Source organism: Leptopilina boulardi, unplaced genomic scaffold, assembly GCF_019393585.1.
Source record: "Leptopilina boulardi isolate dan_hultmark-lab unplaced genomic scaffold, ZJU_Lbou_2.1 LbouV2_216, whole genome shotgun sequence".
Lineage (NCBI taxonomy): Eukaryota > Metazoa > Arthropoda > Insecta > Hymenoptera > Figitidae > Leptopilina > Leptopilina boulardi.
Genome location: NW_026137770.1, coordinates 3,711,754 through 3,840,982, shown reverse-complemented (window position 1 = coordinate 3,840,982; position 129,229 = coordinate 3,711,754). Strand labels below are relative to the sequence as shown.

General features: G+C 28.5%; 9 protein-coding genes and 1 non-coding gene across 13 annotated transcripts; 4 read left to right on the top strand and 6 right to left on the bottom strand.

Moving 5' to 3' along the window:
• Positions 1–29,831: 29,831 nt before the first annotated feature.
• Positions 29,832–36,081, bottom strand: LOC127279411 (rhodopsin-like). The gene is made up of 6 exons (XM_051301756.1): positions 35,883–36,081; positions 31,973–32,303; positions 31,660–31,907; positions 31,313–31,571; positions 31,064–31,230; positions 29,832–30,695 (listed from the first exon to the last, which is right to left on the bottom strand). Exons 2-6 carry the CDS (start codon positions 32,300–32,302, stop codon positions 30,560–30,562), a joined length of 1,140 nt encoding a protein of 379 aa, XP_051157713.1. The 5' UTR covers position 32,303; positions 35,883–36,081; the 3' UTR covers positions 29,832–30,559.
• A 4,787-nt stretch (positions 36,082–40,868) lies between these two features.
• On the bottom strand, positions 40,869–47,078 carry LOC127279422 (E3 SUMO-protein ligase NSE2-like). Its single transcript, XM_051301769.1, has 5 exons — positions 46,857–47,078; positions 43,126–43,286; positions 42,797–42,890; positions 42,067–42,259; positions 40,869–41,059 (listed from the first exon to the last, which is right to left on the bottom strand). The coding sequence occupies exons 1-5, from the start codon at positions 46,933–46,935 to the stop codon at positions 40,960–40,962; spliced, it is 627 nt and encodes a 208-aa protein (XP_051157726.1). The 5' UTR covers positions 46,936–47,078; the 3' UTR covers positions 40,869–40,959.
• Positions 47,079–47,260: 182 nt separating this feature from the next.
• On the top strand, positions 47,261–49,113 carry LOC127279427 (probable trafficking protein particle complex subunit 2). 2 transcript variants are annotated; one of them, XM_051301773.1, is made up of 3 exons: positions 47,261–47,487; positions 47,752–47,988; positions 48,812–49,113. In XM_051301773.1, exons 1-3 carry the CDS (start codon positions 47,398–47,400, stop codon positions 48,908–48,910), a joined length of 426 nt encoding a protein of 141 aa, XP_051157730.1. In that variant the 5' UTR covers positions 47,261–47,397; the 3' UTR covers positions 48,911–49,113. The 2 variants fall into 2 exon arrangements, with proteins under 2 accessions (XP_051157730.1, XP_051157731.1); XM_051301774.1 differs by having other exon boundaries at positions 47,262–47,487; positions 47,755–47,988.
• On the top strand, positions 48,228–48,299 carry Trnaq-uug (transfer RNA glutamine (anticodon UUG)). The gene has a single exon. It is a non-coding gene; the product is annotated as a tRNA-Gln (tRNA).
• Positions 49,114–50,649: 1,536 nt separating the features above from the next.
• On the bottom strand, positions 50,650–53,767 carry LOC127279406 (tRNA (adenine(58)-N(1))-methyltransferase non-catalytic subunit TRM6). 3 transcript variants are annotated; one of them, XM_051301739.1, is made up of 2 exons: positions 53,626–53,767; positions 50,650–52,161 (listed from the first exon to the last, which is right to left on the bottom strand). In XM_051301739.1, exon 2 carries the CDS (start codon positions 52,128–52,130, stop codon positions 50,799–50,801), a length of 1,332 nt encoding a protein of 443 aa, XP_051157696.1. In that variant the 5' UTR covers positions 52,131–52,161; positions 53,626–53,767; the 3' UTR covers positions 50,650–50,798. The 3 variants fall into 3 exon arrangements, with proteins under 3 accessions (XP_051157696.1, XP_051157697.1, XP_051157698.1); XM_051301740.1 differs by lacking the exon at positions 53,626–53,767 and adding an exon at positions 53,401–53,618; XM_051301741.1 differs by lacking the exon at positions 53,626–53,767 and adding an exon at positions 53,406–53,618.
• Positions 53,768–54,096: 329 nt separating this feature from the next.
• On the top strand, positions 54,097–72,292 carry LOC127279392 (germinal-center associated nuclear protein). Its single transcript, XM_051301714.1, has 4 exons — positions 54,097–54,551; positions 65,193–68,703; positions 71,056–71,337; positions 71,434–72,292. Exons 1-4 carry the CDS (start codon positions 54,230–54,232, stop codon positions 72,017–72,019), a joined length of 4,701 nt encoding a protein of 1,566 aa, XP_051157671.1. The 5' UTR covers positions 54,097–54,229; the 3' UTR covers positions 72,020–72,292.
• A 152-nt stretch (positions 72,293–72,444) lies between these two features.
• LOC127279425 (uncharacterized) lies at positions 72,445–73,769 on the bottom strand. Its single transcript, XM_051301772.1, has 2 exons — positions 73,172–73,769; positions 72,445–73,034 (listed from the first exon to the last, which is right to left on the bottom strand). The coding sequence occupies exons 1-2, from the start codon at positions 73,537–73,539 to the stop codon at positions 72,965–72,967; spliced, it is 438 nt and encodes a 145-aa protein (XP_051157729.1). The 5' UTR covers positions 73,540–73,769; the 3' UTR covers positions 72,445–72,964.
• Positions 73,770–73,891: 122 nt separating this feature from the next.
• Positions 73,892–75,305, bottom strand: LOC127279522 (ankyrin-3-like). Its single transcript, XM_051301921.1, has 3 exons — positions 75,212–75,305; positions 74,347–75,146; positions 73,892–74,200 (listed from the first exon to the last, which is right to left on the bottom strand). The coding sequence occupies exons 1-3, from the start codon at positions 75,303–75,305 to the stop codon at positions 73,892–73,894; spliced, it is 1,203 nt and encodes a 400-aa protein (XP_051157878.1).
• Positions 75,306–89,053: 13,748 nt separating this feature from the next.
• LOC127279521 (uncharacterized) lies at positions 89,054–128,776 on the top strand. The gene is made up of 5 exons (XM_051301920.1): positions 89,054–89,204; positions 92,329–95,248; positions 109,453–109,595; positions 114,470–114,733; positions 125,614–128,776. Exons 2-5 carry the CDS (start codon positions 92,385–92,387, stop codon positions 128,511–128,513), a joined length of 6,171 nt encoding a protein of 2,056 aa, XP_051157877.1. The 5' UTR covers positions 89,054–89,204; positions 92,329–92,384; the 3' UTR covers positions 128,514–128,776.
• LOC127279350 (uncharacterized) lies at positions 101,290–102,790 on the bottom strand. The gene is made up of 2 exons (XM_051301654.1): positions 102,319–102,790; positions 101,290–102,055 (listed from the first exon to the last, which is right to left on the bottom strand). Exons 1-2 carry the CDS (start codon positions 102,776–102,778, stop codon positions 101,961–101,963), a joined length of 555 nt encoding a protein of 184 aa, XP_051157611.1. The 5' UTR covers positions 102,779–102,790; the 3' UTR covers positions 101,290–101,960.
• Positions 128,777–129,229: the final 453 nt, after the last annotated feature.

The following is a 129,229-nucleotide window of genomic DNA, read 5'->3' as shown; positions in this document are numbered from 1 at the left end:
AATGTCATTCGACAAATTCTTTTTAATAGAAAAACCTTACTTGATAGAGTAGCCTTCTGGTGATAACTTTTGAGCGCATCCCAAGCTTCCTTCCCTGTGGGCAAAAAACCATGTACGTTCTAAAAACGTTTAAAGAACGTTTTTAGAACGTTTCATGTCCACCAAATAATGTTCTGGAACATTATTTGAACATCCATGTTCTTTAAATGTTCCAGAACATTATTTGGTGGACATGAAACGTTCTAAGAACGTCCTTTAAATTCATGGTTTTTTGCTTACAGGGTTAGCAGTTGCTGCATTCCGAATGTGTATTAATTGGTTATCTTCAACCAAGAGTCCAATTGTTGCACGAGCTTGATCATAACTTCTTTTCCACGCCGTATCTGGATCATTTGGTGTATCTTCTTTGATGACATCCCACAATCCATCTTTAATCATCAGTAACTCGATTTTGTATTTCCAAATTTCATAATTATCACTGTTAAGTCTGTCAACTGCGAAACGCATTCTGAAACTGTCTGTCATTTTGATTTATTAAAGTTCACAGTTCACATAAAACTACTTCCGTTGAGCAGTATGTACAGTCACACACTATATATAAAACTTTACGCACCTTTTTTTTATTTATATATATATAAAACTTAACCCCTTCTATTATTTAGATCTCTGAGGGACTGGGCCCATAACCTGTTAGTTTTTAATGGAAGTTAGAGAGAAAAAATAATTTATTAAGGTATAATGTATAATGAATTAACTGTATTTAAACACTTTAACTTTGCACTTTATTTATGTATTGCTTAAATAAATAGTTATTATACATTTAGTTTAAATATGAAGAAACAGTGACAATATTTATATAGATGTTTCTGTCGTCGATTCTGGCGAGGTACTGACTCGTTGAATCTAGGTAAGACGCTTTTGCATGGCCCAGTACTTGGACCCGAGATGTACCTGGGATGACCGTCATAAAATTTCCAAACGTCTTTTAGGCTATGTCGTTGCAATACCAACAATTATTATTTATTATTATTTTTGTTTGATTTTTTATTCAAAACAATCCCCATTTAAAATACGAAATTTTTAACACAAATACTAAAATCTGAATATTTTCACCGGATCCAGCAGCATTGGGATTGTGGAGATTGTTGACACAACATCGAAACATGAAAAAAATATTTTTAATTTGAATGATTTTATTTTGCGATTTTTTGCATGAAATTAATTTACAGAATATTTTATTGTTAATTTAATTGAAATATTTTGTATTTTTTGGAGTAATTGGCTAAAAATTCATCAAAATAGATTTATATTTGGGTCTGGAATTTTTTTGAAATTGGTCTTTCGTGTCAACCCTGTTATCTATACAGTTATATATACAGTTCTTATAGTTCAATACGTGCAATTTCATTCATGATATTTTTATACCATATGTGTTTCTCCATAAGATTATGTTGATAGGTCAATTTTAATTTTAAAACACTACCTAAACCACCAATTTGTAATGTTTGAATATTTGTAACATTAAATTTACTTCCAGGTAAAAGAATTACCATTTTTTCTTCATACGTTGAAAATTGTTCTATTTTTGCTCTTAAATATCGTCCATTAAATATTATTTCATACACAATATTTCTAAATCCAAATAATGGATAAGCAGCAAATCTCATAGCTGATGTTGCATTTGTTGATGTTGTTGTAAATTTTTCTAGAGTTATATTTTTTTTCTTTAATAATTTATTGACAGAATCATGTGATTTAGTTTCAATTCTAAATAATTTTAGTTCAAATTCCCCTATTGGATCGTCTGATTGTCTTATTGCTAATTTATATAATGCAATTTTCATTAATTTTGCTTCACATGTATCACTTGTTATTCTTGTATATCCTGTTGTTGCATAATTTCTAATAGCATAATAATCATCAAATGTTACTGAATAAACTGCCTTTTGTGCATTATAATCTTTTATTAGATTTTCTATCAAAATTCCATTTTCAATTTCTAATCTTTCCTTTTGCGTGTAAAGTAAATTAATTCTGAATTTACCGTCAAATATTGATACAGTATGATTTTCAAGACGTACATTATATCTGAGATTATTTAAGAGATCAGGATTATTAACGATATAGTCATTATGATTAGGTTCTTTCTTTTCATGTATCCAATTATTGGTAAATTCCCACAAAGCAGTGGTATCAACAAAAGTATATTTTTTCAGTTTATCGCGTATCATTTCTACAGAAAGATTTGTATAATTTTTAATGTACATGACAGATTTTTCTTCATTGTCATTTAGATCTTTTAAACGCCATTGTCTATCACAAGCATTTAACGGTAGCAAATTTCCAATATAATGTTTATCAAAACATTTCTCATCATCGTGATAAATCGCTATTCCTGAAAATGAGATATTTATGTCTTTTTTACGAAGATGATTATTAATTTCGTACATAAAATAAGGTTCAGATTGTAGATTTGAATTTAAGAGATTATAAATTTTTTTATTATGTTGATTTAAAGGTAAAACTATTATCTCATTTTTTTGTTCATAATTAGTTCTCAATTGGGCAATCGTCGATGAATTTTTCGAGAGAATAATAAATTTATAACCATAACCAGTGTCTGTGTTATTAAGTGTATTTATCAAAATTAAGCGACTTCTATTTTTAACTTCAAAAGGATATTGATGAACACTGCGAAAATAATTGGATTTTAAAATCGATATCTTGTGAAGATTTTTTCTTGTATAGTAAAATTGAAAATTTATTTTTTCCTCCAATGAGCTAATAATTTTTTTTAAGAAATATAAATCGTCTTGTGTGATAAAAGCAAGTTCAAATGCAGGTTCTTCTTGATGTAAAAGAAAATCTTCAATTTTCAGAAGTTTATAATCTTTTTGCAATGTTGAATCTTGAGTTATTGATTGATTAATTATAAATTTTAAAAATATTGATTTTATTGTTGTTCCCAATGAAGAGAAAAGAGATTTTGTATTTGTGTCTATTATTATTTGCGATGAGTTTTGTTTATCTAAAAATGTCATATTGTTTACTGTTGGACAAATATAATTTCCATCAGGTGTTTTTGAAAAACATGGATAGTATGGAATTAAGGAGAATGCAAATTCTTTCCACCATTCATTTTTCCACGAACTATTTCCTTTGTAACGAAAATTAAAAAATTTTAAATATGATTTTAATCGTTCCTTCTTGTAATTAATAAAATTTTTGAATAAATCATTTACGTTATTATTGATGTCTTTTAAAATTAATGATATTGTTTCATTGCGAAGTGTTTCTAAAAAACCAATTTTTTTTTCAAAAAATTGTGAATTATTAACATTATTGATTAATATTACATTGTAATTTTCACGTATTAAAGCATAGTAATGATGTGTTTTATTTTCAGGAAAATAAAATTCCAACACATCATACGATTGTTGTTTTAAATTTGTAAAATCACCATAATTTACTCTATCATAAGGAATCATTAATTTGACAACAACTTTAACATCATTAAGATATTGTATTAATGATTCTCCAAAAGCATTTTCGACTAATCGTAAATCATATGTTTCATATAATTTAACGATATCATTAATTTGCATAATAAACAATTTTTTTATATTAGGTAATAATGTATCATTAGTTCCACATGTAAAATTTCGAGGATACCTTAAATAAGTAGGGATATTAAGTATTCTCCATGTTTCATTAAATTCAGTACAATGAATATCCATATAATTTTTAGCCATTGTGGCAGGATTTTGATAATTGAAAAATGCCACATGTATTTTAAAAGTGTAATCATTGTTTAATTGAATTTCCATATCATTAAAAGAATTATCTTGATATTGAAAAAAGTATTTGTAAACCTCGTGCCAAAAAATTGAATTAAAAATTTCATTTCTAATGTTTCCATTGATATATAAATATTTAAAATTAAAAATATAATAAATAAGAGCTGGAAGAGAAAATGCTTTTAAAATTGTTAAATTTTTCTTTTCTGTTTGAAGTAAATTTGCAATTATGTGTCCAATTATTAGATATTCGTTGAATAAATTATTCACGTCGATATTTTCAACATAGTAATTTGTTAAATTATTATAATAGTTAGTATTTATTCTACCAGAACGAAGAAATATTGAACCAGCTTGTGCATAAATATAATCAAGAGACATTAAATTAAAATTCATTTTTTGTTGAGGAAATAAAGGCAATATTATGTCGTTAAATATTCTGTAAATTGATAAAGATGTTAGAATTGATCTATCACCGTATTCATTTTCAAAAGTGGCATTTTTAAGTGTATTTTTTATTAGCTGGAATACATAGTCTATTTGTAGATTTTCAGCTTGAAGAATAACATTTGCTAAGAATCCATTAACATTACCATATTTGTCAAATACTAGAGAACTAATGATATAGTCAAACATTGCATTAGCAAAAGCAATATCAAACTTTTCGTTTAATTTTTCACCGTAAAGATCACTGCCTTGTAGTAAACTTCGAATTAATTTCTCTTTCATATATTGATTATAATGATAAAATTCAAAATATTCATAAAGTGCATTTATAATTGGAATTTGTTTAGTTTGATCAATTTCTGCTAAATAATTTTCAGCGACTAAAAAGTCACTAAGTATATTCATGTAAGTGAAAATTGGTATAAGCTGTATCGTTTGTAGTAAATCATTAGATATTAATAATGTATCCATTTTTTTGTATTACTACTCGAGTAAATTATTAGTTTGAATTTTATTTCAGTGAAAATTAAATCCTTTGCCACAGTAATTTATGCATATCTGTAAAATAGTATATAATCGGTTACTGAATATATTACAATTAAGAATCAATAATCAAAGTTCCAAAATCCCAGTAAAAAAAAGAATTGGGAGTAAGCGAAAAGAATTATAAAATATAAAATTTTGCATTTTGTACTTTTAAAAAAATTATAAAATGTAATCAAAAAGGTAACAATTTGTTGACAATTTGGCCAAAGGAAGATTGGATTAAATAATTTAATTTAAATTCATGCCCATCTGTTGGTATCCTAAATTTTTTAAGAACAAATTTCGGATTATTTCAAACTTATTAAGGATAAACTTTTTTTGACTGAACCTAAATAATATTAATTTCAAAAAAGATAATTATGCATTTAAGAGGCTTCTGTCATATCTAAAAATATACACCATTGCAAATGGGTTTTTTTTGCTAATTTTATTCATTTTACATGTAATTAGAAGGGTCAGTATAATAAGAGACGTTAATTTGCATCTCTTATTGTGCTGACACTTCTAGTTACATGTAAAATAAATGAAATCAGAAAAAATCAATAAAAAAGTTACACATTTCTAGATATGAGAGGAGCCCCTTGACTGCATAATTATTATCCAAAAAAAATAACTTTTTTCGTATGTTCATACCTGTGTTGTTTATAGAATATTGTAGTCTTCAAGAATAAATAATACATGAAAATTTTCTTATTTTATAAAGTAGAAATATGCAGAATATATGATAATTAGGTTGGTTAGTATAAAGCTTTTTGTTTGTCTATAGTTATCATTACATTTGTATACTATGTATTTTGTTTTATTGATACAATTGTAATACTCAAACATTATTTCTATTAGGCCACGTGGGATGCTACATGCGAGATGCCATGTTAGTTCCTCTATAAAAAAACCTATATGAAAAATCCCAGGTCAACATAAAAATCCACCATAGGGTCTCATATAAAACCACATGTGAAATTGGCACACGATTTGAAGTAAATGATTTTATATGGGAATTTATGACTTTGTTTCTAAAGAGAAACCTTTGTGGATTCCTACATAATATCCTATAATTTTGTTGAGATTTTTGTTATTTAATCACTTAAGAAATTTCGTGACATATGTATTTAAAAATTAACAACAGAAAACACGTCAAGCACCTACAACAACTGTATAAATATTTACCAAGATTCTTGACATCATTGTCTTACTTAAGTTGAGAATAAAAAATTTTAATTAGTAACAATATATTAATGATTATTAATATTATTATATAATTTTTAAATTAATTGAAATAAGTTTTTATAATAATAAAGTTTATTTGTTTAAGGATTACAATATCCATACAAAGGAGTTTAATACATAATATTAAAATTACAGTTATAATTAAAAAAACAAAAGTACATATTTCATTAGTATAATTGATGGAATAAGTTTTTTTTCTAACCATACGTTAAATTTAAGAATGTATATTTAAAAAATATATGAATTTCAATGAATACGAATTTTACAAATAGTAATAAAAGATACCACACGTGTTGTCGCTTATGACCTTCTACTGCACGTGGACATTTTATATAAATTAAGAATACACTAACTTTTTCAATGTTTTTTTTTCTATTTTTTTATAAGGTTAAAAATAGTTTTAAATAAAAAAAATAAATTTATTAAAAAGAAAAAAGTATATAAAAGTATAAGGGGCATTTCATTTAAGTGTAAAAATGCCGATTACGAACGGGAAGTATGAAATTTTGTTAAATTGTGAAAAAGATAAATTCGACAGGTAGGCTGTATAGTGTTGATTTACACTGGAACGCCGGTTATTCGAACAGCTCGGGTGTGTGTCCGAATAATCTGGAAAGGTCACCTTGACGAAAAAACACCCAGATAACAATAATGCGCGCATTTAAGATAGCACTTAGTGATTCTCCTATGCTGCATGCAAAAGCAGTATGCTGATGCGACGCATGCGCTTACAATCGCATTCATGCTAGCAAGAAGTTCTCTTTATGCCTTCACGTATGCGATCTCCTACAATGCATTTGAAATGCGCCTTCAATGATCTCACACAGTATGCAAATTAGAATAAATATTATTTAATTTAAATAGCTTAAAACATGCGTAATATTATGTTAAAATGAAAATTCTCTCTTGAAAACATAATTAATAAAATAATAATATGAATTTATCACTCGGTGGTATTTTATATAGTATGAAGATATCGATCACTCCAGATTCAGGTAATAAAAATTACGTCAAATTATACGTCGTGCTGACAGGAATTTTAAAATTTAACAATTTTAAAAGTTTCCTTATAATTATGTTAATTTTATTTAATTTTCAATGTTTTCTGAAGAGGACGGCTGAGCCGTTGAAAACGTTAAATTGTGTTTTCTTTTATTACCTGACTCGGAGTGATCGATATCTTCATACTATATAATTAATAAAAGTTAATAAGAAAGTAATTATTACTCTCTAAATCTGAATTAGTGAAATCCCTATTGAAAAAAAACACGTATAATTATACGTATAATAATACGTATAATTTTTTTTTTTTTTTTTTTCAATAGGGATATATTTTTGTTTATTAATATATACCTAAATATTATAAAATATAGACACGTATAATTATATGTATTATTATATGTATAATTATACGTATAATTATACGTATAATAATACGTATAATTATACGTATAATAATACATATAATAATACATATAATTATACGTATTATTATACGTATAATTATAATTCTATTAAAAATAGAATAATAGAATAGAATAATTAGTAGCAAAATTGCGCTGGAAATTTTTAGAAATTTTAAAATGCAAATTAAATTTCACGAAAAAAAATATCGTCGAATGTCAATTCAAGCAGTCACCCATCCAAGTACTAACCGCGTCCAACGTTGCTTAACTTCCGTGATCTGATGAGAACTTGTTCTTTCGCCTTGGTGTTTCCGCTGTCTTGTCTTGATTAATAACTTTGTCGTATAAGTATTGTATCGCACCTCATATGGTGACCTCACCTCACCTTATATGTATTATTATATGTATAATTATACGTATAATTATACGTATAATAATACGTATAATTACACGTATAATAATACGTATTATTATACGTACAATTATACGTGTTTTTTTTCAATAGGGATACTACTAACAAATAGTGTTGAAGCGTATTTTTGTTTCACTTCTGTCGCACGCAAAATTAATGTTGTGCGACTAATTATTAAAGGTAAGAAAGACACGTGGAAGGAAATTGGACAGTTGTATTTAAATGTTTACACTTTATTTTTATTTATTCACATATATTGAAAATTGAACATTTGTGACACATTAGTTCGCGATGAAGTTCTTATAATATCTAATTCATTCTTGCCAAAACTGCACACAATTACCTTGGTAGAGAGAAAAACAAGAAATTTTGGAAAGGGAAAAAAGGAGTGTCTACAAATTTAAAGTACCTGATTGGTTTACAAATTCTATTGAAAATTTGAGGAAATTGGTAAGTGGAGGTGGGAAAAGGTTTGTTGATGGTTATCTTAACTCTCGGACCCTCACTGTAATTAACCAATTCGCAAGGATCTATATTTATGATGAGTCCCTTTTTTTATGATGGCACAAATATTAAAACGTGATGTTTCTAAGTATTGCCAGGATTACGTTTACAATTCGAAAGTTTTTATTTTTCATAATCCGCTTACAACATTATAAATTTTGTCACACAAGTTCTGAAATTCTTAAGATTAAATGCTATTTTTACAATTTTTCTTTTTGAACATCTGCTTACTAATTTTACGACGTAACATACCGCCCGCCATTGAGTCGCTTGCGATCAATCACTCATAATTTTTTTAATTTTCAATTGGAAGTAGTACAATTTTTTTTATTGAACGTTTATAAATTCCCGTTGCCGTTTTTACGCTAACTACTCTTACAACATTATCATTTCCTGGATGAATTTCTACTATTCGTCCAATAATCCACTGAAGTGGAGGTAAATTGTCTTCTTTTAACAATACCATTGCACCAACCATAAACCCTTCTGAAATTGTTTGATTCCACTTTTTTCGAGTATTTAATTCGTTTAAATATTCTTTATGCCATCTTTGCCAAAAGTGTTGCTTTAATTTTTGAAGATTTTGCCAGTTTGAAAGCCGATTTGTTGGAGTTTCAGAAAAGTTTACGTCTGGGAAACTAGTTAATGAATCACTGATTAAGAAATGACCTGGTGTTAACGCAATAAGATCATTAGGATCTGTTGACAATGGTGTTAAAGGGCGTGAATTTAGAATTGCTTCTATTTCAATTACATGAGTGTTAAATTCTTCAAAAGTCATTAGTGTATTCCCTACAGTGCGAAAAAAATGGGTTTTAAAGGATTTTACAGCAGATTCCCATAAACCACCAAAGTGTGGTGAACGAGGAGGAATAAAATGCCATTTGACTCCTTCGTTGACTAAATTTGAATAAATTTTGTCACTTTCAGTTTTAATCAACGCATACAATTGCTTCAATTCTTTGTTTGCACCTACAAAATTTGTTCCGTTATCAGAATAAATGTTAAGACTTTTTCCTCTTCTTGAAAAGAATCTCTTTAAACAACACAAAAAAGCATCGGTAGTTAATTCGCTTACAACTTCCAAATGCATTGCCTTCGTAACGAAACATATGAAAACTGCAACATAAACCTTGACTTTATTTCGGTTACGATGTTTCTTTTCCTTTATAAAAAATGGACCGCAATAGTCAATACCGGTATTTAAAAAAGGTCTTGACTGAACCAATCGATTTTTCGGTAAATTGCCCATCAAATGTTGTGATTCTATTTTTCGAAATCGGAAACATTTTAAACAAGAGTTAATTATTCTTTTGACTGCGCTTTTTCCATCTAGTATCCAATACCGAGTTCTGATTTGATAAAGAGTGTTTTGAATTCCAGCATGCAATGAAATTTCATGATAATACCGAATTATTAGATTAGTCACGTGATGACTTTTCGGCATAAGAATCGGATGTTTTTGATCGAATGTTAAATTTGAGTTATCAATTCTACCTCCAACGCGCAATATTTCATTTTTATCTAAAAAAGGGTTCAAGGATTTCAAGGAACTTGCATTATTTATTTCCTTTGAATTTTGCATAGCATGAATTTCGCGAGCAAAATATTGACTTTGAATTAATTTTATTACTCGATTTTGAGAATCTTGCATCTCTTCGATTGAAAGTCGATTAGAGTCGTATGTAACCTTTCGACATTTTTTTACGAATTTTAAACAGTATGCAATTGTTCGAATCAGTTTAGTGAAAGATGAAAATTTTTCAAGAATTGACAAATCGTTTAATGAAACTTTTAATACTGTTGTTTTTCGAACTTCAAGAAGAGGGACCTTTTGTATGGGAGAAATGGGCCAATTTGAACTATCTTCGATCAACCAATCGGGGCCGAATGTCCAGTTACTATTTTTGACGAATTCAGGTAGATTTTGTCCCCTAGATAAATAATCTGCAGGGTTTTGTTTTGTAGAAACGTGTTTCCACTGAGAAAAGGAGGTTATTGACCTGATTTCTGAAACTCTATTAGCAACAAAGGTTTTTAATGCACTTGGTTGAGTGTTAATCCAATTGAGTGTAATGGTGGAGTCAGACCAAAAATGTATTTCATTAAATGTGATCGGTAATATTGATATGACTGCCTTATATAATTTAGCTAGCAGCAAGGCCGCGCACAATTCCAATTTTGGAATAGTGAGTTTAGAATTTAGCGGAGCCACCTTGGATTTTGAGCAAACAAGACGAGAAATGCAATTATTTTTTTTATTTTTTGATCTCAAATAAATGCAAGCGCCATATGCAACCTCACTTGCATCGCAAAAACCGTGCAATTGGACATTTGTAAATTCCTTTATAATTATTTGTCGTTCGAAAGAGATTTCATTTAATAATGGCAATTGATTCTTAAAATTAATCCACGAAGTGTAGATTGTTTGAGGAACAGACTCGTCCCAATCAATTTTTTCTTGCCACAATTGTTGCATAATTAATTTTGCTACTACAATAATTGGACCTAACAGACCGATTGGATCGAAAACTTGAGCAATTTGTGATAAAATATTACGTTTTGTGATACGTGTTTGTGCATTTAATTCTTGATTACTATATAGTAATATATCTTGTTGTGAATTCCATCGAATTCCGAGAGTTTTAATCGATTTTGATGGATCATTGAATAAATCTAAATCTTTTAATTCTTTTGGTAATGAAGCAATTAAATTGGGATCATTTGAGGACCATTGACGTAGTTTGAAACCGCCTGAATCTAATAACTCAATTATCTCGTCCCGGAGTTTGAGAGCGCTTGAAAATGTGTCCCTACCTGTCATTAAATTGTCTACATAAAAATCGTCCTTAACAACTTGAGCTGCCGAAGGAAATTTATCAAGTCCATCTTCGGCAATTTTTTGTAAAGTACGAACAGCTAAAAAAGGAGCTGAAGCTGTTCCGTAGGTTACAGTATTTAATGAGTAAATTTTTACGGGATCATTAGAATTTTCTCGCCAAAGAATTTTTTGAAATTTCCTATCATCTTTGTGAATTAAAACCTGGCGATACATTTTTTCAATGTCAGCCAATAGTACAAAATTGTGTATACGAAATCGAGTTAGAATTGTGAAAATGTCATTTTGAATGGTGGGACCGATCATTAGAGTTTCGTTTAGCGAAAGGTTTGTAGTAGATTTTGCGGAGCCATCAAATACAACACGCAATTTCGTAGTTGCACTTGTTTCCTTTAGAACAGCATGATGGGGAAGAAAGTACCCCTCCCTATTACAATTATTTTCAATTATTTCGGACATGTGACCTAGATTTATATATTCTCCCATAAAATTTGAATAACTTTCTTTAAAAACAGGATTTTTTATGAATTTTCGTTCATTAGAATAAAAGCGCTTTAATGCCATAGAAAATGATTCGCCGAGATTGTTAATCCTTTTATTAAAAGGTTGTTTGACGATGTATTTTCCTGTGGATTCGCGAGTTGTATTTTTTAGAAAATGCTCTTCTACCTTTGCTTCCTCACTTGAAATAAACTTTCTTTCAGGAATTTCTTCAATTTCCCAAAATTTTTCTAGTTGTTTGTTTAACGAGTGTGAAATCAAATTACACGTAATTTTTTTTGAGTTTAGTGGAAATGTGTTAATATTTCCTGAAATAATCCACCCGAATTTGGTTTTTTGAAGATGAGCTGATTGATTCTCAATTTTCATTTGCCCTAAGCACAAAATATCAAAGAATATTTCTGCTCCTATAAGAGCATCAATTTCAGCAGTTTTATAAAATGTAGGGTCAGCCAATGATAAATTGGGAGGTATTCTTACTTGTCGCGAGTCAATTTGTTGTGATGGTAAAGGATGTGTAATAGTTGGAACAATTAGCAATGAAATATTCGCTTCATAATTTTCACGCATGGACACGATTTTTGCCTTAATTGAATGATTAATATTTGTCTCTAATTGATTTAATGCAGTTATAGGAATGTTAATCTTTGTACGGTTCAAATTTAAAATTCTTGCAAATCTTTCTGTAATAAAATGAGCTTGAGAACCGCTATCAAGAAGAACACGCGCTGTTTGTTTTTCATTGTTTTTATCTATGAATGAAATTTGGGCAGTGGCTAATAAAACTTGACTCGAATTATTTGCTTGTAAACTACCTACTGTTAGTGGTTGTCCGTTATTCGAATCTAATTTGTCAGTGTGCAAAAGAGTGTGGTGTTTGCTATTGCACTTTTTGCAAGGGCTGCAGACGCATTTTTCAACAGTATGTCGTTTGCGAAGACAATTGAAACAAAGTTTTTCACTTTTTGCAAATTGTAGTCTTTCAATTTCCGACATTTTAAGAAACTGTTCACAATTATATATTTTATGAGAACCCTTACAAAAATTGCAATATTCAGGTTTTTGAGTTACCGCAAAGGAGCCCTTTTTTGAATTACCTTGTGATTCTTTACTTGAGTTTTTACTATTACCTTGATTGTTACTTTTATTTGAATTTTCTATATTTGTAGCTTCAAGAATTTGACACCGCGTCTGTAAAAAATCTAAAAATTGTTGCAATTTGGGTAATTCCTTTGTGGTAATTGATTTTTCCCACTCTTCGTGAGTAGATTTGTCAAGTTTTCCTGTCATAGAATAAATAATAAGTGTGTCCCATGAATCGACTGGTAAGCCTAAGACCTTTAAAGCTCGAGTATGTGTGTTTATATTATCTAGCGTTTGGCGAATACTTGACGCACTAGGGCGAGCACAACCCGGTTGTTCTAAAAGTAATTTTAAATGATTTTGAATAATAACGCGTTTATGATCATATCGCTCAGTTAATAGCGTCCATGCAATATCATAATTTGCTTCAGACGTTTCTAGAGATTGAATGACTGTTGCGGCTTCACCCTTTAAGCAGGATCTCAAATAGTGCAATTTTTCAATACTAGAAATATTTGTCTTTGTATGGACCATTGATTTAAATGAATCGTAAAAACACATCCATGTTTCATAGGATCCGTTAAAGGAAGGCAAATCAATTTTTGGAAGTCGCACGTTCATGATTGAATTTGTTACAAAATTAGTTGATACATTTTCGACAGAATTTGATGCATTAGTGGTAACACTTGAAGCAATTGTATGCGGAACAGCAATAAATGAAGGATCGTTATCTCGAATAAACTTTCGCGCGTCTTGCATTAATTTGTGATATGAACTTTCGAAGTCATCTCTATACGTTTCGTGTGATGGATCGTCATCAATAGATATAATCTCAAAATGAAGTTCTTCAAATAATTGTACAATATTATCTAGTTTGTTCATTCTTGACCTCACTTCGTGAACATCGTCAATAGTTACGTTAGTATCTAATGATGTCAAAAATTTAGAAAATAATGTTAATTGCCGCGTAAAAGAACCGCGCTTAAATTTCAATTTGCTCATATCACTCATTTCGCTATTTGTATTTGATTCTTAATTAGTATTAGCAGATTGAAATAACATTTATCAGTGATTCATTAATAAACTTACTTACTACTTTGTTGAATACATGACTTTAACGTTGAATTACAATAGCTGCACGTTGAGTTGAATATCAGCAAGAAGCACTTTGTCAGGAACTGTTGATCCAAATTATAATTTGATATGTTTATGTAGAATGAAATGACTAGCAGTCATTTATAGTATATTAACTGTAGTTGACTTCCTCTCAGCAGTTGAAAATTAATTCATTATCCCTTAATGAATATAATCTCGAATAATCTCATGGAATTTGTAGACCCAATGTCAGATGAAACAATGATTCTGATTGTCTATCAAAAATTGTTTGACATTTGTAAATTAGAAATTTGTATTTGGTGTCCTTATCTGTCATCAGATATTGAACACAGCACTTTAGATGTTTAAAGATTTAACTTCACAAAAAACGAGTTATGAAAAACGAAGCAGTTTATTGTCGCGAACTTGTCACTCAATTTCACCTTGTGAACACTTGATATATTATTTCTGAATTGGCAGTCAGAAATATGTAAACTGTATTTAATTCCACGATAGTTGTATGTTGTGAACTGAATCCGGCTCGAAGGACCATATGTTGAAGCGTATTTTTGTTTCACTTCTGTCGCACGCAAAATTAATGTTGTGCGACTAATTATTAAAGGTAAGAAAGACACGTGGAAGGAAATTGGACAGTTGTATTTAAATGTTTACACTTTATTTTTATTTATTCACATATATTGAAAATTGAACATTTGTGACACATTAGTTCGCGATGAAGTTCTTATAATATCTAATTCATTCTTGCCAAAACTGCACACAATTACCTTGGTAGAGAGAAAAACAAGAAATTTTGGAAAGGGAAAAAAGGAGTGTCTACAAATTTAAAGTACCTGATTGGTTTACAAATTCTATTGAAAATTTGAGGAAATTGGTAAGTGGAGGTGGGAAAAGGTTTGTTGATGGTTATCTTAACTCTCGGACCCTCACTGTAATTAACCAATTCGCAAGGATCTATATTTATGATGAGTCCCTTTTTTTATGATGGCACAAATATTAAAACGTGATGTTTCTAAGTATTGCCAGGATTACGTTTACAATTCGAAAGTTTTTATTTTTCATAATCCGCTTACAACATTATAAATTTTGTCACACAAGTTCTGAAATTCTTAAGATTAAATGCTATTTTTACAATTTTTCTTTTTGAACATCTGCTTACTAATTTTACGACGTAACAAATAGTAAAATTTGACTAATATTAGTGGAAGACTTATCCCCTTTTTATTAGTTAAATATAACTAATTTTTAGTAAATATTCACTAATTTTTTAGTATTATTTCACTAATTACTAGTCATCTGACTGACTAAATGAATTAGTCAAACTGTTTTATTGACTGTTAATAAAGCGGAATGACTAATTCTTTAGTCAAATTCTACTAACAATTAGTAAAATTTCACTTAATGTTAGTTAAATATTGTTACTAATTCATTTAGTCTTTTCATTAGTAAAAAACTACTAACTTAGATTTAGAGAATAAATTAAAGTTAATAATAAAGTTCGTTGATCAGATTTATATGATATGGACTTTTAAAAATATGAGAATTTTAAAACAAACTTATGAATTTATATATCACGTTCCCGAATGTAGGTGGCGCGTAATGCACTTGAGTCAGCTGACAGCCGCGGAAAATGTCTATGTCAACTATTTCATAAGATCAGAAACGGTAAGAATAATATCATATTTTTATATAAATCGTGCGTATTTATAATTTAATGTGTTTATATCTTTGTGTTGTGATCTATAGAGGTAAGTTCAATTAATCACCACACGGAGAGAAATTTCTTACTTTAAACGCTCCAATACTATATTAGCGATTTTGGTATGTCCATTTTCTTAACCAAAACGCTTAAAATTATCCTAAAATAGTTCCGAAAATTCCCAAGCGTTAAAAGATCACGGTATTAACGTTATTAGTAGCAACTTTATGGCTCTATTTCATGAATGACGAGTGAATATAGTTCCCCTTTCTGCCGTGCGAGATTCGTTCAAGGGACATACTAATATAGCGTCAACGTGGAGCGATATTTCAATTAGTCGTCTGTGTCTAGTGTAGACCTATAAATATTATATATAATTAAAAATTGTTTATAAAGTAATAAATTTCTTACATCAAAAAAATATATATAAATTTAAATAATTACCTATTCTTTAAATTAAAAAATAACTAATAATAATAAAGCAGTATATTAAAAAACGCTAAAATTCTAAATTTTCAGAAAATATACACAACAAAAGAAAAATGTAATTTTTTTGGAAAGGAAAATATTTTTATTGAAAAATTATTTGTATTTATTTTACTGCAACATTGATATTTAATTAATATATTTCATTATTTATATATTAGAAATTTTTCTTTAGCTTTTTAGTTTCATTTTTGAATGTGAAAAACAACATTTAGGTTCAAATGTTTTGATTAAAATTTACCGCGTAGAGATTAGGATTATTGATTGATTTCAATTATAATTGTATATTATTATTTTTATATATTATTTATAATTTCATATTGATGTTTACTTTATTGTACATAAAGTACATATACTGTAAACATATACTGTAAAAAAATATTGTAAATTTACATGGTCATGTGTTCTAACCTCAAAACAGTAAATTCGCTTACTATATGTACAGCTTGTAAGTTACTCGCTCAACGTTGACGCTATATTCGTATGTGCATCGAACGAATCTCGCACGGCAGAGAGGGGAACTATACCCTGGCGGATTGTGAAAACCGAGTTGTAACCGAATTGGGTTACGATTCGGTTACGATTCGGTTACGTTTCGGTTCATTGTGAAATATTATCGTTAATCGACGAAATATGTAGTAAATAACTATTAGGAATGGTTATTATACATTTAGAGAGCTTATTTATGCAATAATAATAATAAATTAAGATATAATTAATTAATAATAAGTGTTTTAAGTGTACAGTGCATACAGTTGTTGAATTACCATATACATATATGTATATTACCATTAGCGGCAGCTGTGATACGCGCGTTAAACCCTAGATGGCGTTAAGGATCACTTTTTCGAATGAATTTCTAAAATTAAGCCCTTGAGTGTCAAATGTGTAAGTGAATATATAAGTTTTAAAAAAATAGATCAATTTATTATAACAACTTTTTTGACTTGTACAAATATAAAAAATAAATTTTTATAACGAACAAAAATTTTTTTAATAAGAAAAAGTTTTTTTTGTGTCAAAATTATTCTTTCTCATTTTATTGAGAAAAAAAATTTTTTTATTCAGAAAAAAAAAATTTTTTAGGGAAAAAAAGTTTTTTTATGTCAAAATTAATGTTTCTCATTTCATTGAGGAAAAAAATTATTTTAAGAATAAAAAATTTTTTTGGAAAAAATTTTTTTTCAAAATTAATCTTTCTCATTTTATTGATGAAAATAAAAATAATAATTAAACAAATAACAAAAATAATTTTAAATAATAATTACAATAATAATAATTAAACAAATAACAAAAATAAACATTTTTTTCTTAATAAAATTTCTTTTTCTTCAATAAAATAAAAAAGATTAATTTTGAAAAAAACTTTTTCTCATTAAAAAAATTTTTGTTCGTTATAAAAATTTATTTTTTATATTTGTACAAATCAAAAAAGTTGTTTTAATAAATTGATCTATTTTTTAAAACTGATATATTCACTTACACATTTGACACTCAAGGGCTTAATTTTAGAAATTCATTCGAAAAAGTGATCCTTAACGCCATCTAGGGTTTAACGCGCGTATCACAGCTGCCGCTAATGGTAATATACATATATGTATATGGTAATTCAACAACTGTATTCACTGTACACTTAAAACACTTATTATTAATTAATTATATCTTAATTTATTATTATTATTGCATAAATAAGCTCTCTAAATGTATATTAACCATTACTAATAGTTATTTACTACATATTTCGTCAATTAACGATATTATTTCACAATGAACCGAAACGTAACCGAATCGTAACCGAATCGTAACCCAATTCGGTTACAACTCGGTTTTCCCAATCCGCCAGGGTATTCACTCGTCATTCGTGAAATAGAGCCATAAAGTTGCTACGAATATAGAAGAATCAACGACACTTTATGTCTCTAGAACAACTCGAACTATTTTAGTATGCCCAAGAGTAGTTTTGGTATAAATTTTATGCTATTAACGCCGCAGCAGTTGTTTTACTAAATTAGTAAGTCGTTTTCATACGAAAACAGTAAGAAATTTCTCTCCGTGCATTTATTGATAAGATTAGTGATCCAATCGTGGCCTCGATATTAGTGGTGGTCATGTGCATGTATAATTTTAGGTTATTTTTTAAGTTTGGCTTAGAAGAAGAAAAATCTCTTCACTTTAATAAAAAAGTAGAGTAGTAAAAAATGTTAACAGAAATATAATATTTATTGTATAATATAACAAGTATTAAATGATCAATTGATATTTCTAACCTCAAATGTACTAGCACAAGGATCGCATTTAACTCGCTTGAATTCGAACTCATGTAAGAGACGCATAGGATCGTCCATGGATGACGCATCAGCATGCAACTATGAGATCACTGAGTGCGAATTAATTAGCACGTATGCGACTCCTTGTGTTTGCACTATTCAAGCATTTTGTTATCTGGGGCATAAACTTACAGGGCCGCAAGAAGTTTTTTTTGCCTTCGATTGAAATACATAACCAAAGTTTGACAGTTGACCAACAATTTTTAAGGTTAGACGCATAAGACTTGAGAAAAGAAAATATTAATTGAGAAATATTAATTGTTTTTTATAAATAAAACAAATTTTACTTAGCAAACTTGTCACACAGCTTCTTAATTTTTATCATATTCATATTATGTTAAATGAAATCTTTTATTTATCGAAAAGTATTAAATTTTCTATTCACAAACAAAAATACTCTGTATAAGTTAGCAAAGAAATGTAATCGTCATATTTATTACACCTTTTTTAAATTGTAAATAGCTTGACACTCTTCAATTTAGAAAGTAAAAATAACAAATAATAAACATAAGATGACAAAAATAAGATATCTCACGTTTCGGACGAAAACTATAAAACCATTGCTATTGTCAACGATCAAAGATCAGCTTGACGAGTCTTTAGCCTTTTATGAGGCAATTAAGTTATTAAAGTAGCTAAATTCTATTTCAGGTCAAGTTTATGAATTTAAGTCTCTTTACCTTATGGGGCGGTTTTAATGCATTTTATCAATGGGCGTTTCCAACATTTCCCCCACTATGTAATTTGTCTCCCACTCACAACATTTTTGTATCTTGTCATTTTTTGCATCTTGTCATCACATCACTCAAAATTCAGAAGTAACACAAAAACCATGTTAAACTTGCGCAATAGAAATTGTAACAATGTTTACTTATTATGTTAAATATATGTATTAACCCAACCAGTTTCGAATTCATTTTTATATCCTGTACGACTATTATTAATTTAACGGTCGTGATATGAGAAGTTTCTCATACGTACCTAACATATTACACTAATAAATAATTGCAAAATAATACATTAAATCAAGGCGGGAAACGGACTCTTTAATAGATGCGCTACTGCGTGCCCTGTTGAAAATTCCTATGTGAGAACACAAATGGGATCCCATCCAGGATCTCTTGTGAGTTCTTATGTGGGTTCCCGTACAGGTTCACACATAAGATCCTGTCTGAAAAGGTTCCTGGGATGAACTTGCGTGAGATCAAGCGCACGATCTTATGTCTCTGTAAAAGCAATAACACAGGATACCATGAGGTTTCCTGTGTAGGTTCCTATATGAACAACACGATAAATAGGAACACACATGGGATCTTATCCGAGATCTTGTATGAGTTCTTACATAGGTTCTCACATATAAGAAGATTAATAGCAGCTTAATAAGATTTTATAGAATGCTTTTATATATATGCTATTAATCTTCTTATATGTGAGAACCTATGTAAGAACTCATACAAGATCTCGGATAAGATCCCATGTGTGTTCCTATTTATCGTGTTGTTCATATAGGAACCTACACAGGAAACCTCATGGGATCCTGTGTTATTGCTTTTACAGAGACATAAGATCGTGCGCTTGATCTCACGCAAGTTCATCCCAGGAACCTTTTCATACAGGATCTTATGTGTGAACCTGTATGGGAACCCACATAAGAACTCACAAGAGATCCTGGATGGGATCCCATATGTGTTCTCACATAGGAATTTTCAACAGGGGCAGAGATACTTCCCTTTTCTCTTCTTCTTCTTAGATGACTTGAGGCTTGGCCAACTGTCAGAACAACAAAATAATATAGAAGAAGTCAAATATTAGTAGAAGCAAGTCATGTCCAAAGTCCATTCTTGCAGAGACTGGTCAGAGCGAGGCAAAGCGATCACGGTCCTGACTCCAGAGTGAATTGCAGACATATTGAGTTAAAATAAAAAAAAACAAAATAAAAATAAAGCAATACATGAAGTCTCAAAAAAAAACAATCAAATGACAAAAAGGACCAGAATCAGAAATCAGATGTATTGATGGTTATAGCAGAAGAATCCACCAATCTCTCTGACAGTCTCCTCGTTGGGAGCAAAGATCAACTCATCGATAGAGACCGTTTCCTGATCCTCATTGGGAAACTTTCTTCTGGAGAATTCAAAGAATTTATCCCTGACCGGTGCCAGGGTAGGACACTCGTTCAACACATGGTTATAAGTTTTCCGATCAACTTCGCAAGCACACGGCATCCTGGTATTCTAATGGATGCGTTCGACGTGATCCGCGGTAAAAGTATGACCAAATCTGCGTCTGGTGACTACGTTGATCTAAGCCCTAGGAAGGGAAACACCCTCAAACCAAGGTCTACTGGTCTTGAGCGATATTCTTTCTAAGTATCGATGTCCAGTTTGATCACCAATAAACTCTGTTGGTAAATGTGTTAGAAGCCTTACATATGGCATCTGCTTTTTCGTTACCAACAATTCCCGCATGAGAGGTAACCTGAAGAAAACTGAAAGGAGAGGTAAGTTCATAAGGGAGGGCATAGATCAGGTCTAAGGTCCTGTAAATAATTTCCGGGTTGTCTTTACGGAGGAAACAATTTTTAAGTCGAGTAATCACCTCCATAGAATCCGTGACTATAAGTGTACGAGGGAGGTTCAGAGACGTAGCATGGAGGATACCTTTGTAGATAGCAAAAGCCTCAGCAACCAGATGGATAGAAAGCAACCTAAGCCAGTCCAGAGTCTGAAAAAAGGGAAGCGTCAGTATATATTAGTCTAAAATTGGGGTACGACCTGGCAATCAGTTCTCTGAAGCAATCCTCAGGAGATGCATGATTTAGCATTTCATGGCCTGAAATGATATCCGAGCATGGAGCTGTAGAAAGAATTTACCACCTCCAATCGAAGTAGGCAGGGAGCTCCGTCTTAAAAGAAAACTCGACGAAGGGGTGCGCGCGAGCATATGCATTCAATAGCGACATTCTTTCAAGATTCAAAACAGTCCTGCTAGCCTGCACTCTACAAAGCACATAATCCAGTCCGAGTATGACAGGGTTCTCCTTCCATCTGAGATTCCGAAGAATAAAGGAGTTTAAGAGATGAATCCTGCGGAATGACAAAGGGGCTAACCAGCCTCAGATAGGGGTAGACTTCAGATATCCCAGAGACGTTCTGACAACCGGCAGATGATCCGAAGATGATGAGTCTTCCAAAACAAAAACAGAAGAGTTCTGTAGAACAGATAGCGAACAAAAAATAAGGTCCAGGTTAAAGCCCGAAGCATTGGCATCACGAAATCTTGTAGGGGTAGAAGTGTTAGTGATGAGCACGTCTCTCTCCAAAACAAAAGTCATCAGATAATCCCACCTAATATTTGAAATATTATATATATAATATAAGTAATCTGGGTGGTGCCGAATATTGTTTCAAAATTCGGAGAAGATGTGAGCCACGATTCCGTGATGCACAAAACAGTGGTGCCGTAATTTTCCCCAAATCTCAAATGTCATAATATTCATTTGACATAAAACCAGTTGACATAACCAATATTTGTCATAATTTTTTTGGTCATAATTTTTCTTTAGCATAAATTTTAATTGACATACTAATTATTCAGCATAATTCGCATTTGACAGAATGTTTATTTAGTATAAGTTATATTCGGTATAACTTTCAATTGTCAAAATTTTTATTTGGCATAATATACATTTGTCATAATCTTTATTTGACATAATTTTCATTGATCATAATTTTAATTTGGCATAATTATCATTCATCATAAAATGTATTTGATATAATGTTCATTCGTCATAACTACTTTTTGACATAATATTTATTGGTAATAATTCTTAACTGGTATAACGCTAATTTAACATAATGACTATTGGACATAATGCTTATTTTTCATAATTCTTAATAATCATAACTGTCATTTGTAATAATCACTGTTTGATATAATGTTTATTATTAATAATCAGCAATTGACATAACGCTTATTTAGTATAATGTGTATTTGACATAATGTTCATTTGTCATAATTTGCATACAAACTACTAATTAAAAAACCAAGGATGGGAAGATACAGCAAAAAATCGTTGACACATAAAGTTATGGCAAATGGGAATTATGTCAAATGAAAATTATGACAAATGAACAGTATGTCAAATACACATTATACTAATTTAATGTTATACCAATTAAAAATTATTACAAATAAACATTATGTCATAAAATAGTTATGACAAATGAACATTATATCAAGTACATTTTATACTGCATGATAATTATGACAAATAAAAATTATGAACAATGAACATTATGTCAAATTAAAATTATGTCTAATGAACATTATGTCAAACTTAAATTATGCGAAGTAAACATTATGTCAAGTGCTTATTATAAAAAGTTAACATTATGTCAATCAGTAATTATGACAAATAACAGTTATGACTAATAAGAATTATGACAAATGAGCATTATGAGAATTGTAAATTATGACAAATTAACATTATATCAAATAACAATTATGTTAAATTGAATTTATGCCAATTAAGAATTATTATAAATGAAAATTATATTAAACAATCGATGTGACGAATAAACATTATATCAAATATATTTTATACTAAATGATAATTATGCCAAATAAAAATTATGACAAATGAAAGTTATGACTAATAAGAATTATGACAAATGAGCATTTTGTGAAATGCAAATTATGACAAATGAACATTATGTCAAATACACATTATACTAAATAAGCGTTATGTCAATTGCTGATTATTAATAATAAACATTATATCAAACAGTGATTATTACAAATGACAGTTATGATTATTAAGAATTATGAAAAATAAGCATTATGTCCAATAGTCATTATGTTAAATTAGCGTTATACCAGTTAAGAATTATTACCAATAAATATTATGTCAAAAAGTAGTTATGACGAATGAACATTATATCAAATACATTTTATGATGAATGATAATTATGCCAAATTAAAATTATGATCAATGAAAATTATGTCAAATAAAGATTATGACAAATGTATATTATGCCAAATAAAAATTTTGACAATTGAAAGTTATACCGAATATAACTTATACTAAATAAACATTCTGTCAAATGCGAATTATGCTGAATAATTAGTATGTCAATTAAAATTTATGCTAAAGTAAAATTATGACCAAAAAAATTATGACAAATATTGGTTATGTCAACTGGTTTTATGTCAAATGAATATTATGACATTTGAGATTTGGGGAAAATTACGGCACCACCACAAAACATCAGGGTCATAAGTCTATAAAAGAGCCTCCAACTCTGGTCTCATCGATTGGATGCTTCTGGCGTTTCAAAGAATTAAAGAAACTATTTTATGTATTGGTCTGTGTACTTGCATGACAAATAATAACAGACACTAAACAGAACCAAAACAAGACACAAAAAAACAAAAATATAAATCCGAAGTACAGAGTAGGTCAATTGGCGATTCAAACAGCTACACTAGCGCCACAGTTGAACTAATTTAGGCGTGACTCGCTCTAAAGCAGTCTCTGTTTTGACAGTTTATTTCAAATTATTTAATTATTCTGATATTTTTATTGCGTTTGTAAAATTATTTTTAAGCGTTAAATAAAAAAAAATAATTTAAAACACATGGAGTGCTACAGAGCGAGTCACGCCTAAATTAGTTCAACTGTGGCGCTAGTGTAGCTGTTTGAATCGCCAATAAATAATGTATAAAATGAATCGCACAGGAAGCTGTCAAAAGAGATAAAAGAAAAAATAAATAAACAAATAAATAACTAAACAATTAAAAACAAGCGAACGAACAATTAGGCAAAACAAGAATAAATAAATATATATATATAAATAAAGACCATTAGACCATTAGAGACGATGGTGCGAAAAGGGTCACTAACAATCGACTCCAAATAATCCGCGAACGCAATACGGTTATATTTACCAATTTTCTTATTTTAAGAGGAATCGAGGAGGATGGTAAAAGGGGTAGGAGACTCCTCGGAAAATCTGGGCTCTTCTTTAAAGTCCTCATTCATCCAGATAAGTTTATAAGAAACGGAATTTAAATTCGGGGCCGAGTTGGTGTTGGGTGGCTCATCAATAAAAGACTCAGGCCCAGAAGTAAGTGTATGTGTTGAATCAGATTGAGAAGAGGACGGAGGTAAGATGACAAGAACTGGAGGCGTTTCAACAGTTGGGTCAAAAAGAGTAGGATTCTCTTGCTCAATTGGTTCGGGAGGTGGATTGGAAACAAGGGCTGACCTTATTTCAACTCCATCAACCGGAATAATATCGCAGGTCTCCATTGGGGTGTTGGGAATGGGGGGATGTTGATGGTGTAACGATGATGTAAGAGAATGAAGAGGGTCCCCATTCAAACCGATATGGACTTTAGAGCGCTTTTAGATGTTATTGTTGATGTTAAGAGCAGACCCCGGTTTGAGGTAAGATGTATCCATTGAACTCTTATTTATATTCATGGATCTTCCAGTAGAACGAACCTTACTCATGCTATGTGGACGGTGTGTGCTAGGAGATGAACGCAAAGGTAGCTTGCGTGGATGGATAGGAGACATGAGTGCAACCTGAAAAATGAGAAGAGAAACAGAAACGCCGGCAAATATCAATCCCGGAAACGGCCTCAAATGCCAAGCAGGCTTAATAAATAGAATTATTTAAAACTTATATTGTAAAAATACAGTTATACATAATTAATTCGGCAAACAAAAAATACAATTTTCTTCCTCTATAAGTAAGTGAGAAAAATCAATTTTAACTGTTAAAGGTTGTGTTTTAAAAAATAAAATATAGTTTGATGTAGAAAAGTATAGTGACACAGAGTAATGCGTGAAATTCACTAATTGTATTTACGGACCTCAAGTATTTAGTTTTATTTTATTTTAATAAGAGAGAATTATTATTTAGAAATATATACTGTTTGGACAGTTTACGTTTAATAAATATGATCGTAGTTAAAAAAGTACAATTTTAATTTAACTTATTTAGTTTGAATATTAAGATTAATGACAAACGTTAATTTTATTTTATTTACAAACATCCAAAAGTCAAGCGTAAATAGAGAGGAAGAGAGGTATTGTGTGTAGCAAAGTGAGGTTAAAATGTAGTATAAAGGACGGCAATACCTGGAGATCCAAACAATCTTGATAACAAAATGTGACCTCGTATTTTGAAGAAGCCAAATTTTGCAAGTAATGTATGATTGTATTTCAAATTTTCCACAGATAAGTAATTGTAGAATTCCAGAGAGAACACCCAGTGGGCAAAAAACCATGTTCGTTCGAAAAACGTTTTAAGAACGTTTCATGTCTGCCAAATAATGTTCTGGAACATTATTTGAACATCCATGTTCTTAAAATGTTTCAGAACATTATTTGGCGGACATGAAACGTTCTAAAAACGTCCTTAAAACGTTTTTAGAACGAACATGGTTTTTTGCCCACTGGGGATGTATTCAAGTCTAGTTCAGTATAGATAAATTATTCTTGTTCCATGAAAATTGAGTTTTGTAATTTAAGTATGGTTGCTGGTTTAATTTCCACAGTATGACGGGTAGGTATAAAAATTCAGAAAGAAGATATATCAATACTAATACAAAATTCGATATTGCTGAATTTAATCACAATATAAAACAACAAAATAGTTGGACTCCTTGTTATATGGTTAAACTGCTCAGTGTGATGTGTAACCTCACCAAAAAATGCTTGAGTACTATACGCGAGAACGTTCAAAACACGAATCCTTCTCTTTTCTCCTTATCCCGTTTTAGCGCCACAGCTTTCCAAATAATCCAGTGTCCAAATAAACGGCGTTTCAGTGTATTACAATATGCATGCACGTAATCGGCATTTCTTTTACATTTAAGATCAATCACTTCTTCATTTATGATGCTAACTCGAATTAATAAAAGTAAAATCAAACGATTCAGGTGAAAAGAATTCAAGGTAAGAAAAAAGTATTCACCATAACGTCCCAATTCGGTTTAGATGCGAAACCGAATTGAGCTTAACTCCCTGCCAATTCGATTCCGCTTATTCCCAATTTTTTTTAATAGGATCTAAATCCTTCCTAACTCATTATAAAAATTTGTAGTATAACCTTTACATTCCTTGTCGCAGTATGGAATGCTGACGTCCTTTATTTTCGAAACTGGTTGCTTCAGGATACACTCTCTATCAATTTTATAACTCTAAATATTTGTCTAAATAAACTTGTAATATGGTGATTACCTGCACTTTTAGCTCAGAGCCTTCTGCTCTGTAAATGAAACAGGAAAAATTCACTGAATCACCGAGAGGACAAAAATAAATATAAAATATTATTTCTTTAGTGATTTACTCTATTAGAGACGAAACAATTCTTTCGTCAACTACTGTCTTTACATTTCTCTTCTGTGTTCCAAACTTTTGTAACCTCAATTATTACAGCTTTGTAATACTTTTAATAGAAATTTGCCCACACAGCACCGATACTTTCCTAAAAATTTATTAAAGATTTACTTGAAAACTTCGCAATATTTAATTGCAAACCCAGTAAAAAAAGAATAGGGAGTAAGCGAAGAATTGACAGTAACTTAAGCTCAATTTGATTTCGCGAATAAATGGGACGTTGAAGTGAATTTTTTTTCTTACCTTGAATTCTTTTCACCTGAATCGATTGAATTTACCTTTATTGATTCGAGTTGGCATCATAAATGCCGATTACGAACAGGAAATATGAAATTTTGTTAAATTGTGAAAATGATAAATTTGACAGCCCTGCCGATTTTGATTTACTGAAAGTTAACTCAGCTGAGTAATTTTCGGTTAACTTTCGGTTATCTTTTGGTTTCTTTAAAAAAGACTTGATAAATCGACTAAATATGAAGGGAAAAATGCATTTTGAGGGGTAAATGGATGATTATAGAGTTGATTCTTATCAAAATTACAATATATAATGTAATAAATAATTATTTATTACAGATAAAATTTGGCCTATGAATTCTCATCTAATATTCAGTGGACTTTTTTCAAATTTTATTTTAATCATTATAATCTAAACAAAAAATGGGTTTATATTCATAAAGAAATGCAAAGTATATCAATTTTAATTATTATTAGTACTAATTAATTAAAAATCTTTAATATTAACTTTTAAACTAAACTCAAATCAAGTTATTCTAATTTTTTCATTACCGTATGCGGTCGGTAAGGGAGTTTCTTTCAACTTTTCAGGCAATATTAAAATTCAACAAAATATTAATTATTTTTAACTATATTTATAGTACTAATAATAATTAAAATTGATGTACTTTGTATTTATTTATAAATATAAACCTATTTGTTGTTCAGATTATATTGATTAAGGATATTCAACGGTGTCTGAAATTTTTTGTCATTTAATTATCGCCCTATAAAAACGGCACTGAACGTGAAAATAATAAACATTGATTTTAAAACACTATTTTCTCGAATTCTGAACACTTTTTATAAAATCGGACAACGTAGCAAGATTTCTTATCTTATTTTCCAAAATCCGAAAGATTTTTCAAATCCATGCAAAAACGCGATCGTAAAATTGGAAATAGGAAAGTAATATAATTTTAGCTTTATTACATCTTGCCGCCATTAGATGGCAGAAGCATGCAGGGAGCACAAAGTCGCAGCTGTCATTATTATTACTTTCCTATTTCCAATTTTACGATCGCGTTTTTGCATGGATTTGAAAAATCTTTCGGATTTTGGAAAATAAGATAAGAAATCTTGCTACGTTGTCCGATTTTATAAAAAGTGTTCAGAATTCGAGAAAATAGTGTTTTAAAATCAATGTTTATTATTTTCACGTTCAGTGCCGTTTTTATAGGGCGATAATTAAATGACAAAAAATTTCAGACACCGTTGAATATCCTTAATCAATATAATCTGAACAACAAATAGGTTTATATTTATAAATAAATACAAAGTACATCAATTTTAATTATTATTAGTACTATAAATATAGTTAAAAATAATTAATATTTTGTTGAATTTTAATATTGCCTGAAAAGTTGAAAGAAACTCCCTTACCGACCGCATACGGTAATGAAAAAATTAGAATAACTTGATTTGAGTTTAGTTTAAGAGTTAATATTAAAGATTTTTAATTAATTAGTACTAATAATAATTAAAATTGATATACTTTGCATTTCTTTATGAATATAAACCCATTTTTTGTTTAGATTATAATGATTAAAATAAAATTTGAAAAAAGTCCACTGAATATTAGATGAGAATTCATAGGCCAAATTTTATCTGTAATAAATAATTATTTATTACATTATATATTGTAATTTTGATAAGAATCAACTCTATAATCATCCATTTACCCCTCAAAATGCATTTTTCCCTTCATATTTAGTCGATTTATCAAGTCTTTTTTAAAGAAACCGAAAATTAACCGAAAATTGCCCAGCTGGGTTAACTTTTGGTGAATCAAAATCGCCAGGGAGGAAAAAGCATAGTGTTGATTATCATGCTTCTACCTGACAAATTTATCATTTTTACAATTTAACAAAATTTCATATTTCCTGTTCGTAATCGGCATTTTTACACTTAAGAACAATCACTTTTTTAATTTATAATGCCAACTCGAATCAATAAAGGTAAATTCTATCGATTCAGGTGAAAAGAATTCAAGGTAAAAAAAGAATTCACCGTAACGTCCCAATTCGGTTTAGACGCGAAACCGAATTCAGCTTAAGTACCACTGCCAATTCTTTTCGTTTACTTCCAATTCTTTTTTTTTTTACTGGGAAGTTTAGTGATAATTGTCTAAAGATTTAAATGTCTCACTTAAATAAATGTTTCGCCTAAAAGTTGACTGAAAATTGAAATTAAATTTTCGTGAAAGTTTCGTATGAGATTTATCTAAATCCCTTTTAATAAAAAATGAAAATTTCTCATTTGCTTTGTGAAAATGGTAAATTGAAATATAAAACAAGGTAACTATACCTTATTCGGCAAATATGAAAAATAAGTATAATTATTATAAAACAATATGTACACTAAAATAGAAATTTTCATGAGCAACGAAAATATTAACCGATTAACTATATCACATGCACGAACCGAAAATAAGATTTAGGCGAGCGATCGGACGATCACAACATGAAAGGAGAACTTTGGCTCGATATTATTTTATTATTATTGAATTGGGAGATTCAATTCTTACTCAGAAATTATAAAAATTAGCAATGAAAAAAATCTGATTGTTTTTAAGTTTACTGAAAACCGGAAAAATTTTATTACTGCATTTTTGTAAAAGTTACCTAAAAGTTGAGCTATATAAACAAAAATTTTTTTAAAAGAAAGTTCAAATCAATTATTATTTTTGCTTTACTGTTCCAATATGTAAACACAATCGTCCCTTTTCACGTACACGTGTTAAACTGAAATTTAACAATTTTATTATAGCTTAAAGGGTTTATTAGACTTACAAAATTAGGTACAGATATTACAATATCACCAGATGTTTTAAAATAACTTAACAGAAGTTCAGTGTTTTTCCTTGTAAACTGGAATTTATATTAAATACTACACAAATAAATGATTGTTTTATTGAATTGACCTAGTCATTATTTGTAAATGACACGAGTTGTGGTGTAAAAACGTATCATAAAATTAATGATAGTTCAATTGAAAAAAATATTCATTCTGTATGCAAGCAATATACACCAGTAAACTAAGAAGATTCCTTTCTTTTAAAATTATTTTATTTTTATATTTCCTAAAAATTCTTTATTTTAAAAAATTATTTAACATTATATTAAATTTATTATCAAAATTTTAAATGAAAGGAAATAGTTTTTAAATGTATGTAAATTTTTTCCTCCAAACTGAATTACTGTTTCTAATTGCAAAATTTTTTAGTTTTCTTGGCAGAATGTAACAAATTAATTGAATTTTACTCGCTTTTCATGTTCAAACATCTTAAATGTGATTAATATTTACAATTGGCACATGTTTTTAAAGCAAGTGTTAATTATTTCCAATTGACAAATTTAAATGTTTTCTGATTAGTCAAAAGTATAAATTATTTGAGATGTAACGCCAATTTTTCCCACTCGCGCACAGATTTTTCTTGTTTGATTTTAAATGTTACGTTTTGTAACTCCTCGTCATGTGTATTATTTATGCAGCAGCTTTTTCTCCATCTGCCACAGTTGTAACACCAGAAGTTGTTGAAACGGCATCTCCACCAGCTGGTTCACTTGCACAAGCAAGAGATGGGAATCTCTGGAAAAGAGCTGCTCGGTACTTTGGATGGCTGGAAAACAAAAAAAAAATTTGTTATAGAAAAATCTGTATCATAGAACTAATTAATTTTAATTAACTTTAACACTAATAAAATTCTTTTTCAAGCTTTCAGCAATTTAATAAGTTTTTGCCCTTAATATTTTGTATTTTCCGAGAGTATAACTATGATAAAATTATTTAGCTGCATTTAATAAGGGTTAATATTATATATGTATTGTTCCGAAAGTTTGGTATGTAACTGATTTCTCGTATGAATATTCATGCTTGTATTACTCGTTATATCAATTTTTATAAAACTAATGTAAAAATTCCTAAGTAAAAATGCTTTCAGAACATTTTACTATAATTGTAACTCAAGTTTATGAAAAAATTTTTTACCTGATGCCATATACAATTGGGTTATAGACTGCATTTGCTTTAGCGAAAACAGCTCCCCAAATTGTGAATAATGGCGTTAATCTCACTGTTTGGAAAATGCCAGCATAATTGATAACTAAATATGGTGTCCATGCCATAAACCACAATGAAATGGTCATTAATGCTACCTGTAAATTAAATAACAAAAAACGTATTTAGAATTTCAGTTCTAATGTAATTTTCAATTAAGGCTATCTAAATAATACATACTTTAGCGAGTTTATGTTCAGCACTTGCACTTTGATTTTCAGCAGATCGAAGGGAAGCAACATTCATTTTCTTAGCTTGCTCGCGCATTGTTTTTTCATGAGCTGATACAGCTGCAATGATGAAGTAGTAGCTGTATATAATTAAGAAAAGTGGCATAAAGTATACGAAACAACTGTACACAAGGATGTAAGACCTGGAGAACCAATCTTGATTTAGATAATCTGTTCCACATGCTGTTAAGTTTCCTTCTGGTATATAACTGAAAAAAAATATAAAAATAATATTTTAATAAATTAAAATATAATTCCAAATCTTTTTTTGTATAATAGTGTAAATTAGTAAATTACCGGTTCCATCCTAACATTGGGAAGATAGTCCATACAACAGCCCAAATCCAAAGGCCCATTATCCGAAGAATTGCTCCACTGATAGTTAATGGTTTACCGGCCAATCCTTTGACAATAACATTGTACCTGTCAAAGGAAATCATTGTCATCGTCCAAATGGAGGCACATCCAAACAAGGATCCAGTCATCGCGTAAAGTTCACACATAAATGGTCCTAATACCCATGTCTCATAATAACAGCTTATCACCTGCAATCAGTAAATATATTTTAAAAAATACCAGGTACTTTATTTCGAGTCAAAATGAAACTCACCATAGCTGGACACATGCATAACATCATGCAAAAATCTGAAAAAGCCAAATTGATGACAAAAAGATTACTGGGTGTTCGAAGAGATTTTGTAGTGCTGAATATAAAGATGACCATTCCATTTCCAACAAATGACACAAATCCCAAACATCCAATAACAAAACCCAAAATGCCGTACCACAATGGATTCATTGGAGGAAAATGATACCAGTAAGGGTCAATTAAGTGAAGCATATCTGGCAATGCTTTGTCCACCACAGTCTGATTGCCAAAACCTCCTCCATGCCCACCCCATGAATGGGGTGCAAAATTAGGTCCAGTCATCACGGTCATTCTTAAAAAGAAATTAAATTATTTACTTAAATTGTACTAACAGAAAGTAAACTGTGAATATGAATTTTAAAAAAATTAAGAAATTAAATTCTAATTGAACTAACGTACAAAATGAAAAATCAGAAACAAAACCGATAATTATCACTTATAACAGAGCACGCGTAGTTGAACATATAAATATGTCTGTAAAATTTGAATCTCATTATGCCAGCGAAGATTCGAGTTGTGAATACTTAAAAGAAAAATTAAGCTTTTGAGCAGAATGTATATATATGTTAATTGGATGAAGGAAAAGTAAAAATCAAAGACTAAGAAAACAAGAATACGATGTATTTAACTCAAAATTTAATATTGGATTCTTCAAGCCAAAGAAAGATCGTTGTGACGTCTTTGAAAAGGACACAAAAGTGCTTCGGAAAATAAAAAAATAACAATATATATATATATATATATATATATATGTATGTACAGAAATGGTTTCTGTCGAAAAATTGATTAATTAAGTAACAAATTTCAGGCCATTTTGAATGAAATTTGTATTTTGGCCAACTTTTTGAGAAAATGCTCATAGTGCTGTAATGTATTTCTGTTATATATTGTTAACAGGACTTAGATTAGGTTCAATAAAATTTATTGCTCAGCAGTAGATGTCATAGAAAACTACAACGCATAAATTATTTGTTAATTATTACATTATTACATTTATTTATTGTTAGCTTACATTGTAAATTCAAGGTAAGATTACACCGGGAGCTTACAGAGATATCTTTATTGAAAATCCCCATGTAAGATCTTATATAGGATTCGATAAAACCCAGAAAAAAAACTATATGAAATCCTTGAATTTTATAGGAATTTTTATAGGATCCCATATAAATTCGTATAGGAAAGTGAAACAGGATTTAATATAGGAAATGACATAGGCGTTATCATATATACTTCCATTTGAAAAATCATGTGAATTCCTATGTGATTTCCTCTAAATTTTTTCTCACATTATCTTATCACAATTTTCCATGTCAATATCCCATTCCTTATCCTATAAAATTTCCTGTATCAAAACATATACAAATTCATAATAATAACCTTACACTGAAAAAAATGTTGCCGAGAAATTCAACTACCATTGGGTAGTTGACTAGAAAGTAGTTAAAATAACTACTTTTTTAGTTAATCTAATCATGTTCATGTAGTTAATGTAACTATTTTTAAGAAGTTAATAAGTAATAGTTGATTTTACGTAAATATGTAATTAAAGTACAACTACAGGTCGGTAGTAAAATTAACTTTCTTAAGGTAGTAAAAACAAGTGGAATTGTAGTCAACTCAAAATTTGAAGAGTAGTAAATCCAACTATTATTCACCAGTTATATGAAATGTAGTAAAAGGAATTATTTTCTTTAATTAATATAACTGCTTTTTGAGTAGTCAATTTTTTATTAATTTCTATGATTTTATAGGCTTCAATAAAATTCTTGTTGTAGAATTAACAAGACGTCTGTAATTAAAACTATTACTTTAAGTAGTAGATTTTTACTATTTTAATTAATTCGATAAACTTAAAGAAGATTTTTGATGTAGAATTTACAAATCGTTTCCAGTTAAAACAATCTACTTTAAGTATTAGATTTTACTACTTAAAGTGGTACAATAGGCTTTAAGAACATTTTTGTTGTAGAATTAACAAATCCTTTGTGATTAAAACTACTACTTTAAGTAGTAATTTTTTACTATTTTAATTAATTCAATAAGCTTGAAAAACGTTTTTGATGTAAAATTTACAAATCGTTTCCAATTAAAACTACTACTTTCAGTAGTAGCTTTTACTATTACTTAAAGTGGTTCAATAAGCTTTAAGAACATTTATGTCGTAGAATTAAAAAATCCTTTGCAATTAAAACTATCACTTTAAGTAGTAGATTTTACTGCACTATGCAATTAAACAACTTATAATATAATTAAAAGATGAAAAATTTACAAGTCAAAAATTAAAAAGGATAGTTGTAGCAACTTATAAAAGTAGTAAAAATGACTACTTTAAATAGTTAAATTACCAATTGGACAAGCAGAAAGTAGTCTTCGAGTAGTTTGCAGACTGTCGTAGCGAGCGTGCGTGGTTAGTCGGTTAAGGTATCGGATAGCGAGCGTTAGGGTCGAGGGTTCAATTCCCGTCGGTTAGAAATTTTCTCTTTTGGGTACATAATCGTTAGGGCATAAAATAAGCGTCAGTATAGGAGAGAGGATGAAAAAGTCAATTCTACTGATAATAAACAATTGTAAATAAAAAATAATTTTATTTTCCTATTTTAAGTAGTAAAATCTACTACTCAAAGTAGTAGTTTTAATTGCAAAAGATTTATTAATTCTACAAAAAAAATGTTCTTAAATCCTATTGAACCACTTTAAGTAGTAAAATCTACTACTTACATCTTGAGTTGTTTTAACATTTTTAAATTGAGTTAATACAATCACAAAATGTCATTCTACCAATTACATTTTTAATTGGTTTAACTATTTTTATATAGTTAATAGAATCGTTTAAATTCAGTTGAGGACCTATTGTACTACTCAGAGTAGTTAAAAAGTAGTAAAACCTACTAGTTTTTTTTCAATGCACATTTTGTCATTAATTTTTATTAAAAGTTAATGGACAAAAATACACATAAAGTTTGTGAAAAAAAAGAAATTCCATTTTTATTTTTATTTCAAAAGTTCCGAAATTAATTTATCAAATTTATCTTAATGAATTTTATGTTTATTTTTATATGACAAATTTCAAATTATAGGGGAAAAAATTGGAACAAGGTTACAAAATTCGAATAGCCCATAGATGGCTTCCACACTTAGGTCACTTTTAAAGAACAGTTAAAAGAAGGGGAATTTCTACCCAGAAGAGTGTTAAAAATGCAATAACATGTAATAACACATTTTCTAATATTTTTGAAAGTATAAAGCAAAAAATAAAAATAGTAAATTTACCAAAAGTGTATAATAATAATAACATATGTGACTTGTTACGATAATTAAATTAGTACCAGAATAAACTCCAGAAAAAAAACAAAGTGAATAACTAACTACATTATAATTACATAAGCTAAATGAAAGTAACTACGAATTTCATTATTAATAAATCAATATTTTATCGTAGTTTGAAAACTTCCTAAATACAAATTTTTTTAAAATACTTATCATTCATTAATTGAACAACTTTTAACACTTGACGACACAAATGAAAAATAATAAATTTTTTTTAAACTCAAATCAAAGTGAAATTAAATTTAAAAATCAAGATTGTAAAATATTTTTCAATTTTATAATAAGTTATTTGATTTAAGCTTAGGTTTCACTACACAACAAAAAATCAAAAAAATATTAAAATCATGATTTTCTTTACACACTTTTTCAAAAAATCCTTACATGCTAAATGACATTCATAAAAGAATTTGAATGTAGTACATAAGAAGCTAAAGGAATAACTTCTTATTCTTAACTACAATTGAAGAAAATAAACAAAATACAATAATGTGAAATTATTTTCACTTATTCTTTGTAATAAAATGTGAAATCGTATTAGAATTACCTTTCTTTTGTGTAATAAAAATTGAATAAAAATATATTATTCCAAAGTTGTTTGTTGTTAAACCAAAAATATGCACTGTGGGTTATTAATTTTGTTAAGGATATTGGAGAAGGTATTTCGGAGCTCTTCGGTCGGGTGCAGCTCGTTTAGTCAGCTACAAATTATGTTTAAATATGCACCAATATTCTAACGCGTAGCATTCATATGTACTCTTCTTCATACATTAAATATATGTCTATCTCACCTAAGTCGACAAACAGTCTTAAGACGCCACTTATTGGATAATAAAAGGTTTAGGAATACCTTCGGATACCTTGAGTGATACAATGGAAACCTTATAAAAATACAACAAGAATAAAACCGTTGGAACTTTTGTTTAACACCCTTGCTCTTGAATATATCAGCAACATGGTGATATGGGGTCAAGTTTATGTTCTTGAAGGAAACTTTTTTTTTTATTTTAATCCTTAGACTGTAAGGTGGTTTTAGACCTACGTTGACTGTAACTATGGGTCACTCGTGCCCGGTGCTTTAAAAAATCGGACAAAATTCATAATATTGCACAAATGCTTAAGTTTTGAGCATTGAAATCATGTTTTTTCAATGTATGTGTACTTTGAAGACCGTTAAGTTCGGAAATTATATTGCCAATCCCTCCTTGAACAGTAGAACATGTCCTTTGTTAAAGGATTATAATTATAACCCGAGTTTTATTGCTTTTAAAATTTCTAATTTTAATAACTCAAATTTAAAAAATATATTTTGAGATTAGTTTGTTTTTATAGATTAAAAATTAAAATCCGTTAAAAATTTAAAAATTATGTCCGCTATTTTGGATCCACCTTTTTTAATTTTTTAATTTGAAGGTCAAATTCGAATTTAGCACCCCCGAAATCTCCCTTATACCAACCCAGTAAGCACACTTGTTCAAAAGACGTCCTAAGAATGTTCTATGTCTTGGCCATTAGATTTCTTTAAGATGTCTTAAAGACGTCTTTTGCTTAAAATTTTGAAAATAGAAAAATTTTCATAAATATAGATAATGTTATTTTCTAAGTTCAACTTGGACTTAGAAACTGAAAAAGACAAAAATTATTGAAATTTTTCTAAATTAAATTCATTTCATTAAGAAGTAAGATAGTAAACTTTGTAGAGATTCACTCTGTGAGTAATTATGAAGGAAATGAACCTAGGTAATTGACAAAAATAATATACCAGAAAAATTATAGGAAATAATGTAGGAATTTACATAGGTTTCTATGTAAAAACAAAATCATAAATTCCCACATGAAATCATACACCAAATCGTGTCCCAATTTTCTAAATGATTTTACATGGGAATCTATATGGGACCTGGGATTTCATAAGGGTTTTTATAGGGGAACCGATATGGGATCATATTTAGGATCTCACGTGGAGATTTTCACTAGGGTATTTATTTATCGTATTTTGTACTTAATTGTTAAACGCGATTTTATTTGAATTTCTATTTTTGTTATTGATTACGGCGTAGTGAGCGCATCAAGAACATTTAGTTTTTGAATTTGATCAGTTATTATTTAATTTACGGGTTGTATTTACATTTATTTTTGCATCGTTTATCAGTTCATTATTATTGTCCGCGACATGGAGGGTATCTATTTTATTTTTTTGTTTAGGTCTGAAAATCGGATTTATTTTATGAAATATTTTTTCATTATCTTGGATTTTTATATTTTCTATCTTATATGTTCAATATTTATTCGCTTAACCTCTAAGCATATTTTTAATTTTTTGTTTAACTTTTTTTTAATAATTGTTTTAATTCTCATCTATCTCGTCATTTTTTAAATTAACATCGGTGAAAATTGAGAAGTCAAAATCATAGTTTCGCAGCTTAGTATTAAATTTTGCCCAATTCGTGTTATTAAAATTTAAGGCTTTATATTATTATTATTTTCATTTGAAGGGAACTCATCTCTATGAGGGATGAAGAATTTCATCTTAAGACCATTATATGGTCGCTATCATATATTACCGTGATTTTTCCGTTTATTAAGTTTTCCAACGTTGGCCTTATATCGTGCATTCAGACATCCAGAAAGAAATTTGTTTCTAGGAATGTGGGTTCATTTGGGCTTGATAATTTTATTTTATATTTAAGGTCATTTTTTGTTAACCAGCTATTTAATACGTTACCACAGTGATTTAATAAATAAGTTTCCTGCTTGGTTAATAGTTTTAACTCTTAAAATATTATATTTAAGTCTTTAATAAAATCATTTCTATTATTTCCTCCTGCATAAATACTAATGAGATAGAATTTATTGTTATTTTTAAATTTTATTTGAATTATTGTATGTACATTCAATATTTTTAATTTTGTAATTATTATTAAGATTCACTTTTTTAAAGGCTCTGAACTAAGGGTACAGGAAAAAAAGAGAATAGTGATTAATTTTATAATTAGGTTACAATTTTTTTAGACAAGTATTTTTAGTTACAACAATTCGTTCTTATGAGAGAGAGGGAATCTCGAACCAACCAATGCAGGAAATAGAGAGTTCAGCATTCAACTTAAAATTCAGTAGTAGTTGTGTTGAAAGAAAAAGGACCACTGCTGTGTCCTTTGTTGTCACAGGAAAAGAGCTGGTACCAGCGTGAGTTTATGACGTCAGGTAGGTTGACGGGCTTAGGTATAACCGCAGGTCTGGAGTTCTATTAAGCGTGATGAAACTCCCAATAATGAGTCTCTTCCAAATAAAGGAAGAATGGATAATTGCCCAATATAATGAGAAGTAAAGATCCTCGTTTAATGTAGAGGGTTTTGACACTTGATTTTAACTTTCGTATAAGAAAATTATGCACTTGAACTAGAAGACGTCGACTGGTACCAAAAATGAGCTTGATGTTATACGTCTGAAGATGATTTCAGAACTGATCTCTCCGTGAAAATGTAGTCCTTTTATACTGAATTTTCATAAGATAATAGATAAAATTTTATTGTCGTACTATATATTTTTCACCCTTATTTTGGAAGCCAAAGTTGAGTCCTTCTCTCTCAGTTGAACGTAAAAAGGGGGGGTGTGAACCATTCTAATACAAGATAGAAAGAGTACGACTACGGTTATTCGCAGCTGTAGAAGAGTGTTTATGGTCTTCTAATGTGGTGATACCACAGGGGTTCGTCACATAGGAAAATTAGAAAGAGAGCATTTATTACATCGTCTAATTTTAGCACATAGGGAAAATTAGAAAGAGAGTATTTTGTTTCGTGGGGGTGTGAGCTATTCTAGTGTCATAAAAGATTTCTCGCTTCTGTTTGTATATTTTAGAAATACAGTATATAGACGTAGAAGGATACAAAACGCAGGGGTCTTTTATATATAAAAGAAAGATGTTTAGTTGTGCGACAAAAGTTGTGCGGAAATTTAACATTTAAGAGAAAAGTATTTAGATGCGTAACAAAAACACAGGTGTTTGTCGCAAGAAAAACGCAACTCGGTATAGATTTAAGAATTCTTATAATATGAATATTAAAGTTACGGTGACGTGACACCAGCAATGAAAGGAGCCTGCCCGTGTTGATATTTCCCTGTGTTTGCGCATGTACTAGTGTGTTTTGATTTGGAGTGATATTACGGATCATTTTTAAAATTTAAATGTTTGCAAATTTGGTCGATTCTATTCGAATTCATCGTCATTTGTGCAGAAACTCCTTCTCGACCTTCTTTAAATCTGCTTTGCTGGTTGCCCCTTTCAGTTCATCATTTGTCGTATATTTAATTGAAAGTCACTTTCCAAGACGTTTTTTAATAATTCGAAACTATTTGGTGATGTGGAGCTCATGTCGTCCATCTCTATGGCGTTTGAACTACTCTCCTTGCTTTTTACTCTACTTCATGTGTTGCTGCCTCTTGCTTCAGCGTACTCCTCCTCGTCACAAGGTTAGGCTTTGGAGTTAAATTTCGGCTTACTGGAAGAATTGTTGATAATTTGGTGCCTGGGGTTTTTATTCCCAAGGCTTTTATCTCTACAGGTAATAAAATTAGTACATGGTTGATTTTCAGCATTTTGGGTTCTGTATTAACAGCTGGATGAGTATTCCTCTACCTTCTCCTTCTTCGTTGTTCAATTGCAAGTCTTTGTTTTTGCGCCAACAACTCCCCTCTAGAGAAAAAAGTCCCAAAAGCCGATCGGTTCAACTGTGATGTTCTAAATGGTAATGCTAAAGGACAATGGCATGTGTTTTTACTTGCAACTGTTATTTGTCTAAGGAGGTTTGCTTAAAAGTTTTTCAGTATCAACCTTGCCACTGCCCTCAATAACAAATCTGTGTAGTATGTATCAATATGCATCCCAAAATGCTGAATGGTTCAATTGTGATGTTTCAACTGGCAATAATAAAGGATGACACATGTGTTTGGTAGTTCTTGGATCTGTTAAATGTTCCAAGTAGAAAAAGGAAATAGTTTTTACGAGTGTTTACATCCTACTTGAAACAGCTTGTAATACCGATTAGAAGATGAACTAGTTTCAACTTGGATATTGGAATTCCAAGATGGTTACAATGTTCGTCTACAAATTACTTGGATCTACTTGGAACTACTAAACTTGGTTTACTAGTTTCATCTTGGGCAGTAATAAAATTTGGCATTCCAAGTAAACACCAAGATACCCTTGTGGAACTTCTTGGAATCCCAAATTCAAAATCAATTGGTTTTAACTTGCACATGCTAGTAAATTGTTGAATCCAACCAGCCTGAATTTGTAATGGCAAATATGAAACTAACTAGATCCTACTTGAATTTTAAATTATAGAACTGAACTTGAAATGACAAGTATAAAACGAAGTGGTTTCAGTTTAAATGTTGTTGGATCTAATTGAAATTCCAAGTCTGACAAAAACTGGTTTCTACTTGCATTAACACTACTCTCTATATACAAAAGTTGTCAGAGAGATTAAAGATACAAATTAAGAAAATGATCAAGTAAAAACAATTCTCATATAGAAAAGTAGTATTTATTTCTCAAATTAACAGTATTAAATACTTAAAACTTAAATGGCTTAAAGTAATGTGATTTAATTTTTTTTTAATTAAACTTTCTTTTTTAATAAGCGCGTTCTTAACACTATATCAGCTTCCAAGTTATTTATAGTAATGAATTCTTTACTACCACAACCCATAACAGGACACCTGCAAACAAAAGAACTATCGTTATATACGTTTCATTTAAATTTACATTAGCATCAACTTTAGAATATTAATTTCAACTTTCTATTGAAGGGACAGATCGTCGGGTTAGTGGAAAACTATGCCATTTCAGAAAATATTTGAAAAACATGCCATTTCAGCGAAGAGTTTTTTTCTCCTATTTTAAGTTGGTAATACTGACTCGAAATAAATAATAGGCATCTCTAAAAAGCTTTTTCTCTGATTTCTGCTATTCTTATTAAAAAATTTAATAATGAAAGCACTTTTTTCAAATTAGTCAAATATCTAAAAATGCCAAAAGTTCGTATTTTACTCTACATATTTTCTTTGACTACTATTTTAAAATTAGATTTCTTGTAATTATTTTTCTACTTGGTTTGCACTAACAATATAGTGCATTTTATATGAAATATTAGCTTCTATATTATTATTTTTTTTATTTTGATCTCTTCACGTATACCCTTTTTGGGTTTTTACTATGTCGGTTAGCTTCTATATTAAAATTTAATCGAAACAAAATACTGTCTGTCAGAAATAGAAATTGACGATTTAATTAATGAAAATAGGCCTATTATTTATTTCGAGTCAGTATTACCAACTTAAAATAGGAGAAAAAAAACTCTTCGACGAAATGGCATGTTTTTCAAATATCATCCGAGATGGCATGTTTGATGTTTCACACGGCTTTCACGAATAGGCATCTTTTCCAATCTTTACGCGGAATGGCATGTTTTTCAAATATTTTCTGAAATGGCATAGTTTTCCACTAACCCGACGAGATATTGTACATTTCGTTAATCCTCATATTATGATAAATAAATTATCACAAGTATTTAACTCAAATCTGTAAGATATATCCGATAAAACTACATTTATCAAACTTTAATTAACCAGTGACTAATATCAATGTCCGTTGGAGGAGACAAAAATAAAATCCGTTAATTTTGAATAAATTTTCCCCTTCACAGAGAAAAATAATAATCAATTACCTAGTTCGTGGATTAACTTTCAGCATAGCAGTGACACTTTCACGATCATAAACGTGACCACATGTTTTATTTTTCACAGGATCAGTCATTCTCTTTTTCGTAAAAGGGTCAATTACATTGACAGTATCTTGTGTAAATTGCAAATCATCATCACCATCTTCATCATTATTATCATTATTACCACCATCTGCATCTATAAATATTTATTATTATTAAATTTTTTTTTAAATTCTTTTTGTACAAGCGTTTAAGGTTTCTTTTTAAACACTAGTTACTTTTATTCTGTAAAATTATAACTGATTTATTTTCAATTTTCTGATACAAAAATAAGTCATTTGTGTATAAAATCAAAGCACATGAGTTTTTTTACCCCTGCAAATGCTGGATTTTCAGTTTTAGACATTTTTCTCTTAAAATACTTAATAAAAAGTTAGCGCATCGAGTATATATTGTCATAACTAAATTTTGAATATTTTTGACACTAACTTTCGTGAATTTTATTAATGGTATTAGATTTTCACAAAACTTCCCAATTTCCAACAAAATTTTTTCGTCTATTAATTTTTTTTCTGATTTCTAAAACTGAATTTACTAATAACATTAAGAGTCAAATTTTAATATTTCGAAATTAATATTTTACAAAATAAAAAGTAGCTTGTACCTTAATAGCCCCGATTGATGGTAGAGATAAATTTTTTTAAAGTAGGTACATGTAAATGCATTATCTTACCTTTCAATAATTCTTTAACTTGACGATCAAAGTCAACAAGATATCTATTTTTCGAAACATCCGGATTAATTTTATCCATTTCACTTTTGAATTTCTATAAAAAAAATACTTTTAATTTATTTTGTAGATTTTGTAATAGTAATTTTCAAAAAAAAAAAAAATTTATTTGCCTATAAATTTGTAGTCAGAGTAAAAATTCTCAACAAAAACATCATGTTAGGTTTGTATTCATTATGTAAAAAAAGATGTAGATTAGCAAAAGAGCTATGACATTTTTATTTTTAACAATTACTAACTTATAAACTTATAAATAATATAATTACACTAACCACTAGAATATCCTCGAATTGTGATCCTTCATTATCACGACTGTGTAAAGTTGAAATTCTTTCGATCACATTATTAGCTTCTCGTAACTTTGTATTTATAATGCAGTTCTTTTCAACTACATTTCTCAATTGTTCAAAGACTGCCTTTTGATTCTCTTGATCTAGAAATAAATTACGGTCTCATGAAGAAATATTAACGAAAAGTAAACAGATACAGTTCATATATTTTAACTGCACAACCTATAACAAAAATAGGCATATATCGTACTGTAACTTTTCTAAAAAAAAATAATAAAAAAAAAAAAAAAAAAACAATTCGAATCAATTCAGCCGTAACCAAACCATTCAAAAATTTTGAATTCGAATAATTAACAATCATAGTTATCTTTATCTAGAATTTCATTTATTCCAGTTATCTTCATCAAAAGTCAAAAACTTTTTAGAAGCAACTAGTTTTCGTGACATTAGTGCTCAAAATCATCTATAGAGTATTTTTAAAAAATTCAAAATATTTTTCAAAAAATTGCAAATAAAAATTTTTTGTAATTTTTTTTTTATTTATTATAACATCTGCAAATTTTAACCAATTAAGATAATTTTTTTTAAATATTCGTAATTAAATGCTCTTTCATGGAAAAAAATATTTTAAAAAATATATAATTTTAATTGTTTAAATAAATCTAAAAATATATCTTCGATTTTTTTTTAAATTCATAAACATTTTCTACAATGTCCTGAAAAATTTATGACCTTGAAAAATATGGTACATAAGTCTCATAGTTTTCGAGAAAAAAATTATTTAATTATGGTATAGACCATAAATCTCAACCGAATAAAATAAATTCTTAAATGCAAACCTTATTAAATGAATTTAAACTTATATACCTACATTATTCAATAAAACTCCAGTTTTTCATTTATTTTTACACAATTTTTCAACATTAAGGGGTTTCCTAAATTTTTTTGGTCAAAAAAATCGAATTTTTTTTTCTTCATTTTTTGATAGAAAAGTATGTTAAGAATGTGTGGTTAAATCATTAGATCGTAATTCGCTCATAATCTTAAGTTATTTAACAAAATACATATATATAAAAACAGCGAGGTGCCAGAACTTTTGGGTTAAACTTGGTTTAGACCCACTGTGAAAGATTTACAATTCAGTTTTTTCAAATTAATTGAACTTCAAGTGATGTTTTATTGAAATATTTGGTGATTTATGTTGATGAAGAATTTATTATAAATTACACAGGAATACACGGTTTTGGACACGAGCAACGAAGACCTGTTCCTAAAGTAAATTTTAACGCTGAATTCAAATCCACAGTCCGTTTTTTACTACACGTCAGGTTTTTGTGAGAATTGCAATTTTAAATTTTTGATGCTTTTATCGAAATTGTTATTGTTAATTAAACTATATTACTTATAAAAAAAAGTCATAACTTTTTTCAAGGTTTCTGGGGTCGCTGATTAAAAATATTAATTCAGATTTTTAAAATTCAAAATGGCGGATTTAATATGTCGGACAGAAATTTAAAAATTGATCGGATTTGCTTGAAATACGTAACTTAGGTTTTTTTGAAGTCGCTGATGACGAATCTGACATTAAATTTTTAAAATTTTAAATGGAGGATCCAATTTAACGGATGACAAAATTAAAAATTAATTGGACTTGCTTAAAACTTGTTACTAGGTGGGTTTTTGAGGACGCTGATTACGAATTTAACATCACATTTTTAAACGAGTTTTAAGCAAATCCGATCAATTTTTAAATTTTTTCCGCCATATTGGAACCGCCATTTTGAATTTTTGAAATCTGATGGCAAATTCGTAATCAGCAATCTCAAAAACGTCCCGAGTAACAAGTTTCAAGCAAATCCAATTAATTTTGCTTCCTCGTGGAGGAAGCTTTGTAGTCCTTTCGTTTATAAAATTTTTAAAAATGGTAAAAACAAATTTTCCTCTATATAGAAACATGTTATATGAGATCTTCATCAATTGTCCGGATGTATGTGTGTGTGGATCGTTTTTGTGAACACAATATCTTTAACAGGTTTTAATGGATTTGAATAAAATTTTGTAGGCATATTTAACACATTAATCTCTCAAAAATGATGAGAGGATTTTTAAAAATACCCCCAAAAAAAATGTTATCGTCTTTTTTCCAAAAATTTTTTTTTAATTGAAAAAATTTTTAAATCGAAAAATTTAAGGTAATATATAATATAATCGTCTTCCTTACGTCAAGATGAATCGATTGATATATATATAAAGTATAGATTTGAGCGAAATTTAAAGAATTAATGAATGTTAAAAAATCAAAAATTCACATTATACTAAAAAATGTTGTGTTTATTTAAATTCATGTTTATATATGAAATAATTTTATTCCCTGCATTGAAACGAATTGGTTGGTATATATAAAGTATAGATTTGATTTAAAATTTGAGAATTAATAAAAATTGAAAAATCGAAAATTCATATTTTAGATAAAAAAATTTGTGTTTTTTTAAAATTCAAGTTAATAAATATAATAATTGTATTCCTTGCATTGAAACGAATCGATATGTATATATAAAGTATATGTTACACCCAAAATTAATTAAAATTTTCTTAATTTTTCAAAAAATTTAATTAATTTAAAACAGTTTTCAACTCAAAATTTTTTAAATCAATCAATAAAATTTGAGAAATTCATACCTTCCTCCTCGAGGAAGCAAATTTTTTGCTTCACACAATGAGGAAGCAAAATGTTTATGAAATAAACATAAAGGACCCCCTCCTTGTTTATTTTTGTCATCCGCCGCCATATTGGATCCGCCATTTTGAATTTTAACGTGATACGGAAAATCTAATAATGGATTCGAATTCATCATAAAAAATACGTTAAGAAATGCTCTTGCCTTTCTGGGTCCAAAAGTTGACCGAAATTTGTAAACCTGTGTTATAGACAAAAATTGATTTTCAAAAGTTTTTAATTGAAAAATTCTTTCAAATAATTGAATTTTTGAAAAATATTATCAAAAAAATCATTTCAAATCATTAAATTTTGGAATAATTACAGTTGACATTTTTAGAAATAATTAAATTTTAATTTTTGAAAATAATTGAATTCATGTGATTTTAAATTGAAATTTTTCTTGTGATTTCTATTGCTAAAGAATTTATTAAAAATTGAACTTTAAAAGTTTTTAATTGAAAAATGTTTTCTCATAATTTAATTTTCGAAAAATATTTTAAAAATCATTAAAAATAATGGATTTTTGGGAGAGTTATTAAAATTTTAATTGTTTAAATTATAAACAGTTGTTGAATTAAAAATAAAATTTTTAATTGAAAAATAATTTTAGATAATTGAATTTGTCAAGAATTTCATTCAAATTATTAAAAATAATTAATTAAACACTTTAAAAAAACTTTAATTGTTTACTTTGACAAATTTAATTGTTTTAAAAAATCTTTCGTACCATTTAAATAACTCATAATGACGTTTTGATTTTACGTATAGTCAAATGAATACGGTGAATTCAAAAATTTGCTGTTACATTTCAGGAAATTTGACTCTATTATAAATAAACAAATAATCAATCCATAACTAAAAATTAATTTTTTTTTGAGAATAACATTATTTATAGTATAACCTTTAGAGAGAAGAAAATAATTTCATTAACATTAAAAAAAAATAATTATTATCATTCTTTTTGAAAAATAAATAATAAAGTGCAGTATATTACCATGATATGAATAAATATTTGCAGCTGTTTTCGTAAAACTCTCTTGAATTTGATCATGTAAATTCTGAAAAGAAGTCATTTTCTGTTTTTTTTCTCAAACAATTTCTCTATATATTTTTTTTCTTATTTTTGTTCTGAAATTACTTTACTTTAGATCAGAATAACATGAGAATAACTGTCAAAACTTAAATTGAACTGACTTTAATAGTTGAACCATATAGTTTTAATTGTATATAGGTGGGAAGTTTCATGCAATTTCACCACTGAAGTAAAGGCCAAAACACAATTAACTTCGAATTTCTTTCTCAGCTCTGAAAAAATGACGTCACAGTTGCGTAAACTATGGTTGAGGTGTGGTCGCACCTTTATACTGTAGCTTACTTATTTTACGTGATTTACGTCATTGACAAAATATCCATAACATGGAGGACCGAACCTAGCTTATTCTGAATATACTGCTTTTGACTACTGTCAATCGTGCTGTCAATAAACAATAAGTAACAATTTTCAGAAAAATATTTAATAATCCCAATATAAAGTGATGGCATTCAATTTTTACTTCGCTATTGTTGGTCATGTTGATAATCCATTATTTGAAATAGAATTTGCAAACGCTGGTAAGGATAGAAAGGTATAAAAATTTGTAAAAAAAATTTCACCTATATATGCTTTTATTTATTGTCATCTACTTGAAATAGTTTTTTTAATTACGAAATTAAACAAGTTTTTTACAAATATACTTTAATAAAACTATTTCAAGACCTTGTGAAAAAAAAGTATAATAAAATTCTAAAATTAACAATTATGATTTTTATTATTATATTAAATTAGTATTTACGGCCAATAAAATAAAGAATATATATATATTTTTTTTTTTTTTTTTTTTAATTGAAAGCAGAAAGAAGATCATGTACATCTAAGTCAATTTGTTGCTCATGCTGCTCTTGACTTAGTGGATGAACATATATGGAAAACTCCAAATATGCATTTAAAAGTTGTCGATAAATTTAATCAATGGTTTGTAAGTGCATTTGTAACAGCAACTAGAATACGTTTTATTATGGTACATGATGGTAAAAATGAAGATGGAATTAAAAACTTCTTTAATGAAATGTATGAAACTTATATTAAGGTGAGTAATTTTTAAATTTGTCCTACTTAAATTTTCTTATGATCCTTCTTTTACAATTTAAAATTAAAATTGCAAAAAAATTCAATTTCTAAAAATTTTTATAATTACTCATTACAAATATGAAATTAGGTTTACAAAATAAAAATTTTCAAATTTTAAATTCATTATGGGGGAAAAAAAATGTTTTCCAAATGATCAATAATAAAAGTCAATGAAATTTTTTCAGAGCACTTCATAACGGTTCTATGGTGTAATGGTTAGCACTCTGGACTTTGAATCCAGCGATCTGAGTTCAAATCTCGGTAGAACCTTTGTTTTTTTTTTCTTTTTGTTATTTTAATTATAATATTTTCTTATATAATGATAATGTAAAAATTTAAAATTTTTTTTAAATGTAGATTTCGTTTTTTAACAGATTTTATTAAACCAACACTTTTTTTCCCCTATAAAAAATGATTTTTTTCTGAAATACATATTTTCATTTTAAGATCATCTTCAATCTGATAAATATTGTTTTGATACTGGAAAAAAATTTTGAATTTTTCTAAAAGTAAAAAAAAATAGCCATTATTTCTATAAATTTATTTTTTTAAATAGATTAATTAATTCCTTTTGATAAAAAAAAATACAGTTCCTTTGTATTTGATGACAAATTAAAACAAAGACGATAAAAAAATTTATTGCTTAATGAAATTCTAATTGCAATTTAATTAAACAAAATAAATAAGAAATTTATTTAAAAAATGTTAATTTATTATAAATAAATAAAAAATTGTAATTAATAGATATTAGGTATCGTTACATTTTTATTTGTTTGTTGCAGTATTCTATGAATCCTTTTTACAAGATAAATACTCCAATCAAGTCTGTGGGATTTGAAAAGAAGGCTCAATTATATGGAAGGAAATATTTAACAACATAACAGTACGATTACACAAGATGGAGTGGATAATTTATTTAATTTGTTTACTATTAATTTTTTGTTTATTTTGTATAATAGAAAATTTTGTTTAGTTAAATTTTTACATTTTTAAATAAAAAATTAAATTATAATGTAATTAAATTGTAAATAATAATTACATAAACAAATATAATTATAAAATTGACAAAGTGACTAAAACACTACTCTTGTAATTTCATTTATGTATTCGTCCACGAACATTTTTTTGTTATATAAAGATCTTAAATTCAATTTTTTAAATTTAAAATGATAAAGGAAATTTGTTTGTTTGTTTTTTTTTTTTTTTGAAAATTAATAATTTTTGAATAAAAAATTTTGCACAATGAAAATCAAAAATTTCACTCAATGACAGGACTCGGATTATACGACTTTTTTCGACTTACATATTTAAATAAGATGCGACTTTTTCGACATTTTTTTACAAAATTTTTAAATAAAATACGTCTCTTTTTAGTATGCAATACTAATCTTCATTACTTTAATTATTTAACCAATTTTTAACTAAAATTGTTCTCTAAATTAATTATTTTTAATAATTTGAATGAAATTCTTGACAAATTCAATTATCTTAAATTTTTTTAATTCAATAACTGTTTATAATTTAAACAATTAAAATTTTAATAACTCTCCCGAAAATCAATTATTTTTAATGATTTTTAAAATATTCTTCGAAAATTTAATTATATGAAAACATTTTTCAATTAAAAACTTTTAAAGTTCAATTTTTAATAAATTCTTCAGCAATAGAAATCACAAGAAAAATTTCAATTTAAAATCACATGAATTCAATTACTATCAAAAAATTTAAATTTAAAACCTTCTAAAATTTAATTATTTCTAAAAATGTCAACTGTAATTATTCCAAAATTTAATGATTTTAAATGATTTTTATAATATTTTTCAAAAATTCAATTATTTGAAAGCATTTTTCAATTAAAAACTTTTGAAAATCAATTTTTGTCTATAATTTCTAATAAATTCTTCATCAACATAAATCACCAAAAATTTCAATAAAACATCACTTGAAGTTCAATTAATTTGAAAAATCTGAATTGTAAATCTTTCACAGTGGGTCTAAACCAAGTTTAACCCAAAAGTTCTGGCACCTCGCTGTTTTTTTTTTATTGATATCTTTTCAGTGATGTCTCACATTGATTTTAAGACGTAAACGAAAATAATAATCGGTGGAGGATATCTTAAATTATCTTAATTATTAAAAAAATTTTCTAGGTTATTCAACATAATTTGCAAAAAGTTTAGCTTTTCAATAGCGCCTTAGCTATAAAATACGTTTTTTGTACTCAAAGAATACATTTTTGTGTAAGCAACACATTTCAAAACACAAAAATCATAAAATGGTTGAAAATTTGTATAAAAATTGTTTTTCTTTAGTGGTTTTTTCAAAATTAACTCCGCTATGAGGAATTTTATATTAACTATGAGAAAAAATATTACTTTACCTCTTTCCGTTTCGTAGATATCATTATTCAAAGTTCATTTTAAATTTTAGATTAATTGAAATTTCGCTTTCAGACTAAGATATTTCGCAAAATCTCTTTTCTATTAATCCTGTATAAGAATTAGAGTATATTAGGCTTTTGAAGACTATTTCCAGAACACTTTGTTTTAATTTCTGCAACTAAAAGAAATTAATAATGTCCAAGAACATAAAAAATTAAAAAAAAAAAAAAACTACTTCGTTTATATGAATATATTCGTTGTTAATATATTTTATTATGCAGATATTAAATAAAACAATTTTTGTTTAAAAATTAAAAGAATAATTCATAACAAAAATGTTATTTTCAGTTCTCAATTATCAAGTAGATTTGTTAATTTAAAGACATTTTTATTGTGTAAAATATCCTGTCAAAAGATAACCATTAGAGCTATTTGTCATAATATCAGGATGCGTTCTGTCAGTTAAAACTTGATAAGATCGCAAAAAATTGGTAAAAAGCTTTAAATTAACTACTCGATATTTTTGTTTAAGTACAACATAGGTGTCTTGTAGTGGTTCCCGATTTGTATGAAAAATAACAAACGGTCGAGATTTATTAACAAGATGTATAAGACTTTCAACAATATTAAGGGGATGTTCTTTAGCAACTACAATTAATACATCGGCTTTATTATTGTTAAGAAGATTTATAGCACATATTTTTGTTTTCTTTTGAGGAACCATATCGACATCGGCATTTATAGAAGGTTTTCGTTTACGGGGATTTTCTTGAACGGAAATCTCACTAGAATCAATATTTACAGAATGACATTCTGATGTAGATTGTTCCTCTGTATTACTTTCAGGTAGTTCAAGTTTTTTACTTTCATTACGTGAAATATTTACCGTATTTTCTTTACCTTGAATAAAATTTTTCATACTAATGTTAATTAATCGATTTAAAAGTTCAGATGGAAAATTCATTGCCTTTATAATTGTGTTTTGTGGTTCATTGCCAGGATATAGATTTATTAAATAACCAGAAGTATTGACTCCAATGCGATTGAGTATACTCGCTGCTGTTAATCCTAAAGATCCACTGTCATACAACAAGTGCACACCATCTGATTTAACATCACTGTAGGAAAGTATTTGTGCCAATGTGTCCATTCTTATTGAATTAATTTTAAAAAAATCTTGTCGATAGTAAATCTCCTGTAATAATTCAATAGTTGGCCTGCTAATGGTTAGATATTGAAAATATTTTTTCCCCTTTTTCCGAATATATTTCTCTTGAGAATATTCAGTTTTTGTTGTAAAAGATGTACTATTTTCAATAAGTGTTTGAACTATTTCTTTTCCCGATTTTCCAGCTTTTCGAAGATCAAGAATATTTTCCTTCGACAATTGCTGTGATGTACCATTATCATTAATCAATCGATTATCAACACCTGATTTTAATGAGTCAAATCGTAATTTATCTAATGTCTCTACTTTTGTTACTGGTTGTAGAGTATTAATTGTCTCACATTTTTTTGACGGAACTATTTCAAACGTTGTCCAAAATGGTTTTCCTATTATTGAACTTGTATCAACTTCATCTTTTGCAATTGTAAAAATACTGTTTTCCCCTACTTTATGAACTTTCATAAAATTTTCTTTTCTGATTATTACATAGTCACCTTTTTTAATTAAATTATTTGTATGATCGTACATATTTTCTTCACATTGATTTTCCATAATTCGTCTAAATTGTCCTTTCTAGATAGTACTGAAAAAAAGAAAATTTAAAATATATTTCGCTATTTTTTGTGATTTTACATGAAAAAAGTTTCAACAATTTTATCCTCATTGAGCGGGACGGATGAATAGATTTCAAAATTTAAATGAATTTTCATTTCATGATGGACACAATTTTTCAAAATTTTATTTAAGTAGGACAAATTTATAAAAAAAATTCTTAAAGTTTCATTTTTTATAATTTTTTGAAGTCTGATTTAAGCAATTTATTCGAATTTAAAATTTTGTCATAGTCTTTAGTTTTGATGGTCAAAAAAAATTCAGGCAATACTTAATCAAGTTTTGCAGATTTTTAAATAAAAAATTTTTTTTAATAACAATTTTTGAAGAGTTAAAATTGGAATTTTTAGAAATAATTGAATTTCAAAAGATTTTGTTAATTTTCAGAAAATAATTAAATTTTACAGAACTAAAAATAATTTATCAAATAATTTTAGATAATATTCTTTAAAAGTAATTGAATTTTGATTTAAAATTTTTGATGATTTCTGTTACTAAAAAATTTATTAGTAATTGCAGAATTTATTAGAAATCATATAAAAAAATTGAATTCCAAAAAATTTTTAATTAAAAAATGCTTTCAGATAATTGAATTTTCAAAGAATATTATAAAAATCATTAAAAATAATTGAAATTTTTGCAAATAATTAAATTTCAAAGTGATTTTGAATTAAAAATTTTTTGTGATTTTATTCGCTAATTTTCTTAAAATTATAAATAATTATTAAATTTCATAAACATTTTAATTATAAAATAGTTTAAGATAATTGAATTTGTGAAAAATTTCATTAAAATTATTAAAAATAATTAATTTAGTGAAGACTTTTAGACAAAAATTTGTGTACAAATAAATGTTCTATTAAATAAAAATTTGCCTATTCAAAAATTTTATCAAAGGACAATTCGCATAAATAATCAAATCAATAATCAATCTATAAACAATGAATAGTAATAAAAATATTTTGTAAAAGAATGCTCGTGTTAAAAATTAATATAATGTGTGTAATAATTTATTGAAATTATTAAAATATATCTAAAAGTACATGATAGTTAAATTTTAACTAGATATATCCTTAAAATAACTATATAATTAAATTAATAATATTGGTATTTAAAATTAATGTTAATTAATATAATAAAATGTGATTTTACATGAAAACAAATTACTCATATAAAGAACAATAAAATCAGGTAAATGAAATGAACTCACTCAACTTTTACGTTAATTTTTGATTCCGTGTTTTGACTTACACATTTGGGTCTACTGTTAATATATGTATTTTTACTTTGAGGTTATGAAATAACATGTGGGTTATGTTTGTTTATTTCATGGACCACGTGGTGATTTGTTTCCAATGTTGTAAAATAACTCTAACATTTTTTACAATATAAAATATTTTTTCTACAAGATGTAAATATTATATGTTTTTTTTACCTATTTTATATTATTAATATCTTTTATATCAGTCATATCCGTTTATTTACTTTCATTTGTAGTAATAATATATAAATATATATTTATTATATGTCTACAAGAGCAGGGTTGAATTGCTGCGAATACTTAAGCTGTATTTACATGAATGCATTCTCAGGGTTGCGCACTTACGCGTAACTCAGAGTTTTTTACGTATATTACATGCAATTTACATTTAAGTATATTACGTTTATTACCCCCCTTCATTAAAAAATGCATTGTTTTTTAGAAAAAGGTTGTAATTTACTATTTACTATACTGTAAACAACTAAATGTAATTTACCTGAGATTTTCCAAGAAAAGTGTGATCGCAACTTGAGAGATGGTCTCAGTTCTGTATGCACCTTTAAGTTGCAGTTCTATATTGTGGCATCATTTTGTCTATCTATACCATCATTGTGAAAATGATTGTATTTATGTATACATGTTGAATACATATAAATGACACAAGTTCTATTTTGTAAACATTATTTAATTTTTAAATGCACTTATTATTTCATAAAGTGTAAACAACAGTGATGAAATAGTTTCAATAACAACTTGTATCATAATAAATTGACATACAATGGAAAATGAAAACAATGAAAGTGTTACAATGGGAAATGAGGATAATGAAGATTGGAGAAAATTTACATTTTCACCACCAAGTGTTGTACATAATTCGGAAAGAATTATTAATTTTGGAATTACATCTGATCATGTAATATCACCAGAAATTCCAATAAATGATGAATTTCAATTTTCACTTCCAACAACTCTATTTAAAACTACAAATGTATCCTATTCGGAAGATGCCAATTGTCAAGGTTCGACTAAACAATACAAACCTCGAATTTCAAGAAATACTTTCAAAGCTCCAGTTAATGTTTTTGCACAAGCTCTTAAAGGTAACGTTGAATTTATTACAACTATTTTTATAAATTAATTAAAAAATTTTTTTATCAATATAAATATCAACACATAACCTTTAAGAAAAAAAAGTCTAAAATGAATTACACTGTGTTACAGAAAAAAAAAATAAATTGAAAAACACTTTTTATCGAACCTACTAGAGGTTGTAGGTAACAAAAAACTAAGAAGAATTGTATATTAAAAATTTCCCTAACACCCCCAAATTTTAATTTTAGAGCAAAAAAACCGTTTTCACGTATATTTATGACTAAAACCCTTGTAACTTTTTTATTTTTGCACCGATTTAAAAGTTTTTTTTTCATTTTGAAGCTGAAAAGCAGGGCTTTTCAACCCACATAGAGTTTTTTTTGTTAAAAGTAATATTTACAAGAGAAAAGTTACAAGAAAGTTTAGAAATTGTCAGTTTTTTCTCAATTTTTTAACTTTAATTGATGTTTACCGCATTAATTATGTTTTAAACATTTTTTTTCTTCATGTAATATTCAAGCGTACTAAATTGTGCGTCGAACGAGCCCTATTTGAATAGTTTTCTTTAAAAATTGACTGATTTATTGCAGTTTTTCTATTTCAAAGACCAGTAGCAAATTTAAGTATTTGTCAGTTTTCCTTAGTTTTTTATTCTTAATTGTTTTATGTAAAGTGCTTCTAAAATTTTAACCATTTTTTTGTATCTTGGTCTTTCTAAGAATAAATTTCTCTGTAAATATTAATTTTATTTTCCATATAAAAAGAAACGTAGCTAGCCTCAAAAATGAAATTACAACATATTTTACAAATATACTTTTTGTCAAGAATGTTTTTATTGCTAACTAAAATTCAACTTAAATTTTTAATATTAATTACTAAATTAAAAAAATATCCGAAAATTAGAATTATTTACCGTGCATGGCTCTATCGGCGCGCAGCATGGGATCTAACCCAAGCGCTGACCGATGATTTTTTTAGATCGAAATTAGCCCGATAACAGGTTTAAACATTAATAAAAATTTTTTTTTTTTAAATAAATAATATAAAAATTATAAAATATTAAAAATAAAAATCATTTTCTTAAAATTCAATAATTTTTGAAGAAAAAACATTTAAAACACTTTTCTGTAGAAAGAAAAATGAAAAAGTTATAGCGAAAAGGAAAAAAAGTATCTTAAATTTGTTAATGTAAATAACTTGAAAAAAACTTAAGATTTTTAATTAAAATTTTTCACACTTATTTAAGTCCCCAAATAATACAAAAAAACGAAATATTAAAAAAATCTAAGTCATGACTGATCGTTTTCAAATGAAATGCCTCATTTAAGCATCCAGCAATATTCGGAGAACATATTCACTGTGCTTTTCCCTTAGAAGCGTTTTTTATTGTATATATATTTCTTGATGAAATCTTTTATCTTGATCATCACTTACTTGCCCAATGTTTACGGGAAAGAAGACAAAATGGAAGTGCAGAAAATGAATTTTTATATAGATGTTGCCATTTCATTTTTGAGGCTAGCTACGTTTTTTTATATGGAAAATAAAATTAATATTTACAGAGAAACTTATTCTTAGAAAGACCAAGATACAAAAAAATGCTTAAAATTTTAGAAGCACTTTACATAAAACAATTAAGAATAAAAAACCAAGGAAAACTGACAAATACTTAAATTTGCTACTGGTCTTTGAAATAGAAAAACTGCAATAAATCAGTCAATTTTTAAAGAAAACTATGAAGAAAAAAATGTTTAAAACATAATTAATGAGGTAAACATCAGTTTAAGTTGAAAAATTGAGGAATAACTGACAATTTCTAAACTCTCTTGTAACTTTTCTCTTGTAGCTACTTTTATTATTTGGCCCGCCACCCCACTTTTGTATATTTCGAGACGGGCCATTTAAGAACTGGTGAATTATTTGGCCCGTTACCCATTAAAATTTATTTAATTAGTAAGTTTATATGCATGACGTGAAATTAATATAAACAAAACGACTAATGGTAAGTGTAGAACGTTTTTTATGTATCTGTTTATTAATTTTCTTTTAACTTTAAAAATTATTAAAATATTTTGTTTTTTCATTTTAACCTCAAAACGCCCAACACATATTAAATGAAATTGTGTATGCACCTTCAGAATTTTTTTATAGCGGAAATTTTAAATTATAATCTATTTTGTAGAAGACAAAAAAAATTTTAATTTTATTATTTTTTCTACTTCCAAATTGTTTTAATAATTACAAAACTAAATGTAAAACTTCTTTTGGGAAAAGATTATTTAAATTATTTACGCTATTTTAGAATTATATTAAACGAATGTAGGTATAATTAATGAACTTTTTGTAAAATAAATAAAATTCATTTTTTAATGTACTATAAAATCAGCATAGAAGGTACTACAAATTTTCTTCATATAATTTTTATTATATTACATTTTTTCTACTTCGTATAAAAATATGTAGTTCACGTTGTGATCTTTGCATAAGATTATATAAATGTTAACATCTCTTTTTTAAGAACGCATTTAGAACTAAATTAACATTGAAAATTTTATATAAATGTGAATGAAAATAATATAATATTTCAATTTTTAATATAATAAACTCATTTCACTTGCTATCAGTGCTTTTTTTTACCAAATTGTTCTAAACACGAATCACAACCTAATTTAAACATATAATGTGAGATCATTTTTTTGCATGTATGACAATTATATAAACGTAAATGAATATAATACAATATTTCAATTCTTAGTACCTATAAAATAAACTTATTTCACTTGCTATCAGTCTTACATACGGAACAGAACCAGTGAATAACATTAGTGGATTTCACACATTTTTTATGGAACCATTCTAAACAAGAATCACACCTAATTGAAACGTACACTGAAAAAAAAGTTCTGGTTAAAGTTACTAGATGCGTTTGGTTAAAAAATTTCTATTTATTTTAACAAGAAAATATAGTTAAAAAGACTAAACAGTTCTAGTTAAATAAGTATGGTTAAATTATTCTGGTTAAAATAATTCTGGTTAAAAACGCGCGTTCGCGGACACTGCATAGCGTCTGTTGTTCTTTTTCGAATAGTTTATCGTGCGGATCGCAAGAATGGATGAAAAAGTTAACCAAGCTCTGGAAAATTGGGGTTTGGGAGAATTAAAAGATCTGTTTAAAGGTTGGTTATATAATTAATTTTATAATATAAGTGAAAAAATTGTTGACGAACGGCAAACTCGTGTAGAAAATAGTTTGAAGGTTATGTTGAAAACGTGCTCGACACGTTTTATCAGAATTTTAATTCTGAATAATCATATTTAAATAAACATTATTAAGAGAATTGTAGTGTAAAGGTGTTATTGTTTGATTGCATTTATATGTACATAATACAAATTTTTTTAATTCATATTTTATAATATTTTATAATATAATATAATAATAATAAATTTAATTAATTCTCTGATTAACTAGAATTTCTGGTAAGATAAACCAGAAATTTTTTTACCAAAAATTTTTAACTAGAAAAATTCTAGTAAGATTAACTTGAAATTCTAGTAAGATTAACTTGAAATTCTGGTAAAATTAACCAGAATTTTTTAACCAAATTTTCTAGTACTTTTAACCAGAAAAAGTAGTAAGGGTATATATAACTTTTTATTCTGGTTAGATTAACCAGAATTCTGGTTATTTTAACCAGACTTTTTTTTCAGTGTACAAACTGAGATCTTTTTGGCATTTATGACAATAATTCCACTTATTATTGGTTTTTTTAATATCTTTTAATTGCTCCACTGCGAGCCATGCTTCATCACTTAAATAACTTTTAATTATTTCCAAATTTATGTCCTCATCTGTAATTGCTCCACTTATCAACTCTGGTTTCATTTCTATTTCAGATTCTTGAATTTTATGACCTCTTAAAGATTTCTCTACTAAGGAGTCATCGACGAAAAATTTTAACATCTGTTGTACCTTAAAGTCTAAAGTTTTTTTAATGAAAGGGGTTGCTTTCCCTTTTTTTTCTTTTGATTTTGACGTTTTACTTGGAAGACCCATGGGTGTTGTTGTCAATGAATGTTTCGGTCTTCCACGCATGTTTTGCTTTGGAGGCATTAAAATTTCTTTGATAATATGCATATTATCTTGTGTTGGTTCGTCCTGCGCTAACGGAATTAATTTTAACACATTTTCTTCTTCTTCGATCACATTACAGTTTCCATCGAAGATTACTTGTATTTCTGATGCTACTTCAGGAAAGTAATATTCTTTTGAAGAAGCGTTTTCTTCCGTAAAGTAGTTTTCTTTTGAAGAAGCGTTTTCTTCCTGAAAGTAGAGTTCTTTTGGAAAGACGTTTTCTTCTGGAAAGTTGTTTCTTATTTCCGAAAAAACGTTTTCTCCCTCAATTTCATCTTCTTCCGCCACTTCCGCAGAAACGTCTTCGTCTTTGTCTGTAGAAGCTTCTTTTTCATTTTCTGCGAATGGCTCTTGGGTAGAAATGTCATTTTCTAACACAGGAGTTAGATGCAGCGGTTGTTTTAATAAGAGCCTTCTTTTGACCTATACATGAAAGTTAATTTTTTAAGTAACGTTAGTTTTTAAATATTTTTTTTTATTAATAAAATATTTTTTCTTACCTCTGCAAAAAATTTCATTGTGGCATAAAAGTTTGGCGTTGATAATTCTGAGAGAAGTGTGTTAATTTCGAGTAATTCTATTTTACCGAATTTCAATTTCTGGCCTTGAGTTAGAACTTTCTTTTTCCCCACATTTTTTGAAGAGACAACATTTATACGCGGTTCTTCGTTCATTTCATTTATATTAGAATCCTTGAAAATTCTTTGATTTTTTTCATAATATGGATCTGCACAAGGAAGTGTTAAATACTCTCGTACAGCAAAAATATGCCTGGAAAAGAGAACTACACTGAAAAAAAAGTCTGGTTAAAATAACCAGAATTCTGGTTAATCTAACCAGAATAAAAAGTTATATATACCCTTACTACTTTTTCTGGTTAAAAGTACTAGAAAATTTGGTTAAAAAATTCTGGTTAATTTTACCAGAATTTCAAGTTAATCTTACTAGAATTTCAAGTTAATCTTACTAGAATTTTTCTAGTTAAAAATTTTTGGTAAAAAAATTTCTGGTTTATCTTACCAGAAATTCTAGTTAATCAGAGAATTAATTAAATTTATTATTATTATATTATATTATAAAATATTATAAAATATGAATTAAAAAAATTTGTATTATGTACATATAAATGCAATCAAACAATAACACCTTTACACTGCAATTCTCTTAATAATGTTTATTTAAATATGATTATTCAGAATTAAAATTCTGATAAAACGTGTCGAGCACGTTTTCAACATAACCTTCAAACTATTTTCTACACGAGTTTGCCGTTCGTCAACAATTTTTTCACTTATATTATAAAATTAATTATATAACCAACCTTTAAACAGATCTTTTAATTCTCCCAAACCCCAATTTTCCAGAGCTTGGTTAACTTTTTCATCCATTCTTGCGATCCGCACGATAAACTATTCGAAAAAGAACAACAGACGCTATGCAGTGTCCGCGAACGCGCGTTTTTAACCAGAATTATTTTAACCAGAATAATTTAACCATACTTATTTAACTAGAACTGTTTAGTCTTTTTAACTATATTTTCTTGTTAAAATAAATAGAAATTTTTTAACCAAACGCATCTAGTAACTTTAACCAGAACTTTTTTTTCAGTGTAGTATTTAGAATTACAATTATTTGGTCTTATAATCAGAGTAAGAATTTCTCAGGATTCGGATTATACAAGTTTTTAAACTTTTTCTTCGAATTATTTAAATAACAGGGTGGCCACTGAACCTTGAAATCTTGAAAACCGGGGAAACGACGTGTAATTAGTTAAGCCTTGAAAATAGTCTTTTCTCCTTTATTTTTTATTTGAACCTTGAATTTTAAAAAAATTTTATTTTTGTAAATTGACAAATTATTCTTTTTTTAAATTGAAACTTGATTAGCTTTTAAGTATAATTTGGAGTAAAACGTTTCTTGAAGGAATCAAAATTTTACTCAGAATTTATAAAAACGAATATTATAACAGATTGTTTAAAAAACGAAATCTTAGAAATTGAAAATTGCATTGGACAGTAAAAGGAACGTTCAAAAACTTTATTCAATATCATTTTTCTAAAATATTATTATTTTTTTTTTAAAATCAATATTTTTTTACCAGAAAAAAATTTTTAAGTATAAATTTTGAAATTGAAATATCTTAATTTTGATTTATTGAAATTTATTTTTTACTTATATTCATGCTTTAGCCTACATCGTTTAAAATTTGAATAAGATTACAATTTGGATCGATTGAATGTAAATCAATTAAAACTTTGATGAATTGAAAATTAAATCCGATTAAAATTTTGATAATTCGGAATTTAGATCGAATAAATTCAAATTCAGATTGATTAAAATTTTAATAAATTAAAATGTAGATGAATTAAAATTTGGATAATTAAATCATGAAGTCGATCAAAATTTGGATAAATTAAATCTATTAGAACGTGAATAATTTCAAATCTAGATTGATTAGAATTGGAATAAATTGAAATTTAGGTCGATTGAAATTAAAATAAATTTAATATTAGATTGATTACAATTTATATGAATTGAAATTTGAGTTAATTAAAATTTAGAACAATTGAAGTTTGATTTGATTGAGTTTGGGGCTGATTTAATTTGTAATTAATTGAAATTAAAAGCAAATGAAATATAGATTAATTAAATTGAAATTTCCATAATGTGAAGAAAATTTTAAATTTACATGTTTTAAAATTTTGATGAATTAAATATAGAATAAACGATTAAATTTTGGATTTTCATCAATAAAATTAATTAAAATTAAAATCAGTTGAAATTGTGGATTGATGGGAATTTAAGTTTATTAAAATTTGAAAAAATTGAAATTTAGATCAACTAAATTTAAGATTCATTAAAAGCAGTCAATTGAAACTTAAATCCTTTCTATAAATTAAATCAAGTGCCGATTAACATTTTAATCAATGAGTGATTTGACAAATCAAAATAAAATGATTACTTTTTAATACTAATATATAATTATGTCTTTTGTAATAAAATCTTAATTTAAAGAACTTTGAAATTTTGTTTTAATCCGCGGGAAAATACCGTGAGGTCTTGAATATTATTCAAAAATATTAGTGGCCACCTTGTAATAAATGCGACTTTTTTCGACTTATTTTAATACATTGCGACTTTCACGATTTTTTTAAGAACAAAATGACATTTTGGTTTTTATATGTAATAAAGGACTGATCGATTCATTTATTGAATCTGAAATTTTTTAAAAATTTTCTTTATTTAATTTTAAAATATTCTAAATAAAATTTATTATGAAAATATTTCTATGAACTATTCTTATTATTGAGTAATTAATGTTTATTTAATATTTAAATAATAATAATATAAATATTTATCAATACCTGCAAGGTAGTCCCATGGACACGTGATTATTACAATCACATTTTGTCTCATTAACCTCTCGAGATGTACTGCCGTTTTCTCGACTTACAATAAATATTCCGCTTTCAGGTGCAACTCCTGAGATTTTGTACATTGATCTGTTATTCAATTCTTGCTGCACAAACTTAAAAGCATAACTTGTTAAATGTTTATTGTAAAACTCTTCTGAGCTGCCGATTGTGAATGGTACAGCTGTTCTTTTCAAGCAGGAATAAGCGGCTACCACGTCGTGTTCTGTATGTCGAGTAAATATTAAAATGAAGAAATCTACTAGAAATCTTTCTAAAGTTGTGAATCTCGACACTATTGATTTAATTTTTCCATTCAAGGACTCGAGTTGGTTATTCGTTGTATTTAAAAATGTTGTACTTAGGAATTCGCCGCAAAAACTCCAGTCATTTCTTATGTGATGCCAATTTTTGTTAAAATAATCAACGACAGATTTGGGAGCATTTGCTTTGAGTTCGTCATATAAGTCCGAGTATTCATTTTCATTCTTGCAGTAAATCATTTTCTGAATGATTCTTTTACTTAAATCCCTTTGCGCATTAGTAATTCCTAGTTTCTCCGCGGTTATTTCCCTGTGTAAAGTTCTTTGGGTATGGAAGAGGCAAATAAGCACTTTTGCATCGGGTAAACTTTCTTTAATGACATCTCGTTCATTTAAATCTTTGTCAACCATAACAGTTCTTACACGGAAAGAAATTTTCTGTAGAATTTACAGAAACTCCTGCGCCATCTACTAATGTTTCTCCAAATAGAGAAATTTGTAGAATCATTTGCATTAAAATCTGTTAATTCTACAAGTTTGAGCTACAGTTCTTAAAAACTGTTGAGTGACCAAATTATGTATAGTATATGGGGATAATATATATTTGGTAGAGTATTTCTTATAGGTTATATACATATATATAAAATATACTTACGTTTAAATATCTCAATTAAATGAGACAAGTTCCATTCTTTTAAATGACTTTGAACAAATATGTCCATATTGAAAAACTATTAATCAATATAATATGTATTATAATTTAAACAAAATATATATAAATACACTTTCTTGCCGACACTTTGATAATAATAAAAACACTAAATTCGCCTTAACCTCTCGCACTCAATCGTACTCAGCTTTAGTCGAATCACTGCATTGTTTTCGCGCATGCGTTAAATCCTTACAGAAAATATCTGTAGAATTAACAGATTTAGGAACATGTAAAATCTCCAAATCGATGTTAAAGAATTACCAGAAAATTTTTTCCCGCGTTTTTTCGGCCATGATGGATGCTTTTCTTTGAACGAATCCATGAACCACTGGATATTGTCCTTTGTTTCGTGCATCAAAATGCATCCTGCTACGACTTCAGTCTGACCTTGCGAATTTTCTACTATAACAAAATTGTAAGTCGCATCTACTCCGATAAATTCAGGAAACGCTTCCATTATATTTTTCATTTCTTTATTGACAAATAATATGCCTTCAAATATTTTATCTTTTATTAGAACATCGCAATCATCTCCTGGAATTATTAAAAGTTCAAATAATAAAATGAACCGTTCGCTAGAAAAGCGGCTTCAGTCGTTTAAAGCCGTTTTTCAAAAGATGCTTATTATCGTATTAATCCAAACATCTAAACAATAATGTTTGACTGAAATTATTCATTATTGAACCCGTTTAAATTAAATAGTAATACATTGAATGATTTATAATTTACAAATAAATTTTAAATAAGTTTTCGCAAAATGCTTCAAAAGCACTTAGCCGTTTTTTCAGTGAACGGTTCAAATTGCTTGATGTTACAGGAATATCCGTCTATATTTTTTTGCGCTAAATTTAAAATGATTTTATAAAAAAGTACTTGAGAAAACACATAAATTAAAGATTTTTTTTACCCTTAAAAGATTTTTACATTGTTAAATTAATTATACATTACTCTAAAACATTCATTATTTGTATTGCTTATAGTTTAAATGCATCGCGGACAAAGTTATTTTAGATAACCCACATAGCACTGAAGATTTAATAAATATTTATTAAATATTTATTTTCAATGTTCGCAGTATTTAGAATAATGGTTAAGTAAAGCTTCTGTAAATATTTAAATGTCCGCACTTGAGCAAATGTTTAGCGCGAACCTTGAGTTAAGCTTGAAATTTAATATTCGTTAAAGGTTCGGCTCGAAACTTGAGTGAAGCTTTAAATTAAATATTCGTTAAAGGTTCAGCTCGAACCTTGATTGAAGGTTGAAAAAAATTTATTAATTAATGTTAATTTTTAATAATTAAATATGCGCGCAATCAGATTTTGTTCTAAAAAAAATATTTTTACGAACTTTGGAACCTCATTAAAAAAAATCCTGCAATTTTCAAGATGGCATCTGTTTTTTTTTTTAAAACAATAAATTGTCAAAGTTGAAAAAACATTGTCGTTGCGCCGGTAACAACTCGGTTACGCCAATCCGCGCTGTGTCTCAGCGTAAGATAGTCGTTACCGGTGCAGCGACAATGTTTTTTCAACTTTGTCAATTTATTGCTTAAAAAAACAGATGCCATCTTGAAAATTTCAGGGTTTTTTAATGAGGTTCCAAAGTTTGTAAAAATATTTTTTAGAACAAAATCTGATTGCGCACATATTTAAATATTAAAAATTAACATTAATTAATAAATAAATTATATAAAAATTTCAAATTTTTTAATTTTTTACTAGACTGCCTGGGTCGGATATCGTTGGTCCCGAGCACCATCGTTATTGTCGATTGCTCTAGTAAATTATTAGAACAATGGCAAGGAATCGTGAATTCCCGGGGCGACAAAATCCTAATGCATGCACTGCGGATCAAACATGGAGTTGAGTGTAACCCTATCCCTAAGTATTGTTTAATTTGTACTAATGTTTTAGTACCTTTCCATCAATTTTAATTGTTGGAAAGATTATTTCGTTTACCATGATGAACAAAAGATGAAATATAAACCCACACAGCACCGAAAATTCCCCGAAGATTCATTGAATGTTTAAAGATTAACTTGGGAGTATAAGTTATCTTAAGGAACTAATTTGATTAATCGCCCTTTTCTTTTTCATATTTTGAACATTATTTAAATATTTATGTTTCAGGATCACAAACATATGAGCAGTTGAAAAAAAATACTAAATCACAGCAGCAGAAAAACAACATTGAAAATTCAATTACTTGTACGATGGTGCCTAAATCGTTACTTGACAAAACTGTTGCTAAAGAGCATTTTTCAACATTTGGAGATATTTCAAAAATTTTGATACGTCCAAAGAAACAAAGTATTGTTGTATTTTATGTTACAAAAGGTGAAGCAAACATTGCTTATTATAAATGTGGTTTATTTTTAAATGAAAAATTTAATGTTCAATGGACAAATCAAGTAGTTAAATCACCAACAAAAAAAGTTGACTCCAATACTTCAACTGTATCTCGTATTCTGAAAGGAGACGATGATAATTATCAAGATGAATTAGAAGCACTAAAGAATTTGGAATATAATTTACATGAAGAAACACCAAACGAAATGAAACAACTGACATGCATTACAAAGTCAAGAATAATGAAAACAAAAGAAATAAAACATGATAAAGCAGCATTGCGCTTAGAAAAAGTAACCACTGCAAAAGTAGAAAAAATTGGACCTTCCATACCTAAAGCAACCATCGAGGAATTACAGTATATCATTCGTCAAGCTGCATTAACTACTGAGGATAAATATAAAATTTTAGAAGCACGCGATAGACTTATGAGACTAATGCAGGCAAAATCAATAAGTTTGGCAACAGCACAAATTACCAGAGGCACTTGTCCAGATATGTGTCCAGAAAAAGAACGTTTAATGCGTGAAACTCAACGTCAAGTATCGTTTTATGAACAATTAGATAACAAGGGATTAAAAATAAATCATATGATTGCTGTGAAACAATATTCAAGATCATCGGCCGATCAAGAGGAGCCAATGCCACATGATTTGAGACCCGTCAAATCTTTAAAGATGACAATGAGTTATTTACTTCATGAAATAGTTGATTTATGTGAAAGAGCAGATACAAATCTAGCAGAATGGTATCATTTTCTCTGGGATCGAATGCGAGGAATTCGTAAAGATATCACTCAACAAGAACTCTGCTGTCTCGACAGTGTTGAATTAGTTGAACAGTGTGCACGTTTTCATATTTTCTGTTCAGAACGACTTTGTACTGAAGATTCAAATGTTTTTGACAAGAAAATTAATACAGAAAATTTAACAAAATGTTTACAAACTTTAAAATATATGTATCATGATCTTATGTTAAAAGGTATTTCATGTAAAAATGAACCAGAATTTCGTGCCTACATTATATTATTGAATTTAAATAATGGTAGTTTTATGTGGGATCTTCAAAAACTACCGTCATCAATACAAAAATCATCACAAGTTAAATTCGCCATTGAAGTTTATTCGTCGATAGTGTCAAATAATTATGTTAAATTTTTCAAACTTCTACGAAACACAACATATTTGAATGCAAGTATTTTATTGAGATATTTTAATCAAGTAAGAATAACTGCACTATCCGTGATGGTTAAGGCTTATTGTAGAACTATATCAAAGCCTTATCCATATCCATTGTATGAACTTATTGATATTCTTGCATTTGAAGATGAAAGAGAGACTATTTATTTTTGTGAACAAGTTGGATTGAGTTTATCGCAAGATGAATTGTATGTTTTATTAAATAGAGAACATTTTGGTTCATCGGAACATAGTGTTGAACAATCTAGAGCATTTAATGTAATTGAAAGCAAACGACATTCTGATTATTCATCCGTTGGTCAATGCATTGCAGGAGGAACTTTACCACAACAATTATATAAAAATCATCAACCTCACGATAGTTTTAATTCTCAAGGCTATCTTCTTGAAGAATCACTAAAAGCTGAAGATCAAAAAATTCTCTCATATGAAAAGAATGATCCATATGAATTTATTGATGAGACTGAAAGTTATCATTCAAAAAATACTCATGAGATTATAGGAAAAACTCAAATCTCTGCAAATAAGCGTAAACTTAATTTTGATGCATTTTGTGATAATAAAATGAACACGCTAACTGATAAATCGAAAATAAATACAAATTTTTCAACACAATTTTCAAAGTCACCTAAAAAACCATTTACTTCAATGAATTTATCTAAATCTAATCCTTTTCCAATTTTTTCCACTGACAATAAAAATACAACATTTGCATTTACTAATATTGTAAATAAGGATATATTTTCCCGACCATCAGCAAAGATTTCGCCCTTTAAATCTGCACAAACAAAGACACCATTTTCTTTCAGTAAACCAGTAATTACTGAAGGCGAATTAAGTGTTACAAAAACAATAGTAAAAGAACCCTATCAAAATAAAGAGGAAAAAGAAGAGCAAAAGCATCAAGAAAAGAGTACAGATTTAAACGCAAGAGAAAAAATTTTACAAGATGAAAAGAAGAAGAAGGAGGAAGAAGAAGAGGAAGAAAAATTAAAACAAATTCTAAAAGAATCTGAACAGATATATGATTCCTTACAAGAAGAAATTATTCGAGATATTTGTTCTTCAATTGTTGAAAATGAAATGCAAAACATATATAAAGTATTGACGGAAAATATTTTTGAAAATGTATTTGAAGATATTTTACAAGAGACTTGTGAAGAGATATGGAAAGAAGAAATATTCATTCAAAAAACATTGCGTCTCATAAAAGAAAAACAAAAACGAAGAATATCTGACAAATACTATAAACTTTGGAGAAGGTATGTCAATAAAAAAAGAATAAGACGAAAGGCATTAGACAATACACCTATTTGGCTACAAAAACAAAGTTTAGAAGAATGTGCAAAATCATTATATTCTAAACAACAGGATGCAGTTATTGAAAATATGTGTAGAAAACGTTTGAAATTATCACCAAATCATTCACAAAAACATAATCAAGTTCCAATTGAAGTTGTTATTTACGCTGGTATTAAGGAGAATATAAAATCATTTGACAGTGAAACGCGTCCAAATATGTTTTGGAAACTTGCTATATCGTGGCCTAAATTAGAAAATCGAGTGGTTTTATATCAACGCAAAAAAGTTATAAGTAAATATATAAATGGCAATGATCAAATTGTGGATCCAATTTTGAAAATTTTCCAACCAAATGCCTATGAAACTTTACATGTTTGTGTTAGAAATTTTGATGGTGTAACAAATGAAGAAAATTTAACCGGCATGGATGCATTATTATTTATTGCTTCAACATCTGAAGAATCAAGATCAATTGTTCGAAGATTAACAAAAACTGTTTTATCAAAAAATAAATTAATGCCCATACCATTAGTTGTGATACTTTTTCATGATGGCAACATTAAACCCGAAACTATTGATATTACAGCTGATTTAGAAAATTTAATGGACACCGGTTTTATATCTGAATATACAATTATCTTAGAAAATACAATTGATGAAAATGCAATTATTAAATTGACGCAAAGTGCTGTTCTTTGGCTTGCAGTTAATAAATCTCCACAAGTGCCACTTGAAATGGACTATCTTAAAAAGGTTTTGAAAGATTGTTTAATGGAAGAATTATGGTTCAGGTATTTAATTTCATTTTCTTTTAGGAATTTCAGGCCTTGGATTATATGTCTTTTTTCGACTTATTTTAATGAAATGCTACTTTTTTGACTTTTTTTACAAATTTTTTAAACAAAATATGTTTTATTAGTAAACAAATGCAGATTTTCTTCAGATGTTCTTTATTTCAATTATTTAACAAATTTTAAACTAAAATTCTTAACTAAATTAATTATTTTTAATAATTTTAATGAAATTTTTCACAATTCAATTATCTGAAACTATTTTTCAATTAAAATTTTTATGAAATTTAATAATTGTTTATAATTTAAAAAAAAATTAGCAAATAAAATTACAGAAAATTTTTAATTCAAAATCACTTGAAATTTAATTATTATTTGCAAAAATTTCAACTATTTTTAATGAATTTTATAATATTTTTCGAAAATTCAATTATCTGAAAGCAATTTTCAATTAAAAACTTTTGGAATTCAATTTTTTTATGCGATTTCTAATAAATTCTTCATCAACAGAAATCACTAAAATTTTTCTTACTATAATTATTATTTGAAATTTAACACAATCTTTTGAAATTCAATTATTTTCAAAAATTATAAATTAAAAGCTTCTAAAATTTAATTATTTCTAATATTTTTCATCTAAAATTGTTTGAAATTTAATTATTTCAATTTTAACTCTCCTGAAATTCAATTATTTTTAATGATTTTTATAATATTCTTCGAAAATTCAACTATCTGAAACTATTTTTTGCTTAAAAAGTTTTCAAATTATTGTATTTTTGTCAGCAATTTTTAATACATTTTTTAGTAACAGAAATCATCAAAAATTTTAAATTAAAAATCACTTGAAGTTCAATTAATTTTAAAAATCTAATTTGTAAATCTTTGAAAATTCAATTACTTTTAAAAAATGTTATCTAAAATTATTTGATAAATTATTTTTAGTTTTGTAAAATTTAATTATTTTCTGAAAATTAACAAAATCTTTTGAAATTCAATTATTTCTCAAAATTTAAACTTTAACTCTTCCAAAATTATTATTTTAAAAAACAATTTATTTAAAAATTTGTAAAACTTGATTAACTATTGCCTGAAATTTTTTTTAACCATAAAAACTAAAAACTATGACAAAATTTTTAATTCGAATAAATGCTTAAATCAGATTTCAAAAAATTATAAAAATGGAACTTTAAGAAATTTTTTTAGAAATTTGTCCTATTTAAATAAAATTTTGAAAGTTTGTCTTACAATTAGTTCGATTCTGAAATATTTGAAATAAATTTTCTTGATAATATTTTTATAGAATTATTCTCATTACAGTTTTAATAAAATGAATTTAATATCTAAAAAATTAGTTATTTAAAGTAAAATATTCATTAACTAATTAAATTTTGTTAAAATAAAAAAATCGCCTTTTTCGACTTTTTTTGTGCCTTAATGTCAATCCGAGGGCTGGAATTTGAATAACTATTTTTAACATAAACTAAATTACTATTAGAAAATTAATTATCATAATTTTGTTAATTGGTAATAATTTATTTTGTTTAGTTATAAAAATACTTTGAAGTAGTTTTTTTATATTATGGATTAATTAAATGACTCAATATAGAATTCCTAATAAGCTATTTAAATTATTCCGAGATAACCTTTTTTAATATTAACTTTAAAATCATGTAATATAAGTATCACATTTTGAAGTTAGGATTCACCTTTCTTCATCAAATGAAAATTTCAACAATAGATTTTTTTTATAATAGTTTGGAGGAAATTCAGGGTGTCTACTAGTCCTGGAAGTCCTGGAATTTTAATTTTTGTCCTTGAATTTTTTATATTTTGCTTTTAAATTTTCAAAAATTTATAATTTTGTCAATCAAGTGTAAAAAAAATTAATTAAATAAGTAAAATGAAAATTTACTTAAGTTATGTAATGTAATTTTTATTAATGTTTCTGTAATATTTATTAAAATTGTTTTTTAATTAAATTTCTGATAACAATAGTTAAACTAAAAATTATTTTATTTCCTATGGTCATCCAATTTAATGTCCTGCAAAAATATGAAATTTGTCCTGGAAAGTCCTGGAAAAGTCCTGCAATTTTAATTCAGATTTTTAGTAGACACCCTGAAATTCCTTTAGAATCTTCTAATTTTCACAATTCAGTATTTTACTTTTTTGAAATTCGACAATTTTTTTCCGACAATAATTTGTGATAATAAAAATAATAATAGTTTAATTATTCTGTAGAAATAATATTGAGCTATTATTGAAAGCAAACACAATATTAAAACAATTTTTTAACAATATTTAAGAATTAATTTATTTTATGTGTTAGAAATATTTTTGCTTTTATTTCAGACTTGAAGGACATTCTGTATATAACAGTCAACTAAAGAATGCTCTTGATGATCCTCAGTTTGTGATAAATTTACATACAGAAGCAATTACGCATGTGATGGAAATAATATTAGATCAAGAATCTCTTCTGTACACTGATTTCTCACCAGAAATAAAACAATGTTTAAAAGAAAATTTTAATTTGCCATGCAGTTATGAATATTTTGATGATGTTTGGAAAAATGTTGAATACAGAGAAACGGTGGAAAGATTTGTGAAACAACTAATTGTACCACAATGGAGGTAATAATTTTAATTTTAATTTGTCTTATGTCATCAATTCTATTTGTACATATTTTTTTACCATTAATGAATTGACATAAAATTTTTATATTACAGGGATCCATGGCCAATTTATGACAAAATTCAACTTCAAAAAGCTATTAGAAATTTTTGTCTAGAAGCAATGGCGGATTTCAGTCACAATGTATCGATAAGTGACATTTTAAATAGTTTATTTGTGATGATTGATACCAGTTCACGTGTATATTTTCCTGATATTTTACTGCTCATAACTAGTAAAAAAATTGACTTAATGAAAGAAGAATTAAAAGTTGTTTATAATCGCAATCATATTAAACATTTTCGAACATTGCCATGGTGGTTTAAATCAAATGTCTTTATGAATTATAATTTTCAACCATTTACTAATTCAAATATGGAAACTGAAGTAGTAGATAATGATGTATCATTAGTCGATGATACAGATATTAATGACTTATTAATGATTGATGATTACATGGATCAATCGTTGACAATGAACATTATTAAACCAGTACAAGAAATTTCTAAAAGCTCACAAAATCAAATGACAGCAATGTATAATAAACTAGAAACATTTGGATTACAATTGCAAGATCAAAAATTAAAAAATCAATATTTAGAAAATGAATTAAATAAGGCATTATTTCCTGACAATTCTTAAAAATTGACACATAAATCACAAATCGCCTGTGATATTATGTAAAATCTTTATGAATAATTAATTTAAATTAATCTGTACAATTTGTAATTATATGTCAGGCTTGCCCACATGAATGCTCCCAGAGCACTAAAAAATTTTCTTTCTCCTGTCATGTAGACAATTATTTTTTACATGAGTTTTGTGAATATATAATTACAGGGCAATGCCTCATATATAAACTTCATTTCATTGTAAATTTAAGTACAATAAAAAAATGTTGTTATTAAATTAAAATCCGATAATTAACAAATTTCACTACAAATCCGCCAATCCTTTTCTTTTGCTTATTCTGCAGATATATTATGTATCATTTTTTATTTACACTAGAACCTCTGAAATTTGCATCTCCGTAATTTGCAGTTGTTTATCAAAACTTGTTGGGCAGCAACAAGAAGAGTTAGAGGGGAAGCAATGGCGTCAGTAACTCAAAAGCAGTAACGTAGGAAGTTGTGTTTCTTTTGAACCCAGTTATATGATTAATAAATATAATTTAATTATATTATAATTTTCTTATTTAAAAAGGATTAAATAAATTCCTAAATATCGAATACGTTTAATAAAGAAAATTGTATAAAGTAAGAAAAAATAGATATTTGTAAATTTTTATTTTATAAATTATAAAATTTTTAAAAAATTACATTACAGAATAGTATTATATATATAAAAAAAACATTTTTATACTTGTGTAATATTTTCCTACTTGTTTGTTATGTATTATATACTTATATTTATATTGACATTTTTTAGCATTTTATGTTTATAAATTAATGAACAAATAAACAATATTCAAATTAACTAACATTTTCTTAATATTGAGCTGACTTTTTCATTTCACCAGAAATAGGCGAAGTTTTAAATAAACAATGTTAGACTGAAGTCTCAAAGTACGAAACGATTCAAAATACATCAGGTAGCCTCACTTTTACAACTTCGAAATAATGATGAAGAAGCAGAGAAGAACAGTGAATTAAGAATTCTGAAATTATTTCGGTTGTATAAAAATAAAAATATCTCTATACTTCAGTAAAAATTTACTGAAATATTTTTAATATATCTCAAAAATAGTTTCTAATATCACTATAGTTTATAAGTAAATAAAAGAAGTTTCATTACTCAGAAAGCTCTTCGTGATATTGAACTGACTTTTTCTTTTTGCTAGAAATAGGCGAAGCAATAATTAAACGATGTAAGTCCGAAGTGTCAAAGTACGAAACAATTTCAGAGACGACAACATCAGGTAACTTCACTTTTAGAACTTCAAGACAATGATAAGCTAATTCCAGTAGTCGACACTCAAGTTTACCTCTCATTACACAAACTTTCAATTTACCGGCATATAAAGGGAATTTTTCTTCGAAATTTATTGCATCTAACAATTCAACAACAGTCTTATTTCGCATGTACATACCAATTGCTCTATGTGGTTTTATTAACAAATCATAAATCGATATATTAAATCCAGTAATTTTTAATGATTTCATCCTTTGAATTTCTTCAAGACACTGAGATTGAAAATCAGCAATTTCAGTAGAATTCACGGAAATATGAAAATTCTCTAAATTCGCAGCAACAGATTTTACTTGATATCTTGCACAGTGACTTTGATCAACAATAAAAATTTCTGGAGTTAAATCCACAACTTTTGCACCGTAATTAAATACAAGATCAATTATTTCAAGGATACGTTCATCACAATCATCATCAAACTCATCCAATGCTTCAAATACTGATCCTATTGTAAAGGTGTTACATGCATTAACAAAAGCACCGTAGTGTAAAAGAATTTTTGCAACATTTACATCACCATAACGCGTAACATCTACAGAGAATTCTTTAATTGAAATATGAAGTGGAGACATTTGATTTTGCATTTATATCAGCACCACATTGCAAAAGTTGTTCAACAACAGTTAGATTTTCAGCTTTACAAGCAAAATGAAGTAATGTATATCCATCTTGCAATTGACAATTTACGCTTATGTTAGGTGTTAATAAATTATGAACAATATCGCTGAATCCATGTCTGACAGCACCCAGTAGTACTTCAAACTCAATGAAAGATTTCTTTAATTCTTCAATATTGGAAGTTTTTGGCTTCTGAAGAAGCTTTTTCACAAACGATCTAAATTTTTTGTCAGTTGACTTTTATAGCCAAGAAGAATACAATTTTTCAGGTATAAACATATCCTTAAAGTCTTCAATATAAACTGTGAAACCGAAATCAACAAATATTTCACTTACGCATCGTGAATTAGCACCATATTTTCCAGAACAATTATCTATTCTATTATAGTGATTGAAAAATGATAGACAAAATGCCATTTTAAGGTCCTTATCGTTACGTCAGGTTCTTCACCTAAAAGACTTTTCACATCCAACGTACAATGTCTTCTAACGGCATAATTTAAAGGAATCAAACCAAAGTTGTTTTTAACTGTAATATTAGCGCCGTTTTGAAGTAAAATTTTTAAAAAGTCATCTTTTTGATCGAATGGAAAAGGGAGTTCATAGTCAGCTGCCAAGTGTAAAGGTGTGCAGCCTGTATTTGTAGTAGCATTAACATTTAATCCTTTTTCCAATAAAAGAAGTGTGATTTCTTTGTTGCGTTCTTTGGCAGCGAGGTGAAGTGGCGTTTCACCTAATTTTGATACTGCATTTATGTTTGATTCTTTATCCAGTAAAAAAAGAACAACATCTTTTAAATTATACTTTATAGCTAGATGCAATAGAGTATAACAATTGTTATCCTTATCTTCAATGTTTCCTCCATTATTGAGATAAATTTTTATTTTGTAAAGACTGTAAAGGCTGCTCATACATGGATCTTTGGAATAATAAAAAGGTTTACGATTAATGTTATTTTGAATGTCAATATCAGCGCCGTTGTCTAGCAGAAGTTGAGCGATATCAATATAATTTTTCATAACGGCAAAGTGCAATGGCGTGTACCCCTCATTGTTTGATGTATTTACAGTTGCTCCTTTTGATAACAATATTTCTACAATTTTCTTATTTTTTAATATGACTGCAATGTGAAGTGGCGTTACAGTTTGTTCTTCAGAAACTTCTGGATGTTCCGATTCATTACAATATTAGCAGAATTTTTAGGATTATCAGGATTATCAGGACTTGCGAGGAAAAGCTGAGAGATACTTTTATATTCTTTGAGATTAGAATGATGCAACTCTGTGTCTCTGTCATGATTCCTTTCATTGACGGTAACATTTTGTACTAGAATTTCAATCATTTCTATATCTTTCGTTGTAACTGCAAGGTGAAGTAGAGTATCAGTTTCGTTTCCACAAACATCAAAATTGCCAGAATCAGCACCATTTTTTATCAACAACTGAGCAATATTTTTGAAATGTTTTAGAAAAGTAAACATCGAAGGTGTTAAAATATCAGACTCTTCTTTATTAACATCAGCTCCTTTCAACAGCAACTTTTTTACTATTTTTTCAGTACCTCCTAAAACTGCAATGTGAAGTAGGGTAAAAGTATGTTCTATAGACAATGGTGGACATTAATTTTGACTCCATGTTGCACAAGAAGTTCAGAAATCATGATGAAAATTATCGTGGTGCTTGTATCCTCTTTTTTTAAAATTTATTGATGAACAAAGAGTCTTCAGTAGAACATTGGAGAGCAAAAAATATGCTTCATAGGATTCAAAATACAGTTAGTAAAGTCAGTTTCGGAAAGAATATCTTTTACACTGCATTCATCTCTGGAAAGACAAGCAGTTTCTAAAAGTTAAATTTCTTCAGTTGACATTTTTTCGTATATATTCCTTTTTTATACAGTTCAAAATAATTTATTGGAATTGAAAAACCTATAAAAATAAAACATTTTTTAATGTTTAACGATTTATAGCAATTAGGAAAGAATGAATTTTAAAAAATTTTCAAAAAGCATTAAATGAAATAGGGGTGATTCCTTGACTAGTGCACAGTTTCATGTTCCTAATTTTTTTTTTTAAGAAATCAGTTGCACATATGATATACCTAACGTGAAAAACTAATTTATATGCTTCCAAAAAAAGCCAATAGTCGTTTTTATTTATATAATTTAATAATTTTGCTTTAACCCTCGCACGGCTGAGCTATGGGTCCCTTGGACCCAGACAATTTGCTTTTTCATCTACTTTTATTCGGTGAAAATATTCATATTTTTAAGAATTTTTTTTAGCGATACATAGAGTGTTAGTTTGTTTAGTCAATTTCCATATAATATTAAAACGTTTTAACAATATTTTTCTAAATTTTTATGCAAAAATATTAAAAATTAAGAGAGTGCCAATGAATCAAAATGAAAATGCATTTGTTAAATAAGGAGATGTTTCTCGGGGTAACTCTGGGAGTTGTCTTTTATTGTTAAAAATTATTAATTTTACAATAACAAATTAGCTGATTTTTTTTATCAAAAATCGGTTTTTTGGCTTCTAACACGGAGAGAAAAATCTGCCTTTTATAGTATGAAATAGATTGCTGGGACGCATGATTTGCACCCAAAATCCATTACATTAAATTGTCAAAGCATCGAGATTTATTACATTGACTCTCCAATACATGGATTCTTCAAAACGTCGACTGACCAAAACATCGACTTGTAAAATTATCGACTCCTCAAAACATCGAATTTCCAACTGGTCGAATTTCAAAATGATCGATTTTTAACAACGTCGATTCTTCAATGCATACATTTACCATCACATATCCTTATTAAAACATCGAATTGTTAAGGTGCTTATATACCTCAAATTTCGATCAGATGAACTTTATTTCTGGACCGTGAAAATGCGTGAAAATTCATTTTCACGGCGGGTATTTTTGAATTGATTTAAATAAAAAATGTTTTTTTAAGAAATATAATATTAAATAATTGTTTTAATACGTAAGAACACTTTAAAATAGTGATAGAAAGATGATTTGATTGAAAAATTTAGCAAATTTTGCTTTAAAACATTTTCTGTTACGAAAAAGTGTAAGATCACGATGTTTGTGAAATGGTTTGTACAGTGTACATGTGTACATGTTTCTTTCAGTTATTCGAAACAATTAGTTGAATTTAAATTTATTTAATAAACATTTCAACTTACCGATTTATCTTGAGCACTCATTATTTATTACAAACTAAAAAAACGCCGACAAAACATAAACAAACAACGAGACAATCACATCGAAGAAGCACTGTACAAACCATTTCACAAACATCGTGATCTTACACTTTTTCGTAACAGAAAATGTTTTAAAGCAAAATTTGCTAAATTTTTCAATCAAATCATCTTTCTATCACTATTTTAAAGTGTTCTTACGTATTAAAACAATTATTTAATATTATATTTCTTAAAAAAACATTTTTTATTTAAATCAATTCAAAAATACCCGCCGTGAAAATGAATTTTCACGCATTTTCACGGTCCAGAAATAAAGTTCATCTGATCGAAATTTGAGGTATATAAGCACCTTTAATTCATTGAATTTCCAAAACATGGAATTTTCATAGCTTTGAATTACCAAAGCATCGACTTGTTATAACGTCGATTTGTCAAAAAATGAATTTTTTAATGCATCGATTTACAAAAACACTGATATTATAAAACGTCGACTCGCAAAAGCATCGACTTTTGTTTACATTGAATTTTTAATACAGCGATTCTCCAAATTATCGACTAACCAAATCATCCATTTGTCAAAATATAGATTTGCTAAAACATTACATTTGCAATACATCAATTTAGCAAAACACTTATTTTCTAAAACGTTGACTCGCCAAAGCACTGACTTTTTAATACATTACCTCGTCAAAAGAACGAATTTTCAAATCATCGATTTTCTAATGCACTAACCTGCAAAAGCATCAAATTTCCAATACCTCGACTTCCGAGTACATCGATTTTTTAAAACATTAACCTGTCATAACATCAACTTTCCAATACATCTACTCGTCAATGCATCGAATTGTCAAAGCATAGAATTTTTAATACATAGATATGAAAAAGCATAGACACTTTTTTGCATTGAATATCCATTACATCGAACTTTTTTTTCACTAGGGTTTACTCTCTATGTTGTTAGTAGGTAAGGTAGATTAAGATTGTGCGGGAAATTTTAAATTAATATAATATTTAATTATATTTATTAATAAATGTTTTTTATAACATTTAGTTATTAAATATATTTCATAAAAAATAAGGAGAAATTATTAAAAGAGAATAATTTTAAAAAAGAAAGGCAATTTGTCAATGGAATACAATTCTAAATATATTTATTTCAGTTTTAGTACATTAAACTGGTAAAGTAGAGACATCTATGAGAAACATATAAAACAATAATTTGTATATATTATTAAATCAATAAAAATATCATTTTCTTGTTAATATTGAGAGATTTTATATTACCAAAAAAAACAGAAAACAATGAAATTTACAATATTTAATAACTAAATGTTATAAAAAACATTTATTAATAAACATAATTAAATATTATATTAATTTAAAATTTCCCGCACAATCTTAATCTACCTTACCTACTAACAACATAGAGAGTAAACCCTAGTGAAAAAAAAAGTTCGATGTAATGGATATTCAATGCAAAAAAGTGTCTATGCTTTTTCATATCTATGTATTAAAAATTCTATGCTTTGACAAGTCGATGCATTGACGAGTAGATGTATTGGAAAGTTGATGTTATGACAGGTTAATGTTTTAAAAAATCGATGTACTCGGAAGTCGAGGTATTGGAAATTTGATGCTTTTGCAGGTTAGTGCATTAGAAAATCGATGATTTGAAAATTCGTTCTTTTGACGAGGTAATCTATTAAAAAGTCAGTGCTTTGGCGAGTCAAAGTTTTAGAAAATAAGTGTTTTGCTAAATTGATGTATTGCAATAATGTAATGTTTTAGCAAATCTATAGTTTGACAAATGGATGATTTGGTTAGTCGATAATTTGGAGAATCTCTGTATTAAAAATTCAATGTAAACAAAAGTCGATGCTTTTGCGAGTCGACGTTTTCTAATATCAGTGTTTTTGTAAGATGCATTGAAGAATCGACGTTGCAAAAAATGGATCATTTTGAAATTCGACCAGTTGGAAATTCGATGTTTTGAGGAGTCGATAATTTTACAAGTCGATGTTTTGGTCAGTCGACGTTTTGAAGAATCCATGTATTGGAGAGTCAATGTAATAAATCTCGATGCTTTGACAATTTAATGTAATGGATTTTGGGTGCAAATCATGCGTCCCAGATTGCTGCTATTTTTCTTTAAACTTTTCATACTAATAGAGCAAAGATTTGAGAATTTTTAGCATGAAACTTGTCTATGCTAATAAAGTTTGTCATATAGCCTCTTATTACATACTTATTATACTTTTAATCCAACGGCGCCATGCGAAGATCGCACATAACATCATCCTACTATTTTTGCATAAGTTCTATGCTTTTTCGGGGATAGACTCTTGCAACTGGCGATTAGGGCAGTTTCAATTAAGTAAAGGTGGGCGTGGCCTAATCGCCAGTTGCAAGAGTCTATCCCCGAAAAAGCATAGAACTTATGCAAACATAGTAGGATGATGTTATGTGCGATCTTCGCATGGCGCCGTTGGATTAAAAGTATAATAAGTATGTAATAAGAGGCTATATGACAAACTTTATTAGCATAGACAAGTTTCATGCTAAAAAGACATACGATTGTACCACCCGGGTGACTCTCCCCATCTGACAGTAGGTAAAATGTTGAACAGAAATTTTAGTACCAAATAGGAGCGCTGATTACCTTTCGGCCCGACTTTTGTCTATTCTGCTGCATTTGAATGTTATTGTTGTTATTTTAGAATTGTTTTGTAATTTATTATTGTTGAATTAATTAATTAATACGTTTAACACAATTTTTTAATAAATTTTCTTTTAATATTTATTTATTTATAAAGAATATTATTTGTTAAAATTGTTTAACGTATAATGGTGAAGTGTGTGGCAGTGGGTTGTGTGTCAGGTTATAAAAGGAAAAAAAATCCTGTCGAAAAAGTCTTTTTCTATTACGTACCTAAGGACGAAAAAACAATTAAAAAGTGGCAAATTGCAATTTTACGTGACGATATCACTTTGAAAGCAGGAGACGCAGTATGCGAAAAACATTTTCGCAAGACTGATTTTATTTTTGAAAGACCGATAACAAGTTCTGACGGAACTGTCATAGGCAAGGTACGTTATTTATTATATTTATAATTATCGATATTATTTAAATAATTTACAAACTTTGTACGTTTATTTTTAATAATTAATTACCAAAAAAAATTTCGAAAAAGGGTAATAATTAATTATGTAAACAGGTACATTGTTTTAAATTTTATAATTTTACATAAAATTTTTTCTTTACATTAAAAATATATTTCATTAGTACATCATTCTATACTTTAAAATTAATTTTAAAAATAAATTTGTTATTAAAATAAATTTTTTTAAAATTTATGTTTTCACTATATACATATTTTCGATTCCTAAGCAATTATATTTTAAAAATTTTGTAGACTGTGCTGAAAAAACCAGAATTAAAGAAAGATGTTTTACCAAGTTTGAACTTAGGACGAAAGGAAAAACCTGAAGCGAAACCAAGGTCATTATTTCTGAAACGTACTCGAGATAGGAATATTGTTGATGAACCGAAAGGCAGTAAAACAATAAAAATTTCTGAAGATAAAATAAGAGAAGAAGTTTCGGAAAAAAGTGCCGTTGATGCGAGTGATGCGACAATTAATGTCGATGAAGACGAAGTGTTGCCTGAGGAGAATAAGACTTTGTTTCAGCAAATAGCTGAAGATGAAAAAAGTGTAGTCCTGCCTTGTGGATGGCTTCGATCAAATATCACTTGTAATCACGAAAATGGAATTAGTTTCGTAAAATTAATCGGAATTAAAGAAAAAAATGGGCAGATTCATTCTGGCTGTCATAAAACAGTTACTCTTGACGAAGATATGAATATTTTCATTTATATTAATGGGAGACACATGGAAAATGTTAATTTTGGTTTTTCAAGTAATAAATTTGAAAGAGTAGAAAATTTATCACATGTCCTCGAAACAGTGGATAAATGTCAAATTTGTCAAGGTAGCTTCAATATAGAAAATAATGTCATTAATGCCAGTCTTTTGCAGTCGTTTACGTTTATTGATGGTATCAATATCTTAAGGAATAAATGCTGTCCTATCATACTACAAGAAGGTTTAAAGCTGAAAGGTCGTCACAATCAATGCAATTATTGTAAAAATGTTGGACATGTGTTGAATACTAAAATTATTCGTCGTCAAAGGAACAGGAACTCGAAATATTTTCTTTCAAAAGACTTGAGTCCGAAAAAACGAGCGCAACTTGAAAAAATAAAAAAAATAGTTAAAAATACGGGTCGAGTGAAGGAAAGAGCTCAAGCTACTATTCGACTATTAAAAGCAACGGTAAAAGAATCACAAGAAAAATTAAGTAAAACTTCTGACGATTGCGTGGATAAAATGTTATCTGAAAATTCAAATATTAGCCCGAATGAGCAGTTAGCTATTAAGGAAATTTTAAAAGCATCCAAAGTTAAAAGTGCAAAAGGTCGAAGGTATTCAGATGACTGGATCATTCTCTGCCTCCTACTACACATGCGGTCACCTGTAACGTACAGAATGATTTACGATAATAAAATCTTATCTGTACCCTGCGTCAGAACAATTCGGAGGTACCTTGCTTAAATAATTAAAAATACAATATTAAAATAATTTATATAAATTATATAATTACTATTATGTTTAAAGTATAATTAAATTGGAAACATTAAAAATAATGTTTATAAATTTTGAATTGATTAAAATGTTTTATATGTAAGACGATATATTATATTCACAGGAAAAAATTTATTATACTAATATTTACAGGTATCTTTCTCAAATAGACTACCCGTGTGGTTTTGATCCCAGATTTTTCGAAATTTTAAAGAGTCATTTCGACGGAAAAACATCGAACCAATTACATGGATTAATTCTTGTAGACGAAATGTCTACCCGGAAAAGCTTGCTTTTGGATCAAAAAACAATGACTTTTAAAGGTATTCAAGATTTTGGGGATATTCAAGATACTCCAAAGGAAGGTGAACCTGAAATGTCTGATCACGGTCTCGTCATAATGTATCAGCCTTTATATGATAATTACTCGCAACCTGTGGCAGTGTTTGCTTCGAAAGGACCAACCCGTGGAGACGTCTTAGCAAAATTATTAATTAGAGCCACAATATTTTTAGAAAAAGCAGGCGCAAAAATTCATGGGATTGTTGCTGATGGGGGAAAACCAAATAGGAAGATGTGGTCCGAGATGGGTTGCAGTGGTAAACTGGACCAAGAATTTAAAAATTGGTTTCGACATCCCACAGTAGAACAACGCAAAGTGTTTCTATTCTCGGATGCTCCTCACTTAATAAAGACGATAAGAAATCGTCTAGTAAACTGTGGACAATTGCGAGTAAGAACTTAGCAGAGGGGACAAAATTTGTGTTCTTTTATAAAATTATCGATTTAAATATTGTGTTAAAATATTAATCAATTTCTAATTTTAGGTTTATCCAGATGAAAGTCCAATCATGTGGAGTCATATTAAAATTTTACACGATACAGATAAACTTTTACCTGCCGGAGAAAGAATTTGTCCGAAACTAACAGATGCACACGTAAATATCACGGGCGATAAATATTCTAAAATGCGTGTTTCTCTTGCGGTGCAGGTACGTTTATTCAATAAATTTCATTGTCTTAATATTAAGTACAAATATAAACCTAACTTGTTCATGAAGCTGATGTTAAATAAAATTTTTTAATAATCTTAAAAATGTATAGCATGTCTAATAATTTTACTTTACCTAAAAATTTATAATTTTTTAAAATTTATACTTGATATAATAATAAAATTGATTATATCGATTATTCCAAGTCAAAAATAAAAAACTATTTTTTACGTTTGAACGACACAATCGTCCTCTTCAGAAACTTAAAAAATAATTAATATTTTCTTTAAAAGAATATAATTAAATTAATACATAGATTAAAATTAAAAATAAATATTATTTTTAATATATTTATTTTCTTAATACAGGTTTTCAGTAAATCCGTTGCTCGTGGTTTACGTTATTATAAAACATTAGGAGACAAATTGAAGGATAGTGAATCTACTGCACAGTTTTGTGAAACTTTTGACCGAATGTTTGATGCACTAAATCGAACAAGTTTCGAAACAGCAATACGACCTAATTGTAATGACATACGTGTAGGTGTAGGTGTAGGTGTAGGTGTGTAGGTATTGGAAGACTCTCTTATGTGGCTAAATTCGTGGAAGGAAAGAGTTAACCAGGGTTTGATTGCACCTGAAGAATTTCTCACCAATGACGCTGATGTAGGATTACGAATGACTCTACGATCTACTTTAGATTTAATAAAATATTTTATTGAAGAAGAAAAATTAGAAATGGTTTTTACGGGCAGAATTAATCAGGATTCTTTGGAGGTATTTTGGCGCGATACTTTCTAAGTCTGAAGTGAAAAATTAACTGATTTTATTAATTTCACAAAAACTCACGAAGAGGTAGTGATCAATAATTGAAATCGAAAAATTTTTCACTGATCAGATTAAGGAGTTTATACAGAGCGCGCAAGCAGGCGAAAAAAGTGCGGCGTATAATAATAATAATTGTGGTGATGGTGGTGGCAGTGCGGTAGTAGTACTTAATAATTTAATAGCTGCGAATTGTTTATAAATTAATTATAATGTAATTATATTTTATTATTAACATATTTTGAAAATTTATATTTATTGTAACTTTTCAGAGCGCGTGCGATTAATTATTGGCAAATATTTTTGTATTTATAATTTTTAATAAACATTTTTCATGTATTTATTTTGTACAGAGGTTTTTTGGAACAGTACGACTATCAGGAGCTTGTAATGATCACCCAGCGACTCCAACTTTCCTGCAAATTTATAAAATATTATCATTTTATAGTATTTTAAAACCACCTAAAACCGGAAATTGTTCCTTGCCAGAAAATGTTGGTCAACCTTTAATTTCAATGTCAAAATTGAAGGAAATTTACAAATCGGAGAAAAAACCATCTTTTATCGAAAATATTAAAACAAAATTAAATATTGTCATTGAGCAAAACGATAACGATTTTACTGATTTTACGAACGCTTTGGATCACGATTATGACCTTCCCTATGTAACAGAGTGCCTTATTTACTTTGTTACAGGAAGCATTTGTAAAAATTTCATAAAATTTGTGAAATGTGAAACCTGCCGAACTGGATTTTTAGAATCGTCAGAAAAAACATTTATGTCAAATCATCCCATTGCTCAACTCGTAACAAGAGAAAAAGAAGACGAAAATAGCATTAGAATCGAACATCCTAATATCAGGCTTTATAAATTCCTGCAAGTGATTGAGTTTAGTTTTGTTCAAAATTGTAACAAAAGTAATGTTTATGACGTTGTAGTTGATGAAATTCTTCAACAAACTTTTAGTTTTCCATGCGCTGATCACGCTCAAGAAGTCTTAGCATACATAATTCATTACTACTTGCAAAATCGCATGCGGCAATATGCTAAAATTCAGGTGGCAGATCACAAAAAAAAAGCACTGATTTTCGAAAAATAGCGAAGTTTTACTCAACATAAAAGTATAAAAATTGTATCTGATGTATTTTATTATTTGGATTATTTTATTATTATTTTATTATCTGTTATGACAATGTTTATCTAATATATAAAAAAAATAAAAATTTTAATTTATTTATAATAAAAATATATAATATTATAATTATAAATTATAACTACAGTAAATATTGAATAAATAATTTATTATTTTGAATTTTTGCACATATACTTTAATACCAGTTTGTGAAATTATTTGCTTCCTTTATAAATTTGTACTTGATGCGAGATAGTTTATTTTTATTATTTTATATTTAATTATCCTTTTATTCATAAAGAAATTCTACCACAATTATAGATTAACAAAAAAGAAAAGATGAAATTATTGTTATTTTCATTCGCTTATTTAAAAGTCGGCCCGAAAGCACATCCAGCGCCACCATTGCCGCGAAGCGGCGGCGATCAACATTCATCCCACTTTTTCCTGGTGCTAACCATTAGAGAGTCATTTGGGTGGATTGTACTATAATTACTCAAATTTCATGCCTATATAGCATAGAAAATTTCTGTGCATTAAATGTAAACCTTTCTATACTATAAAAGGCAGATTTTTCTCTCCGTGAAGTGATACGAAAAATTAAAAAATCGAAAAAAATAAATTCCCCCAGGGTTACCTCGAGAAACATCTCCTTTTAACAAATGTATTTTGATTTTTTTATTTCAGATGATTCTATATTGCGAGTTAATGTACATCGCAAAAGAACTATTTTTCGAGGCGCCTCCAGAGATTCACTGTCACATTTTTATTGTACAATGTCAATTAAATACTTATTAAACTAAAAGATTATGTTATTTAGATATTTAAAAAAATTAAACTTTATAAAAATCGATTAAGTATTTAAACAAATATAAGAAATTAAAACTAATATCGTCATTTTCTATTACGGCGCGTTTGTATCAGTTTCGGTGTATCAATTACGGTGACCAAAATTACGTGTATTTTGAAGATACTTTGCCCGCCGAAATTGGAGCCAATGGAAATATTAAAAATGTTTCAATTACGGCAAGGGAAAAAATTTAATCTAAAATACTTAAGTTAATAATTGTTTAAATTTGCATCTTCATTAGTAATTGTATCAAAAAAAGATTATAAAATAATTTTTTTGCAACACTAACCTCTAAAGTTAAATTTTACACACCGAAAATTGTGTGTAAAGAAGCTCTTTTTCAAACGGTGTGTAAAGTGATTCACTTTACGCACTGAAATATTACTTTACACACTGAAATTTACTTTATACGCACCGAAATTTCTCTCACATAATATAAGGATTGTTTTAGACGAAATCGAAATTATTCTAATACAGAGTTGGTATTCTTCATAATAGGTATTTAACTTTAGAGGTGGGTGTTGAAAAAAATGTTGTGTGATACACGTGCGTAAATCTGATTATAAGGTTATTCAAGTTGGGTGTGGGAAAGCCAAGATGGATGATTGCTGGTGCACAAACATCCGGCCTATCAGCCTATCAGCATTCATTCCCACGAGAAATGCGTGGAAATGTGTGCTGATAGACCGGATGTTTGTGCACCAGCTTGGCTTTCCCCCACCCAACTTGAATAAGGTTATACTCGTGTGATTTGCATCACTCGGCTTCGCCTCGTGCTGCAAACGTCACACTCGTATAATCACTAACTTTACGCACTTGTATCATAAATAACTATTTTTAATTATTTTGCAACAGTTATATTAAATATAATAGTAATAATAGTTATTTTTTATGAACGCGTCGTAATTGATGCACTTACCCTATAAAAATCTAATACATAAAGGTGCTTTTATACCTCAAATTTCGATCAGATGAACATTATTTCTGGACCGTGAAAATGCGTGAAAAGTCATTTTCACGGCGGGTATTTTTGAATTGTTTTAAACAAAAAATGTTTTTTAAGAAATATAATATTAAATAATTGTTTTAATATCTAAGAACACTTTAAAATAGTGATAGAAAGATGATTTGATTGAAAAATTTAGCAAATTTTGCTTTAAAATGTTTTCTGCCACAAGAAAGTGTAAAATGACGATGTTTGTAAAACGGTTTGTATAGTTCTTTTTAACTTGTAATAATAAATAATGAGTACTGAAAATAAATCGGTAATTTGAAATGTTTATTAAGTAATTTTAAATTCAACTACTTGATTCGAATAACTGAAAGAAACTTAATATACAGAAAGTATTTGAGAGATGCGAGGAAAATTGATTTATAACCTCAAATTCATACACATACGTTTTGTGTTTTTAAATATCAAGTTTTATAATTACTTATGATTTTCATAAGTAATTATAATTAATTTTCGAATCAAGTAGTTGAATTTAAAATTACTTAATAAACATTTCAACTTACCGATTTATTTTCAGTACTCATTATTTATTACAAGTTAAAAAGAACCGGCATAACATAAACTTCTTCTTCTTCTTCTTAAATGACTTGAGGCTTAGCCAACTGTCAGAACAATAAACTTAGAAGACGAAAAAGTTCTAGAATACACTATATGCTACACTGTTGGTAATACAGGTTAGACAACAGCAAAGTAAATCCAGCTTATTGGAAATTGAGATTGAATCAAATATATTGTTCGCTTGGAAACGGACAAGTCGAGTACAAGGAAAATGACTTTGCCATACGTTGAATCTATTCATGAATCATAATAAACTCCCATGAGAAGAATACATGTGAGAATTGAATTCAAAGCGTATAGGCCATACATTGATATATATAATTAATCTCAATAGCAATTTCTAAGTTTCAATCGGAAAAAATAACACAATGGTTGCTTAAAGTAAGACTACCGCAGTCAGGCTCCCTCTGGGCAAAGCAATGAGAGACAAACTCAAGTTGAGAGAGAAACATCAATTGTACTTGTAGCGCGGGAAAATGTCAACACCGGGTTTCAAACACTTTAAATATACTTAAACCTTGAACAAGGGGTATACAGTTAAGATATTAAACTGTCGAAGACCACAACACTACAAGGTGACACCACAAATATACAAAAGATGTTTACATAGATCTACAAAGCATTGTAAACCGCAGAGGTCACAGCACAATAACAGTGAGTCGTCTCAAACTCAGATAAGACCAGAAAAATGTATGAAAGAACACGCGGAACAGAATGAAGTAATAAAATAGATTCTCAGGATGACACAAAAATTTTAGATATTTCACAAAAGGTTACGATGAGCGAGGGTAGAAGTCACACTCGCTTATAGAACAAAACTCAGAACTGATCAGGATTAGAACAAACTTCGAAGAACACATCAGAGAGCACGTGGTAGAACGAACGTTTTAATAAAAAGGTTATATAGTTGCTTTCAGAAGCAGAACAAATCATAAGTATTTACTACACAGAACTTGACTAAGATGAACTAAAACTTGTTTGAAAAAATAATAGGTAGAACAAAATCGATTAAAAATGCATGGAGTGCCGGAACATATTCCGTCCGGTCACTACCGCTGCCAAGTTAGAACTCCCATAACATAAACAAAACTCTGAGAGACACTCACAAGGAAGAAGCACTGTACAAACCATTTCACAAACATCGTCATTTTACACTTTCTTGAGGCAGAAAACATTTTAAAGCAAAATTTGCTAAATTTTTCAATCAAATCATCTTTCTATTACTATTTGAAAGTGTTCTTACATATTAAAACAATTATTTAATATTATATTTCTCAAAATAACATTTTTTGTTTAAAACAATTCAAAAATACCCGCCGTGAAAATTTTCACGGTCCAGAAATAATGTTCATCTGATCGAAATTTGAGGTATAAAAGCACCTTTATTATATAACTACATAAATTAGGTATTTCACTTTCAAATATGGCTGCCCGATCAGCTGGAAGCCTGGAGAGACAACAAATAATTTTACTATAGTCCATCTACAGTTGGTAACGTTGAAAACTTCAAAAACTTAACCTCAAAATCACTTGTTTGACAGTTCTTTATTGTTTTTTTCGTTTGTTGTCCCTCCAGGCTTCGACGTCATCAGCCTTTGACGTCACAAGGTAAAATGCCTAATAGAGTCGTCATGATAACATATAACAGTGAAAGAAAATTCTTATTCTTTATTTCTCTCACTCTTATACGTTGCCATGACGACCCTGTTTATACAACTGAGCTGTGACCGTACCCTAATGGTCTAGCACCAAACAAAAACAAACTTTTGCTTCAACATTGTCACATTTCGGAGGTTCCTTTATATTTCATCAACCTCAGTTTCCCAACTTTGTCAAACTATATTATCTATGATAAATCTGACAGAAATATAAGATAATTGTTTACTAATCAGTAAAAAAAAATTAAAATTTTAAAAAAGAATTGAAATATTAATAGTCTCCGGTGCGCAATAAGTTTTTTACTGTATTTATATGTGTGTACAAATATATCTTCAAATTTTTATGTTTTTTTTAAAAAGGTAATAGCTTTTAGAATAATTTCGAAATTTTAAAAAACAGTTTTTAAATGGAACATATTTATTTTAAAAAAGAATATTTTTGAATATTTTTTTTATTGAAACGAGAAAGAACCTCGCACCATATACATGGGAATTTGGGGTCCGATGAAATTATTTCTTGCAACTTTGTAATTTTGTAGTTTTTGACCTCCTGAACAAAAAATGTAAATGGCAAAATTCAAAAAAATGGACAGATTTTTTAACAATTAAGGTTTAAGTTGAACAAAAAGTGTTAACCAATTTGACGTCAATTTTTGAAAATCCAAAATGGCCAACCAATTTTTTTAAAATACATTGCATTCACTTGAATCTCGTTACTTGGGGGTTCTCGGGGTCGCTGATTTCAAATTCGATGCCAGTTTTTCAAAATCTAAAATACCGGATGCAGACTGGCGGAAGAATTTTTAAAAATTATTTTTATTCACTTAAAACTTGTTACTAGACGACTTTTTAAGCCTCGATGATTAAAAATTTGGTTTCGGTTTGTACAATTTTTTGTAGGGGTATAATATTTTTATTATCTTTTATCATGTATTTTTCAACTGTGTAACGAGGGTTTTTCATTATCCTTCTTGATTCAATATGAAATGTTTCTATAACGTGTCGTGCTATTTCGTAAGCTGAGTCCAGAATGAGCAGTTACGTTATTACGTTAACTCCATACTGCATCTGGTATTTTGGATTTTCAAAAAGTGTTGTCGAATTGGTAATCAGTGACCATGAAAACCCCCGAGTAACGAGTTTTATGAATGTTTATTTAGTTTTTTTGCTTTTACTCATTTTTAAATTTTTTTCGCTTTTAACACTTTTTGTTAAACTTAAACCTTAATTATTAAAAAATATGTCCATTTTTTTGAATTTTGCCATTTACATTTTTTGTTCAGGAGAACAAAAACTACAAAATTACAAAGTTGAAAGAAATAATTTCACCGGACCCCAAATTCCCATGTATATGGTGCGGGGTTCTTTAGACTTTTTATAAACGGTTTTTAAAAGTACAAAAGTTATATAGTTGCAAAACAACTTCCTGAATAAGCTTTTTATATATTTTTATAATTATAATTATTCTGTCGGAAAAGTGAAATTGAAAGAATTAAAAATATACAAATACCTCTTTCGAAATGTTTAAATTAACGTTTTATATATTTCTTTTTACATTATATTTGTTTTTTTTTCAAAAATAATGTCCAATTTTACATCATACTATTTTCGTTTCGATAAATAATTTCCTATTAATAAAAAAATTTAATGAATCTGTTTTAGACAATTTTGAATCGGATCAAATAATTTTAGGTTATGTTGTCATATTTTGCACAAAATTTAATAAGTTTTAATAAAAGAGATTTAAAGAAAAACTTGAAAAATGTAAATGATTTGAATCAGAGTCAATCAGAGATTATCTTTAAGAATGCTGATTCTACACAGCTTCCGACTGATTCAAAAATATTGAATAGGTTTTTATTTCCTGTGATGAACCGAAAAATGATAGTTTTGAGTGTACTGAGTTCGTGTGGTATAATGTTCAATTACCCTCAGATTTTTTGTAATATACAATTGAAAATACAAAAAACGTTATTTTTAACTTATTTTTGATTTGAAACTCATAGAAATTTTTTTCTTAATCGGAATGGCTTATTCTTACAATTTTTAGTGTGCTGAATAAGAATCTGTTGCATAAAAATCAAAAATTATAATATTTTTTTCAAATTTAGCACTGTTAATCAAAATGATTATTTCCCTTTATTTGTTTATAAAATTTGTTATTTTAGAACAAATTACATTGCAAATATAAAAATAATGTAGAAATGGTAATAGGGTAAATGCACTAATTACGGCGTGATTCGAGTCAAAACACTTTTGAAATAGAAAATTTAACATTTTTATTGTACAATGTCAATTAAATACTTATTAAACTAAAAGATTATGTTATTTAGATATTTAAAAAAATTAAACTTTATAAAAATCGATTATTTAACAAATATAAGAAATTAATAATAGATAAGAGTTATATCCTTCCATAGTTTGTTTAGTGTTTGTATAATATATGATCTTGGGAAGGTAAATTTGAATAAAATTCAAAAGTGTGTCGTTAAATTGGCGACGTTTCGTTGGCCAAGGTTTGCCAACCTCATCAGGCTAAATTAGTTAGAACATATGCTAACACTAATTTAGCCTGATGAGGTTGGCAAACCTTGGCCAACGAAACGTCGCCAATTTAACGACACACTTTTGAATTTTATTCAAATTTACCTTCCCAAAATCATATATTATACAAACACTATAAGAAATTAAAACTAATATCGCCATTTTCTATTACGGCGCGTTTGTATCAGTTTCAGTGTATCAATTACGGTGACCAAAATTACGCGTATTTTGAAGATACTTTGCCCACCGTAATTGAAGCCAATGGAAATCTTAAAAATGTTTCAATTACGGCGAAAGAAAAAAATTTGATCTCAAATAATTAAATTATTAATTGTTTAAATGTGCATCTTTAATGACGTCCAAGTTACCAATGTTGATTCGACGAATCATCGAACAAATTTTTTGTTTTCAGATTAGTTTAAAGGCCAAGAAGCAATTTTTTTATTGAAACTTCTTTATTTTGGTCTCAAATACATCCTCAAATACTTAAAATCCTCAACCAAAGCGAGGAAATATTCAATCTTAGTAAAAAAAAATTTCGAAACTTAACGGGAGTTTTATTCAAAGTATTATATATGTTTTTTTTTACAATTTCACTAAAAAGTTGATTAAAACTGTCAATGAGGTAAATTTACTGGAGTGGTACTCAAGCCCAGTTCAATTCAGTACCACTCTTCCGACAATATTGTATTAATTGATTAGTGTGGTCAACTGTTTCAAATTTTTGAAAAATATTAACTATTTTTTGAGAATATTGTTTGTTTTTTTTCACACAATTGAAACATATACATTTGCTTATTTAATTATCGTATAGTAATGAGCAAAATAATTTCTACATACATGTTTTTCTCGTTACTATAATTAATACAAAAGAACTGATTCAAACTGTAGGTAATTCATTCTTTGCCGTGTATAATATGTTTAATTTCTTTGTTTACAGGTTTCTCAATTCCAATAAATACTTTTGGGTTGTATAAAACGAATACCTATGGAAAAATGTCAACTGAAGAAATTAAACTTTTAGAAACTGCTTGTCATTCCGGAGATGAGAACAGTGTAAGAGACATTCTTTCAAGAATTAACTTTACTAACTACTTTGAATCTTATGAAGCATATTTATTGCTCTGTAATGTGCTACTAACTAGTATTTGTTCATTAATAAATTTTAAAAAAGAGGATATAAGCACCACGATAAAGTTCATTAAGATTTCTGAACTTCTTGTGCAACATGGAGTCAAAGTTAATGTCCACCATTGTCTAGAACAAAAGTACTCACCACTTCACATTGCAGTTTTAGGAGGTTCTGAAAAAATGGTAAAAAAGTTGTTGTTGCGAGAAGCTGATGTTAATGAAGGAGACATTTTGACATCTATGGTGTTTACTTTTCAAAAATATTTCAAAAGAATTGCTAAGCAGTTGCTAAAAAATGGTGCTGATCTTAACAATTGTGACGTTTGTGGAAGCGAAACTGACACTCCACTTTACTTTGCAGTTACAACGGAAGATATAGAAATGACTGAAATTCTATTAGAAAATGTTACCGTCAATGAAAGGAATCATGACAGAGACACAGAGTTGCATCATTCTAATCTCAAAGAATATAAAAGTATCTCTCAGCTTTTCCTCGCAAGTCCTGATAATCCTGATAATCCTAAAAATTCTGCTAATTGTAATGAATCGGAACATCCAGAAGTTTCTGAAGAACAAACTGTAACGCCACTTCACATTGCAGTCATATTAAAAAATAAGAAAATTGTAGAAATATTGTTATCAAAAGGAGCAACTGTAAATACATCAAACAATGAGGGGTACACGCCATTGCACTTTGCCGTTATGAAAAATTATATTGATATCGCTCAACTTCTGCTAGACAACGGCGCTGATATTGACATTCAAAATAACATTAATCGTAAACCTTTTTATTATTCCAAAGATCCATGTATGAGCAGCCTTTACAGTCTTTACAAAATAAAAATTTATCTCAATAATGGAGGAAACATTGAAGATAAGGATGACAATTGTTATACTCTATTGCATCTAGCTATAAAGTATAATTTAAAAGATGTTGTTCTTTTTTTACTGGAAAAAGAATCAAACATAAATGCAGTATCAAAATTAGGTGAAACGCCACTTCATCTCGCTGCCAAAGAACGCAACAAAGAAATCACACTTCTTTTATTGGAAAAAGGATTAAATGTTAATGCTACTACAAATACAGGCTGCACACCTTTACACTTGGCAGCTGACTATGAACTCCCTTTTCCATTCGATCAAAAAGATGACTTTTTAAAAATTTTACTTCAAAACGGCGCTAATATTACAGTTAAAAACAACTTTGGTATGATTCCTTTAAATTATGCCGTTAGAAGACATTGTACGTTGGATGTAAAAAGTCTTTTAGGTGAAGAACCTGACGTCAACGATAAGGACCTTAAAATGGCATTTTGTCTATCTTTTGTCAATCACTACAATAAATATGATTTTTGTTCTGGAAAACAGGGTTGTAATGATCGATGTGTAAGTGAAATATTTGTTGACTTCGGTTTCACGATTTTTATTGAAGACTTAAAGGATATGTTTTTACCTGAAGAATTGTATTCTTCTTGGCTAAAAAAGTCAACTGACAAAAAATTTAGATCGTTTGTGAAAAAGCTTCTGCAGAAGCCAAAAACTTCCAATATTGAAGAATTAAAGAAATCTTTCATTGAGTTTGAAGTACTACTGGGTGCTGTCAGACATGGATTCAGCGATATTGTTCATAATTTATTAACACCTAACATAAGTGTAAATTGTCAATTGCAAGATGGATATACATTACTTCATTTTGCTTGTAAAGCTAAAAATCTAACTGTTGTTGAACAACTTTTGCAATGTGGTGCTGATATAAATGCAATGGATAAACATCAAATGTCTCCACTTCATATTTCAATTAAAGAATTCTCTGTAGATGTTACCAGGTTTTTAATGAAATCAGCTGATATTGAAGCTCGAGATAAGTTTGGTGAAACACCACTATTTTTGGCAATTGAAGAGGATAATATGAAAAGCATTCGCTTACTTTTAGAAGCCGGCGCTAATGTAAATTCTATTAATGATTATAATGAATACCCTCTTTATAAGGCTATGCGTTATGGTGATGTAAATGTTGCAAAAATTCTTTTACACTACGGTGCTTTTGTTAATGCATGTAACACCTTTAAAATAGGATCGGTATTTAATGCATTGGATGAGTTTGATGATGATTGTGATAAACGTGTCCTTGAAATAGTTGATCTTGTATTTAATTACGGTGCAAAAGTTGTGGATTTAACTCCCGAAATTTTTATTGTTGATCAAAGTCACTGTGCAAGGTATCAAGTAAAATCTATTGCTGCGAATTTAGAGAATTTTCATATTTCCGTGAATTCTACTGAAATTGCTGATTTTCAATCTCAGTGTCTTGAAGAAATTCAAAGGATGAAATCATTAAAAATTACTGGATTTAATATATCGATTTATGATTTGTTAATAAAACCACATAGAGCAATTGGTATGTACATGCGAAATAAGACTGTTGTTGATTTGTTAGATGCAATAAATTTCGAAGAAAAATTCCCTTTATATGCCGGTAAATTGAAAGTTTGTGTGATGAGAGGTAAACTTGAGTGTCGATTATTGGAATTAGCTTATCACTGTCTTGAAGTTCTAAAAGTGAAGTTACCTGATGTTGTCGTCTCTGAAATTGTTTCGTACTTTGACACTTCTGACTTGCATCGTTTAATTATTGCTTCGCCTATTTCTATCGATAATAAAAAGTCAGTTCAATATTGGGATGTCCGTTACTGTGAAGCGCTCTCTGTTGAAAACATTTTTGAATCAGAGTAACTTTCAGACATAGTGGTGAAAAATGGTACTACTGAACGTAGAATAATATGCTAAGCCACGCCCCCAGCGGATATCCGAATAAAGAAAATATTGCGTTTTTTGAGTAATGCCAGTTGCTTTATTAAGTTATTAACTTAAATGATATAAGAAATCATTTAAGGTATAAATTAAAAATGTTTATGAAATTTTTTTAACAAGTGTAAAGACATTTTTTTATTTTTATTTAACTAAATGTAGTAAAGATAATATTTATAATTTATAAAATATTCTTAATTTTTTATTCTGTTTCCGAATTATTTTTCTTTGGCCTTCGGATTACAATAAACCCACATAGCACGACTTCTTGCTGTGCGGTTACTGTAATGATATCTGTAGGGTTTGTCGGATTACCGTGTAAGTCTACAGTAAACTTAAGGTCATCTTAAAACTTCCGCCATTACAGGAAGCTTACACAGTAAACTAAGGTAAGCTTATACAGTAAGGTCGCGTAAAGTTTACATGGTAAGGTTGTGGTAAGCTTACTCGGTAAGGTTGTTGTAAGCTTCCCGTAAGGTTACTATAAACAGGGAATGTTATTAATAAATAAATTTTATTAATATTTATGCGCAGTAGTTTTCTATGGCACATACGGCTGCGCAGTAAATTTTATTTAACAAACCCTATTAAGAGTTCATGAAGTACTTTACCAAATATATAATTTTTTATAAAAAAAATTTATAATATAGGGTCAGTCGGGGTAAATCCGAACGGGGGGTAAATCCGAACGCTAATTATTTCAGCTTAATTAAAATTTTTAAAAATAAGTTCGATATGAGAATTTTTACCTCAGATCCTCTTGAAGAGATTCTAAGTATTATCCCATTTTTTGTTTGTTAATTAGCAACAGCATAAACAAAGATAACGAGTATTGCAAAAAAGATTGAAAATCAAAGATGACACTCTTTCAGTATTTTGTCTCGTATTTGAAGAAAAAGAAGCTAAAAATTCATTTTATTATTTATAATTGTTTGTTATGAATACTAGAACAGAAACTATATTTGATTTTTGCCTTCTGTAAAATTTTATTAATAATATCAGACCGTTCGTATTTACCCAAAAAAATTGGAAAACTGGGGTAAATCCGAACGGTATTTTTAATAATTTTTTTTTACTTCAAAGCCACACAAAATTGTTTTTATTTCATTACACTATTATTTTAACATTATAAAAGTACATAGAAAAAAGTTTTTCTTTCTATACGTATCCTCGTTAGTAATTAATAAGCAGAAACTTAATCTCTGTTCTCTCGAAGGAGTGTTTCAATTTTTTTGCCAAATGGTTTGTTGAAAAAAGTTTTTCAGGATCTTAATAAAATTTGGTATTCTACGGTTTTTGGGGTCGCTAATTACCAATTTGAAGTCAGTTTTTCAAAATTCAAAATGGCGGACGAGAATTAAAAAATTCATTGGATTCGCTCGAAAATTGTTACTCGGGGGGTTTCAGGGTTAGCAAATTTGATCATTTTTAAAAATAAGTTTTAGGAAAGTACGCCATTTTGAATTTAAAAAATTTGACTTTTATTTTTGTATTTACATTCAATCACTCCAAAATACTTTCTGTAGCAAGTTTTGCAAAAATCCGTTATGATTTGATAAAGTTATTGAAGGTTTTAATTGTGTAATGCATTTTAATTTTTAACCTGTTTGATTTTTGTATTTATATATGATGCATTATTACATAATAGGTTTATTATCGTATTTTATTTGAGTTTTTATATAAGTTTAACAATTGCAATACTTTAAATTTATTTTCCCTAAGATTTTTCTGAAATACAGTGGCGTTCGTATTTACCCCCATATTTTAGGAAAGTTGCAAAGTATCGAGGTTAATACGAACGCTAAGTTTCCTGCAATTGTAATTTATCAAAAAATTTTTCTACCCCATAAAATTGTTCTATGGAAGTAAAGTAACAACTTCATGCACCAGAATACCGGAAGTATTTTTTTTTTAAAGAAAAAACTTATGTTATTGTTGAAACTTACTAAAAGCGTTCGGATTTACCCCAGTTGACCCTAATATATATTATAATATAATTATTTTTAATATATTTCCATATTACTCTATTTTTACAGTATCCTTACAGTAACCTTACTGGAAGTTTACTGTAGGCTTACACGGTAACAGATATCCTTACAGTAACCTCACAGCAAGAAGTCGTGCTATGTGGGAAGGAGTTAAATTTCGAGAACTAATAAAAACAATTCAGTATATTATGTATACCTATCGCTTTTAAAGCGGTGTATTTCAAACATGAATGACTGAATGAAAATAAGTTTGTGTTTTTTGAATATTTGAGTAATGAATAAATTATTTGTATTGTTCGTTGTTCGTTATTATAGTTTCTTTTCATTTAAAAATGTAAATAAGATAAAAATATATATTTTCAATCAATAATATTAAAATTTTTATTGTTTTCTTTATTTTATAAATTTGAATTAATGAAGTTAATTAATTTTGCTGTACAATGGAAAAACTGCGGTTTGTGCAGTTTGAGTTGAGACGAGAAATTCAAAGAAAACTGTCTTCTTAATAAGCACTCTTTTTATTTGTGCAAAAAAATTTAATTATTTATACAAACTGTATTAAAAAATGGGCACGCAAATTTTTTATAAGCGGTCGGTTTCGTTGTATTTTTAGTTCAATTCCATATAGAAAAACTTGTGACGTATTGCACAGAAGTTCAAATATTCAGCAAGCACGCAAAGTCGTTTGCGTAACTTATTCCTCTGTAATTCGTCATTTTACACTAATTCTGCAAACTAAAACATCCATTTTATATTAAAAATATATCTAAAATTTTTAATTGTTACAATGTTTATTAGATGCGAATTTTCATTACGCTTCCATTGATACCTCCCTATCGAAAATTCCGACATCGGAACATAGATTGTAGCCTACATCTGAAACGTTATCTAAATGCATATAGGAAACTATATCGGGAACCATATGGGATGCTATATCGGAAACTATACAGGAATCGATGTTGGAAATTGGGACAGGCAAAGATGTATTTTCCCATATAGTTTCCGATATGGTTTCTACCCAGTAGAAAATTCCGACCTCGTTTACGACGTCGTATTCTAAGTAGTTTGCGACGTAGTAAACGACGTAGAAAACGACATAGTAGCAAACTACGTCGTTTACTACGTCGTTTACGATGTTGCAAAAATTATTTTAATATTATTTATTTAGTAATTTAGTAAGTCCAATATCCAATATTAAAAATTTTAATAATAATTTAAAAAATCAATAATTTAAAAAAAATTTATTTTTATTATTTTTTAATAGTTATTATTATTATTTTATTTTTAATATTTAAATTAAAATAAAAAAATGGTCATCAAAATATTAGTGAAACCATTTCTTCCAAAAAAGAATTTGTCTCAAATCCAATAAAGGAGAGACATCGGGCAGAAAAAAATTTCGACAAGAAAAAAATTTTCGATCACTGCTTATATACCAATCTAATGGCACCTCAACTGCGAGAAACAGTTATGATGTTCGCCCTCCCTGTGGCGTTGAGCGAACTTAAGTCCAGAGCTGAGCCATCAGCGCAGCGCGGAAACATTTGAAAAATTTGATTTTATTAGATATTTTATTTTATTTTAAATATGACAAATAATTAACTTAATAAATAATTCATGTCATAAATAATTATTAATAACATAATGTCATACTTAATAATTCGTTAATTAATCATTTTTAACGAAAATTTGACAAAAAAAAAATTTGTTGGACAAAAAAAATATTACCATTAAAAAATAATTTTTTTGTTAAATTTTCGTAGTAAAAAAAATTTTTTCAAGACAATTATTTGTGACCTAAAAAAATATCACGATGAGAATATAATTAACAAAAAAAATTACTCGTAGCACAGAAAAAATTTCACCATGAGAAAATAATTTTTTTAAAATTTTATTTGCAAAAAATTTATTGGTAGCTCAAAAAAAATATCACGATGAGAAAATAATTTTTTGTCAAATTTTCTCTGTAAATAAATTAATTAACTAAATAACGTACCGTAAAACGGGGTTATTTCGCTCATTGCGGGTAAATTCGCTCACCCACTTTTATGCTTTATTTCAGCTTTAAAATAAAGTTTAATACATTTATTAGCAGGTAAAAATGTTAAATTTGTTAATAGAAATACTAAATTTTAGTTTTTAATCAAATTTAAAGCAAAAAAATGGGTGAGCGACTTTACCCGCACTGAGCGAAATAACCCTGTTTTACGGTAATTAATATTTACTTAATTTTTTACAACGAAAATGTAACAAAAAAATATTTGTAGCACAAAAATAATATCAAGATGAGAAATTTAATTATCTTTAAATTTTCTCTGTAAAAAAAATATTTTGTGGCCTAAAAAAATTATCACGATAAGAAAATAACTTTTTTGTCAAATTTTCTCTCCAAAACAATTAATTCACTAAATACCGTAATAAATCGTTGATTTTTTTTACTACGAAAATTTACCAAAAATTTATTCGTAGCACAAAAGAATAACACAATGATAAAATAATAATTTTTTTTCAAATTTTCTTTGAAAAAAAAAATTTGTGTTTTTAAAAAAAATCACGATGAAAAATAATTTTGTTGTAAAAATTTCTCTGTAAAAAAATTTAACAAAAAAATTATACGTAGCACAAAAAAATATTACGATGAGAAATTTACTTATTTTTAAATTTTCTCAGTAAAAAAATTATTTGTGGCACAAATAAAATATCACGATGAGAAAATAATTTTTTTAGTCAAAATTTCTCTGTAAAGAAATTATTTAAATAATTTTATAATAATAAAATGTTTGGTCTGTCTTTCTGTCCTAACTTGAAGTTGGCCTTTTCTGATTTCACGTGTTTTTTTGAATAGTAATCTTATGACGTGTCAAATTTTCACAATTCTTTTTCTCATTTTTGCCAAAGTTGTATAATTGTGTTTCCAAATTTCGGAATAAGTTTCTTTAAAATTCCAAATTCGAAAATTCAATTTACGAAGCTGAAGTACACAACGTTTACCAACGAAATTTTTTTTTAAGTTGTATATTAATTCAAAAATTGTATATTGATTCAGAATTGTATACAAATACAAAAAATTTATGATGAGAAAAAAGATGCGCCAGGAAATTTCGTACAAGATAGTAATTTGAAAAAAATTTATTTTTAAGGTACCAGGGGCCAACGATTACCTATTAAATATTAATTATAAAAACACAGGCCTCGAATCAACTTAAAGACACAAAACAGTCGTTTTAGTCGATTTATATTCCAAAAAAAGTGGATTTGTTTTTCATTTTAACAAAAATATTTTACAGATTTTTAAATAAAAATTTTTTTTTAATAATAATCCTTTGCGAAGGGTTAAAGTTGAAATTTTTAGAAATAATTAAATTTCAAAAGATATTGTTAATTTTCAAACAATTATTAAATTTTACAGAACTAAAAATAATTTATCAAACAATTTTTGGAAAACATTTTTTAAATTTAATTGAATTTTCAAAGATTTAAAATTGAGATTTTTGAAATTAATTGAAACTTTAAGTGTTTTGTAATTAAAATTTTAGATGATTTCACTAAAAATTTATTAGAAAATGCGGACAAAATACAATAATTTGAAAATCATTTTTAATTGAAAAATGGTTTCACATAGTTGAATTTTCAAAGAATATTATTAAAATAGTTAAAAATATTTGAATTTCCTTAGAGTTATAATTGAAATTATTAAATTTCAAAAAAAAAAATTTCGATGGAAAATTTTAGAAATTTTAGATGCTTTTAAATTCAAATTATTGAAAATTCAATTAATTTTGAATTCAAATTTTTGAGAATAATGAAATTTTATTTGATTTTAAATTTGGAAAATAATTGAATTTCAGTTCATTTTGAATTGAAAATTTTGGGAAATAATTGAATTTTAATTGAAATTTTGGATAATAATTTAATTTAAGTCGATTTAAGTTCATTTTTGATTGAAAATTTGGATAATTAATTTTGAATAGAAATTTTAGAAAATATTTATTTATTTATTTAATTACCATGTACGGGCTTACAAAAAAAAGAAAAATGCCCTTTTGTGCAAAAGCACTAGTTAATAAATTTACATTATCAAATTAGAAGCAGAAAAACAAATCGCCTTGGCAGTCACACATTTACTCAAAAATTAATTTACGCAAATCACGGATAAATCTATCTAATGATATACCGAAAAAATCTAGCTCATTACAATACTCATTACATTATGATTATGGCGTAAAACATCTAATTTTGTTCTAAGCCCTCTCACATTCTGATAATATATACTGATATTGTTTCTCATAGAACGTCTGCTATGAGTAACAGAATCATTATAACAGGGAGTTTGTATAACAGTAGAGGGGATAGGCGGATGAAAAGAAGGCTGTGTATGAGTGTCACAACTAACACTACCGAAATCTGCGAGTCTGACGTCAGCAGCTAATTCACAACGTGCGATGTGGATGTAGTCGATAAGTCTGCTACCACTGGCAGTGTGCGTTTGGTTATCGCCGGTGTTCCATGTCGAAATGTCAGGCAGAGATTTTTCTCTCCCTGAGAAATGCGTAAATCCAGTTGTTTTTTCAGTGATGTTACCTCTTCTAGCTGGTATTTTGTTTTGTCTGGATGTAATGACATCCCTTTCATTAAATTGTCTCGTTCAGCCTTCTTTGCTGACATGAACTTCCGATGTAGTGACTTTGCTACAGTGTAATTTGACAGCACAATTTTCAAAGGTCTCGGTCTCTGGTGATCCTGTTTAAAATTTCCAATTCTATAAGTTTTAATATCGGTAATTGTTGATGAATCAAAAAATGTCGAAATAAAATTTAAGACATTCTTTTTATCATCATTTATATCGTCTTTGTCAATTGTAGTGGCGCGAGATTCAAAAAGTCCAAATAATATTAAATTGCATTTGCGTTTAATTCTTTCCTCAATTTCGATAGCATATTTATTAATTTGAGAGAAATTATCTACATTAGTAGAAATATTATTAGTTAGATCCTGCAAATTACCTTCTATATTTGTAATTCTCTCAGTTAAATCGTCGACTCTCTGAACAGTGTCACCAACTGTATTGCGCAAAATACCAAGGTCATCGACTATATCATGCACATTTAAGGTTAGGTTTCCAATATCACTTTTTATGTCCGAAATAGATTCAGACATAATATCGAGTCTCTTATTTAAACCGGTCATAGCGTTGTTAATTATTCTTTCAATATCAGAAACAGTTACAACTGCATTTGCTTGAGAGGTCGTGGGGGGAACATCTAGCGTGACCGTGACAGGAGATTTAGCACGTGGCGGACCACAACATCGCGAGAATGCACCACTCTCCAATAAAGAAGTTCTGGATGCACAGGACGAATGATAAGGTGCATTACAAATCTTACACACTTCTAGAGCATCCACAACTTTTTTAGAACACCGAACACAAAACTTATCAGTCAAGTTTAAATTTGAATCACTCATGATGCGCGGAAATTTCAGAGCGTTCAGAAATATAAAAAACTATACAAAATACCGTGTAAAAAATGGTATGTGTTGAGAGAACTGTATCGCAAAATGCAATCCAAAAAAAACGTATAATAAAATAATGCATAAAAAAGACTTAAACCAGCAAAAAATTGGCCAAAAACCGGGAGCACGAAAATAATTGAATTTTATTTCAAATTGAAAACTTGGTAAATAATTAAATTATAAATTGAAAATTTTGGATAATTATTGAATTTTAATTGATTTTGAATTAAAATCTCGGGTAATAATTGAATTTTAGTTTATTTTGAATTGAAATTTTTAAAAAATAATTCAATTTTATTGTGATATTTTTTTTTAAATTATAAACAATTGTTTTACTACGAAAATTTAACAAAAAAATTATTTTTTAATGGTAATATTTTTTTTGTCCAACAAATTTTTTTTTTGTCAAATTTTCGTTAAAAATGATTAATTAACGAATTATTAAGTATGACATTATGTTATTAATAATTATTTATGACATGAATTATTTATTAAGTTAATTATTTGTCATATTTAAAATAAAATAAAATATCTAATAAAATCAAATTTTTCAAATGTTTCCGCGCTGCGCTGATGGCTCAGCTCTGGACTTAAGTTCGCTCAACGCCACAGGGAGGGCGAACATCATAACTGTTTCTCGCAGTTGAGGTGCCATTAGATTGGTATATAAGCAGTGATCGAAAATTTTTTTCTTGTCGAAATTTTTTTCTGCCCGATGTCTCTCCTTTATTGGATTTGAGACAAATTCTTTTTTGGAAGAAATGGTTTCACTAATATTTTGATGACCATTTTTTTATTTTAATTTAAATATTAAAAATAAAATAATAATAATAACTATTAAAAAATAATAAAAATAAATTTTTTTTAAATTATTGATTTTTTAAATTATTATTAAAATTTTTAATATTGGATATTGGACTTACTAAATTACTAAATAAATAATATTAAAATAATTTTTGCAACATCGTAAACGACGTAGTAAACGACGTAGTTTGCTACTATGTCGTTTTCTACGTCGTTTACTACGTCGCAAACTACTTAGAATACGACGTCGTAAACGAGGTCGGAATTTTCTACTGGGTAGAAACCATATCGGAAACTATATGGGAAAATACATCTTTGCCTGTCCCAATTTCCAACATCGATTCCTGTATAGTTTCCGATATAGCATCCCATATGGTTCCCGATATAGTTTCCTATATGCATTTAGATAACGTTTCAGATGTAGGCTACAATCTATGTTCCGATGTCGGAATTTTCGATAGGGCTGTTAGAATTAGCGACTTGGGTGCACGAATAACGACACTTAGGGTTATGAAAATGAGAAATAATAAACATTTATTTTAGGAGAAAAAATCGAATATAACAATGGTCTGATACTGATCAACGAGAAGGATTCTCAATAAGAACAGTAAAATGTATAGTTGAAAAATCAGCTAAAATTGTTAGAAAAAACATTTTGTAACTAAGAAATGAACTTCTTAAGAGTCCATTTCTACATTGCTTATGTTAAATTAATTTATAATTATTTAATTATTAGAGGTCGTGCACATAATACGTCACGCGAACAGGGGGAGGGGGGTCTAGAGATTTGTGACAACCCATAGAAAAAATGGCGCTAATGTATGGAACCAAGTATGACATGGGGGTGGGGGGTCAAAAAAGGGTAAAAATTGTGTGACGTATTATGTGCACGACCCCTTAATAAAAAAATTATTAATGAAAAAAATAAGTTACAAATCAAACATTCATGAAACAGAAAATATGCAATTTTTTGTCTTTATATCTAAAAAATTTGCAGAATTTTGTTAAAAAATTGTGATTAAAACATAAAAATTAAGCTGATATTTTTCTTTTTTTATTTACTCGAAATTTTTAAAATCCGAAAGATTGTTCGAATTCACGCAAAAAAAACCCGTTTGCAAAACGGGAAATAGGAAAGTATAATATGAAATGCGACAACCTGTAGGAGATTGATTACGTCCAGTCGCTATCAGATGGCAGCAGCATGCAGGGAGCACAAAGTTGCAAATATAAAAATAAATTATATTTATATTATTATATATTTTTGAATTAGTAATTTTGCTTCCTCATGAGGTAGCTTTGCATTCGTGACGTGTTTCGAATGGACTCATTTTCATCTAGAAATAATATATATGAAGTCCTGAGCAAATGTCCAGATGTATGTGTGTGTGTATGTCACAAAATATTGTGTACTTACCTCAGAAACGTTTTAACGGATTTTTAATTTTCAATCAATCAAATTTTAAAATAATATAATATTCCAAGAAGAACAAATCTAATTTTTAGCTTAACGGCGGTCCGCAATGGCAAGCAGTTGTTGTCTTTCAAAATTTGGCTCCTCGTAGGTGCATTTAATGTAAAAATGATTTTTCTCTCAACTCGGATAGAAACGGAAAAATCGAAAAAAATACCAGTTATCCTGAAATGTTGTACTTTTATTTACGCGCAAGAAATTAAAAATTCATTACGATAAACGACGTCAGGAATTAAAATAAGAAATTTTTTTGTAGCCGTTAGGTGCTGCCCCAGACCGTAATTTTCAGTACTACGCAAATGTTTATACTCGCTTCCTATTTTACTTCCTGTCGTTTTATATGTGAATAAATTTTTAATTTCTTGGAGGCAAATGAAAGTACACAAACTCAGGATAACTGGTATTTTTTCCGATTTTACTATTTCCCTGCCGGAAGGGTGGTACTGGATTGGTACTGGAAAATTGGAACTGAGGGCTCAGTACCAACTCAGTACTAATGGGCGATGTCCAAGTTAGCCCCGTGAGGGGAAGCACTATACCCCCACTCTACCGGCCGGGACCGAACTAGTGCCTTGAGTGAACAAGGCACCGCGGGGGGCCTGAGCAGCGTTCTCGGGCCTAATGACATTTTATACACGGAAAAACTTTGTTCAAGAATCATTCCTAAATTTGTTCAGGAACTGAGAATATGAGAAAAATTCTGCAAAATTTACAGAAAAATACAAAAATCATTCAAGAAAATACTTGTATTTTTATTATGACATTGGAAGACTTCTTGTTAATGCCGCGATCGGAATATCTCAGTGCCTGGGTGTTAAAAGTTTCTTGAACTGTTTTAGAAGACACAGTACAGTAACCAAGCACTAGGCAGGGATTGATTGCGTCAAATATGTTTCCAATGCATAATACGATAAGCTGCTAAGGTAGCTGAGAGATGTAAAGCGCAGTTCTCGGGCCTAATGACATTTTCTATTTATGGCCCCTAATGAGTTTTTCCTTAAAATTATAAAATTTTTTAATATTAACAATTTTTATTTTTTTTAGCATATTCACATTCCTCATAATTTCACGATTACGAGCATGTGTTGTCCCAATTAAAAATGTTAATATTTAAAATGTTTATAATTTTTATTGAATTATGTTGCCTGAATCCCCCAGTATTGATCTAGTCATTACACAGAATAACTCTTTTAATAAAAATTAAATCTTTTCAAATATCATCATTTTTACCCCTCATTTTTTTGCGATTCAGACATAATTTTTTTTTAAATGTTGAAATTTAAAAAGTTTTAATTTTTTTTTAATCACATTTTTTCCAGGCTTAGGACTGGTTATTTTATTCTAAAATACATAGTTGCATGTATTACACTTTCAAATATCTAAACATGTGACTGGTTTTGATCAAATTTTGGTTTTATATTGTTTTAAATGAACGCGCTATTTTTGACCAATCAGGAAACTGTTCAAGTGCGCATGTGCACTGAATGTCATAACAGCATATATGCTGTTTATTTTTTTTAGCTGTCAGTCTATTGTTGACTTCTAAACTAGTGATGGAACCTGCGTGTGCTTTCTCTGCGATCGAATCGGAGACGATTCAAGGTAAACCCTTATTAATTTTTGAAAATTATAAATTTCGCTTTCATAAATTCTATGCTGGTGGTGGACTTCGGCGGAGGTGTGTTTTTATTAATTGTAAATCCTTTTTATGTTCTTCAAATAGTGTACCGCGTTCAATATTTCTTGATAAAAGTTGCTTAATCCACAATCATCCTCCTGTAGATAATGTAAATTTGCAAAAACAATCCTTAAGAACTGGTGTTAAACGTAAAGCATTAGATAATGCCTGTGAAAAGCCGGCAAAATTAATTCATTCTTGTATAATGCCCGAACATAAAGATTTAAGCATTAAAGATTTTAGAAATATTAAAAAAGTTTTATATCGTGAACGTAGAAAAATGCTCCCTACACTTCCTTCGAATTTGTTAGAAACTCACATTTCTCTTGATAAAATGTCAGTAAAAAGTAAATTTAATAAAAATTTTGTACTTTTAAATGATAATTTATCAAATAAATAATTTTTGGAACTATTAACAATTTAAAATTTCTTGCAGAATCGGAAACCATCTACCTTGATGGATCATTCGATTATGCAACTGCTTTTTATAAACAAATTTTTACTTCACAGAAAATTAAAAGGCATTAAAATAAGCTGCAACGCTTATTATTTTAATCCAATTTTGCTTATTTTAATCCATTTTAGTATTAAAATAAGCAAAATTGGATTAAAATAATAAGCGTTGCAGCTTATTTTAATGCCTTTTAATTTTCTGTGTTTGCACGGCTTTTTTAATGGGCATTACCTCTTGCTTTTTGTTTACTCCCAAATAAACGCGAAACAACTTATATTGATTGTTTCAAGAAACTTTGCATGCTTTGTGAGGAGAAAGGCTTTCATTTAAATCCATCCGCTGTAGTTGTAGATTTTGAAGTTGCAATTCATAATTCCATAAAAACTGTTTGGCCAAGTTCCACGATTATTGGGTGTCGTTTCCATTTGTCTCAATCGTGGTTCAGGAAAATTCAAGAGCTTGGGCTTGTAGTAGATTATAAAAATAATGATTCTGTAATTGGTGAATGGTTACGCGTTTGCTTCGGTTTAATGTTTTTAGATCCGCAAGAAGTAAAACATTGCTTTGCTTTTGATTTGCTATCGTGTATTCCTTTAGATGACAGGGTGATAAAATTCGCGGATTATTTAACTGCTAATTATATTCGTGATGAAGCACGTTTTTCTCCTAAGATCTGTGCCAAAAAAACTGCTGCTTTAACAAGAACGACTAATGCATGTGAATCATTTCATTCACACTTTAATAAGTCGTTCTATCATACGCATCCATCAATTTACAAAACGATTGAAGTTTTGTTGGAAGTTCAAGTTGAAACCCAATTTAAATGCAACAGCATCCTTACCCCCTATACATTTCAAAACTTTTATTAAAAAAAAAAATATAATCATGTTTTGAATAAAATTAACGAGTTTAATGACAATAAAATAAATCGTTTAGAATTCGTGAAATCTGTTTCCCGATATTATCAACTTCATTAATTTAATTAATGGTATTTTATATCACTGATTCTTTCAGTGAGCTTTTTCAGAAATTTTGCCAAAGAAACAGACATCTCATGGAAACAAACTGCAAACAACAAACATACAAAGGTATGAAAAACTGTGCTTTTTAAGCGCATTTTATTATAAATACACCAGCTTTGAAAGCTACGAATTAGAAAACATTTATTGTGCTTTTTAAGCGCATTTTATTATAAATACACCAGCTTTGAAAGCTACGAATTAGAAAACAATTATTGTGCTTTTTAAGCGCATTTTATTATAAATACACCAGCTTTGAAAGCTACGAATTAGAAAACAATTATTGTGCTTTTTAAGCGCATTTATAAATATATGAATAAGTATATGAATTTAAAAATGACTTATTTTTTTTTATTTTTAAAAAATAAAAAAACACATTTTTTAAACATGCCAGTACACTGAACGAAAATATATATTAAATTTCAATAAATTGTTAAAATTGAAATCTAATATACATTTTCTTTCAGTGTATCTGCCAGTCCTAAGCCTGGAAAAATTGTGAAGGAAAAATTGTGATTAAAAAAAAATTAAAACTTTTTAAATTTCAACATTTAAAAAAAAAATTATGTCTGAATCGCAAAAAAATGAGGGGTAAAAATGTTGATATTTGAAAATATTTAATTTTTATTAAAAAAGTTATTCTGTGTAATGACTAGATCAATACTGGGGAATTCAGGCAACATAATTCAATAAAAATTATAAACATTTTAAATATTAACATTTTTAATTGGGACAACACATGCTCGTAATCGTGAAATTATGAGGAATGTGAATATGTGACCTGGACAGTTAAAAGGGACCTTTTGTCCGAAAAAATCGATTTTTTATTGATTGGTGATTCTGATAGAGAAAACTTTTTTCTATCAGAATCACCAATCAATAACTGTCCAGGTCACGCATATGCTGAAAAAAATTAAAAATTGTCAATATTAAAAAATTTTATAATTTTAAGGAAAAACTCATTAGGGGCCATAAATAGAAAATGTCATTAGGCCCGAGAACGCTGCTCAGGCCCCCCGCGGTGCATGCGTTCCTCGAGCTCCGTGTTTATGGCCCGGAGGGTAGAGTGGGGGTATACCTCTTCCCCTCACGGGGCTAACTTGGACATTTTTAAACAAACAAAAAAAATTAAATTTAAAAATAAAAATAATAAAAAAAAACAAGCAAAAAAAAATTATTTTTTTTCTTTTTTTAAAGAAAATCGAAGTCGACGGGTCCATTATGGAAAATAAATGGATTTTCTTCTTCTTCGATCTCGATCGGAAGAATTTGGCGTAAAGCTTCGTCGAGAATATCGACATCAACATTGTCAGCCACTTCCGGTTCAACTTCCGGTGCAGGTACTTCCGGTTGACCCTGTTGAAGAGGAGCCAGCCCAGCACCCACCTGTTCTACCGGCGGCAGGTCAATTTGGCAATAAAAGAAGTCCCGCGGCCCAGGTCGTAATCCAGGCAAACAATAATAGCATCGGAGATATGGAAGAGTCTCCGAGTCAATAATCTGAATAACTTTTAGGGCCGTGTCATGAGTGCAGATGCGCAATGCGCCAAATGCCCATATAGACATTTCCAACATGCGCTAGGAAAATGTACGGTAAAAACCTCAACATTACCGCACCCCGGACAACCCCTTTCAGTCCTCAAATTTTGATTTGAAATGAGGAAATGCACAAAGCACCTCTCCCACACCGCCAGGAGGAAGCCACCCTTCACCAACGCAATTAATGCACCTCCAAACCGTCCCCTCAACGTCATTTCTCATCCATACGTTTGCTGACAGGCAAACGTATGGAGTTCCATCTCCTTTAAATAATTCGAGGGTAGCCTAAAAAAAAGGGCACGTCTGTAATGCGACCCAAAGAAAAGTAAAGAGTAATGACGGACAATATTCAAGACCTATTTTTTTTTATTTTACTTATTATTATTATTATTATTTTCTCATAAAAAAATAATATTTTACTTTTTTATGTACATTTTCAACAAAAACAACCAACCAAAAAGACAATTTAATCGACAAGATAACCTAACTTCCTACTTACAATCGGAAGTCGGATTTTATTAAATTCTTCTAAAGTCCATTCTTCCTTAGAAATCTGTCTGTGAGGACAACAACGGTCCCAATAATCATTTGCAGCGTACATTATTATTCAAATTATAAGGAAAAACCAAAAATCAAAACAGACTCGATACAACAAAGTCACATGTTGTTTGTATACAATTCAAGGAAATCAGTGGTTCTCAACCCATGAAATGCAATAGTTGCGACGAACGTGTTTTTATAAGCGGCGCCAAAACTTCGACACTATAGTACCGCCGACGACCGTTGGCGCTACCAACACAAAGAAAATCGGTTCTTCCTCAAATTTAATCAATTCGTTTTAACTGTAATTGATCTTTATGAACGATTTTCGTTTGATTTGTATTAACTTTTTTTATTTTAGCATTAGATTCACCAATTAGCTCAAGAATTTCGTAAGGACCTTCAAAAAATGGGTCAAATTTTTTATCATTTCTAATATTTATTTTTAAATTAACCATATCACCAATTTTATAATTTACAGGATGAACATGTTTATCATAATAATGTTTATTTTTAGGGTTCCGTACTCGGTTCGGAACCCTATTAATATCGGTTTTTTTGAAATCGTGTACCCCCCCCCCTAGCGGCCACATAAATTTATCTGGAGAGCTGAAAATTAGTACACATATGTATTTTCGCGTGTAGATTACAGGAAAATTATAGCGAACTTGATTGGAATTGATTAACATAGCGTTGTCAAGGAAAAACCATGAATTTTTACGAAAAATGCCTAAAAATGACTATGTACCCCCCCCCCCCCTAGCGTTGTCAAGGAAAAATCAAAAATTTCGAAAAAAATAATTTATTCTCCCTAGCGCACACAACTCAGACAGATCATATTTAGTATACAAATGTATTTTTACGGGAAAAATACAGGGGAAAAAAAGCGGTCACGATTAGAGTTGATGATTAACTTTTTATCAAGTTTTTCAAGAAAAAATGACAATTTTAGGAAAAAAATGTATTTTTCCACCAAAAACGAACAAAATTTTATTTAAAGGAAATTAAATTTATATATTTTAACGTATTTTTACGTGTAGATTACAAAAAAAATATAGCGAGCATGATTGGAGTTGATTATCATAGCGTTGTCAAGGAAAAACCATGAATTTTTACGAAAAATACCTAAAAATGAGTATGTACCCCCCCCCCTAGCGGCCACATCTTTTGACATAAAGAGCTCAAATTTGACACACTTACGTATTTTTACGTGAAAATTACAGGAAAATTATAGCGAACTTGATTCGGATTAATTTACATAGCGTTGTCAAGGAAAAATCAAAAATTTAGAAAAAAATGATTTATTCTACCCTAGCGCACACAATATTCAATCCAGACTGTTCATACTTGCTGTAAAACTCAATTTTTGCGTGAAAAATACAGGGAAAAAATGTAAGCGCGATTGGAGTTGATGATCAATTTTTATCAAATTTTTGAAGAAAAATGATAAATTTCAGAAAAAAATGTATTTTTCCGCAAAAAACGAAAAAAGTTTTTCTACAGTGATTCAAATTTATATATTTTGACGTATTTTTACGTGTAGATTAGAAAAAAAATATAGCGAGGATGATTGGAGTTGATTTTTCTGGAATTAATAAACAAATTTTATTTTTCCCTACCGGAAGGGTGGTACTGGATTGGTACTGGGAAATTGGAACTGAGATCTCAGTACCAACTCAGTACTAATTTGGTGCATTTTGGTACTGAAATGGAACTGGGAAATTTACCTGCGAAAAGGGTCGAGTTACCGTTAATACCCTCATAAAAGTGAAAAGCGACTAGCTTTTTCAATATGTTTAAACTAAAACTTTATATTTATTTCAATATTATATTTGTTTTTCATGGATTTATATTATTTTCATACATTATTATGCATATGATATTTCCTTTGTCAGCTACATTCAAAAATGATGTCCATTTTTTTATCAAACTTAAGGTATACGAGATCAATTATAACTTTTTTAAATGTAATTATTTTATGATAAATTTTAGATATTCATAATCTGGAAATATTAACGAATCTGAATATATATTTTTTAAAGTTGAGTTATTAAAATTACAAATTTTTTAAGCAATAAAACTCGGGTTAAAATTTTAATCCTCCAACAAAGGACCTAGGGATCTATTGTTCAAGAAGGGATTGCAATATAATTTCCAAACTTAACAGAAATTTTCTACAAACTATTATGCTTTTTTTTGCTGTTTTACACGTATATCATGAGAGACGGTTTGTTGATCTTATATACCTTTAAAACTATTGTTAAAGTACTTTAAAAATGTCTTCTTATGGGTTATCAGGTAGTGGTACTGAAGTGGAACTCAAGCCAAGTCCAATTCAGTACCATTCCAGTACCACTCTTTCGGTAGGGTTTAGATAACTTTCGATTTTTCCTTGACAAGCAGCTACTAGCCTTATATCAATATCTTAAGTTTTATCTCTTTTTGACTTAGAAAGATAAAATTTAATATTCAATATATTTTTAAAATGTAAATACAATAAAAATATTGCGAGTTGAAATAAAATTATGTTTCTTATATTTTTTTAGTAAAATATTTTTTAAAAAATAAAATCGGACAAGTGCAAGTTACACTCGCACTGAAATCGAGGGTTCCGTACTCGAAGCGAACTTATTTGGTATAAAAACAAATGTTTAAAAAATATGTGTTGTATGACAACTAATATAAGTGATACAAAAATGAACAATTTTGTAAAATTCAAGAAAATTGTTCCTTTTTGTATCACTTATATTAGTTGTCATACAACACATATTTTTTAAACATTTGTTTTTATACCAAATAAGTTCGCTTTGAGTACGGAACCCTCGATTTCAGTGCGAGTGTAACTCGCACTTGTCCGATTTTATTTCTTTTAGATTTTTTCAAATATTCCTGGGCCAATTTTTGAACATTGTCAAGTTTATGAAACAATTCCTGCAAATACTGCAAATATGTTTTATCAGGCAATTGTTGTGGAAAATTTGAAGGAATCACCGCCTCCTTTCCGAAAACTAATGTGTAAGGAGCAAATCCTGTTGATTCATGAACTGCTGTATTATACGAAAATATTGCAAATCTTAGATGTTCGTCCCAAGTTTGCGCATTTCCAAATTGTCTGAGGTATTGAACTATATTATATTTATTATTATATTTTTCAAAGGAATCGCATCTGCGTATTTTGAAAATACACATTGAATGGTTAGAATATACCGATTACCCAAAAGTGACATTGGCAAAGGACCAACAATATCAATTTGAATTTTTTCAAAAGGTTCCTTGGGGGCATCAGTGATTATCATTGGTTGTTTAGTTCGTAAATTTATAACCTTATTTCTTTGACAATTTTTACAGGATTTAATATAACTTTGGATTTCAGATTTCATATTGGGCCAATAGTAAATTAATCTAATTCGGTTGTAGGTTTTTGAAACTCCTTTGTGACCTCCAATTGTAGATTCATGATATTCCTTGATAATCAATTTCTGTTTATCAGGATCTGGAGTTTTGATTTCTCCAGAACAAATCATGATTTTAATTTCAGTATCGGAAAATATTTGACACAACATTTTCTCCTTAGAAAACCAGGAAACATCCTCAAAACCATTCCCTACTTTGGAAACCCTGGCAAAGGCTACATTCAAAGGTTGCATTGCATTTTTCAAGGCCAAAATAGCACTAGACAATTTATTTAAATAAGATTTGCCATTAAATTTTTCTTTTACTACAACATGAAAAACATAGCGATTTCCCTGAGGCATGACGATTACGTTTCCGACCTTTAAATCTTCTTTCTTAAATGAATCCGGTTTTAACAAATTATTTTCAATCAATTCTCTATCAATATCAGACTCAAATTTGCAATCCTCGGACATAAAGTGAACTATATGACATTTTCCCATTGACAATTTGTCTCTGCTGTAAATCAAGCAAGAACTAATGACTTGAAATACCGTTCCGAGCAAACTATCAATTTCGTTTACAGGATTGATCGCCTTACAACAATAACGGGCATAACTATCACAACCTTGGCCAAGGGCAATTTTAACAGAACAGGTACCAATCATGGATGCATCAATAGAACAGGCACCAATCATGGATACGTTTTCGATAGTTGAAGGACCGTTAAAAATTTTTCCAGGTTCAAGGACCGTATTCACATCCTTTATCAGCTCTGTTTCCTCGAGGTTAAAAACAAAAGCTAATTTTTCAGTCCGTGAAACGGGAGCCTGTGGACCAGGAACAGAAAGGTCATCAGAGCCCGGAACACTCTTTATATCACAGAGTCCAAAAGCACGATCAATCAAAGAACAGATATCAATTACATTTACAGTCTCCAGTTCACTGTCCGAATTTCTCACCGGATTCCTCGAAAGAGCATCAGCATTACAGTTAATTTTACCAGGTTTATAAACAATTTCGTAATCGTACTCGCTCAGTTTGATTCGCCATCTTGCCAATTTAGAAATAGGATCTTTCAATCCATTTAACCAAACCAACGGCCTATGATCTGTTACTAATGTAAATTTTTTACCATATAAATATGGTCGAAAATGTTTAACCATATCAACAATTGCCAGGAGTTCTTTTTGGATAGTGGAATAGTTTATCTCCGCCTGGTGTAAAACTCTAGAAGCATACGCTATCGGGAGATCCCGTCCAATTTTTCCTTGACTAAGGATTCCACCAATAGCATAATGAGAAGCATCAGTCGTCAGAATGAATGGTTTGGAAAAATCTGGGTATTGGAGGATTGGAGATTCACAAATTAAATCTCTTAAAATTTCAAAAGATTTTTGATGCAAGGGAGTCCAATCAAAATCAACCTCTATTTTTAATTGTGCAGTTAGAGGTTTTGCTATATTAGCATAATCCTTGATAAACCTTCGATAGTAACCAGTAAGACCTAAAAACTGCTTAATATTCTTTTTTGTTTTAGGTATGGGGAATCGTTTGACGGCCTCCAATTTCTTTGGATCCGGTTTTACCCCGTCTTCAGTTATTAAATGTCCCAAATACGTTATTTCTTTTTGAAGAAAGAAACATTTCCCAGGCTGCAAAGTAAGACCGGCAACCTTTAATCTACCCAATAATTTTCTTAATTTTTGAGCATGTTCTTAAAGACTGGATGCATAGATGACAATATCATCCATATAGATGAACATCTCAATACCCTGTAAACCAGATAACACAAGATCCATCAGTCTCTGAAATGTACTTAAAGCAGTTTTCAATCCAAAAGGCATTCTTGTATACTGATAGTGACCAAATGGAGTGCTAAAAGCAGTTTTCGGGCCGCTTTCAGGATCAAGGGGAATTTGATGAAATCCTAGGGCCAAATCTAATACTGAGAAATATTTAGCACCTCCACACTGGTCAATTATGTCAATAATACTAGGCAACGGATAAACATCTCCCACAGTTATCTCATTCAATTTTCTATAATCTATAACCATCCTCCAGCGCTTATTACCCTGGGGATCTGATTTTTTGGGCACAATCCAAAGAGCTGAGTTATAGGGAGCAATAGAAGGCACTAAAATCTTAGCTGCCAACAACTCATTTATTTGTTTAGTTATTTCTTCCTTGTGAATAGGAGGATATCTATACTGCTTGACATAGATCGGTTTATCACTAGTAGTAGTTATTTTATGCTTTAAAACATTAGTTGAACCGAATACATCTCCTGGGAGATAAAATTGTTCTGGATATTCATCAAAAATTTCCAAAAGACTTTCCTTTTCCTGGTCATTTAATCCTTCCCAATTAAGATTCTCCAGCAATAAAGCCAATCTAGCAGCATGTTTTTTAATATCATCCGGCGAACCACTTGGATTTTCTTTAAATATAGATGAACTTAAAGGAATAGCAAAGTCTTCTAATTCGAGAGTCGGTATTGTTAATTCCACCCCTTCGCTCGTTGAATTAATCATAAAAATTTTAACAGTATTTTTGTTGTTCGTCACTAAAACTTCTCCCGCATATATCTCAGGACCGCAGGAAATTCTTGGAATATATCCCTCTACTAAATTAGTTTCCTTAATGGGTAATTCAACCAACGTTTTTGATCGAGGTGTTAAATATATTTTTTTGCTTTCTTTAAAAGGAATATCCGCGGTATTGATTTTAATATAATTATCAATGAAATTCAAAGTGGTTTTATGTTGTCTAAGGAAATTTATTCCAAGAATACCCTGAAATCTAATAGGGAAATCAGACCCAACAACTTGGAACAATGTTTCAATTCCATGAATATTTATTATGACCTCACCCATGGTTTTAGTCATATTAGGATTTATTCCCACCAAATTAAAAAATTTTGTTTTATTTACCATTATATTTTCCTTTAAGGCATTTACTTTAATTAAATTTACAGACGAGCCTGTATCAACCAAAAAATTTGCCTTGTTATTAACAAAAGAATGGTTCTCAAGGTCTATCGAGGGGACCTCACCGCGTCGCTCGTCTCCTCTAATACCAAGGATGATACGTTTTTGAGGGAGTTTTCTGCATTCAGGGCCAACAGTTCCCTCACCTGCTGATCCCAACTTTGGTTTTTTTGTGACTCGTTTGAATTTTCGATTTTTTGGTTTTCGTTTTTGATCTCCTCAACAGACGCCCGAGACTTCCTATCCTTATCGTCCTTATTTTTTAAAAAACATCTATCAATTGAATGATTCGGTCTAAGACAATACTCGCACCTCCTTCGAATGGATTTGCGATCAGGCCTCTCCCTACAATCATTCTTCATGTGTCCCAATTTATGACAATAATGACATCTTATTTTTCTTATATCTCTACTATCATTCTTACTTCTTTTCAAAGCCTCATGGAGCATTTACACCTTCGGCAAAAAATTTTCTTCACTTTGAAATTTCCGAAATACACTTACCTGATTGGTTGTCCACAATGAATCAGATTCTGGACAACCAATCAGGTAAGTGTATTTCGGAAAATGCAAAGTGAAGAAAATTTTTTGCCGAAGGTGTAAATGCTCCATCATTTTCCTCTGCCCGAAAATGAGCAACACGTTTTTGAGGTAAATTAAAAAATTTTTTGAAGTTACTTGGTTGCTCCTTTTCATGCAGAGTGTCCCACGTTCCCAATGCCATCTCCTCCTGGATAGCCATTGTACCCTACCGAAAGAGTGGTACTGGAATGGTACTGAATTGGACTTGGCTTGAGTTCCACTTCAGTACCACTACCTGATAACCCATAAGAAGACATTTTTAAAGTACTTTAACAATAGTTTTAAAGGTATATAAGATCAACAAACCGTCTCTCACGATATACGTGTAAAACAGCAAAAAAAAACATAATAGTTTGTAGAAAATTTCTGTTAAGTTTGAAAATTATATTGCAATCCCTCCTTGAACAATAGACCCCTAGGTCCTTTGTTGAAGGATTACAATTTTAACCCGAGTTTTATTGCTTAAAAAATTTGTAATTTTCATAACTCAACTTTAAAAAATATATATTAAAATTCGTTAATATTTCCAGATTATGAATATCTAAAATTTATCATAAAATAATTACATTTAAAAAAGTTATAATTTATCTCGTATACCTTAAGTTTGATAAAAAAATGGACATCATTTTTGAATTTAGATGCCAAAGGAAATATCATATGCATAATAATGTATGAAAATAATATAAATCCATGAAAAACAAATATAATATTGAAATAAATATAAAGTTTTAGTTTAAACATATTGAAAAAGCTAGTCGCTTTTCACTTTTATGAGGGTTTTAACGGTAACTCGACCCTTTTCGCAGGTAAATTTCCCAGTTCCATTTCAGTACCAAAATGCACCAAATTAGTACTGAGTTGGTACTGAGCCCTCAGTTCCAATTTCCCAGTACCAATCCAGTACCACTCTTTCGGTAGGGTAATTGCTTGATCAAGATCAATAATTTGTTTATCATATAATTTTGTGAAAATTTCTTTACGCAATCCCCTTAAAAACCCACTAATTGCATTTTTTTGATAAATTTTACTGATTGCTTCCAACATTGGTGCAGGTTCAGTTTCCTTACAATAAATTAACAATTTGTTCAAAATGCCTTTAATTCTACTGCTAAATTGGGAAATAGTTTCCTTTTCCTTTTGCCGAATCGAAAGCAATTGTTGCACCAACTGACTACTATCTTCCTTAATAAAATAAATCTGTTCCAAAGTGGTAAGAATTTCTTCGGAATTCATACCGTCGCGAATGTGATCCCTAGCTTCTCCAATTATTTTTGTGTGAAGAAACATCGAAAAAACAGGAAGTTCTTGAGGAGACAACATTGCAAGAACCGTTTTGCAATGACTAATAAACATTTTAACAGGGGGACTTTTACCATCAAAAGTTGGTATAGAATTCGAAATCATTTTAATAGCATTACCAGTTGCAATATTGGTAATTGGTGAATTAACAAAATCAAAATTAGTTGTCTTGGGAACAGGTGAAGAGCCTGTATCATTAAACTTCAAAGTATTATCAAAAGACTCGTTAGATTGCGAATTCCCAACCAAACCCTGATTTACAATGACATTAGTATTTTTAGTCGAAGTTGTACTTAAAATTTCATTATTATTTGTACTATTTAGATTCTCCACATGATCAACGGTCCAGACGCCAGCTGAATTTTTTGACTTTACTACCCTTTTAGGTCGGATCATTCTTAAGCCTTTAAATTTACTCTTTAAAACAAAATAATTTACCTTTTTTGAGTTGAATTTATCGTGACTATCGAATTTACAATACCATTAACACTGCACTGTCACGTAACAAGTGTCGCACAATCTGCGCTTCAAGTTCCGTTTGAATTCCAACTCTGTCGCACCAGTTCAAGAAAAGGAGAGAGAAGATCCAAGGTTGAGTAGAAGCACGCCAGCACAGTAGCACAACAAGGACAGTAAATCTCGAAGTCGTAAGTCGAAAAAGGTCAGCTTTTCTTTATTGGGATCTGACATTCGTACACATGCCATCTGGTGTTGAAAAATGTAACTAGTTTTGGATAACTGTTTGTGTCACTTGCAATTGTAGTTCCGCTGTCATTGTTAATTATTTTAACATTATGAATGAAGCTACATTTTTTACCGCGTGAGAAATCTTCCTGCAGAATTAAGTGTTCTGTGAGAGGCTGTGGCAGTACTGTAGCGAAAAATTTAAGCGTAATTTTCCATAAATTTCCGAAACCAAAACAACGAGTAGTGGATGTGAAAAATACGTTCGATAATTTTGAAAGTCGATCAATTAAAGGCCTGGAAAAATGCTTTAAAAATAAACAGTATAAAGCCTTCTATGAGAGTATGTTCTCTGCATTTCAAAAGAAGTGATTACATTTTGCCAGGTAAGTTTAAGATTTTAAAATTTGGAGGTTATATAATCTTTCATATTACCCGTGCATGTGAACATTTTGAAAGTTAATTTATCACTGTAAAAACGGATAAATAAATTTTTTTTTCACTTCTTGTTAACAGACTTTTACAATGAAAAATGAAATATATACATTTATAAATTTTCATATAATTACATGAAATATAAAGGAAAATACAATACTTTTCTTGCACATGTATCGCTGGATTTGAGAAAATCATTTGTATAAAAATAAGATTTCTTTTATATTTTTATTCATGTTTGTAAATAGGAATTTAAATAGTAATTTTGTATTAAAAAAATTCACTTATACATTTATTAAATTAAGCAATATTTTTTAAACGATTTTGTTCTATTGCATCCCATGTTATTCCCATGTAAATTCACTAAAAGTGTTACCCAATTTACGCCATATTGCTTTAGGCCCCGCCCCCATGTCAGATCCCAATAGCAGTCCAATTGTAATGATGATTTTTATTAAAAAATTTTTTTAATTTTTTATTTGCAGTATGGTAGCTATCCCACCGCTGTCACCAAAAATTTGGATATGTCACGTCCTGGAATCAACAGAAATATATTTCCGTTGGATCTGCGTAGCTTAACAAAGGAAATGGATTCTTGAATCACGTTGTCCTCTTGAAAGCGGATACTGCTTAAAATTTGAATTGACGATGAATTCGAAATTACTTATTTTAATTATAATAAGTAATTTATGTTGTAGGATTCTTCAATAAAACACAGATTTTAATTGGAAAAACCCTTTCGGGAAAAAAACCAATTTTATTCAAGCTTGAATATTTATAATTCTTGAAGTTAAATAATTCAGATTATTAATGTCTCTCTGAATTATAATTATTTGAATATTTAACGAAGCACTAATTGTTTGTTCATTCAATATTCACAATTGTTAATAGTTCACTTATATGTTCAATTTGTTTAAAAGGGACGATTAAAAATCGTTTACAGTATTTCAATAAAATTGCATAATACACTTAAATTATTAAATTCAATAATAATTAATTGTCAATTTATTCTTAATTAAATACTGAAACAAACACTGATTTTATATATCAGAAGTCACGAGATATGCGATTGTGAATAATCTCAATTATCGAACAAGTCTCTCTAAAGTCGGGCCTAAAAGCCGTCCTTATATACCCTGTAAAAGTGGGAGAGGTAACCCCCTCCCATTTGACCAACCAATCATATTTCAGCTGACGTCATGACGGACCAATGAGCGTCGGTTGCTCAAGGTCACTCGAGAAAATCAATACTTTTGGTCATGCGCAGTTTCCAACTGCGCAATATCTAACTACGTAATATCTAACTGCGTAATAAAATCGCAGCCATATTGGATTTTTACCAAAAAAAATGTTAATTTTTACCATTTACATAATTAAATAACAATTAAAGCTGCATATTGTTATTATATAATAGTTATCCAATAAAATATGTAAATATTTTATAATATTTTAGGTTATTAAATCTATTTAATAAAAATAATGGTTTAACTATGTTTAGAATAATTTTATATTGAAATAAATTGAACTTGAGAAGTTTCTCGATAAATTTCTCGGCATATTCATTTATATTTTAAAATTCCCTAGGAGAAATATACTAGTGACTAGACCCAGTCGTCACAGACTTGGACTTGGAGTTGGAGTCAGTGATGGGTACGTATAATACATGACGTATAATACGTGGTTTTCTACGTGCAAGTTTTCTACACGATGTATATTACATTAGATCACGTGATTTAAGAGCGGCAATTTTAAATTCTTCATTAATATACATCATTCATTACTTTACACTATTGAAAGAGAAAGTTGTTAATATAAACAAAATTTAGGTAATTATTAATTAATTTAACAATTATAAAACAAAAGTTTTAATTATTGAAATGTTTTTATATCGGTTTTATTTCTAAGTTGGTTTCACAGATAAGAGTGAACACCGCCCTACCGAAAGAGTGGTACTGGAATGGTACTGAATTGGACTTGGCTTGAGTTCCACTTCAGTACCACTACCTGATAACCCATAAGAAGACATTTTTAAAGTACTTTAACAATAGTTTTAAAGGTATATAAGATCAACAAACCGTCTCTCACGATATACGTGTAAAACAGCAAAAAAAAATATAATAGTTTGTAGAAAATTTCTGTTAAGTTTGGAAATTATATTGCAATCCCTCCTTGAACAATAGACCCCTAGGTCCTTTGTTGAAGGATTAAAATTTTAACCCGAGTTTTATTGCTTAAAAAATTTGTAATTTTAATAACTCAACTTTAAAAAATATATATTCAGAGACGTTAATATTTCCAGATTATGAATATCTAAAATTTATCATAAAAAATAATTACATTTATAAAGGTTATAATTTATCTCGTATACCTTAAGTTTGATAAAAAAAATGGACATCATTTTTGAATTTAGCTGACAAAGGAAATATCATATGCATAATAATTTATGAAAATAATATAAATCCATGAAAAACAAATATAATATTGAAATAAATATAAAGTTTTAGTTTAAACATATTGAAAAAGCTAGTCGCTTTTCACTTTTATGAGGGTATTAACGGTAACTCGACCCTTTTCGCAGGTAAATTTCCCAGTTCCATTTCAGTACCAAAATGCACCAAATTAGTACTGAGTTGGTACTGAGATCTCAATTCCAATTTCCCAGTACCAATCCAGTACCACCCTTCCGGCAGGGCGCGGGCCACGTGCATAATAACATTACCTATATTCTAAGTATTATATTGTCAGTCTAGTCGTTTGGTATCTCCCAAAATAAACAATTTTTAAATAAAAACTTTATAAACAATAACAAACAATAATAATACGCTTATAGCCAGTGTTTTTCATAATGTTTTGACAAATTAAACATTTAGCAACATTTTTATCAGTGCCTAGCTCTTTTATCCGCTCAAATTCCATTTTTTCCCAGGGCAAACCCTCTTTAAAAGATTTTCTTTTACTTTTTCTGACCATTTCTATTTTATTTTAAGACTTTAATTTAAATAGAATGATAAGAAAAATTCGTAATGGCAAAAATCAGAGGATCATATATAGATGTCAAAATGTCAGTGGTTTTCTACATGGTTTTATACATTTTATACGTATATTACGTCGAAAACGTATTATACGTACAAAACTTCGTGTGACGCGTCACAACCCATCACTGGTTGGAGTTGCCAAACGGAGCTATTGTAGAAGCTCCTTCAGGTAGTGGTACTGAAGTGGAACTCAAGCCAAGTCCAATTCAGTACCATTCCAGTACCACTCTTTCGGTAGGGTTCTGTCCGAATTGGAAGAATAATATTTTTGAAATTAAATCATTAATGATTAATATTTATAATTATTCGCACGCAAAATCAACGAAAAAATTATATTTTAATTTATTTATATTTAAAAAATTTTATTTAATGAAATTACTATTTTGAAAAATTAAAAAATTTAAATTATTAGAGTTATTTTGTAATTCATTTGTCATAGGAAGAGTAATAATATTTTTGATATTATCTTTTTAATGAAATATGAACAAAAACGCAATATATTAACTTATATTGAAATGAGTAATTTTTCATTTCAATCTGTTGATTTAAAACTATCAATTAATCTAAATAATTTTGACGTGTTCAAAAACAAATAAGCTGATAAATTCAAATAATAGCGCTAATTTTTCATTTATGAAAGAAGCGACTGCAACTCCACCTATATATTTCTAATCTTGATATAGTACAATTCGCCTTTCTATTAAGATTTCACATTCAATGCTTCTTCATTCCTTATTTCGATATTTTTCGAGTTCCTTATTTCGAGATTTATCGAGTTCAGTGCACCACTGTTTTTTTTAAGAAAGGAAAAATCTGACAGATATATGAGATAATTCTTTATACTAATCAGTAAATTTATATTTATGTGGATTTTTTTATGTCTCAAAGAATTGCAAAATTAAAATTTAAAAAAAGAATTGAAATATTAATAGCCTCCGGTGTGCAATAAGTTTTTTACTGTATTTATGTATGTGTGTACAAATATCTTAAAATTTTTAGGTTATAAAAAAAGGTAATACAACTTATGCAATAATTTCGAAATTTAAAAAAACAATTCTAGAATGTAATATATTATTCATTTTTAAAAAGAATATTTTTAGGAAAACTTTGTTATTTTTCAGAATTGAAATAAGAAATTTAGACTTTTTGTTTAACGTTTTTTAAAAGTACAAAAGTTAAAGTTGCAAAATAATTTGAAGCTTTTATATACTTTTATAATTATTCTGTCGGAAAAGTAAGAATGGGATAATTAAAAACATACAAATATACCTCTTTTAAAATGTTTAAATTGACGTTATATATTCATTTTTCATCATATTTGTTTTGTTTTTGAGGATTTTTGGATAATATAAATTAAAAACTATAATTTTTGTTTATTATATGCAACAGATTCTTATTCAGCACACTAAAAATTGCAAGAAAAAATTATTAATACATACATAACACATATTACAATATATACAAACTAATATAACCTAACCTGAAACAAATACGCAACACAAATATAAATTGCTCGCATTTACATTAAAATGAATGATTTGAACTGTTCTTATATACTAAGTAGCAGAAAGTTTTACCACTTGTGAGAAGCCGTTTAAAATGAAATAAATTATTATTTTTATGTTTTTAAAAGCAGAAATTTTAATTCTATTTTTGGAATAGAAATATGTTACATTATTTTAATTATTTTAATTCCGTTTTCTTACAAATACTTTTGAATTCCTGCAAGAGTATTAGTAGGGATCAAAAGGCATTAAATTAAAATTAATTATTATTAAATAATAATTATATTTGCTGAATGACTTTTTTAATTATAGAAGATATTGATTTTTGGATAATCTATAAAATTAGAAACCGATAAATGTAATTAAAATTATTTAATCTATTAAAAAATATTATTTGGCATTCATCTTTTTAACTACTTTACCAAAAATATAGTCATTCAAATTAATTTCTAATCAACTGTAGAATAGCACTTTCTTTGTGTAGAAGGCATATTAAAATAAATAAATTTATGAAAGGGATTAAAAAGAATTCATCCTGTTAGACGCCCACTCCTTGAAAAAGTATTAAAAGGGATTAAAAACGAACAGCATTGGATGGCATTGACTTCATTCAACTCCTTAATTTTTATTGAGGCATTGAATAGAATTCAAATTTTACATAAAATGTTTATGACCTACCGAAGGCATTAACTGAGATTTCGGAAAGAAACGGAATTAATTAGCATTTAAAGGCATTCGATTGTCTGTTTTTTTCAATGATAATTAATACCTTTTAATACACTCCTTCTTGCCGAGGAACATAAAGGCAAATTGTTTAGAAATAAATTTTTTCAGTTTCTATTCTCGTTTGAGGATTATAATGTCTTCTAGTTCAAACATGATTTAACAAAACTTTTTGGAATTAAAACTTTGTGAAATGTATTCCACTAATGGAATACGATTGCATTTTGATGTAAAAAAGAATATATTTTTCCAATAATTTATCCCATTTTAGGGGATTAAAAAAAAGAGGGAATATTCCAGATTAAATGGAACAGAAAAATTTTTAACTTTAGAAAGTATCTGATAATTTTAATTCCATTCCATTTCAGCCTTCTTACCGGGAGGGTATTAATTGTTTAGTGTGTCAAGTGTTTAAAATTTTTGAAAAATATTAACTATTTTTTGAGAATATTGTTTGTTTTTTTTCACACAATTGAATCATACATTTGCTTATTTAATTATCGTATAGTAATGAGCAAAATAATTTCTAAATACATGTTTTTCTCGTTACTATAATTAATACAAAAGAACTGATTCAAACTGTAGGTAATTCATTCTTTGCCGTGTACAATATGTTTAATTTCTTTGTTTACAGGTTTCTCAATTCCAATAAATACTTTTGGGTTGTATAAAACGAATACCTATGGAAAAATGTCAACTGAAGAAATTAAACTTTTAGAAACTGCTTGTCATTCCGGAGATGAGAACAGTGTAAGAGACATTCTTTCAAGAATTAACTTTACTAACTACTTTGAATCTTATGAAGCATATTTATTGCTCTGTAATGTGCTAGTAACTAGTATTTGTTCATCAGTAAATTCTAATAAAGAAAACACAAGCACGACGATAAAGTTCATCATGATTTCTGAAGTTCTTGTGCAACATGGAGTCAATGTTAATATCCACCATTGTCTAGAACATACTTTTACCCCACTTTACATTGCAGTTTTAGGAGGTACTGAAAAAATAGTAAAAAAGTTACTGTTGAAAGGAGCTGATGTTAATAAAGAAGAGTCTGATATTTTAACACCTTCGATGTTTATTTTTCTAAAACATTTCAAAAATATTGCTCAGTTGTTGATAAAAAATGGTGCTGATCCTGGCAATTTTGATGTTTGTGGAAGCGAAACTGATACTCCACTTCACTTTGCAGTTACAACGGAAGATATAGAAATGATTGAAATTCTATTACAAAATGTTACCGTCAATGAAAGGAATCATGACAGAGACACAGAGTTGCAAAATTCTAATCTCAAAGAACATAAAAGTATCTCTCAACTTTTCCTCGCAAGTCCTGATAATCCTGATAATCCTAAAAATTCTATTAATTGTAAAAAAAGTGAACATTCAGATTTTTCTGAAGAACAAACTGTAACGCCACTTCACATTGCAGTCTTACTAGAAAATAAGAAAATTGTAGAAATATTGTTATCAAAAGGAGTAGCTGTAAATATAGCAAACAATGAGGGGTACACGCCATTGCACTTTGCCGTTATGAAAAATTCTATTGATATCGCTCAACTTCTGCTAGACAACGGCGCTGATATTGACATTCAAAATGACATTAATCGTAAACCTTTTTATTATTCCCAAGATCTATGTATGGCCAGCCTTTACAGTCTTCACAAAATAAAAATTTATCTCAATAATGGAGGAAACATTGAAGATAAGGATGACAATTGTTATACTCTATTGCATCAAGCAATAAAGTATAATTTAAAAGATGTTGTTCTTTTTTTACTGGATAAAGAATCAAACATAAATGCAGTATCAAAATTAGGTGAAACGCCACTTCACCTCGCTGCCAAAGAACGCAACAAAGAAATCACACTTCTTTTATTGGAAAAAGGATTAAATGTTAATGCTACTACAAATACAGGCTGCACACCTTTACACTTGGCAGCTGACTATGAACTCCCTTTTCCATTTGATCAAAAAGATGATTTTTTAAAAATTTTACTTCAAAACGGCGCTAATATTACAGTTAAAAACAACTTTGGTTTGATGCCTTTAAATTATGCCGTTAGAAGACATTGTACGTTAAATGTGAAAAGTCTTTTAGGTGAAGAACCTGACGTCAACGATAAGGACCTTAAAATGGCATTTTGTCTATCATTTTTCAATCACTATAATAGAATAGATAATTGTTCTGGAAAATATGGTGTTAATTCACGATGCGTAAGTGAAATATTTGTTGATTTCGGTTTCACAGTTTATATTGAAGACTTTAAAGATATGTTTATACCTGAAGAATTGTATTCTTCTTGGCTAAAAAAGTCAACTGACAAAAAATTTAGATCGTTTGTGAAAAAGCTTCTTCAGAAGCCAAAAACTTCTAATATTGAAGAATTAAAGAAATCTTTCATTGAGTTTGAAGTACTACTGGGTGCTGTCAGACATGGATTCAGCGATATTGTTCATAATTTATTAACACCTAACATAAGCGTAAATTGTCAATTGCAAGATGGATATACATTACTTCATTTTGCTTGTAAAGCTGAAAATTTAACTAATGTTAAACAACTTTTGCGACTTGGTGCTGATATAAATGCAATGGATGAAAATCAAATGTCTCCACTTTATATTTCAATTAAAGAATTCTCTGTAGATGTTACCAGGTTTTTAATGAAATCAGCTGATATTGAAGCTCGAGATAAGTTTGGTGAAACACCACTATTTTTGGCAATTGAAGAGGATAATATGAAAAGCATTCGCTTACTTTTAGAAGCCGGCGCTAATGTAAATTCTATTAATGATTATAATGAATACCCTCTTTATAAGGCTATGCGTTATGGTGATGTAAATGTTGCAAAAATTCTTTTACACTACGGTGCTTTTGTTAATGCATGTAACACCTTTAAAATAGGATCGGTATTTAATGCATTGGATGAGTTTGATGATGATTGTGATAAACGTGTCCTTGAAATAGTTGATCTTGTATTTAATTACGGTGCAAAAGTTGTGGATTTAACTCCCGAAATTTTTATTGTTGATCAAAGTCACTGTGCAAGGTATCAAGTAAAATCTATTGCTGCGAATTTAGAGAATTTTCATATTTCCGTGAATTCTACTGAAATTGCTGATTTTCAATCTCAGTGTCTTGAAGAAATTCAAAGGATGAAATCATTAAAAATTACTGGATTTAATATATCGATTTATGATTTGTTAATAAAACCACATAGAGCAATTGGTATGTACATGCGAAATAAGACTGTTGTTGATTTGTTAGATGCAATAAATTTCGAAGAAAAATTCCCTTTATATGCCGGTAAATTGAAAGTTTGTGTGATGAGAGGTAAACTTGAGTGTCGATTATTGGAATTAGCTTATCATTGTCTTGAAGTTCTAAAAGTGAAGTTACCTGATGTTGTCGTCTTTGAAATTGTTTCGTACTTTGACACTTCTGACTTGCATCGTTTAATTATTGCTTCGCCTATTTCTATCGAAAAGAAAATGTCAGTTCAATATAAAGAAAATATTGCGTTTTTTGAGTAATGCTATACTTCCTTTATTCACTTATAAACTTTGATGGTATAAGAAATCATTGAAGACATCATTTAAAAATGTTTATGAAAATTTTTATAGAAGTTTAAAAATATTTTTTTATTTTTATATAACCGAATTCACTAAAGATAACATTTATAATTTATAAAAAAAATATTCTTAATTCTCTATTGTTTCGAAATTTTTTTTCTTTGGACTTTGTATTACAATAAAGGAGTAAAATTTCGAAAACTAATAAAAAACAATTCATTATATTATATATCTTTTTTTTTGAAGCAGTGTATTTCAAATATGAATGTCTGAATGATAATAAGTTTGTATTGTTTGAATATTTGAGTGATTTATAAATTATTTGTATTCTATGTTGTTCATTAATATAGTTACATTTTATTTAAAATAGTAAATAAGATAAAAGTATATATTTTCAATAAATAATACAAAAAATGTTATTGTTTGTTTTCTTTATTTTATAAATTTTAATTTTTTTTTTAAATTTAAAAATTTTAGTTAACGCTATTTAATACGTATTATAACAAATTATTTAATGTAGATAATTAATTCTGCCATACAATGGAAAAACTACGATATGCGCAGTTTGAGTTGAAACGAGAAATTCAAAGAAATCTGTTTATCAAAATTACTTGTATATGAAGTATTCCACGCCAAAGTGTAAGTCCATCTGCAATTGCATCTCCGATTTTTTTGAG

Excerpts from the sequence above, each read along its gene's own strand:
- LOC127279411 (XM_051301756.1), bottom strand. The coding sequence starts at position 32,302 with ATGACCGTGATGACTGGACCTAATTTTGCACCCCATTCATGGGGTGGG. Across the intron at positions 31,231-31,312 it reads CTGAACATAAACTCGCTAAA|GTAGCATTAATGACCATTTC; the intron begins GTATGTATTATT and ends TTTAATTTACAG. Across the intron at positions 30,696-31,063 it reads CCAATTGTATATGGCATCAG|CCATCCAAAGTACCGAGCAG; the intron begins GTAAAAAATTTT and ends TTTGTTTTCCAG.
- LOC127279422 (XM_051301769.1), bottom strand. The coding sequence starts at position 46,935 with ATGACTTCTTTTCAGAATTTACATGATCAAATTCAAGAGAGTTTTACG. Across the intron at positions 42,891-43,125 it reads AATTCGAGGATATTCTAGTG|AAATTCAAAAGTGAAATGGA; the intron begins GTTAGTGTAATT and ends TTTTTTTTATAG. Across the intron at positions 42,260-42,796 it reads AGTTAAAGAATTATTGAAAG|ATGCAGATGGTGGTAATAAT; the intron begins GTAAGATAATGC and ends AAATATTTATAG.
- LOC127279427 (XM_051301773.1), top strand. The coding sequence starts at position 47,398 with ATGGCATTCAATTTTTACTTCGCTATTGTTGGTCATGTTGATAATCCA. Across the intron at positions 47,488-47,751 it reads ACGCTGGTAAGGATAGAAAG|CAGAAAGAAGATCATGTACA; the intron begins GTATAAAAATTT and ends TTTAATTGAAAG. Across the intron at positions 47,989-48,811 it reads TGTATGAAACTTATATTAAG|TATTCTATGAATCCTTTTTA; the intron begins GTGAGTAATTTT and ends TGTTTGTTGCAG.
- LOC127279406 (XM_051301739.1), bottom strand. The coding sequence starts at position 52,130 with ATGGAAAATCAATGTGAAGAAAATATGTACGATCATACAAATAATTTA.
- LOC127279392 (XM_051301714.1), top strand. The coding sequence starts at position 54,230 with ATGGAAAATGAAAACAATGAAAGTGTTACAATGGGAAATGAGGATAAT. Across the intron at positions 54,552-65,192 it reads TTTTGCACAAGCTCTTAAAG|GATCACAAACATATGAGCAG; the intron begins GTAACGTTGAAT and ends TTTATGTTTCAG. Across the intron at positions 71,338-71,433 it reads CTAATTGTACCACAATGGAG|GGATCCATGGCCAATTTATG; the intron begins GTAATAATTTTA and ends TTTATATTACAG.
- LOC127279425 (XM_051301772.1), bottom strand. The coding sequence starts at position 73,539 with ATGAAATCATTAAAAATTACTGGATTTAATATATCGATTTATGATTTG. Across the intron at positions 73,035-73,171 it reads TATCACGAAGAGCTTTCTGA|AATTCTTAATTCACTGTTCT; the intron begins GTAATGAAACTT and ends AAATAATTTCAG.
- LOC127279522 (XM_051301921.1), bottom strand. The coding sequence starts at position 75,305 with ATGATTGAAATTCTAGTACAAAATGTTACCGTCAATGAAAGGAATCAT. Across the intron at positions 75,147-75,211 it reads TAATCTCAAAGAATATAAAA|GTAATGAATCGGAACATCCA; the intron begins GTATCTCTCAGC and ends TCTGCTAATATT. Across the intron at positions 74,201-74,346 it reads ATCATTTTTCAATCACTATA|TCAACTGACAAAAAATTTAG; the intron begins ATAGAATAGATA and ends TGGCTATAAAAG.
- LOC127279521 (XM_051301920.1), top strand. The coding sequence starts at position 92,385 with ATGTCAACTGAAGAAATTAAACTTTTAGAAACTGCTTGTCATTCCGGA. Across the intron at positions 95,249-109,452 it reads GAAAACATTTTTGAATCAGA|AAAATCGAAGTCGACGGGTC; the intron begins GTAACTTTCAGA and ends CTTTTTTTAAAG. Across the intron at positions 109,596-114,469 it reads CGGTTCAACTTCCGGTGCAG|GTTCAAGGACCGTATTCACA; the intron begins GTACTTCCGGTT and ends AAATTTTTCCAG.
- LOC127279350 (XM_051301654.1), bottom strand. The coding sequence starts at position 102,778 with ATGAGTGATTCAAATTTAAACTTGACTGATAAGTTTTGTGTTCGGTGT. Across the intron at positions 102,056-102,318 it reads GAGAATTACAAATATAGAAG|GATCACCAGAGACCGAGACC; the intron begins GTAATTTGCAGG and ends AATTTTAAACAG.